General features: G+C 40.9%; 2 protein-coding genes and 1 long non-coding RNA gene across 5 annotated transcripts; 2 read left to right on the top strand and 1 right to left on the bottom strand.

Moving 5' to 3' along the window:
- Window positions 1–3477: 3477 nt before the first annotated feature.
- On the bottom strand, window positions 3478–36057 carry LOC124271064 (ornithine aminotransferase, mitochondrial-like). 2 transcript variants are annotated; one of them, XM_046706143.1, is made up of 9 exons: window positions 35948–36057; window positions 19618–19864; window positions 16447–16671; window positions 15706–15929; window positions 14719–14891; window positions 14038–14116; window positions 13576–13689; window positions 6252–6390; window positions 3478–5664 (listed from the first exon to the last, which is right to left on the bottom strand). In XM_046706143.1, the coding sequence occupies exons 2-9, from the start codon at window positions 19814–19816 to the stop codon at window positions 5501–5503; spliced, it is 1317 nt and encodes a 438-aa protein (XP_046562099.1). In that variant the 5' UTR covers window positions 19817–19864; window positions 35948–36057; the 3' UTR covers window positions 3478–5500. The 2 variants fall into 2 exon arrangements, with proteins under 2 accessions (XP_046562099.1, XP_046562092.1); XM_046706136.1 differs by lacking the exon at window positions 35948–36057 and adding an exon at window positions 30123–30279.
- A 5023-nt stretch (window positions 36058–41080) lies between these two features.
- On the top strand, window positions 41081–90856 carry LOC124271053. Of its 2 annotated transcripts, none has more exons than XM_046706126.1 (9): window positions 41081–41388; window positions 58428–58532; window positions 75788–75874; window positions 76305–76525; window positions 78330–78393; window positions 84198–85864; window positions 86779–87022; window positions 88297–88443; window positions 89573–90856. In XM_046706126.1, exons 3-9 carry the CDS (start codon window positions 75800–75802, stop codon window positions 89696–89698), a joined length of 2544 nt encoding a protein of 847 aa, XP_046562082.1. In that variant the 5' UTR covers window positions 41081–41388; window positions 58428–58532; window positions 75788–75799; the 3' UTR covers window positions 89699–90856. The 2 variants fall into 2 exon arrangements, with proteins under 2 accessions (XP_046562082.1, XP_046562073.1); XM_046706117.1 differs by having other exon boundaries at window positions 41081–41393.
- A 4593-nt stretch (window positions 90857–95449) lies between these two features.
- Window positions 95450–100625, top strand: LOC124271049. Its single transcript, XR_006896929.1, has 2 exons — window positions 95450–98514; window positions 98554–100625. It is a non-coding gene; the product is annotated as an uncharacterized LOC124271049 (long non-coding RNA).
- The last annotated feature ends 21914 nt before the right edge of the window (window positions 100626–122539 follow it).

Below are 122539 nucleotides of genomic sequence, written 5' to 3'. Positions count from 1 at the left end.
TTTACGTCTCTGTTGCATGTGCACAAAGCTCGATGGCAAGGTGATCTTAACAATGCATGGTACATAGCTCTACCCACTCAACCACGGGGACAGTCAACGTGAGTGAGTGAGTTTAGTTTTACGCCGCACTCAACACTATTTCCAGTTATATGGCGGCGGTCTATATATAATCGAGTCTGGACCAGGCAATTCAGTGATCATCAGCATTAATCTACGCAATAGGGTTAGTATCAGAACAATGTCACTGTCTTAGCACTCACGATCCCCTGATGCGTCACCCAATGAAATGTAGAGACGTCATCCGAATCCTCCAACAATGCTGCAGGAATTCCGCCAAACCCTTCTTCGGATATAAAAGACGTCCATGATGATTTTTTTTTTCTTGCTGCTTTTGACGTGTTGTTGTGAGTGAGTTTAATTTTACGCCGCTTTTAGCAATGTTCCAACAATATCACCACTGGGGACACCAGAAATGGGATTCACATGTTGTATCTATGTGGAGAATCGAACTCCAGGCCGCGGCGTGACTATTTGACGAGCGAACGCTTTAACCACTTGGCTACCCCACCGCCCCCTTGATGGAAATGAGGGACATAAGTGAGGTGAAATAGGGTTTTACGTCGTGCTTGAGAATATTTCGCTCATATGACGACGTGCATGCGTGTGTATGTGTATGTGCGGCTGCTTGTACTAGCCCAAACTTAAGCTGGTTTTAGAGTGCTAGCCCACTGAGATACCATGCCGCAGTGAAGCATGAATACCCCACTCAGACTCATTATACTGACTCCGAGCCATTAATGTACCAATTAATGCCGAGCGCCAGGCAGGGACCAACAAGTACCATATTTTAACGTCTTTTGGTATGACGCGGTCCGGGAATCGAACCCGCGACCTTCCGCTCTCCGGGCGGACGCTCTAACCACTACACCAGGGAGGCGGTTGAGGGACGAGGAGGGTAAAGATTAATAAATTCATCTTCGTTTTAACATGGTGAATACCTAACATAGTACCCTTATGTAAATGCTCATCACATACAATCCTAGTTTGTTTGTTTGTTTGCTGTTTACCACCACACTCAGCAATATTTCAGCTATATGACATCAGTGTGTAAATAATCGCGTCTGGACCAGATAATCCTGTGATTGACTTAACATGAATACTCACACACAAAAATCCACAACCTTCTTAGGTCTTTGGTATGCTTGATAGGGATTGTACAACCACCCTTCTTCTTTCACTATACCACACAGCCCATCCAGTCTGGGTGAAAATCAGGGTTAGAATTGATCTTCAGTAACCCATACTTGTCGTAAGAGGCGACTAAGGGGATCGGGTGGTCAGGCTCGCTGGCTTGGTTGACACATGTCATCGTATCAGAATTGCGTGGATTGATGCTCATGTTGTTGATCACTGGATTGTCTGGTCCCGACACGATAATTTACAGACTGCCGCCATATAGCTGGAATATTGCTGAGTGCAGCGTCAAACTAAACTCACTCACTCACTCTTTGCAAAAAGATGCTCTTTTCACTGTACCATACAGCCCAGCTAGTCTGGGTGAAAATAAGGGTCAGAATTGATTTTCAGCAACCCATGCTTGTCGTAAGAGGCCATGTGTAACTTGGTTGACACATGTCATCGTATCCCAACTGTGTAGATCCATGCTCATGCTGTTGATCACTGGATTGTCTGGCCCAGACTCGATTATTTACAGACCCACGCCCTATAGCTGGAATATTGCTAAGTGCGGGGTAAAACTTAACTCACTCACTCACTCACTCACTGGGAGAATAGAAAGAAGCAAACACATACTGAAAATGATAACTTGAATTTATTTCAAATTGATGATATTCAGATATTCAACTGAATTATCTCTTCTGGAGTTTTTCGGAATTGATAACACACAAGTAGGTTAAGAACACCTGATAGATCAAAACAGTCAAAAATATATATGAATGATGATGATATTAAACAGCAGTGTAGATAATAGCTTCAGTAAATGGGGAAGTATTTGAATAGCCATAAAAGCTAATCAATCTGGAAATAACAGATATAAAAGAAATAACACAATTTTTAAATTGTTTGCATGGATAGCCTAGGATGAGGTAGCACAGATGAGTTTTGACCACTTAAAACATTTTAAAGGTAAGTTAGAGAAAACTATTTATTAACATTTCTAACCATTTTGAACTTGTAACATTATCAGACATATAGGCATAGCATAAATGAAACAAAAAACATAAACATAAAACCAAATAAGAATCTGTTACTACAAATAAAGTATAGAGGTGATCCAGCTTTTTTCCTAAAGAAAAGGGTCCCCTTAAATTAAATCCACCAAAAATGTTTCCTAAAACTGATTTTTGTTTCGTAAAACTGATTTTATTTTCTAAGCTGATAGACCAATTCCTTTTATAATTCAGGTTCCCCACTGCAACGAATGATGGATAAACTTGGAGACTCTTCCAACACATTTGAAAACTCAAAACATGTAAAATCATTTCCCCAAAATAAATTTGTCATATTATCTATATTTTGTTGTGTTACATTATCCATAGTGTATGTGCATGAAGCTATGAAGATTATGTGACAAATATTATAAAACAATATAAGCAGCACTAGTTAATGCATAGGGCAATACTGAATAGTATTAGCAAGAACAGATCTTCAAAACACAAAAAGGTCATTAATTCCATTCAAAGCTAGTTGACAAAAAACAGCAACTCTTCATAGACAAACAATTCAGATCCTGGTTTCTCAGTACCACTACATCACAAAGTGATTAAACAGAAATGTCCACTGTAGGCAATAAAAATACTGGTACAACCTCTCATTGAAACTAAAAAATAGACATTTCAAAACAGACAAGTGTTTGCCACTGATATGGCAATGTCCCCAGCCGCTAAAGAATGGAATATCTATATTTACCACTTTTAATTTTTTGGTCACATACAAGATGCCTGAAATGACTGGTGTCTGCATATCACCCAATGTAGGCTGTCAACATACTTGAAAACATTGGGTGCAATGTTTTATGAGATATATCACGCTTAAATAAGTTTGAAAAGCGGTCAAAGTGTCGTGGTGAACTTGATGGTAAGGTCAAGGTCACCCAAATCGACTGATGTCTGGGTAATCCCCCAATGTAGGCTGTCAACAAATTTGAAGACATTGGGTACAACAGTTCATGAGATATCGCGTTAAAAATAATCGGGACGTACGTACGGACGCCGCTGAATACATAGTCCCCCCGTTCCGCATTGCGGCAGGGGACAAAAATAACTTTCTATACTGTTTGTAAAGGTTGGAGATTCAAATTAGCGATGGATTTATCAAAGAAGTGTCATTCCCCTAAAAGTCATAAAAGAGGTAAGATAAATTTTTTCATTTTTTCATTTTTTTTTTGCATGACTAGATGCAAACAAAAAGTGTCAAACTTTGAAAATGAGTCCCAAAAATTATTTTTTTCATATTATGTTGTTTCTTCAAATTTTGAAAAATTTGAGACAGATTTATGTGTGAAAACACAGAGAAAAATTGTTCTGACCTTAAGAGGAAACATACATCAACAAGAAAACAATATGATATAAGTCATACATAAAGCAACATCCGTAACTTACAATATGGCACAACATGTTGGGGAAAAACAGCGGAAAAGAGTGGAGAGACACAGATGGATTTCAAGATTTGAGCTTCCATTCATTCCACAGGACAGAATTTATTGTTCAAATATAGAAAAGTCATTTTTACAGTATATATTCATTTTCAATATTCACAAGAAAACTTTGCAAAACACAAATCCATACAGGCATGTTTTATTGTGTCATTTGGCAGCAAGACTCTTTTTTAAGAAATGATGGAAGAAATAACCCAAGACCTGAGAGCGAACATTGCTAATACCACATCATTAAGATGATACCCAACAGGAGGTTATGTTTGGTGTAAAAACACATTTAGACAAGAGTGAGTGAAATTTTACGCCACTATTAGCAATATTTCAGCAATATCACCGTGGGGGACACCAGAAATGAGCTCCACACATTGTACCCATGTGGGGAATCAAACCTGGGTCTTTGGCATGACGAGTGAACATTTTAACCACTAGGCTACCCCACCAGCCCTGGGCTAACTAGTTGTAGTCCCTTTATGTATCCTATTACATACCACGGAACTCAACACACCATACCGGTATTCTCCAGCAAAAAGACTTCAAAATATTTTACCCTGCTAAAAATTACATAAAAGTTGGCTTGTAATTACAACATTAAAAAACAAAACAGCACTTTGTTTCAAAAAGAAAAGAATTATTACCCCAAATTAAACATTTCTCCATGTAACAGATATATGAGTGACATGCAATGAGTGAAAGTGGCTCCTTAAATGGATGAGGATGAGGATATTCTATCAACAAACAAAGAAAATACACTTTTCTAACAATGTTGTCCTACTGATATGTGCAGCTGATATGCAGGCTCCTATCACAAAACAGTCCTATCTGTCTCAACTGGAATGACAGCAAGTTTCTTAAAACTGACGAAAAAATCAAATGTCTATGTTAATTAGTCAAATCTAGTTTAAAAAATAGAATTCACCAAGACACTTAAACATCATTCTCCTAATACCAACACCTCTTATCACCCACCAAACCATGCTATTAACACTCAATTTAACACTGCATTGACACTTCAGAAAAACTCCAAACACTTGAATACTGACGCTATCCACAGACACTCTGCAATTTCACAGTAGACAGCTCTGCTTGAGAATTAGAGACATACGCTAAATACTGTTTGATGTAATAATAACTACCGGTATATTATTTTTCGAAATAGTCATAAATTCAACTTATACCCTATTGTAAATGTGAATGCATTAATTACAAAAGTGATGTCTGAAAATTTCTGCAATTGATCACTTACTGACATTATTTAAGAGAATTTCATTTATTGATATCCTTCAAGCTGGTAACATATTTTAATATACTTATAGCAGTTAGGCATATTCAGTTATATTCATATTTTCTGTAAAGCCAATGAAAATATAAACACCATAACCAAACATGAAACGTTTACTTGCCTGCACCGTCTACACAACCAGGCCCCATTGTGCAAAGTTATCTTAGCGCAAATCTGATCATAGTGAGTGAGTGAGTGAGTTTAGTTTTACGCCACTTTTAGCAATATTCCAGCAAGATCATGACAGGGGACACCAGAAATGGGCTTCACACATTGTACCCATGTGGGGAATCGAACCCGGGTCTTCAGTGTGACGAGCGAATGCTTTAACCACTAGGCTACCCCACAGCCCCCTTATATTATATTATATAAAGGTGATCATCACTCCCAAACATTAACATAGGCTTGTTATAGTCATTGCGCTAAGATTGCTGTGTGGAACGGGGTCCAGCATCCTAAAAGCAGAGGCTGAGTCAACTGTGTGCAATTTGTATTGAATAATATGAAGGAATTGATAATCAACTTAAAATTGACCTGGAAACTGTTTAGTTGAATGACTGGACTGTTCTCTTGATGATATCAATACATTCATATATCTGAGGTTCAGTGATTGTCAATGGCGGGGAGAAGCGGATGATGTCACCATGTGTAGGCTTGGCAAGGAGGCCATTATCACGAAGCTTCACGCAGACATTCCAGGCGTCCCATTCTGGAAGAAAAAATCCACAAAACTGAAAAAAACATTCCTTTTTTTTAAAGAATTAAAATTGATTTGTCTAGGGCTAGCTATTAAATAGACCGTTGAGATCATTACCGGTAATCATTACCTCAATATTAACCAACTGTCTACATTTTGGAGAATATTTTTTCTCTCTAAATCCAAGTTTCAGAGGTGAGGTGAAATGGGGTTTAATGTCATACTTAAGAATATGTCGCTCATATGATGATGTGCACGCATGTGTATGTGTGGATGCTTGTACTAGCCCAGACTTAAGATGGTTCTAGCTCACTGAGATACCATGCCACAGATAAGCATGAATACGCCACTCATACACATTATACTGACTCCGACCAGTACTTGTACCTATTAATGCCGAGCACCAGGCAGGGACCAACAAGTACCATACTTTAACATCTTTTGGTATGACGTGGCTGGGGATCAAACCCCCGACTTTCAGCGCTGCAAGTGGACGCTCTAACCACTACACCACGGAGGTGTTCCAAGTTTCAGAAACCAAGGCTATAACTCTAGATAAACTACTTCTATGTGAAACTGAGCAGTAGAAAGTGACTTACTCTTGTTGATAACGATTGCATTCAGTAGACCCTTCCCTCTCACGATGCTGACGACATCTTTAGGCAGTGTGCTCAGCTCCGATCTCAGGATTTTCCCCAGCTTCTCGGCATTGTCAGCCAGCTTCTCCTCCTCCAGAACCTGCCGATTGAATTAGAGTCATCATCATCATCATCATCATCATCATCATCATCATCATCATCACCTACCACCATCTGCACCATTATCACCCTCCCATCACCATCTACCACCAACATCACCATCCTACCATTATCTACCTAACGTCATCTACCAAAAGTCATGATCCAACCATACCCCTACCATCATCACCTAACAATTATAACCCTACCATCATCACCTAACAATTATAACCCTACCATCATCACCTAACAATTATAACCCTACCATCATCATCTAACAATTATAACCCTACCATCATCACCTAACAATTATACCCCTACCATCATCACCTAACAATTATACCCCTACCATCATCACCAAACAATTATAACCCTACCATCATCACCTAACAATTATGTAATTTTTAGAGTAAAATTGATATTTTATACTTATCCTGACTCATGCTTTTTTGCTTGTCTTCTTCTTCTTGTGAACATAGTGGAACACTTGTATCTCCTTAATTGAAGCTCGCTTCAATGTAAAATCACTAATTGGTACTCACCACCAGTCGCCTCCCTTTGCCCTTTTGGCGGGAACAGGTGTCGCCACCCTCTGGCCTCATGCTTCACTCTCTCCTGATTTTGCGAGCCCAACACTTGAATTTACAGGGAAATCCAAAGTGTTATGTGGGGAGGATGGGAGGGCTTACCTCATGAGTCAGGATAAGTATAAAATATCAATTTTACTCTAAAAATTACATATTTTTCCTTATCCTGACTCATGCTTTTTTGCTTATAGAATCCGACGGAACCGGAGGTGGGAAAACAATACTTTGGATTTATAATAAGTGATTTGAATAGATATAACTGTAATAACCCCTTACGGGAACTTCATGAAGGCATAGACTTAGGATGTTTCCTCTATTATAAACCATAGGTTATATAATGCCATAACTGGGGTATTACATTAATAATATACTGAGATATATTACATAGATATAAATAATGAAATATAAAAGCGACTCTGATAGAGACGCTGTACAACTGAATATAATATCAGTATAAGCTTAAGGCTGAATAACTTAAGCTAAGTATATACATAGGCCTAGAACTCCGTAGAGTTATAGCTAGATAATGTATGTATACCATACATAATAATCTCGTGAGGGTAATTTTTAACGCCTCCGAGGGACTGTCAGCTGCTGAGCGAGGACCAAGGGACCGAAATGGTGAATGCCAGATACGTCCTCGGTGGTGATATCTCTCAGATAGTGATTAGCAAACACCATGTTAGATTTCCAAAAGCATCCTTCCATAATTGTGTTCAATGAGCAGTTACCGTGTAGGGCGAGAGTGGAAGCCAATGCCCTGATCTCATGGAGATTTGATGCTGTTGGAGGGTCCAAGCCTGCTGCCTTGTAGGCACGCAGTATGACAGTCCTTATCCATATAGATATGGTGGTACGAGAGACTTCTGTCTGAGTTGTTGCTGACAAGGGGATGAATAATCGTTTGAGAAATCTTCGCCTTGTTTTGGAACGTCGTAAATAGATTCTGAGAGCTCTGACTGGGCACAGCGATAAGTCTAGTGTATCTTGAGATCCGAGAATCGAAGATAGAGCCGGGAACGTGGAATAACCTGTCTGGTTGACCTGGTAGTTGATTTTTGGCGATGAAATCCCATCTTAATCCCAGGTGCGCTGTGTTTTGATTGTCATCAAACTGTATCCTCTCATAATCTAGAGCGTGAATTTCGGACATTCTGGCTGCCGTGGCTAGCAATAACAGGAAAAGTGTTTTCTGTGAGAGAAATTCAAAGGTTGTCGATTCCAATGGTTCATAAGCCTCACTTGTGAGGTGTTGTAGCACTACATTCAGATCCCAAGCTGGGGCGTGGAACTTCCGCTTTTGGTCCTCCAATCGGAAAGCACGTAGTAAGGCCAGTAACTCTGGCGACTTAGTCAATTTGACACCCGTTCTCATCGTAAGCACAGAACTAAGCGCGGCAAGATATGTTGATAATGTCGAGCCTTTTAAATGTTTGTTTTGACGAAGGTAACACAAATAGTCTGCCACTTGAGGATGTGTAGCATCTCTCGCTGTAAATCCCTTATTTGCTGCATAATTTTCGAAACTGTGCCACTTGTCGTCGTACAAGTTTCGCGTAGAATACCGTAAGGCAAGCGTGACCGCTTTTGCCGCCCTGGCAGAATATCCTCTCTTGTTTAAACACATTTTAATACAGTCCATACGTGAAGTTGGAATATTTCTGGGCTTCCGTGCACCTGTTTGGTGTGTGGATGTATTAACAGATTTGAGCGCTTGGGTAGCTCTAGTGCCGGTTGACAGATTTCTTGAATTAGAATGGGAAACCACGTTCTGGCCTGCCAGTAGGGCGCGACCAAAGTGAGTTGTAGGCTCTGTGTTTGTCTGATTTTCTGTAACACTTGAGGCATTATTACTGGCGGCGGAAACGCGTACGCATTTGAGGCCTTCCCAGGATATGCTTAGAGCGTCTGTTGCCCATGCTTGTGGTTCTGGGACTGGTGACACAAATGTGGGTAGCTGATTGTTGAATCATGTGGCGAATAGATCTACTAGCGGCGTTCCTATTTGCTTGGTTATCTGTGCAAATATCTCTGTATTGAGCATCCATTCTGTCGGTGACGGTTGATGTGGCCGAGAGAGTGCGTCTGCTAGTACATTTCTGGCTCCGGGAATGTGACATGCTCTGACCTGTAGATTTAGATCGTGTATTAGATCGAACAGTTGAAAGCTTAGGTTCAAAAGGTTCGGTGATCTCGTTGAGCCTTGTTTGTTCACATAGAACGCCACTGCCATGTTGTCGGTATGGATCATTAGGTGCGCATTTTGTAGAATCGTGCTCCAATGCAGTATGGCGTTGATTACAGCTTTCATCTCTAACATGTTTATATGGAGCTTGCTTTCTTGCTGATTCCATAACCCTGATGCCGTCCGGTTGGCGAGATGAGCTCCCCAACCTTGGAGTGACGCGTCTACATATAGATGGGTTTTGAATTCCTGCTCTGCTAAACAAATCCCTTCGCAGACATTCGATTTCTTTGTCCACCATAGTAGATGAGGTCTGAGACGTTTCGGTAGACTGAATGGTTGTAGGTCGTCGAGATGTGCATTGATGAAGACCTGTAAGGGACGTAACTGTAATCTGCCTCTGACTGTCATGTCTTGGGCTGATGTGAGGAGACCTAGTAGGCTCTGCCACTTTTGGAGTGGTAACGGAGAGAGTAGAGCTGGTGGAATGGTCTGTTGGATCTTGGTCCAACGGTCTTCTGGTACGACGATACGGTTGAGATTCGTGATAAATCGAATGCCTAGGAACTGCAGGTCTTGCGATGGTACTAGGTCCGACTTGAGTAAGTTTACTAACCATCCTAGCTGTGTTAGTAGCTTTATGATGTAGTTTAACTGTAGTTTGAGACGCTGTGGATCTTGATCTACTTGTATCCCGTCGTCGAGGTAAAATGCACTGCGTAGCCCTTGACGATGTAAATAGGCGATAATCGGTTTCGTTATCCTCGTGAATAGCCAGGGGGCTGATGATATTCCGAATGGGAGTACTTTCCACTGGTAATGTAGCCCGTCTAGTGTAAACCGTAGGTATTTCCTGGATTCGGGATGTATGGGGATGTGCAGATATGCATCCTGTAGATCTTTACTGCCCATGTAGTCCATGGGGCGAATCAACTGCCGTAACTGAGGTAGATGTATCATACGAAACTTCGGTGGTTTGCGTAGATAATTCTTGTTGAAGAAACTCATGTTGTAGATGAGTCTGTATTTCTCCTTGGAGTTTTTCTTGGGTACTAGGAAAACTGGGGAGTAGAAACCTGGTTCGCTGTTTCTTTGATCTATTACTTCTATGGCCTGCTTGGTTAGGAGTGATGTAACAGCCTCTCTTAACTTCGGTAGTTGATGTGCCTGTAAGTTGAACTTGTGAGGGTTGACTGTCAGCGGAGGCTTGGCCTGTAGCGGGATAAGGAATCCGTGTTGAAGAATGTTGGAGACATAAGGGTCTTGTAACATTCCCCAGTTTTCCCAGTGTAGTTGAAGGCGTCCACCCACTTGTGATGGTTGTACTGGAACGGTTGGGGGTGGAAGACTCCAGTCGTTCCGAACCTGTCTTTCAACGTTTATAGTTGCGGGAACCTCTGGGTGTCCTGCCTCTTCCTGAGCCTCCTCTATAGTTGCCATATGGGCGACGAAAAGAATCTTTTCCCCTGGAGCTGGCTATCTTCCTGTCTCTTGCTCTCTGTAGACCCGTGAATTTAGATCTCCCTGAGTATCTTTGTGAAGTCTGTCGGATGACACTGGCTAGTGTATCCATCGATTTAATCATCAGGACTTCTCTGGAATCCTTAGTGACTTCCTTGGAGACTCTGTCTATTCCTCCGTCAAAGATGGATGGGGAAGACCACGGGGCTGTATATAGTGGAGCTGTAAAGTTCTCACCCCAGCTGCAGGAAGCGAGGAGGCCTTGACGACGAGCTAAGGTCAGTGCTGCTGAGACAGATGTGAGATGATCCGTTAGGAACTGTTGGTCCTTCTTTTGCATAAGTAAGGCCGAGTAAATCATTCTATCATCTTCAGAGGTCGTGTTACGAAATCTCGTGATAAGTGTCTCATTGATCGTTCTAGATCTATTTAGGCCAAAGAACATACGTCTCGTCATGGTTTCTATCTGAACCAATTTGAGATCGTCAATCTTGTAGTTCTTGTTCTTGACATCGCTGATCAGCTTGTAGTTTTCATCGATGTCTTGAGCCTTGAAGAAGGGGTCCATGTTATGCGTGGAGAACTTCTTGGCGTGAAAGTTTGGCAGATGTGGTGTCTGAACTTTCGTGGCTTTGTGGAAAGCTGTGTCTAGATTCTGTGGTACCGCAGCAATCGGGTCGATTGGGGTAGTAGCGTGACAGCATCTGCATCGTCTTCTTTCATCAGGTATGTCTGCGCCGGATTACCACTCTTGGAAGGTGATGAGAGATCTAGGTTGTTTACCATCCAATATCTGATCTCTGCATCTGAGAAAATAATTCCTCCATCATCTTCTATTCCAGCATCATTGATGAGAGGTTGGTGCTCTTCTGATGTTGGACTGTGTGGTTCTATCTCTATATCGGGTGACGCTTGTGGAGACCTGGTTGTAGGCTTGTGTGCAGACCTGTGTGGTGATCGACGTGGTGATGTACGCGGAGATCGGCGTGGTGAACGGTGAGGAGATCGTCTTGGTGATCTACGTCTGTGGGTTGACCTTCTCGGAGACCTGTGAGGGGAACGTTGATAGCTTCGCGAAGCTCTTGTGTAGTCCCTTGATGACTTTCTAGATGATGACGATCTGGGTTCAGGTGTCCTTCGCGAATGCCTTCGCGAAGCTTCCTCTGCGTCCGGTCCTGGGGAACGGTGATATGACCTTCGCGAAGGCTTCCGTGAGGTCTGGTGGTCTGAGTCCGTATCTGAGGTTGACGCCGAAGAAGGTGATGATCTCTCCCGCCTTCGCGAAGGCTGTACATCTGGGTCCTTCGTCGAGGTGGTCTGTGACTTCCTTCGCGAAGGTGGCTTCGTCGTGGCTGCTACGTTGACGGGGGGTGCCTCTGGGGTGCTGTCTACGTTGGAGCCTTCGCGAAGGCTCGGACCCTGGGTTGGCTGCTTCTCCAGTCTGTAGTGGCCCTCCATCATGATCATGATTTGCCGCATCAGATCTTCTGGGATGGTCTGCGACGAAGTAGACGGTGCCCTCTCTGCGATGTTAACGGTGGGGCCCTCAGGGATCTCGTCTGACATCAGTGTAGAGGCATCAGGCTGCATGGTGATCTCTGCTGACGTCACTGTAGCTGTCACCGGTCTCTTCTTGTGCCGTATGTCGGGGATGATGATCGGCTGGTCATCGTAGAGGCCCAATTCTGCGGCTGGAACGATCTCGGCTGAGAAAGTTCTTGACGACTTCGTAGATTTCCCTTTGGAGGATGACGCTGCCCTGGGGGTACGAAGTCTGCGTTGAGAAGACGTTGAGGCCCTCTTGGACTTTATCTGCGATGACGGGATGTCTGGGGAGGCCGGTCGCTTCTTAGAGGTGACGGACTGCATCCCACGTCCCTCTTCCGATGGGGTCTCTAGCAGAACACCAGACGGGAGGGGGTCGATCGACAGCAGCTGACTGGATGGGAATTCCGATGTATCGGCCATGTCTAAACCTTGTTTGCGTGATCTATCTGCAGCACGTCTCAAGACGCAAAGATGGTATTTATTAAAGGCAGAATTAGTTAAATTAATGCAGTAACTGCAACGTGAATCAAACGCACAAGGCGTAGAACAACTAGGGCATACTACATGCGGATCGGCAGCGGAAAAACGTAATCTACAAATAGTACAGATTTTCATCAACGTAATACTAGCTGAACAATCACGAACTCACGTGAATAAACAGTAGAAATACGATTAATTATCAATACAAATTAATGAAGGATACTAGCTATACCTTTATAGTAAACTATAAGAGGTAACTAACTAAGGAAAATCAAAGGATATAGTGTGTAAGGAGACACAGGCGCTCTCACATCCTGCTCACTGGGCGAAGAAGGAGAGAGTGAAGCATGAGGCCAGAGGGTGGCGACACCTGTTCCCGCCAAAAGGGCAAAGGGAGGCAACTGGTGGTGAGTACCAATTAGTGATTTTACATTGAAGGGAGCTTCAATTAAGGAGATACAAGTGTTCCACTATGTTCGCAAGAAGAAGAAGACAAGCAAAAAAGCATGAGTCAGGATAAGGAAAAATATAACCCTACCATCACCACCTAACAATTATAACCCTACCATCATCACCTAACAATTATAACCCTACCATCATCACCTAACAATTATAACCCTACCATCATCACCTAACAATTATAACCCTACCATCATCACCTAACAATTATAACCCTAACATCATCACCTAACAATTATAACCCTAACATCATCACATGAAGAGAGCAAGGGACTAACACACCAATTTTCTTGATTTACTTGTAGTTTGGTCACAATAAAATGGATGTGAGAAGGGGACCAGGGGGTCACTTGTAAGGCTTTGAACTTATTGAATCAGTGAATCTACAGTTCTGCACCGGAACCAGGTGGAAGGTGGAACTGAATTACACATTAGGTAACCATGGTAAATAAAGTTACACATATACCTCTAATGCTGCAATTGCAACTTTACACGCAAGGGGGTTGCCGCCAAATGTGGAGCCATGCTCCCCTGGTTTGATCGTCAGCATCACCTCATCATCGGCAAGGATAGCAGATACCTACAACAAACAAAAGCATGTGACTGAGTGAGTACCGTTTTACGCTGCTTTTAGCAATATTCCAGCAATATCAGGGGTGGGACACCAGAAAAGGGCTTCACACATTGTACCCATGTGGGGACTCGAACCTGGGTCCTTGGTGTGACAAGTGAACACTGTAACTACTAGGCTACCCCACCGCCCCAGAAAACCATACACAACATAGAGAAACAGCAAGAAGGCACTGTAGTCGCTTGTCACAAGTATTCACAGCCAAGTTTAATTTCAGGTGAGCTAAAAGTAATGCCACATTTGAATGTATTTTCGAAAAATAATTTATACTTTTGGCTTGATCACATACGATCTTACCGGTAAAACACCTCCTGACAGAGCCTTACCAAGGATGACAATATCAGGGCGGACATTCTCGTGGTCTACGGCGAGACGCCTGAAACACAGACATGTTGACAGTGTCAGAAGTTAATTAGCACTCTGACTGCTGTGTAGGCACTATTTATAACCAAAAACTATACACAGCCTTGTTCCTGTCAGAGTCCATCACAATTGCACAGATGACACTTACTGGTTATTTTGCAATAAGTGCCACAGCCTATCGTTCTATGGTTCAACTCTATAAATACTCCTAGTTTGGGAGGACACCATTAAGGACTGCATAAATTATACCAATGTTTGTTTGTTTGTTTGTTTGTTGCTTTATGCGGACTCAGGAATATTCAGTCTGTAAATAATCAAGTCTGGACCAGACGATCCAGTGATCAACAGCATAAGCATCGATTGGGACACAATTGGGATACGATGACATGTGTTAACCAAGTCAGCGAGCCTGGTCACCAATCCCAATAGTTGCCTCTTACAACAAGCATGGGTGACTGAAGACAAAGTTTTAACCCGATCTCCATGTGAATATCAATCCCTTTATTCTCTGCTCCAGACTTAACTATTTACAGGCCACTGTCATATATAGCTGCAGGCAAAACAACAAAAACACAAAGAAAAATGCTGTATAAGAGACAAGTTCATTGTCCTTACTTTCCAGTCCTGGCCAGTCCGGTCTGCACCTCATCAGCTATCCACAGCACGTTGTACTTGGTACACAGTTCCCGCACCTTCCTCAGGTACCCCTCCTGGGGCACGACCACACCCGCCTCACCCTGAATGGGCTCCATCATGAAGGCACACACGTTGGGGTCCTGCAGCTCTTTCTGGGGGAAAGTCACAATTGATGTTTGTTAGGATTCAACTGTTATGGCTAATTTTGTTTTATTTTTAATATATTTCAGCTATCTGATGACAGTCTGAAAAAGTGTGAGTGAGTTCAGTTTTATGCTGCTCTTAGCAATATTCCAACAATATCATGGCGGGGAAAACCAGAAATGGACTTCACACATTGTACCCATGTGGGGAATATCGAACCCGGGTCTTCAGTGTGACGAGCAAACGCGTTAACCACTAGGCTACCCTACCACCCCCTGAAAAAGTGTGAAAGAGAGAATCCAGTGATTGGCATGATGACCATCCATTAGACAAGCAGCAACTGTCAGATAAACATGTTGGACAAACAATCCCTCAATCTGCATAGCCCTGCAAGACACTTTTGATTATAAATATACAGTCAAACACTGCACTATTGAAGTTGAAAGGACCTGAAAACATTAAAACATGTTAAGTTGTCCAAGGTTTGACACAAACACAAAACAATGACTAAATAAGAAAAATACAGGGACCAAGCTTTCACTTGAAGACAACCTTTAGTTCGACACATCAAAGTTTGACCGAATGATATCTGACTGTGTGTAATTAGAATTAACACTTCATAGCACAAAAAGTGTTCGTCTCACTTATCAACACTTGTCACTTTCTTATCAACACTTGTCATTTTTGGTCACATATATTTGCTTTTATGAAAAATGGGCCTTTGTAATAAAATGACCTTCACACTTTGGAAATATAACCTTGGACATCAGGGACCCTCCTGGTACCCATGTCATGAATGAAATACTCATATCCTAACCATACCTCCAGAGCTGAAATATCATCATAGTTGACGATGGAGAGGCCAGGCATGTAGGGGCCGTAGCCGTTGTAGCAGTCGGGGTCGGTAGAGCTGGAAACAGCAGCGAGTGTCCGTCCCCAGAAGTTGCCTGCAGCGAAGATGATCCTGGCCTGGTTGTTCGGGACCCCCTTGACCAGGTACGCCCACTTCCTGGCTAGTTTACAGGCTGTCTCCCCACCTTCCACACCTGTGAAGAAAGACGGTCAGTGAGTCCACCAGGTGGTTTAATGCAATCAAAATCAGATGTATTATTAAAATACCTCTCTGTCGGAAGAGCTGACAACCACTCCCATAGAAGGCAAGAAAACACTGACTGCCCAATCTAAAGGAGGGATGCTAAAGTTCAGAAGCTAATCAGCTTTGTCCCTTTCTACAGTTTCTTGAGCATGGTATTTTGTTGTAAATCTATATATTTACTGCACACAGAGAAATATGTCTGCCATTTTCAATTCTTTCTCTGAAAATGGAGAGCTTCAAACGTGATTATGGACAATGAAACCCACAATCATGGACAAGTACATGGCAGCAAAATGGTCCTGGGCTCTGCTTCAGAAGGCAATCATAGTTCAAAGACGATATAACTACCATACTTCAACAAAAGACTAAAAGTCATGGTGCTAAGATCTGTTTGTTAACTGGGACTATATTTATACATGTAACACTAGACTAGACATTTAATTCACTGAAGCACCAAGGATTCGTACCTGTGTTCATGGGGAGGACTTTATCATACTTGAAGAGTTTGGTGATGAACTCTTCGTACTCTCCCAGGCAGTCGTTGTAGAAGGCCCTTGATGACAGAGTCAAGATGTCCGCCTGATCCTTCAGGGCCTTGACGATCTTGGGGTGACAGTGGCCCTGGTTCACAGCACTGTACGCTCTTAGGAAGTCATAGTATTTGTTGCCCTCTACATCCCACACAAACACACCTGAAATGAAGAAAAAGAGGGTAAAGACTCATTTGCCGTTTACATTGAGATTTGAATAACAATCCTTTACATCATGGCAAACCTGAACCAACTCCCTGAGTCTGTATAACTTATTTCTACCTGAGTCCACATACTCATACACATATTCATCCACAGCCACCAAATCACCCTTTATTTCCGCTTCTACCAAACTGATCCACCCAATCACCCTTCATTTCCGCTCCTACCAAACTGATCCACCCAATCACCCTTTATTTCCGCTTCTACCAAACAGATCCACCCAATCACCCTTCATTTCCACTCCTACCAAAGTGACCCACCCAATCACCCTTTATTTCCACTTCTACCAAACTGATCCACCCAATCACCCTTTATTTCCGCTTCTACCAAACTGATCCACCCAATCACCCTTCATTTCCGCTCCTACCAAAGTGACCCACCCAATCACCCTTCATTTCCGCTCCTACCAAACTCACCCACCCAATCACCCTTTATTTCCGCTCCTACCAAACTGACCCACCCAATCACCCTTCATTTCCGCTCCTATCAAACGGATACACCCAATCACCCTTCATTTCCGCTCCTACCAGACGGATCCACCCAATCACCCTTTATTTCCGCTTCCCTACCAAACGGATCCACCCAATCACCCTTCATTTCCGCTCCTACCAAACTGATCCACCCAATCACCCTTCATTTCCGCTCCTACCAAGGTGACCCACCCAATCACCCTTCATTTCCACTCCTACCAAACTGATCCACCCAATCACCCTTCATTTCCGCTCCTACCAAGGTGACCCACCCAATCACCCTTCATTTCCACTCCTACCAAACTGATCCACCCAATCACTCTTCATTTCCGCTCTTACCAAACGGATCCACCAAGTCACTCTTCATTACCGCTCCTACCAAACTGACCCACCCAAACACCCTTCATTTCCGCTTCTGCCAAACTGACCTATCCAATCACCCTTTTTTTCAGCTCTGACCAAACTGATCCACCCAATCACCCTTTATTTCAGCTCCTGTCAAATTGAAACACCCCCAAATCACCTGCTCATTTCAGCTCCAGCCTTCTTCCTTCCAGTTCCACCTAATCACCCCATCATTTCAGCTCCTCAGCTCCTGCCTTCCTCCATCCACCCAATCACCCCATCATTTCAACTCTTCAGCTCCTGCCTTCTTCCATCCACCCAATCACCCCACCACATCAGCTCCTGTCTTCTTCCATCCACCTAATCACCCCATCATTTCAGCTCCTGCCTTCTTCCATCCACCCAATCACCCCACATCAGCTCCTGCCTTCTTCCATCCATCTAATCACCCCATCATTTCAGCTCTTGCCTTCTTACATCCACTCAATCACCCAACCACATCAGCTCCTGCCTTCTTCCATCCACCCAATCACCCAATCGCTTCTGCTCAGCTCCTGCCTTCTTCCATCCACCTCATCACCCCACCACTTCAGCTCCGCCTTCTTCCATCCACCCAATCATCCCATCATTTCAGCTCCTGCCTTCTTCCATCCACCTCATCACCCCATCACTTCAGCTCCTGCCTTCTTCCATCCACCCAATCACCCCACCACATCAGCTCCAGCCTTCTTGCATCCACCCAATCATCCCATCATTTCAGCTCCTGCCTTCTTCCATCCACCTAATCACCCCATCACTTCAGCTCCTGCCTTCTTCCATCCACCTAATCACCCAACCACATCAGCTCCTGCCTTCTTCCATCCACCTAGTCACCCCATCATATCAGCTCCTGCCTTCTTCCATCCACCCAATCACCCAACCACATCAGCTCCTGCCTTCTTCCTTCCACCTAATCACCCCATCACTTCAGCTCCTGCCTTCTTCCATCCACCCAATCACCCCACCACATCAGCTCCTGCCTTCTTCCATCCACCCAATCACCCCACCACATCAGCTCCTGCCTTCTTCCATCCACCCAATCACCCCACATCAGCTCCTGCCTTCTTCCATCCACCTCATCACCCCATCACTTCAGCTCCTGCCTTCTTCCATCCACCCAATCACCCCACCATATCAGCTCCTGCCTTCTTCCATCCACCCAATCACCCCACCATATCAGCTCCTGCCTTCTTCCATCCACCCAATCATCCCATCATTTCAGCTCCTGCCTTCTTCCATCCACTTAATCACCCCATCACTTCAGCTCCTGCCTTCTTCCATCCACCTAATCACCCAACCACATCAGCTCCTGCCTTCTTCCATCCACCTAGTCACCCCATCATATCAGCTCCTGCCTCCTTCCATCCACCCAATCACCCAACCACATCAGCTCCTGCCTTCTTCCTTCCACCTAATCACCCCATCACTTCAGCTCCTGCCTTCTTCCATCCACCCAATCACCCCACCACATCAGCTCCAGCCTTCTTCCATCCACCCAATCACCCCACATCAGCTCCTGCCTTCTTCCATCCACCTCATCACCCCATCACTTCAGCTCCTGCCTTCTTCCATCCACCCAATCACCCCACCATATCAGCTCCTGCCTTCTTCCATCCACCCAATCACCCCACCATATCAGCTCCTGCCTTCTTCCATCCACCTAATCACCCCATCACTTCAGCTCCTGTCTTCTTCCATCCACCCAATCACCCCACCACATCAGCTCCTGCCTTCTTCCATCCACCTAATCACCCCATCATTTCAGCTCCTGCCTTCATCCATCCACCCAATCACCCCATCATTTCAGCTCCTGCCTTCTTCCATCCACCCAATTGCTTCAGCTCCTGTCTTCTTCCATCCACCCAGACACTCCACCACTTCAGCTCCGCCTTCTTCCATCCACCAAATCATCCCATCATTTCAGCTCCGACCAAACTGATCCACCCAATCACTCCATTACTTCAGCTCCGTCTTCTTCCATCCACCCAATCACACCTCCATTTCAGTTCCGATTCTTCATCTCAGCCCCTACCTTCTCCTCTGCTGAAGGCAACAGGAAGTGGACCGTAGTTATGGGCACCATATTTTGCCTCTCTCTCAAATATGGCTTGTGACTTTGGACCAATTTTGATCTCCTTGTCAATAGCTGGAGAAACCTGTGTGAGTGACCTTGACCCCTTGACAAGCATCTGAGACAGCTGTGAAGCTGGGCGCCCAAGTCTGCTCAACATCTCGGCAGGTGGAGTAAATCAGCAGTTACAGTATATACTCGGACTATTCTGAAAATCACAACATACAGAACATGAAACAAAAATAAACTATGCTTGAGATGTGAAAGATTAGAGGTGGAAAGATGATTTAGCATTCAAAACATTAACAGTACTTTGTTGTCTTCAGTTTGATCCTCTTGCCGAAGGACAAGTCGAAATCTGTTCAGTCTGTTGAACTCAGGTGATAATGGTCAACATAAAAACACAAAAATCTACTGTAAATAAGGCAGATAACCAGGTAGACTTGCAAGTCAAAGGTGTATTTAGAGCACCGATCCACAAATAGTTCTAGTGTTATCACTCAGTATGACTGACTGACTGACTGAGTTTAGTTTTACGCCTCTTTTAGCAATATTCCAGCAACATCACGGCGGTGAACACCAGAAATGGGCTTCACACATTGTATCCATGTGGGGATTCGAACCCGGGTCTTCGGCGTGACGAGCCAACGCTTTAACCACTGGGCTACCCCACCACCCGACTCAATATGAGATATCATAGCTATGCTATGTATATTTGGATTACAGTTGACATAGTTCTACGAATGCTTTATGGATTGGGCCCCAGAGGTTAATATTCCACTTCAAAGCTGCAACAAATTAAATATTCCCAACTAGGAATTATATTTTCCCCTTTTCCTTTTATAACTATATTGAACTACTGTATATTACTGTAGATAAGCCAATCTCATAGACAAGCAGACCCCCTAGCTTGACCCCTAAAATCAGTATCACAATGGTATGTTTCATACATAAGGTGATCCCCCAAACCTTCCGAACTTATCACAATATCAGAAATAATGTCAACAAATCCATATTGAATTATCAAACTTTACCCTCAAGTATAACACTAACTAAACCATATCATCATCATCATCATCATCATCATCATCATCAGAACTAAAGTGGCTATGCTGGTATGTCACTGATAATAAGAGCAAACATGCCTCTGAGCCCATTATTTTCATTCTTTCATAGAACAGGAACCTTAACTTATCTTGAACCACATAACATTTTGCTCAATTTGCATGGTATGACATAAGTTGGGAATCCTATCAGTCAAAGTAAACTTAGACGTTACACTGCTTATACTGAGTCTTAGAAACCCTAGTAGAAGGTCGCATCAGCTAACCTTTTCAAATGACCAATCAGAACACAGCTTACCAAATCGTGAAAGTTGACATTCGCACATACCTTTTGAACTTTTACTTGAAAAAGTTTGTACCCGAACGATTCCGATTGCTATTTTCCATATGATCGCTTCTAAGTGATCCACACAGAGCTTGCCACAGTGTGCACAGTGAGCTCATTGAGTAAACAGTCGCTGAATAGCGGTTTTGTCAATATTCAAGGATGTCAGCTTGCGGCAATATTAGCTAATGGTAACCATGTTATCAGATAGCCCTAAGCGTATATACTGCAGCTCAAATATCTGTGTTTTATGCAGATTTTCGTTTGTTGAGAGTTCAGTGTCAGCGACCAGGGAATTTTGTCAGTTCAGCCGAGCCCTAAACAGTAGCCGTTGTCTGATTGGTTAAATCCGTTCGGCCGTATCACATTTGATTGGACGGTCATAGGTTGCTCAAAGGTTAGCTGATGCGACCTTCTACTAGGGTTTGTTAGACTCATTATACCACTAGGGTATGTTATGTCCATTGTTCTGGCAGGTTGATTTTCTGTGTATCAACCTTTTATCTGCACGTGCAGAGGTTAATATGTGGATAACAACCTTGGCGGTGCAGGAAACGCACGTGCAACAAGCAATGGACGAGTCCATTCGGCGCCCACGTGTTGTAAGTAGGTTAGCACCACCCCTCTGCAGGTGATATGGATTCAATGCTCTCGCCTGACGGCTCGAGCGTTGAAATCCATATCACCCTTGAGGAGGGTGCTAACGTACACGTATAGCAGTGTAACGAAAAATACTGAGCCTAAGTTTACTTAGAATGGGAATTCTATAAAAGCTGAAAACATAATGATCAAAATTACATGATTAAAGACTGATGTTACTAGTAGCGGTTACCTTCAGCAACTGTGTCAATGACAGTTTGTAACCAATTCTAGATACATAGAGATCGATAGACAACAGTGTTTGAATATACCGTAGTTAACATTTAAAGCACTCATCAACTCAGACAAATAATAAGCCCCTACAACATGAATTGTCGAATTGAGAGCAATGTACAAATGTTGTCATATCATACTTTTCCTACGTACTGTGGTTTCAGTTAACCACTCAGGATAGATAACAGCTAAAATTGCAAATATCGGAAAGTTACTGCACACAATCATTTCTGCAAATGGTAATAAATATAATACTGTGAAGATCCAGGTTAGAATTGGTCTTCAGTAACCCATACTCGTCTTAATAATAAGAGGCAAGTAATGGGATTGGGTGGTCAGGCTCATAGACTTGGTTGACACATGTCATCGTATCCTAATTGGGTAGATCGATGCTCATGCTGTTGATCACTGGATTGTCTGGGCCAGACTCAGTTACTTACAGACCACCGCCATACAGCTGGAATATTGCTGAATGTGATGTTAAACAACAAACCAACCAACCCAACTCTTCGTCACTGTGTTTGAATCTAGGTCAAGGTCATAAAAAGGACCCCTGCTATGACCTTTCTTGTTAATGCTGAACGCTGAACTGTCGTCATGATCATATACATTTCGAAAACATGATCACAGCACCATCTTTATTGACCGTACTGTGACAGCATATATATTTCCTCCACATGTTGACTTGTTAATAGGTTTTGTATCATAATGAATAATAGCTTAGTGTGAGGTTTCGTATCGTGTTACTTGTTGAGCACTTTACGGCAGAAATGTGCACCTGCAGTGTATACAAGTACTCCATATACATATATACACAAGACTAGGCCAGGATAGAATAGAAGTAACAGGCGTGTTAGCAAACTGTCTCCAGTTATCTTGAAACAAATACTCCCCTTCACATATCACAAGGTGATTAGTTTGTTGTCTGCATGGGTAGAACAGATAAGTACTCACGAATGTTTCAGTACGCTGCAATGTACCCTTCCAGAATACAGGGTCCTGATCCATAAAGCGTTCGTAGCGCTACGACATTCGTAAGCCTGTGATAAACTATAGAGTTACGACAGGTCATAACATTACGAACGCTTTGTGGATCTTTACCCAGGACAGTACCCTAAACACTTGACCAGTTTGTGTTGTAGTTTCGTCACGATTTTTTTATTGTCAAAATGGACAATTTCATATTCCTCAAACCAGCACCACAGACTGTTTATGTCACAAATACTCCCTTTCATATACCACAAAGAGATTAGTTTCCTGTAGGGTAGCGGCAGTAAGGATATGTATCCCAGGAGTGAGTGAGTGAGTTTAGTTTTATGCCGCACTCAGCAATATTCCAGGTATATGGTGGCGGTTTGTAAATATTCGAGCCTGGACTAGACAATCCAGTGATCAATAGCATGAGCATCGATCTACACAATTGGGATACGATGACATGTGTCAACCAAGTCAGCGAGCCTGACCACCCGATCCCGTTAGTCGCCTCTTAAGACAAGCATGGGTTACTGAAGATCAGTTCTAACCTGGATCTTCCCAGGTCCCTGATCATGAGTGTGGATTCATGGAAACTGAATTCCCGAAACTGGTTCCTGTAGGGAGTTTCTGATAACGAAGGTATGCTGAATAATGATGGCCTTATAGTGTACTGTATGTATGTCACTGTGTATGCTTGGTTTTATATAGCATGCACAGCATAAAGACGGTTCCCAAACTAGAAACTGGAGAAAATCTGCCAGTTTAATGCAAAACAGGGTTATGTATTCTGATTTTGGCTGCACAGAGAAACATAACTGGGGTACATACACCAGCGATGAGCCCTTCAACCTTGATGTTTGACCTAATCAGAAACTTGAATATTACGAATGAACTTTCAATATATGATACATATTGAGTTCAAAATGAATGAGCTCTGCTCTGAAGAAATAATTAGTGGGAGCACTGACCCTTCAAACCATTGCTACATTTCACAAAGCAATGATGATTGATAAAAGTTCATGCATAGATGCTGTACATAACTGTGCAAAATGATATTTTTTCTGGATTTACGTAAATATGCACCAAATAATGCGGTAAGTGATGACATGGGTTGGTGCGCACCCTTTGTTAATCAGTGGCCAAGTGTATCTAGACTATTTAGACGTTTATGTAATTTAGATCCATTCCGTATAACAAGTAAAGTTTCTGTTTGGACTAACGTACCTGCTGTTTAAAGAAACGGTGCACGATAAATTTTAGTAACATACATGTTAATTATCACATTCCCTTTGTTGCTTCGGAAGTGACATGAAAATTATTTCATGGTTTTAACACTTCTTGGAAAAATTCTATTTAAAAAAAAACATGGTACAACTCGCAATGGAGGTAATAAGTTAAGAACTTATGCTACATTTAAAGATGAATATCATCCTGAATTATATTTATTTAGTTTAACAAAGATTGAAAGACAAACGCTTGCATTTTTTGTGGAAGTTCAAACATTTTAAAATCGACCAAACTATCATGATGTTATTTTACAAAACCTTTATTCAAAGTGTCATAAACTTTAATTTCTTGAGTTGGTTCGGGAACCTGTCTGTTCAGAATAAAAACAAACTTTAAAAAATCGTGAATACTGCGTCTAAAATTATTGGGCTTCCTATCGAAAGTATCGGCAGTTGTTATGAGCAGCCAATTTCAAAAATGGCAAACACAGTTTTAAGTGATCCTACTCACATACTCTTTTCTGAATATTCATCATTACCTTCTGGACGCAGGCTGCGTATGCTGACTTTAAGAACAAACAGGATTCGCCACTCATTTGTTCCAGCTAGTATTAGATGCATTAACAACAAATTCTGTGTATGAATGGTCTTTTAATTGTCAAAATTTTATTCAATATCTATGTTTGTGTACTAAATTGATGTATTTATATCCTGATTATTTCATATTACCAATTGCAATGTTATGTATGGCTGCTTTATGAATGAAAAACTGGAGAACGTATGATGCAAAACAAATTTCCCTTGGGACAATAAAGAATTACCTTACCTTATCTTATCTTAGCCACATGCCTCGCTCTTACAGGCGTGCTTTAGCACTTTTTAGATGTGGTGTTGCTCCTCTAAGAGTTGAAACTGGACGCTATGATTGTACTCCTCAAAAGGAAAGAACATGTTTTGACTGTAAAGATTTTACTGAAGATGAATGTCATGTTTTACTGCACTGTCCTCTGTATTCTTTTGAAAGAGATGTCCTTTTTAGTAAATGTGAGCAGCCTACTGTTAGTTTTATGTCATTTAGTGATCTTGATAAGATTAGATATTTACTGTCCAATCCACAAGTGTCTTTTACTACGGCCAAAACCTGCTTTCTTGTCTAACGGCAGCGACATGCCCTCTTATACTCTTAACTCGGTTCTGTAAATATGTATTATATATCCTATATTTGTTTAGTTTTGTATTTTATATGCTATATAGTCTCTCATAAGTCTGTAAAGATTGGCGTTTTATTATTTTGTTCTATATTATATACTCACCAGCAAAAGAAATGTCAGTACGAATTCAAACTTAGATAGGCACTGTAATCAAACCATTACAGAAATGGACATAATAAGCGGATCAAAAACATTTTTGGTGTACACTATCCTGACACAATTCCAAGACATTACGTGAACGTTTGCAGTCCATTCAAACTCTTGACATCAGTATCTAGTGTGACCACCAAGAGCGGCAATAACTGCAGCACAGCGTCTATGCATGGAGTGCACCAATCGATTGATGAAGGCCATTGGCACCAGGCCATATGTGTCTGCGAAGGAAAATTCCAAACTGACGTTTCTTTTGCTGCTTAGTATATGTACATATGTATGATGTTGAGGTGAGACTCAAATAAATTATCTGTCTGTCTGTCTGCTTTAACATAGGCTTGCTGTAGTCACAGTTCGAAGCTCTCTTTGTATGTTTGTATCTTTATACATGTTATACAACTTGTTGTTCAATGCTGCTCTCTGCAATATTCTAACTATGTAACACCAGTAGGGCTGGGACGGATACTCGGGTACTCGAATCCGGGTCGGGTACAGCTGGAATCGAGTCATATTTCAAGGAATCGAGTATCCGGAAAGGGAGAGAACTCTGTAATGACAAGGGCAGGTAACTCTAGCCTAGAGCAATATGGACGACGCGCATGCAAAGTTGAGTGTTTGGGCTCATTTTGAGCTTGATGCAAATAGCAAGAAAACCAAATGCCGACTCTGTGGTACCATGCCAATCTACTGCGGAAGCAGTACAAGTTCAATGCACAAACATCTTGCACTAAAACACAACGTAAAACATTAACGTGTTCATTACATTGTGTAACTGTGTTCATTGCTTATCAAGTTAGTTCATTAAAAGCGTTTAAGATTACATTGAATTTTGTCTTTAGTTTCTATTTTATTTCAATTTCATGAAACACAGCTTTTACATTTGCGTCATGACTATTAAAGAGATTGCAATTAAATGATTGTGTGTGTTGGGAAATTCAATTAAAACTAATGAATTAACATATTTAAACGAACGTATACCAGTATTGAAAGAGCACATTCTGATTTGCAAATACAATGTTCAACTGGTTATTATTACAAGAAGAAAGATGATCAGAAATAGAAGCACAAGTCACGTAACTCACATACAATACCATTGCAGTTTCTATACATTTTATAGTTTAACAAATAATAACAAGCATACAGTTATCCCAATGAAGATACGCAATGTTTGCTTAGATGCAAATTTAGAATATTGATTTAATAACAGTTGTGTTTGTAAATTTAAACGTGATAATATAGCATTTAGATACATTTCTTTATCCCTACATTCAAACAAAAGCATTTGAATGCGACATTTATCTTCTGGAAGGATAAAAATTATATCACCATAAATATTTCATATACGGCCAATGAGTTATTCACGGCTCTGTATTAGTCTCTACTCTGTAATGCATGTTAGGCAACCTTTCATGCAACTGAGCAAAATGGCCACTCTTCATAGATGCGAGCCCAGCATTTTGCTATGTTGCCAACTCAGTTGCATTAAAGTTTGCCTGTCTGTATATCTCGTATAGAATTCTCCAGTCAGTAAATATATCAATCACATTTTATTCTATGTAAGTTTACATAAAGTCTGCGTGTAAAAACATTATAGGTTCAGTTAGACTATCACACATGAACGTAGTTGTCTACTGGATGAATGAATAACTGGTCATTTTCATATTTAACGTAACACATATTTTTGGTATTGTCTGGTTAATGGAGGTTATTATAAGCGACGGTAATTTATCTGTGCATGAGCAGTGAGAAGTCAAGACACAGTAAAGCGGGAATGAAAAGTGTTTTAAAAATGTTCTGTGTTTTAAGTAGCAATGTAAGTAATGGTGTTACTCTTTATATTGGTTATAAACACACTTAAGATCCGTTTCAATGCCTCATTGCCATCCTTTCAGGTTTTCTATATAATCTCTGTAAAATCGTGATTGATTTTTCAGAAAGCTGACAGAAGCTATGTATTCCTAACATTTCCGGATACTCGATTCCGAATCGGGTAAGTACGTGTGGGTACTAGATTCCATTTTTTTCCTACCCGTCCAAGCCCTAAACACCAGACTATCCAGTGACTGACATCATTAGCATCGAGGTAAGTATTTTTGACACAAATCATGCATTAAGCTAGTCAGCGAGTCTGAACACCACCCCCCTGACAACCACCTTTTACACCAAGCATGGGTTTGCTGAACACCAGTTGTAACCTGGATCTTCAAAGAGATTAAAGGCTGACAAGAACATTCATGAAGGAGTCTCTCAAGTCCTACTAAATCAGGTTGAATGGGGAAAGTCTCCTACTTCTTGTTGTCTGACCATGACCTTGTTGACTGCCTAGAGAATACACATGGCTTACTTGACCTTTACCAAAGCGAAAGAGATAGAGCGGTGTGAGAGAAAAAGAAAGTGAGAGAGATAGAGGGGTGAGAGAGAGAGAGGGAGGGAGGGAGAGAGAGAAAACGAAAGTGAGAGAGACGGGGGAGAGAGAAAGAAAAAAAGTGAAAGAGATAGAGGGGTGAGAGTGAGGAATAGAGAAAGAAAGTGAGAGCGAGGGAGGGAGAGGGAGAGAAAGAAAGTGAGAGATAGAGGGGTGGGGAGAGAAGAGGGAGAGAAGAAAGTGAGAGATAGAGGGGTGAGAGAGAGGAGGGAGAGAGAAAAGGTGAATGAGAGAGATAGAAGGATGAAAGAGGGAGAGAGGGAGAAAGGAGAGGGAGAGAGAGGAGAGAGAGAGAGAGAGGAGAGAGAGGGAGGAAGAGAGAGAGAGGGAGAGAGAGGAGGAAGAGAGAGGAGACAGGGAGAGAGAGAGGGAGAGAGAGGGAGAGAGAGGGAGGAAGAGAGACAGTCAGTTTACTTTCAATCACAATATCTGCATCAGTTGTTACTATTTGTTTATGCTAGTACCGGGTAATGTAACTGGGCCGTGCAGCATCATCACATGTCACAGATACAGAAATTGTTTGGCTGGTAATTTGTTTACAAACTTCAAAAGAGCTAAAAATGAAAATTGGAAAAAACATTAACCTTTGCCCAAATAACAGATTGGTGGGGAGGAATGAAAATATACTGCATAAATAACTGATAAGAAGAACTCTAACATAAAAACGTGCACTAGTTCTGTGATTCCAAAACACATCATGTATAAAACAGGACCATGAAAACCTGTGGACATTGATCGTTGTTTGATACAACACTTTTCAATATTTCCTCTATAACAATATTTGTAAAAATTTCAAATCCATAAACATTCAATCATTATTTTTCATATTATCATTAGACTCAACTTCAGGAAAAGGACAAACAGCGAGTTGCTGTCACTATCAGACAATCACCTTGTTTGTTGTGGACAGCTGTCAATAAGGGAGCATTTCAAAAGTTAAAAGTTGGATATTAATAAAAATAATACAATAGTTAAAACAGTTTTTAGTTCTACTTGTTGTGGAATCTGGAGAATTATGTGTAAAAATCAGTTTAATTACAGTCCGTTTGATTTCATATGAGAACAATGAATTGCTCACTAACCCAAAATCTAATAATTGCAACCAAACCAGTGAATCCGCCCCTGTACTGCTCCCTAACTCTCCTGGCTTCTGCAAGGTTCTGTCTTCAGATATTTGGCTAAAATTACAGACTGTGTTATAATTAACATAAACTAAATTCAATCATCAGGAATTAAGATCTTTCAAACTTTTGAACTGCTCCCTACCTCTGTCCGATTCCTGCAAGTCCCAAACACACAGCTGGTCTGCTAGACAGTCACACATTCCCTTCATATCTGTCCAGGCCAACACAACGTGACCGCCGTGTGAAACTGATAAGATATTGCATAACTCATTTCTGTGGTACTATCAATCTTCAGTTCATTGAGTAACGCCTGGTAATATATGTTCGCCATTGTAGCAGCAATTTTGCAATGTTGAGCTACTTAAAACCTTTTCTTTTAGTGTTGTTTTCATGGGAAATTAGTCTTTCAAATATCATACTACTAAACACTATTCAATAACAGCTGAGTTCAATTTTTAAACGTTCAGTCATTTTATTATTAGACAAAGAACATTTGCAATCTTACCTACACATATTCAAAACCTGTGAGATACATATTACAAGTGGACAAATTTATAAAAGAATTATTTGCATAAACAGTAATTATGATTGTGTAGTTTTCCATGGCATAGACATTGGTTGAACAAATTTAAACTTTCATTTTATTAAATACATTTAGAAAATTGCATTTTAGTCATCCATACTCTACTACAAGCATGGCTAACTCCAAAAAATACACACAGACCCATTGGATGACCAGCGAGGAACCTGGGCGTTAGCCACCGCCTACAGCTCACGAGAGTTCTTCAACATGGGCGATCTTTGAGGCCGGTACACAGTAATGGCATCGCAACACAAAACACCCTACAACTCTCAGCCTTCAATCTAAAAGATCGACCGATAGACATTTCAAGCACAGTATATCGCGATCTTTATGTACGAGGCCTCAGAATATCAACTTAAGTTACACGATATGCGGTTTACACGTGTTAGTATTACACATTTGTAACAGTTACATTCGTTGGCTTGTTTGGTGACTTTCTGAAGATGCGAATATTGCCCCAAACACCCATATCCTGCCATGGCATGGTCCTAGCACCTAAGTACTTACATGTCTGAAGTTAGTCAGCTGGAAGTGACAGAAATCAACACGCTGTGTCTTTGATAACGAATGCGTTGTCGTTCGAACACAAGCAGATGACGAGCGGTTGCGAGACCTTGGAGGTGTGTGGGAGAGCACCAATCAATGTGCGCATTTTCCTTCGTCCCAGGGTGAAGGTCGTTTAGTATGTTTTGCATCCGTGCCAAATACTGACGTCATATAAAGGATAGCGTTTACAGTTGTTGCAGAAAAACATAACGGTTTACTGCATGTATACGCATGCACGGGCACACAAAGGTAAGTAGGTGTTTTTACTTCTTTTAAGGATTAACAGGAGTGTTTCAAGAAACATGATTATGCTCGACTGATCTTATTAGACTCAAACATTTCACCAAATATGAATGGGGACCGGATTGATTGATTGATTGATTGATTGATTGATTGATTTAATTATATGCCTATGTATAAAAGTGAATGCGACCCAAATTAAATGTTTTTATTATCTCGAGTTATGAAGTCATGTGACTGAGACCATGAACTTTGATTTCTCCTTTCAGTACAATGCTACTTGAACGGAATCGAGCGTTTTATGAAATTCCGGAACACAAATAAAATATACATTTAAAAAGAATTTCTTAAATGTGCTTCACAATGACATGTAAAATTAGGTTCAGTGGGGAAAAAACAACATAAGAAATCTCAAATTTATCTATTTACCTATTATATTTAACTTGATCGTTCACTGGCTGAGCGTTCAAGCACAACCGTTTCAAACTTTTACAGCTTAAAATAACAAATATAATAAGACTGCAAGAGTGAGTGAGTTTAGTTTTTCGCCGCACTCAGCAATATTCCAGATATATGGTGGCGGTCTGTACATAATCGAGTCTGGACCAGACAATCCAGTGATCAACAGCATGAGCATCGATCTACACAATTGGGATACGATGACATGTGTCAACCAAGTCAGCGAGCCTGACCACCCGACCCCGTTAGTCGCCTCTTACGACAAGCATGAGTTACTGAAGATCAATTCTAACCTGGATCTTCACTGGTCAAGACTGCAAGAAAATGTCTTGGAATGAAAATTAGAAGCAGAACTCACGACTGTCACGTGCAGTGACAATGACTGGAAAAGTTCAAATTTTAGTCATCATTATGTTGTACATAAGTTTGTCGACTTAGCTGAAGAGCGAAATTGCCAAGACTGTTTGCTGCCAGTCGCAACATCAACTTGAGATGTCTGGAAGCTGCCGTCCGAGTCTACAGCTACACGTCATTGCAATAGGGCACCCAAGCATTGCATCAGAGCATCGATCATGTCTACTCAACACGTGACTATCACCATATTTAGCTGCATTTTTTTATAAAAAATAAATAATGCATCCACATTTAATTGAAAACAGTAAAACTTTAAAAAGTTTGCCTATGTTTTTGTTTGTTTTTAAATTTATTTATTTTGTGTTATTTTATTATATTTTATCTCTGAAGACTGTCGCAACTACGGCTGACGGGAAATATGAATCACTGTATGCACATCATAGCAGATTTTCCATTATAATTACGGTAATAATTTCAGTAATTCCATTCACATAATTTTGGTTTTTAAGAATAATAATAATTGCATTTATAGAGCGCATCATTCACTTATAAATGTTCTGTGCGCTTTAGATGGAAATTGACACTTGAAAAGAAATGTTTTGAGGCCAGTCTTAAAAGATGTTAGTGACTCGCTGGTTCTGAGTTCAAGCAGTAGCGCGTTCCACTTCACTGCTGCATTGAAAGCGAACGACCTTTTGCCAAAGTTGGTTTTGATGTTTGGCACTGTCACTAGCATTTGGTTTTGTGATCTCAGTGAGCGTGAGGGCTGATACAGGGGCAGTAACTCTGCGAGGTAGTCAGGGGCCATTCCGTTTTTAGCTTTTGTTGCCGCTGCTGCTGACGATGATGATGATTCATCTATGATTTATTATTTTCCTATTTTTCCTGCCGCGAATAAGAGAACATGAGTTTATCTGTAGTGCATGTATGTATACTACCGATCAAAAGTTTAGACTAACTAGTGTAAATATAGCCACTTACTTCAGGCAACTGTCCTGAACTAGATTTTGCAAAATATTCCATACCGTACTGTTTACACATGAACTGATGTATTGTAGAACAAACTCGTAACGTTGAAAAGATTATTGTCATGAGTTCAATAAATGATGAAACTCAGTGAAAATTGGCGAATTCTTAACAAAACTTTACACCACATTCAGTGGGATGCGTAATAGGATATCCAGAAAAGCATGTTTACTCGTAAAATCGGGCAAAACTTAGAAAAAATACGAATAGCTGCTGAAAAGAATAGATCAGACTATAGATGGCAATTAGATCGCTCAGCCAGGTATGACGACGGACCGTCGACTCACCTGGCATGAAATGCATGTGCTGCCTGCAGGCGCCCAAGGGGTCATCTCAAAGATATTTTGTGCTTTTTCATGTGTGTTAACTATGCCTCATCTATTGATTAACAGCTTAAGTGTCTTTCTTTCATAAAGTTTATGTTGAGATATGTAAAAGAGTTTGATACCTGATAACCATAGAAACGCATCGTATTAAATGTCTCAAAATATATAGGTGGCATGACCACCCGATCGCGAAGATCGACAGGGCTGGCTATTATTTGTAAATTGTTATGAAATGCCGTGTACTTCCCCAGTATAATTGCCCTAAAGGATTATCGTATCTTAGCTGATATCTCTATCCCCAAGCCCGACCCCAACGATCGTCTGCGACACCCGTCCAGGTTTTGCTATTGAGACGAACCCTCCTATCTGTTTCTTTTTATAGTGACAGTGAGACTCCATGGTAGCTACATCCTTAATAGTTTCAGCATGAAAGTTATTATTTTTTACGCCAGCTATCGTTTATAATGAAGCTACGTCTAATTTCAAATTGGTCTCTTAAAAAGTGTCCTTTATAATACAATATCGTCGCACACTAGTTTGCATACAGCCATGGTCTGTTCCAAATTATTCGTTTTGGACTTAGAAAAAATCGCATTGCTCATTTCTGCACTAATCTCTCCTCAGTAAAGTCCTTTTTCTACGTTTCTTGTGTCCCTACCATTGAGACTGTAGTTAGGCCGAACTTAGTTTAAAGGATATTTCACACTTGCACATATCAACTACATAAATTGTAGAGATAAATGAGAAAATACAGTTTTTTTTATTTCCGACAGTACTATAGTTTGGTATTTCATATCTATGGCATATATACGCAGACAGATGTCTAGCATACATAATACATATACAAGCCTAATGTCTCATGCAGTCACAGCTGTTCCAGTGATTTTTATCTGGTGATCTATTAATGTCGCAGTGTAATTGCACATGTACCACAGAAAATACCACCCTATTTATCCTTGTCAGGAAGAGGAGACCCTTGAAGATCGGGCTTAGAATTGGTTTCAGTAACCCATGCTTGCCGTAAGAAGTGATTAACGGGATCGGGTGGTCAGGCTTGCTGACTTGGTTGACCCACGTCATCGTATCCCAATTGCGTAAATCGATGCTAATGCTGTTGATCACTGTATTGTCTGGTCCGGACTGAATTATTTACAGACCGCCGCCGCAACAGTGCTGAGTGCGGCGTTAAACAAAAAACAAACCATATCAGGAGGAAGACACCGAGAGTTTTCGAAATGAGATATGGATGTATTTTTTCTATTGCTAAATACTTTTTCTTTTCTTTTTTAATAACGCCGCACTCAGCAATATTTCAGCTATATGGCGGCGGTCTGTAAGTAATTGAGTCTGGGCCAGATATTCAAAAGTGATCAACAGCATGAGCATCGATCTGCGCAACTGATGATGGTCAACCAAGTCAGCCAGCCTGACCACCCGATCCTGTTAGTCGCCTTTTACAACAAGCAGGTTACTGAAAATCAATTCTAACCCGGATCTTCCTTCACCCGATCAGCCTGTTAGAGGTTTCCATTTTTATCTTCTTTTATCGGGGTTTGGGTAAATTTACTGCAGATCCCCATGCATCATCCATAATGCATGAACAGGCTTCATCGTTAAGCTACAGGCATAGTAAATATGTGAAGCCATTCATAGTTGCATGTAGCTAAATTTACTGCAGATCCCCATGCATCATCCATAATGCATGAACAGGCTTCATCGTTAAGCTACATGCATAGTAAATATGTGAAGCCATTCATAGTCGCATGTAGCTAAATTTACTGCAGATCCCCACGCATCATCCATAATGCATGAACAGGCTTCATCGTTAAGCTACATGCATAGTAAATATGTGAAGCCATTCATAGTCGCATGTAGCTAAATTTACTGCAGATCCCCATGCATCATCCATAATGCATGAACAAGCTTCATCGTTAAGCTACAGGCATATTAAATATGTGAGGCCATTCATAGTCGCATGTAGCTACATTTACTGCAGATCCCCATGCATCATCCATAATGCATGAACAAGCTTCATCGTTAAGCTACAGGCATAGTAAATATGTGAGGCCATTCATAGTCGCATGTAGCTACATTTACTGCAGATCCCCATGCATCATCCATAATGCATGAACAAGCTTCATCGTAAGCTACAGGCATATTAAATATGTGAGGCCATTCATAGTCGCATGTAGCTAAATTTACTGCAGATCCCCATGCATCATCCATAATGCATGAACAAGCTTCATCGTTAAGCTACAGGCATATTAAATATGTGAGGCCATTCATAGTCGCATGTAGCTACATTTACTGCAGATCCCCATGCATCATCCATAATGCATGAACAAGCTTCATCGTTAAGCTACAGGCATAGTAAATATGTGAGGCCATTCATAGTCGCATGTAGCTACATTTACTGCAGATCCCCATGCATCATCCATAATGCATGAACAAGCTTCATCGTCGTAAGCTACAGGCATATTAAATATGTGAGGCCATTCATAGTCGCATGTAGCTAAATTTACTGCAGATCTCCATGCATCATCCATAATGCATGAACAAGCTTCATCGTTAAGCTAAGGCATATTAAATATGTGAGGCATTCATAGTCGCATGTAGCTAAATTTACTGCAGATCCCCATGCATCATCAATAATGCATGAACAAGCTTCATCGTTAAGCTACAGGCATATTAAATATGTGAGGCCATTCATAGTCGCATGTAGCTAAATTTACTGCAGATCCCCATGCATCATCAATAATGCATGAACAAGCTTCATCGTTAAGCTACAGGCATAGTAAATATGTGAGGCCATTCATAGTCGCATGTATATATGTCAAAATGAAAAAACACACGTTAAAAACAACAATTTTTATGAACCCACTTGTACATTCACAAAAATTGCAAAGTTAACAAGTATTCTTCAAGATTATATTCTATATCACACACAGTATAAGAAATAAGTTATAAAACGACCACACAAATATAACCGTTTTAGCCCGTATCTTATCAAAGCAAATCGTGATCTATAACATACATTCATTAGAAGTCTGGCCATGTTTAAGCTAAATATTTTCAAACAAAACATCCGCTGTGGACGATTTGTATACGGTTACAGTGTAAATAAATCATAACTACGTATGACATGACTACCAAATATAAATTATTTACATAGAGTAATTTATGTAACATATTGTCAGACATCTGTTGAATAAATGCACTTTTCATAAAAGCTGTTTCGCCGCTTATATGGTATGAGCTATCACACACTTGGAAAAGGCAGAAAAGCAAACAAGTGAGAATTCGATTAAATTTTGTACACAGTCTCGCTCGAAGAATAAACGTTTACAAATCTTTATGCATGACAAGTTATTCTACACGTACCTGTTTATCAGCGGACTATCCTCATGGGGAGATCTATTAACTACACAAGCTGAATTGTTGCAACGAAGTCAACCCGACGCAGTGCGGTAATGATAGCAAGGCGATTATCATATAAAGGGACATAACTCTTACCGGTGTGTATTACATTGAATTTCATCATCATTGCACGCTGTAACTTCGTTGCATATTTGAAAACTTGCTGACCTTGCAACAATGTTTAAATAAACTGTTTACATATATTTTGTTTGTGTTTTTGTTTGATTGTTTTTCAACACCGCTCTTTAAAATATTGCAGCTATATGTCGGCGATCTGTAAAGGAAACGACCAGGGAAGCAGGGGCGGATACAGCTTTTTGAGAAAGGAGGGGTGCACACTATTGAGAAAAGGAGCGGCGCACACTTCATTTTCACCCGAGTTTCAATGGTCAATTAACAAACCTTTTAGTACCCCTCTGGATTCGCCTATGGGAAGGAGGGATAAACAAAAAGTGCCTCATTTAGTAAAAGTAATTTAAAGTTGTTCAGAAGAAAGCCAGTTGCCCACCACACTTGCATTAAATTCCAAGGAAATTCAATCAGGTCTAATATCGACCCTTCGTTGCTTTGAAAGGAAGATCGATATCAGGTTAGTAATATAATATCAGACGCTCATCATGTCCAAGAAAGTAATTATGTGCTCCAGTGAAACTGATAAATAACATCAAGTAATCTGAGATGGGCTTCGATCGGTCTTTATTTCACACTGCGTTTAAAGACAACTCCATTGTACGTACGTGTGTGAGAACGTGTAAGATGGTTGTACATTTTGTTTTAATCATTTAGGAGCGGTGGGGTACCCTAGTGTTGGTGGGGTAGCCTTGTGGTTAAAGCGTTGGCTCGTCACGCCGAAGACCCGGGTTCGAATCCCCACATGGGTACAATGTGTGAAGCCCATTTCTGGTGTCCCCCGCCGTGGTGTTGTTGGAATATTGTTAAAAGCGGCGTAAAACCAAACACAGTCAGTCAGTTCAATTATTTAATTTATTTTTTGGCCATTTGTTCATTTTTAAAGATCCTTTATAAACTGTAAATAATATTCAATGTATCACTTGCAGTTTGGGTCATGTTGTCTCAACTGTTACTGATACACCATGTGTCCTCTTCAGGATTTCCATTGATCAGAGGCGATGGGGTAGCCTAGTAATCAAAGCGTTCATTTGTCTCGTTCGAAGTCCTGGTTTCATTCCAAACGAACTTAAGGGTACGATATGCGAAAGACTTCTCTATCAACTAACGGGATCGGGTGGTTTGGTTGGCACATGTCATCGTATCCCAATTGCGTAGATCGATGCTTATGTTTTTGATCACTGGATTATCTGGTCCAGACTCGATCATTTACAGACAGCCGCGATATCGCTGGAATATTGCTGAGTGAGACGTTAAAGGTCGCATGCAACGTAACACACGAGTTTGCAGATTCTGATACCTTTTGGTATGGACTTACAGTAACAAATAAAGTCGAAAAATAACGCGATGAAAAAAACCCCGCGAAATCGGAGTTCAAACGATTCACTAAATTCACCCCAGCTGGGGTGAAAAGTGGTTTCAACAGCTGTGCTGCGCTGCGCACATAGCGCATGCGCAGTGAAATAGGTTCGCGCGGCTTGAACCGGGATGCCAAAACACACAAAGAGCCCTGAGTGTATCGGCAAGGAACCAGCCAATGAAAGACTTCGTTACACTTGCACTTGTGTGCATACCCACCCGCTCTGACTGGGTTCGGTATCTCGGGTGCTTCGTTTCGAGGGTAGTAAACCCAAGTACAAAATATTGCACTTTTGATTTGCGATTGTACGCTTATAATTTTGTTTATTTGTTTTTGGCATAATGAGCATGTATATTATATGTCATGAATAAGTGATAATTGTGTTTTAATTATGTTTGTTGTTTGGTTGCATGTGATCTTTAAACAACAACCAACAGCCAACGTTCTAAACGTTTGAGATCTGCATCACTTCGGGCTTCCGTCCCTCCTCAAACAGACACGCTGTCATATAACTGGGAGATTGTTCAAGATGCGTTAAAACAAACTCATCCACCCAAACACACTCACTGAAACATTTAAGAATACTGTCCTCGTGTCATTTATACTGATTTTAAGGCGCTTTGCATAATTAATAAGGTGAATATTTTACCCCTCTTCGGGAAACGTATTTAACATTACCATAGTTTCAGTGAGTGAGTGAGGTTTTACGCCGCTTTGAGCAATATTCCAGCAATATCTCAGCAGGGGACACCAGAAATGGTGTTCACACATTGTACCCATGTGGGGAATCGAACCCGGGTCTTCGGCGTTACGGGCTAACGCTTAGGCCATCAGGCTACCCTACTGCCCCGAGTGAGGCACAGAGGAAGGGATGTGGTGGTGGTGGTGTAGGTTGTCGTTACTGTTGTTAATCCTAGTTTAAACAGGTACTGATATTGCCATGTAGAAACCACAAACGCTGCTCAATAACCAGAATGAATCTCGGGTTCGAATCCACACGTCAGCTTGCGGGCCTCAGTCTACGGTGATCCCAGTCTGCCTGAAGCCCTGAAGAAGTCTTATAACCGTGATAAGGTGGCATCCGTGGGCGTTGGCAACAGCATTGTATGTCGACCCCACCTGTACCATCCCAATGGCTCTTTCTCTCCCTTCAGCTGTTAATCGTGGCATATTTCTCGTACTTGTGTATCATATCATGTTTTCTAGGCTCTCATTATACCCTATAGAATCATTCTGCATGTGAAATGGATGTAAATACTGAATATTGCTGCGTTTTGGCGAATGATATTGCTATGTGTAAAATGGAAATGGAAAAATGTTACTTTGCAAGCAAAAATGTGAACAAAGATAATTGTAGATGTTCCTCCTAAACATTTGTTCACAATATGAAAGACACGTTTAACTTGTTTTCACTAATGCAAATCAGCATAAAATGTTTAAAAGACTGAAATCATAGGAATGATTATTTTACAATTTTACACACTCTACAACAGTTGTTTCTTGTATTAATAGTTGAAAAATGGTGACTTTAAATGGTTTATCATTGTCCCAAAGCAGAATTTTATTTCAACCTTTCTTTTGGACATCAAAATCACTATTATTGGTTTATTTCGGCATGGACGAATATAGGACAATTTAACTCTTCTGAAAAAGATGCATTTCATCCAAATATGAATGCATTTGAGAATTTCTTTCGTGATTTGCATAAAGCTGTGTTGTTAAGCTTTCTTGTAAACTAAAACCTTCTAAAATATCTTTGATAGTTTTTCAGTAATTCATAAAGGTAGGAGGGTAACGTTTCCAATGGCGTCTAGTGTACTCACTCACTCACTCACTCACGCTCACAGGGTAATGGCAAGCAAAGGTGGGTGCATATTAATGTCACATTATATGTGTACAGTACATTGTACCAAATTTTAAAAAAATGTTGAAACGCATTTCTCGGCTTAATGACAAATGAGATGAGTAAGAAGATACTTCTTATCCTTCCTGTCTCGTGATTTTCCACTTAACAAGAAGTTGACACTCGAGGGTACAGAATGAACTAATTATGGTTTAGCTGGTGAATATAAGCAATGTGTACCTGTTATTAGATAGATAAATTTATTACTCGCCCGTGGAAGATACTGCAGTATAATATATTTACGGCAATATTACACTAGTGTTATACCGCTAGACATATGACGTCATTATGATTACAGTTATGACGTCATAATGATTACAGTTATGACGTCACAATGCTAATGCCTCTGTACCTTGCTTGACTCGCCGAAAATTGATATGTGAGTCATCACACTCTAGGCAGTTTCTATCAGTTTATTTTGGAGAGTAATAAATAGAATACTAAACTCGCTTCCGTGAAATACCATTTTTATTAAACTCGTGAAAGATTTAGTATCAAACTCGCTTTTGCTCGTTTGATACCAAATCATTAACTCGTTTAATAAAATTGGTGTTACACGTGAGGTCGTTTAGTATCCTCTATATATGCTAACCACCGGGATTTTATAGCATTCAGACTAAATGATATGGCAACAGCTGTCATGTCCATGTTGAAAAATTAACCGACTGTAAGAACATAGAGTATTATTTTCAACCTTTTAAGTAAAGATTAGTCAGGTGTATTCAGCGAGAACACAGTCGTGATTTCCGTGGATTTTACATCAATATGTGCATCAAGTTTGATTAATTCAGATGTTGTCAGTAGTATTATAATAATAATAATAATAATAATAGCATATTTGTACCGCGCATATATCCATGCCTAGGCCTGCTCAAGGCGCAAAATATATAATGCCATTAAGGCAAAAAGCTACAGTTGAAATGCTATCTTGAACATGTCTGTTTTTAGATTAGATCTAAAGGTTTGAAAAGTCACAACAGTCTCTGAGGCTCTGCTGGAGGCTGTTCCAGGCCATTGATCCTGGATGGGCAAAGGAACTGTTTTCATACCGCACTGTCTTTACATTTGGGTCAACAAGCAAGTTCTTATCCTGTGAGCGGAGAGATCGGGAAGGCGCGTACAGTTAGAAGATTGGATAGATAAGAAGGTGCAGTTCCGGCGAGTCAGCGGAAAACAAAACATAGAGTTTAAACTTGACCTGGAACTCGACAGGAGTGAGTGAGTTTTAGTTTACGCCGCATTCAGCAGTATTCCACCAATATGGCGGCGGTCTAGGAATAATCAAGCCTGGACCAGACAATCCAGTGATCAACAGCATGAACATCGATCTACGCAACTCGAAAACGATAACATGTGTCAACCAAGTCAGCGAGCCTGACCACCCGATCCCGTTAGTCGCCTCTTACGACAAGCATTAAAAGCGGCGTAAAAACACACTTACTCACTGACTTGACGAATGCGGCGTTAGAACCACACTAAGTCCATTTTGGCACTGAAACGTTTTGACTGGCACCTTTTTCGTAGTACTTGCGTGTGTTTTTTACATATGCTAATTTCCGTAAAATAAATTGCTTTGAAAATCTCTGAAGTGACAGGATGGTGCGACATATTCGAAACAGACTATAACTATATGAAGTCACCATTTTCCCGGAAATGAAAGAGTTATCGTTCATACAAGGGAGGTAACTCCATGTTTATAATTTTTGTCGTGACAGACGAAGCAAAATTTAGAAAGGAACGTCAACACATCCTCAACCAGGCGTGTATGTGGTTTGACAAGACCAGGATGTGGTCATATAGTAAATGAAAACGTAGCAAAGGAAAATATATTTGATGCTTTACAAAACACAAGGATATTTGTACAAATTTGAAAATGGTTGGAGCTGAAATCTGACTCGCGAGCTCATCCGAGTTTACATTAGACAAGGAAGTAATATTACATATCGGATCATGTCACATCCATTCGTGTGTGAAGGGTGACGCATGCGACTGATCCTCCTCAAGCAAGATAATGTAAGGTACGTTTTATGAACGAAGTTAGTTCACAACATTGTGTTTGTAATATAATAACCTGTTGACGTGTTTAATCAGTTTATATAAATTTAATGTTGCAGACAACAATTATGACCTTCGTAAACTGCAAACTCATTATTTGGTAAGAGAAGAAGAGTCTGTTCACAGTTTCTTCATGATGTTCTTGAAATGCCAATTCCTGAACCCAAGTCTCATAATCAACAACAATAAACAGATATTACTGTTGTGTTACGTCGTATCGATTATCAAGTCCTTTCTTCTCACAAATGATGAAAATATGCATATACTTGTGAACAATTTTTTGTGTGACGAGTGGTATATAGCTCAATATGTTTCCCATATGCTTAGAACTTTTTCCTCTGGTCTTGAATGCCATAAGCATTTTAGGTGCGATTAGGAATCGGTTCGCCACCCAATAAATAGTATTAACACATATATAGAGGATATTATATGAGTGCCCATGTCATACTATGTTTACGACACAAGTGGCTAAATGTTGGTATTTCCCGAGCGAGAGCTAGGGATATACCGATATTAGACACGAGTGTCGTAAACATAGTACATGGGCACAAATATAATATTCTGTTTATTACCGAAGTCGTCAAATTGTGAAAAATCCAAATCTACTTTCAAACATAGGCTTGCTATCCACCATTGCCGCATGTAGAACGCAACGTCATAGAAGAAACGTGACGTCACAGCATTGTTCACGACGTCACGTCACCATGGCAAAGTGATATTTTGCCCTAGGGCATCGTATGAAAAATATGAACCCTGATAATTTCACCCTGGTAGGTAATAAAGATATATATGAAACAGTATCTTTAGTTTTGCTTGAGTGATCCCTCATGCATCCTTGATCCTTAGGGTCAGTTGTGTTTGGTTCAGGGTTTTTATTCTTGATGCTTTGCCCTTGGATCTTTGCATACAAATGAATATATTTGACAACAGCTCCACAGTTTATGACCTGCATGATCATGTTTATCATGAAAACTGTCTCCCACAGGAGATATTGCTTGAGTTAGTTCAAGCAGTACACCATAGGAGATATTGCTGAAAATTTGTATCAGAATGCTTTTCAGATTATTGTGATGTCATTGGTTGTGGTGATTTCGAGCTTGTTGCTGTCGCTTTGACCTTCACACCATCATGTACATTGCAATTGATATCACAGCATTTGATTGGCAGGCTTAACGATTCTTTTAAGTATATATTTCAATAGCCCAACCCCACCACTCCCACTCCCCAAAATAAAATATCATAAGGCCCATGATCAGTAATGGACTAGTTTCCTAAGTTGCAGATAACATAAATGGCTTACAGATTATAGAATAGAATTCCATATGTAATAGAATTCCATATGGTTTTGTAATTATATAGTTATGAATGCAAGAACAAACATGCATAAGTCCTTGAAAGTGAAAACAACTTTGTCAGTGAAGAAGTCAATTTTGCAATTAAACATCACTAGACAAGATTATTTACCCTAGATATAGATGATTGTCACTCTTACACTGTGACAGATTGTATGTGATATATATAACACAGGGGTCAGTGAGTGTCCAGCTTCAGAATCCTGGCCAGGTGACTATGAGGTGCATATTATTTTACGGATCTGCTCGTAAGAAAAAACAATCATGAGTGAAGAAAAGTCTCTTTGTATCCCCTTCAAGCCCAATTGTCCCACTTACAAAAAGACGAAAAAGATTGCGATGTAGACATATCAAATACATTCATCCCTCGCAGGTGTTGGGGCCCATGGATGACAGCATGCATTATGAGGCACCTGCTAGTGTTGGGAATCGGAAACCAAATCCACTATCGATTATCGGAGGATTGTGGTGAACGATTATCGATATAATCGAAATATATACATTTTTAATGAAATCACCAATTTGAAGGGTTTTTCACCAGGTTTTTTCTAATAAATGTTTCTTATTACTAATACTGTAATGCAAGGAAATGCATGCATGCAAGAAAGACACTGGAATTGTATTTAAACAATAAAAGTAGTTAAAATTTTACAATGCGCATAGCTTTACGCTGTTGAGCGCATGTTTGTTTGTGAATATTCCTCAAATTTAATTGCTAGTTTACTTCATTCAAGTGTGTTAAACTAAAACAACAAAATTCCAATTAATCGAAAATATGTTTTTTTACAATCGATAATCATTTTTAATCCTTCTTTCGATCGATTTTCGATTATATTCGATCATCAGAACACCACTAGCACCTGCATTACTTCACTGACACTGCATCAAGCTATGTGTGATATTTTAGAAAATGTTAGTTTTTATACGGACACCACAAGTTACCTTGGCAGGCAAATTAGGAAAATGTCAGGGTATTGTTGAAAAGTAAATTTTTTCTTAATGTTTTTATGCAAACTGGGAATCTCTACTGTCAGTTTCTGCAAATCTTGGGCCAAATATTGACCTATGAGCAGGTCCAGATAAATCACTAATCAGTGCATCATATTTATGTTGAAACTTTAGGTATGCACTTTGTTGTCATGTAAAAACTAGTGAAAAAGAACCCCATCCATCATGCTCATGTGGCGGCGTGTGGTCCTGTGCGTAGAGCTCAGATCACAATCAGTTGAAGTTAAGCAACGTTGGTTGCGGACAGTCCTTGGATGGGTGACCGTGTTTGGCAGCTTGACTCCTGAAAGTTTCTAGGACTTCAGTCCTGTCCCACAACGAAGCACATGTTACGCATGTGGTCTCACCTTAGGCAAGTGAGTTTGTTCAAAATTGCCTCTGTCCACCCAGCAGTAAAATTGGGTAACTGGTATGATACGATGGTAGTCTGAATTTGAACCTTGATCGCCTGACAGGCGACCGGTTGTATTCTCCACATGGAGTGTTCTGTACTCGTTGACCAGGGGTAATACGTCAGCGCTTTGAGCATGCAATGTGCATGGATAAACGCGCAATATAAATGGACTATTATTATTATTATTATTATTATCATAATTTATTATGTTCACAAAAATGACATAAAATTTTATAATGCATTTTTAACCATAAAGTCTCGATCTTTCCACAAGAACAAAACACAAACTGAATTATCTGTTATTTTAGTTTATAAAGCAAGAAATAAGGGCCTAAACACATGCTAAGGAGAGTTGGCCATTTGACAGAGCTTGTGCTCGGGTCAGCTGGCGGTCATAGCAGTAGATATAGGGTCAGTCAGTCAAGTTCAAAACGACTGAGGCTTGGACACATATATTTCTTCCCAGTTGACAACAGGACCATCACAGAAGAATCCAGGTCCTATAGAAAAATGTTAGTTTTTGGAGATCTCACTGACCTGATTATGTCAATTGCAAATTAATAATAATATTTTCCAGCAGTGTCCGGTATTGAGACCAGGCAGCTCAGTTTGATAATCACTTGGCCTCGTTGACATGATTCATACCAGCCCTAGCCTGGTGGACCAACATATTTCTCACATCGTGTAAACCCACCCAGCCAGTCTACCAGTTATAGTAACCTGGTCACATGTGTGTTTAACATTAAAAACTGACACTAATTACAAAACCTCTGTTTTTGCTTAAAAGGAGGAAACTAGAAACAAGTATTATGTTTGATGTATTTTTGGTTACTTAACATCTAGGCTTCAGAAGACAAATTGAATTTAAGCACATCCTTTGTCAATTTCCTTCCTTCCCAGGGAGCTGTCGGGTAGCCTAGTGGTTAAAGCGTTGGCTCCTCACGTCGAAGACCCGGGTTCAGTTCCCCACATGGGTACAATGAGTGAAGCCCATTTCTGCGGTGATAGTACTGGGCTAAAAGTGGCATAAAACAAACCATATTCGCTCACTCACTCACTCACTCTTCCTTCACAGATAAGTTATTACAGCCAGTATTGGACACATCACATTTTAAAAGTAATAAACATAAACATACTGTTAAAAGGAAGATATATCTGCAGGACCACATGAGTTTGTTTTGTTCTGGAATTATGCATGTGCATGATCACAGTGTTCACGAATAGCGTGATCTGATAAGTGGTAATGTGATTTTTCATTATTTGGAGTAGTCTACTGGTTAATAGGGGTGGGTATTGCAGAGAATTTTCATATTGCGATATATTGCGATGCGAAAGCATGTATTGCGATATGTATTGCAATATATTGCATGAAGTATTTTTAAACCAAAACTACTTATAATCGAGTTAATGCTTGATTTATAGAGCAAAAACACAACAAAATCACAATGCTTGATTCAGCTTTAATAGCAACTATCAATCATGATAAAATATAAATGTGAATAATATTTGGCACAAATGAAACAAGGAAATATCCGAAGATTTCCATGTGTTACAAAGTTTTCGAATGAAAGTCAAAATACCTGTTTTTGATCAGTGTATCGCAATATGTATTGTTTTCATGTCTGAACCGGTAAATACTGGTAAACCGGTTATATTGTGCAGCCCTTACTGGTTAAAGCCTTTGTTCATCATGCCGAAGACCTTTGATATTGCTGGAATATAATTTGCTAAAAGGGGCATAAAACTAAACTCACTCACTAGTTCACTGTAGCCCACATCACATGGGTACAATGTGTGAAGCCCATTTGTGGTGACCCCCGTCGTGATATGGCTGGAATATTGCTAAAAGCGGTATAATACCAAACACACTCACTCACTTTCACTGTAGCATGTGTACACTCGAAACTTGGACCAACGCTTATTCTCTGTATATATCATGTTATGATAGAAACATAGAACTCCATTTACATTGAAATGGTCCCGACCAGTGAGATGAGATTCAGATCCTTAGGACAAACTAGACTTTCTTCATTCACTGATTCAGGGCTTTTGTATTACAGTTAGGGCTGGGAGGATTGAAAAGTGATGTGGTTCAGGGAATGTGGGATAGACTAAACGGAAACTAAGCAAGCTAAGTTTCTTGTGTTGACGGGAGTGGAGTATGTCAAAAGAGAAATGTGATCTTATGGGTCACTGGTCTACTGAGTCATTATGTTGAAGTATTACTTTACACTTCATGTTTGGAGGCTTACATATTTTACAGTTAAGGTGAGGTCAGAGTTAATATTGTCCCTTTTAGGTGTCGGGAATATTCCTGATTATCATGCTTGGTCTGTCAGCCCCATTATCTTGTGTTTTCCGCCAAGGATGCAAAGTCGGCAACATCTGTGACCTATATCACACTGGTTGTTTGTCAAAAATGATCATGTAATGGCTACCATGCTGTGAGTGTGATGTCATTGAAATAGGCAAAAACAAAACTATTCCTGTTTCACAAGACGTATTGAGTAATTTCAAATTAACTTGGCATGAAACAGATTTATCAACAGATCTTTTACTTGTTGATGTCAGTCTTTTCTGACTATCACTGACCAGTGATACATGTGAACATCACATTGATGCTATTACTATTATTCCACAGGAAATTTAGTTCTTTGTAAATTCTTTATCTTTTTACTTCCAACCTTTTACTTTAGGTTTTGATTTTCTGACATACCTGTGAAGATCTTGTTAGAATTGACCTTCAGTAACTCTTGCTTGTCTTCAGAGGAGACAAACAGGATTGGGTGGTCAGGCTTGCTGACATGTTGACACATGTCATCGTATCCCAATTGTGTAGATTGATGCTCATGGTGTTGATCACTGGATTATCTGGTCCAGGCTTCATTATTTACTGACAGCTGCCAAATCCCCCACTCGTTAAATCAAGACTTGTCAAACAGTAATCATTAGTATTTTGTGTTTGAGCTGTTCACATATGTCAAGGGAAAATATCCAAATGCTTCACTTGTAACACATGAATTAAAGATATATGTTGCACAGCCATTTAAAGAAAATAGAGCATGAGTGTTCAAAGTACAATGCTGTGGGAAATAATTTGTTTTAGCTTAACAGCTGATCATTTTAGAGGAAGTTTTTTGTTTTCCTTATTTCCAGTGTTTATGAGGAAGTTTCTGAATTAAATGAGCAAGAGGATGACTTAATCTGTAAAAGAAAAAAATCTGTGTAATCCTATACTGCTATGTCAGGATGGTGGGGTAGCTTAGTGGTTAAAGTGTTTGCTTGTCACGCTGAAGACCTGGGTTCAATTCCCAACATGGGTAATGGGTGAAGCCCATTTCTGGTGTCCCCTGCTGTGATAATTTACTGGAATATTGCTAAAAGCGGTGTAAAACTAAAACTCACTCATTCGCTTATGCTGCTATGTCAGTAGACTTCATTCCATTAAACCAACATAGGACTGAATCCTCACCATCAAGATGAGGTTGTGAAACTGCTGGTCACGCACTCACTCACTCACTCACTCACTCACTCACTCACTCACTCACTCACTCACTCACTCACTCACTCACTCACTCACTCACTCACTCACTCACTCACTCACTCACTCACTCACTCACTCACTCACTAGGTTGTCTAGCAGGTCGTCTTGTCTTACAACTTGCGAAATGACCATTTATCTACTTGACAGTACACATGTTGTCTAATCACAAGGAGACAACCAAAGAAAATAAGCTAAAGAAAACTCGCCACTCTGAAGGTGAAAAAACAAAACAGGTCAGAGGCATTTCCTATTTTTTTGAAAATATTACCAGTCATAAACTGGTCATCCTCGATCATCCACAGTCTCTGTGGTGTTGTGAATAAAAGATCTGCTCAGATAGGGAGGGTCAGTTGTTCAATCCCTCTTTGCTTCATAGGGGCTGTGGGTTTAGCCCAGTGGTTAAAGCGTTAGCTTGTCACACTGAAAACCCAGGTTCTATTCCCCACATGGATACAATGTGTGAAGCCCATTTCTGGTATCCCCTGCAGCGATATCACTGGAATATTGCTAAAAGCGGCTAAAAATCTTACTCACTCTTGCTTCCTACTAAAAGACATTAAAGATGATACTTATTGTTTCCCTGACTGGTTATCCTGATTATATGAGTATTACAAGTCAGTACTGTGTCTTGAGTAGGGTGTCCCAGTTTAACTTCAACATGGTGTCTCAGGGTAATCACTCAGCTGTAAAACTTTCATTTTGAGTCTTGACAAAAGCACAGACACACCACACCATAGGGGTGGGTATTTCACAGAATTTTCATATTGCAATATATTGCGATGCGAAAGCATGTATTGCAATATGTATTGCAATATATTGCATATTGCATGAAGTATTTTTAAACAAAAAACTACTTATAAGCGAGTTAATGCTTGAGTTTACTTATAGAGCTAAAACACAACAAAATCACTATGCTTGATTAAGCTTTAATAACAACTTTTAATCATGATAAAATATAAATGTGAAGAATATTTGGCACAAATGAAACAAGGAAATATCCGAAGATTTCCAAGTGTTACGAAGTTTTCCGAATGCAAGTCAAAATACCGTTTTTCAACCAGCGTATAGCAATACGTATTGTTTTCATGTCTGAACTGGTAAATACCAGTAAACAGGTTATGCGCAGCCCTACAACACACCCTAATGTTATTCATATATTCACAGCTTTCACACCCTAGCTTCGTTTTGAGTTCTGCTAGAATGAACAATTACTAAAAGTGGTTATGTGAAGGATCAAAACCTCCGAGTCAGTCAAACTGATGAACCGACCGAAGATATATTTTAGACATAATTTAAATATTGGGTATATAATGTTGAAATCAACTGGGATGCGACTGGCAGCCGACACCTTGCCTTGCAAGCGCAATGAACATGCTCTGCATGCGCTACCCGTGGCCTGCACGTGCGCTGCCCACACTACCCGTCTTGTGAGGAACACATGGTTTATAAATATTGACAAACCATCTCATTCTTCACCGCGATTTTTCGTAGCCTTGTGGATAAAACTGCCTAGCTAGTATTATTGGATGTTTTCAATAATGTGATATTTTACGATCATATTAAGTAATAGTAGCCTATTCGTCAGAAAATCCTCAGGCAGCGGGCAATTCTGTAGAGAATCCCCAGGCTGCGGACAATTCTATAGAAAATTCCTGGGATTTCTTGGAAATGCCTGCGAAATTTCAAAATTTATCCTATTTAAAAAAATTATCCCCCCAAAATACTTATCTGCAAAACAAATCCAGCTGGAGCCTAAGAACAATCTTTAATGTCTGGAGCACAGTAAACAAATGGTAAAGGCAGTCAAGACTTGCAAAGTCATTGCACACTTGAGTATTTATTCTATAGGTTCTAGTCGTGATGTAGCCAGTACTTGCGTTCCAAGTGAATGTCTCATATACAACTGTAAATGTCTGATAACATCAACTTCCTCATCTTCATCTTGTTACTCCGGAAAACAGCTAAGTTTCCTGCTAAAAGTTTGTGCATAAGTCTTTTGGTTTTAATTCGTGAGTGAGCGATTATGGTTTTACGTTGCTTTTAGTAGAAATACTCCAGTAATATCACTGTGGGTGACACCAGAAATGGGCTTCACACATTGTACCCTTATGGGGATTCAAACTAAGGCCACTTTGTTGAATGTGTATTATGAAAATATTGGTCATAAAAGAATGGAGATATGATCATGATAACATTCCCAGGATAACTGAGGATGTAAGATAGCTAGAGATTATTTCATAACTGACACGTCCATCGTAGCTACAGGATACATCACAACATCCTGGTTTGCAACCTTCAGCAGCGGTGACCATGGTGACATTGCTTGTCAGCGTGTCACACACACCAGAACTAAGTCTTCCCACGATATTCAAAGCACACAGTGAGACTTTAAACTTGGTCGTGTTGAGGCAGGTATATTACGTGAAGCCCTGCAAAAGGTGTAATCGATGTACCTGGACATGAAGCCGAGCACAAGGCACACTAGATTTACCTGGATCTCAGGTTCTTTCAAGTCCCATGGGGATCAATGGGGTTGGTTGGTGGTTGATTGGTTGGTGGTTGATTGTTAACCAGGCTCAGCAATATTCCAGCTATATGGCAGCGGTCTGTAAATAATCGAGCCTGATCAGACAATCCAATGATCAACAACATGAGCATCAATCTATGCAATTGGGATATGATGACATGTATCAACCAAGTCAGTGAGTCTGACCACCCGATCCCGTTAGTTGCTGCATATACAAGCATGGGGGACCAAAGGGTAGTTGTACCGTTACATGTAAGGCACACAAGCAAAGAACATGGGGTCCCAAGCTGGTTACACGTGAAACCCTTCACTTGATTTTTTAAACATTTTGTGATTTACTGATGTCATATTGCACAATTACTCTTAATTACCTTAAGCGAGTTATAGGAACAGATTTCAATGTTTGAAGAAAATCAACCATTGATGCGATAATGACTGTCTATTACAAAGAAAAAATATCGGTGTTAGCAAATATTCATGTACAGAGCTCCAGGTAAGATTTAGCTCATGTGGGTACTGTACCCTCTGTATTTTTGTGGAGTGGGTATTATGAATGTTGAGTGGGTATTTCATTTTCCGTTACCCACTGCTTTCAAATATGTGCGTATTTCAGTCACTTTACTCACCTAAGTATTATGTCATTGAGCAAGTTTACTAAGCAGGTATGTTCTGCCTTATGTCATACCTAATCAAAACCAACTTAAATATAAGGGAAATGATTTTATAAAAAATCACTCATTCTACACTGACAGTACAACACTTGTCCTATACTCACAGTACAACTTGATAGCAATCGATGTCTTTTTCATTACGCGAGCGATTTTTATAAGTATATTCCATACGCATTTGTTTTAAACTCATTGCATATCTAACAGTTTAAATGTGTAATTGGTACGCAACAATTATTTTTCAATGCGTAATTGGAAAGTTTCTATGCATATTTTACCCGGATACGCAGCTTATCTGGGCCTCTGCATGTACATGTTCCATGTTTCCATCCATTCTGAACTTATGTGGGTTCGATGCATTGTTTAACATCAAGTAAAATCCTTCCTGCATTGTGGAATATTACATAAAGGAAGGACAGGCAATTGGCTGTCTTTGATGAATACAAATTGCTGTATGAATCATAACATAACCACTGAAACAGACTCTCTGGTAGTGGACTGATGGACCTTGTCTGTCTCACAGTGAGTTCCTCCCGCCCAGCCCTTTCTGCGTTGCTGAAGGTCATAAATAAAACAACTCTAGCTTTCTGCAGGTTCTTAATCTATCATCTTAGTGGGTCTCCTTTTCAAATGAAACAGAAATATTAATGTTTTTATGAAAATAATGTATATTCAGATACTATGCGTTAGTCTAGTAATGGATCCTGAATAAATATTACTGAGTTATAAAGACGCCTGTATTCATGAATAGACTCCCACAAGCAAATCACTGCAGTGTCAACATAAATGTATGTGAAGGTTGATGTTTTGAACGTGTTGATCAATGTTCTGGAGTTTTCCTTTTGTGTCATTTGTGAAGTGAAGTGAAAAAGGGAAGTCACATGCAGTGTCACTTGAGTGACAAAGTGTGTCAACCACAGATGGTTGTCTCGTAGCTTCGCTGACATAGATAAAGGATTTATATCAAAAGAATATTGTTAGGTTTTGATGCTGACAGCAGTGTAACTGGTGAACATGATTTGTTCCTTAAAGGTTTATATTACTTGTGATTGTAGAATTTAGCATGATGCATATGGTTGGGTGATGATATTGATGGTGGAGTTTGTGATGGGAGGGTGATGATGGTGTAGATGGTGGTTACACAGTTGATGACGTGGTGATTGGAGGGTGACAGTAGTGTGAAGGAGGTGATGTTGGTAGTAGCTGGTGATGGTAGGGTGATGATGGTGTAGATGGTGGTTACACAGTTGATGAAGTGGTGATTGGAGGGTGACAGTAGTGTGAAGGAGGTGATGTTGGTAGTAGCTGGTGATGGTAGGGTGATGATGATGGTGTAGATGGTGGTTACACAGTTGATGAAGTGGTGATTGGAGGGTGACAGTAGTGTGAAGGAGGTGATGTTGGTAGTAGCTGGTGATGGGAGGGTGATGATGATGGTGTAGATGGTGGTTACACAGTTGATGAAGTGGTGATTGGAGGGTGACAGTAGTGTGTGAAGGAGGTGATGTTGGTAGTAGCTGGTGATGGGAGGGTGATGATGGTGTAGATGGTGGTTACACAGTTGATGGCGTGGTGATTGGAGGGTGACAGTAGTGTGAAGGAGGTGATGTTGGTAGTAGCTGGTGATGGGAGGGTGATGATGATGGTGTAGATGGTGGTTACACAGTTGATGAAGTGGTGATTGGAGGGTGACAGTAGTGTGAAGGAGGTGATGTTGGTAGTAGCTGGTGATGGGAGGGTGATGATGGGTGTAGATGGTGGTTACACAGTTGATGGCGTGGTGATTGGAGGTGACAGTAGTGTGAAGGAGGTGATGTTGGTAGTAGCTGGTGATGGTAGGGTGATGATGGTGTAGATGGTGGTTACACAGTTGATGAAGTGGTGATTGGAGAGGTGACAGTGTGTGTGAAGGAGGTGATGTTGGTAGTAGCTGGTGATGGTAGGGTGATGATGGTGTAGATGGTGGTTACACAGTTGATGAAGTGGTGATTGGAGGGTGACAGTAGTGTGAAGGAGGTGATGTTGGTAGTAGCTGGTGATGGTAGGGTGATGATGGTGTAGATGGTGGTTACACAGTTGATGGAAGTGGTGATTGGAGGGTGACAGTAGTGTGAAGGAGGTGATGTTGGTAGTAGGTGGTGATGGGAGGGTGATGATGATGGTGTAGATGGTGGTTACACAGTTGATGAAGTGGTGATTGGAGGTGACAGTAGTGTGAAGGAGGTGATGTTGGTAGTAGCTGGTGATGGTAGGGTGATGATGATGGTGTAGATGGTGGTTACACAGTTGATGGCGTGGTGATTGGAGGGTGACAGTAGTGTGAAGGAGGTGATGTTGGTAGTAGCTGGTGATGGGAGGGATGATGATGGTGTAGATGGTGGTTACACAGTTGATGACGTGGTGATTGGAGGGTGACAGTAGTGTGAAGGAGGTGATGTTGGTAGTAGCTGGTGATGGGAGGGTGATGATGGTGTAGATGGTGGTTACACAGTTGATGAAGTGGTGATTGGAGGGTGACAGTAGTGTGAAGGAGGTGATGTTGGTAGTAGCTGGTGATGGTAGGGTGATGATGGTGTAGATGGTGGTTACACAGTTGATGAAGTGGTGATTGGAGGGTGACAGTAGTGTGAAGGAGGTGATGTTGGTAGTAGCTGGTGATGGTAGGGTGATGATGATGTGTAGATGGTGGTTACACAGTTGATGAAGTGGTGATTGGAGGGTGACAGTAGTGTGAAGGAGGTGATGTTGGTAGTAGCTGGTGATGGGAGGGTGATGATGGTGTAGATGGTGGTTACACAGTTGATGACGTGGTGATTGGAGGGTGACACTACAGTAGTGTGAAGGAGGTGATGTTGGTAGTAGCTGGTGATGGGAGGGTGATGATGGTGTAGATGGTGGTTACACAGTTGATGAAGTGGTGATTGGAGGGTGACAGTAGTGTGAAGGAGGTGATGTTGGTAGTACCTGGTGATGGGAGGGGGATGATGATGGTGTAGATGGTGGTTACACAGTTGATGAAGTGGTGATTGGAGGGTGACAGTAGTGTGAAGGAGGTGATGTTGGTAGTAGCTGGTGATGGGAGGTGATGATGGTGTAGATGGTGGTTACACAGTTGATGGCGTGGTGATTGGAGGGTGACAGTAGTGTGAAAGGAGGTGATGTTGGTAGTAGCTGGTGATGGTAGGGTGATGATGGTGTAGATGGTGGTTACACAGTTGATGAAGTGGTGATTGGAGGGTGACAGTAGTGTGAAGGAGGTGATGTTGGTAGTAGCTGGTAATGGTAGGAGTGATGATGGTGTAGATGGTGGTTACACAGTTGATGAAGTGGTGATTGGAGGGTGACAGTGTGTGAAGGGAGGTGATGTTGGTAGTAGGTGGTGATGGTAGGGTGATGATGGTGTAGATGGTGGTTACACAGTTGATGAAGTGGTGATTGGAGGGTGACAGTAGTGTGAAGGAGGTGATGTTGGTAGTAGCTGGTGATGGGAGGGTGATGATGGTGTAGATGGTGGTTACACAGTTGATGACGTGGTGATTGGAGGGTGACAGTAGTGTGAAGGAGGTGATGTTGGTAGTAGGTGGTGATGGGAGGGTGATGATGATGGTGTAGATGGTGGTTACACAGTTGATGAAGTGGTGATTGGAGGGTGACAGTAGTGTGAAGGAGGTGATGTTGGTAGTAGGTGGTGATGGGAGGGTGATGATGATGGTGTAGATGGTGGTTACACAGTTGATGAAGTGGTGATTGGAGGGTGACAGTAGTGTGAAGGAGGTGATGTTGGTAGTAGCTGGTGATGGGAGGGTGATGATGATGGTGTAGATGGTGGTTACACAGTTGATGAAGTGGTGATTGGAGGGTGACAGTAGTGTGAAGGAGGTGATGTTGGTAGTAGCTGGTGATGGGAGGGTGATGATGGTGTAGATGGTGGTTACACAGTTGATGAAGTGGTGATTGGAGGGTGACAGTAGTGTGAAGGAGGTGATGTTGGTAGTAGCTGGTGATGGGAGGGTGATGATGGTGTAGATGGTGGTTACACAGTTGATGACGTGGTGATTGGAGGGTGACAGTAGTGTGAAGGAGGTGATGTTGGTAGTAGGTGGTGATGGGAGGGTGATGATGGTGTAGATGGTGGTTACACAGTTGATGAAGTGGTGATTGGAGGGTGACAGTAGTGTGAAGGAGGTGATGTTGGTAGTAGCTGGTGATGGGAGGGTGATGATGGTGTAGATGGTGGTTACACAGTTGATGAAGTGGTGATTGGAGGGTGACAGTAGTGTGAAGGAGGTGATGTTGGTAGTAGCTGGTGATGGGAGGGTGATGATGGTGTAGATGGTGGTTACACAGTTGATGACGTGGTGATTGGAGGTGACAGTAGTGTGAAGGAGGTGATGTTGGTAGTAGCTGGTGATGGGAGGGATGATGATGGTGTAGATGGTGGTTACACAGTTGATGACGTGGTGATTGGAGGGTGACAGTAGTGTGAAGGAGGTGATGTTGGTAGTAGCTGGTGATGGGAGGGTGATGATGGTGTAGATGGTGGTTACACAGTTGATGACGTGGTGATTGGAGGGTGACAGTAGTGTGAAGGAGGTGATGTTGGTAGTAGCTGGTGATGGGAGGGTGATGATGGTGTAGATGGTGGTTACACAGTTGATGACGTGGTGATTGGAGGGTGACAGTAGTGTGAAGGAGGTGATGTTGGTAGTAGCTGGTGATGGGAGGGTGATGATGATGGTGTAGATGGTGGTTACACAGTTGATGACGTGGTGATTGGAGGGTGACAGTAGTGTGAAGGAGGTGATGTTGGTAGTAGCTGGTGATGGGAGGGTGATGATGATGGTGTAGATGGTGGTTACACAGTTGATGACTAGGTGATTGGAGGGTGACAGTAGTGTGAAGGAGGTGATGTTGGTAGTAGCTGGTGATGGGAGGGTGATGATGGTGTAGATGGTGGTTACACAGTTGATGACGTGGTGATTGGAGGGTGACAGTAGTGTGAAGGAGGTGATGTTGGTAGTAGCTGGTGATGGGAGGGTGATGATGGTGTAGATGGTGGTTACACAGTTGATGAAGTGGTGATTGGAGGGTGACAGTAGTGTGAAGGAGGTGATGTTGGTAGTAGCTGGGAGGGTGATGATGGTTCTGATGATGATAGTGGCTGTGGTACTAGCTCATACTGATAAATGATGATGGTGGTGATGATGATGATGGTTGTGATGATTATAATGATAAATGATGATGATTGTGATGATTATGCTGATGATAATTGTGATAATGATTATAATGAGAAAGGAAGATGATAGTGATGATGATGATTGTGGTGGTGGTGGTGCTTGCTATTTATTGCCACTACAATTATCATCATAATGATGATTATTATGATGAGTATGTGATGGCGATAGATCAAAGACATCACAGCTATTCTGACAAACCATCACACTAAGATTAACCATGTTACTAACGCCCGCTAATTGCTTCGAAAGCTGAGTTTACCGACGTGGAATAGCTTATGGTGTTCAACATTAGATATCTACCTCCATTACACCATCGTCAATCTCTATCACGTCTGGTACGTCTGTACACCAAATACTTTCTTAAAATATCTCCTCAACGTAATGGTTTCTCCATCTCTGCAATCTAGTATTCCTGCTGTTACTGAGTGCATTGCATGTAGATACGCAACAGCCCCCAGTGTCCATCAGTCCTGTACAACTGTCTCTCCAGCCTCTGTTCTTCATTGTTTGGCTCAGCTCAGAACCAACTTGAAGGAAGCCATGTATTGGAATGAGAACTAACGAGAACTAAGTGTTACTGATTGCTAATAATATTGGTTATTGTACATATGTTTGGAATATTGGTAAAGGTGAGTGATTTGACTTTGGACTGTCACCTTTTTGAATGTATTATTGTCCGTTGGCATTGAAATGTGTAAAGTTATGAATTAGTCTCACATTCCTTGTTTTTGCTCACTCATCCACCTGTGATTTGTGTTGGAAGTCTCAGTAATAAGTGAGTGGCAACCATAACTTTCTTCGTAGTTATGACAGTTTACTTCTTCAGGATTAGAATGAGATGATAAAGACATTTTGCATGTTTTATGTCCTGGGTGACCTGTTCCTCAAAGCGATCATAGCGCTACGACAGTTGTAAGTCTATGTTAAAGTATGGGAGTTACGACTGACGTAGCGCTATGATCTCTTTGAGGAACGGGGCCCTGATAACAGGCCATGCTGAGAGTGAGAAAGGTATCAGTAAAGTCATACACAGTGACCTGTATCAATTTGGACATGTGAGAGTACATACAGTGACCTATATCAGTTAAGATATATATCCTACTCACACTTTGCTAAGGATCACAAAATTCACAACTTTACTTTAACATAGATTTATATTATGATATTGTATCCATTTAAAACTGGATAAATAATGATATGAATCATGATAATCCCTCTTTAGGCAAACAGCCACTTTATCATGTTTATTCTAACCAATGCACTTGATACATGAGTAACCATAAAAATGGTTTTCATGGCACCAATCAACCATTTTGCAAATCATAGAACAAGTCATTGACAATCAACCATTTAGTACACAAAGCCTGTCAATAGCAGGTATGGGATCCACAAGATGAAATGACATAGGATCCTCCGTGCTTACAACAGGCTTAGATATTTAAACCAAATTTGACCCCACATCATAGTTTTCTTTTGAATCCATGATTTGATCCTTAGCAAAGTGTGAATAGTATATGTTAGGGCACATAAAACATTTGTTTGTCATTACTTGTGAACAAATGATGTCTGTTTAGACAAACTTGAAGAAGATTGAAAAAAGGTTAAGTTTTTTATAAAACAAGTTGCCTTGAGTATTAGGCATTCAGCATAAACTGTGATCATGGTGAATGAACAATCAGTACTATAATTATCAGTACCAATATATATAGCAATATTATCTGTGTATCAGGTGTCCAACATCAGGACAGTTCACAAAAAGAAGACTTTGGAATAGTCACATCAACAAACATTTAGAATCGGAACTGAATTTAACATACAAATACAATTAGTAAATTTCAATGCTTGAAACCTGTGAAGGTCCGGGTTAGAATATTGATCTTCAGTAACCCATGCTTGTCGTAAGAGGCCACTAACGGGATCGGGTGGTCAGGCTCGCTGACTTAGTTGACACATGTCATCGGTTCCCAATTGTGCAGATCAATGCTCATGCTGTTGATCACTGGGCTGTCTGGCCTAGACTCGATTATTTACAGACCTCCGTCATATAGCTGGAATATTGCTGAGTGCGGTGTAAAATTCAACTCAACTCATTTCAGTGCTTAAAACCAGTTTTATGGTTTTGCAGTGATCAGCAAAATGCCTCTTTTTGTGACCTTATGTGTAACCATGGAAACAACACTACCTTTGGGGGCATTACATCAATGTACATGAGTAACATCAATCACTGACACCTTAACAATGACAATGACACCATGTTTTTGTTTCAGCCCCAGCATGACCTAGGTGAAACAAGAGTGACTGACAGCAATGGCCATCTTGATTGACAACTTGTCATCTCATCTAGCACCACTGTCAAGCTAACTCACACCAAGGTAAGGTTACCTACTTTGACCTGACGTTCTCGAAAGGCATTTGGAGTGAGTGAGTTTGGTTTTATGCCACTCTTAGCAATATTCCAGCAGTATCACAGCAAGGGACACCAGAAATGGGCTTCGCACATGTGTGGAATTGAATCCGGTTGTTCAGCGCCAAGGCATTTAGAAGTTGGACGAACAAGAATATATGACATGTTTTATGGATAGCAACTGAAACATCATGATATGGGCAGACTAATTTTATTTCTTGTTTTACGGATCCGCCGGTCATGTTTTTTCAAGAATAAGAAAAAAAAAGAAGTTAATTTCCCCGCTCAAAAAATATAATCCTAATGTTAATGTGATATAAGTGAAATAATTTTGAAATCAGTGTGAAACCTAAACTCACTCAACTTATGTTTAGTTGATAGAAACAAACCAAAAAAGTTAACATGGAAACTCATGTGGGTTTTTGCTTTGACTGGTAATTTGTAAAAAAAATAATTTCATTCCTGCCTTTAGGTTTTATGAGGACCTAAAATCTGTAAAACAAGAAATAAAACTGATCTGGCCTAAAGAATATTAAAAAAAGAAAAAAGTTGTTATCCATCAAACATGCCATGCATCCATGATCCACTTTGACCTGCTCCGTTGTGTCTCGGTGCAGTGCAGCTGAGTGATGAAAAAATGTGGTGCTGAGTTTAGTCACATGACCCATTTACTGGAGGGTCGGCTGTATCTCTATATAGATTATGTGTCGCAGTCAGCTGGGTTGTTTGGTGTACGTGACATCGTGATTGTTGCGTACAGATTTAAACCTGTGACATTGTTTATGTCTATTTTGCATGATTGTTGTGTTCAGATATTTGGACTCTGACACGATTTATGTCTATTTCACATGTGGATTGTTGTAAGTGAACTAACAACGTAGTGAACAGATTTAAACTGGGACATTGTTTATGCGTATTCCACATGACTTGTGTTGAGACATATCAACTCCTGACATTATTCATGTCTATTTCATGTAGAATGTTTTATGTAAATTTAAATATCGTTCAGCTGGTTTTCTAGGGAATCATTTACCTCAGTCGCTGTGTTAATGCTCTTCTAGATTCTTCACAAACACCCTCTTCAAATGCTGAATATTTATGGACAATCTTTCTTTTCTAAATATAACAGGGTTTTCACAGAAAACACCAGCAAAAATAGGATATGTATTTGCAAGTGACTGCTATGATTGTTGTTAGTTTCACCACTATTGGAACTCAAGTTGTTTCACTACCTCTCTGGGGTCGGTGGGGTAGCCTGATGGTTAAAGCGTTCGCTTGTCACGCCGAAGACCCGGGTTCGATTCCCCACATGGGTACAATGTGTGAAGCCCATTTCTGGTGTCCCCCGCCGTGATATTGCTGGAATATTGCTAAAAGCGGCGTAAAACCAAATGCACTCACTCACTCACTCACTACCTCTCTGTCTTTGGAAACAGATTAGTAGTTGGTTTTAAATAAGCATCCCGCTTTTAATGTAGCTCCTGAGCGTTTATTATGGTGAATATGGTAGGCCTTAGACAGTCTTTCTTGTAGCAACATGAGGAAGTCGTAGGCTGTGGTATGTCATTAATATTTTGTTACATATATTATGTTTTCATTTATCTTGTTTTTAGCCTAAACTCTAACACAGCTTATGCTTGTTCAAAATATTCTGGGGCAGTGGTGTAGCTGTGTTGTTAAAGCGTTCGCTTGTCACGCCGAAGATCCATTGCTATTCACCACATGGGTACAATGTATGAAGGCCATTTCTGGTGTTTCCTGCCATGATATTGCTGGAATATTGCTAAAAGTGGCGGAAAACTAAACTCACTCACTCAAAATATTCTAATCTGGTCAGAAATGTTTGTTAGACACAATATATTTTCAGCAGTCTATTGAAGTTCCTTAATGTTCTTCTCAAGGCAGTGATAAAGTATGTAATTTTAAAACTGACGTTCCTCTTTCTGTTGCACTTTCTGTTATTAGGTTATAGACCAGGACAGTCATGTGCAAGTTCCCCCTTACAACATGATTTGCTCTCTGTTGTTTACCATGTTTAATGAACTTGGAGTGAGTGAGTGAGTGAGTTTAGTTTTACGCCGCACTCAGCAATATTCCAGCTATATGGCGGCGGTCTGTAAATAATCGAGTCTGGACCAGACAATCCAGTGATCAACAGCATGAGCATCGATCTGCGTAATTGGGAACCGATGACATGTGTCAACCAAGTCAGCGAAACTGACCACCCGATCCCGTTAGTCGCCTCTTACGACAAGATAGTCGCCTTTTTATGGCAAGCACATGGGTTGCTGAAGACCTATTCTACCCCGGATCTTCACGGGCCTAATGAACTTGGAAAGTAAAACTATTTACAGAACGGTCATCAGGAAATAATAAAATTAGGGACCGTAAATAATTGATGGCAAGGGAGGGTGTTTATAATTTTTATGGAGAAGCATGTACAAAGTAAGTGACCCCCCTTCCCCCACTTGCATGTAATGTACAAAATCAATGACCCCCCCTCCCCCTTCCCATATTTTTTAAGCTTCATTTTAAAATATTTATATGTACAAAATTGCTGACCCCTAATGGGTCATCAACATCAACATCATCAAACCCAGACAAACATAATGAATGGTCCCTTATGTTTTGTTAAGTTACTGGTTAGCATTTAGTAGTTGGGCATTGATTGTGAGATTAATAATGAAACAGTAGAATTATCTTCTGTAGCATCGGGGCCTCACTTTCTGTGTGTGTAGGTTTGTGAGGAGTCAACTCCATAGTTAATCTTTCAATTTAGCACAGCTAGGGATTATTCATCGGCAGATCCAGAGGGAGGTGTGTGTGTGTGAGGTCCCCCCTTTTGTCCTGAAATTTATTAAATGACCATTGAAATGCTTTTGAAAATGAAGTGTACACGCAACACGACGACACCACGCGACGCGACGCGACGCGACGCGACGCGACGCGACGCGACGCATCGCGACGCGACGACACGCGACGCGACGCGACGCGACGACGCGACGCGACGCGACACACACACNACGCGCGCACACACACACACACACACACACACACACACACACACTTCAAAAAGCTGTATCCGCCCCTGATTATTCAATGGTTATAGATGCAGAGGTGGGGTGAGGGTTGTTGTGAAAAATGACAGTGGGCATTGACAACATTTTTCACTTTCGGCATGATGGGGAGGAATAGAATTTACAAAAAAAATGTGAAAGAGTAAGGAAAATGTGAAACGTGATGTGTGATACATTCCTCAGACAAGCTGTCCACCACTCCCGAGTAAATGACCAGTCCATTATTTTCTTGAGGAGAATTCGGCACAGAATATTGTCTGTCTCACAGTCCCTAAACTGCATTATCTCCCCTTGAATGAAGCAAGTCTAGATTTCCTCAGGTTCTGAATCTCCCATCTCACTGGGGTTTTGTCAATGTTAAAGGTAATATCTGTTTCTGTATTTAAATTAATAATGCATGTTCAGAGACTAAACGTTAAAGTTAAACTGTCTTAGGTGTAGCAATGCGCTGTGCCAAAGAGTCTGTTGTGTGGCAGATAGCTATAAATTTGCAAATCATCAGATTCACAACTTATGTACTTCTTTGTTTGTCGGTGCCATGCTTGTGGGTTACACCAGTGAGTGAGTGGATTGAGTGAGTGAAGCAAGTGAGTGAGTGACATATTACACTATGTTAGCAATATTCCAGGAATAACTCGGCAGGGGAAATGGAAATGGGCTTCGCATATTGTACCCATTTAGGGAATCGAACCTGGGTCCTCGGCATGACAGCCAACGCTTTAACACATTGACTGCCACCATGAGTTATAATACTCGTACTATCAATGTCTTGCTGAATTTGCCACTACAAGTTATGTCGTAGCTACATGAGTGATATTTTAAAGCAAATTTCACATGTTGGCAAAACAGGCACAAGAAGCAATCGTTAATTAAGAATGCCAGGAGGCGTTTGTTTCTTTCGGCCAGAATTGATACTACGAGTATACACGTGATAGGCAGTCAACGTGTTAACCACTAGGCTACCCCACTGCCCCTCACAAAAGAGGTAACCCTGAGAGACTATGCCCCCGAATCACTCCTCCCATAGCAGTCTGACTTGACATAAACGGTGAAGTAACCGAAATACTGATACGAGAAGTGTTAAACAAACTCATGTAGCAGCCATAAAATTTCCGAGTCCCGTGCTGGGATTCGAACCACGAACCTTCTATTCCAAAGTAGGATGCCTTGTCCACATTACCAAAGAGGTTAACCCTGTCAGCAAGCTGACAAGGTAAGGATGTCATCTGTGGGATGACTCCACGCTCTGCTACACTCACACACTCTCACCATTATAAGTCTTCATCAACAACAGGGATGGATATATGATACGATCTAATTACTTCATTCATGAAGTTATAATGTCAATAACCAGGTTCCATCGTAGGTTCTGTTAGGTCACGAACAGCCGTACCCAAACGCTGTGTCATCTTATACTCAGCCACAGTGGAACCTTCAAACTAATTTATGCATACGATATGCGTGAATCATCATAGTGATCATGGTATTAACGTGTGGGCTTGTTTTGCTAATTGTCCTCAAAGGTAGTTTTCCATAATTTTCTCCATTGGCATGCTTGAGTCATATGGCTTTGATACACATCATTGTATCCGGAATGCCGATGTCGTTGGTGGGAAAATTACCAGTTGAAATAAGTTCTGGAAATTTCCGGGAAATTGGTGCTAGTTTGTTGGATATTGGACTTAATGTCAAGAGTCTAGTGTTTATGTTCAGATGGGGCTACTCAACTGCACTTGTCTTTACTAACGGTGTGACGGTCAGCAGAAACAGCTGTGTGAAATGTACAACAGATGTCATGTGGAACAGATGAAATCAACAATGGATGATTAATGCTTTAACTTTGCTGGGAATGTTGCTGTTATTTTGTGTCATGAAAACAATGTGTTTTGAGAATTTCATGAGACTGCCTCCGAGAAATTAAAGGAATAATTAGAAATGAATGAGGATCTGTCACTACCAACAAGTGCAGAAATGGCACGTGTGTTACGAGGATGTGATGTTGCTTCTCGAGTGAGTCATGAGGTGAGCCATGAACAGGTGAGCCATGAACAGGTGAGTCATGAACACATGACACTATCAGGTGTCATGAACAGGTGAGCCATTAACAGGTGAGTCATGAACACATGAGACATTGGGGAGACATTAACAGGTGAGTCATGAACATAAGACACCAACAGGTGAGTCATGAACATGAGACATGAACAGGTGAGTCATGAACACATGAGACGTTATCAGGTGAGTCATGAACAGGTGGTTCATGAACAGATTAGATATGAACAGGTGAGTCACAAGCACTTGAGCGATGAACAGGTGAGTCATGAGCAGATGAGACACTAACAGGTGAGTCATGAACAGGTGAACCATGAACAAGTGAATTATAAACAGGTGAGTATGAACAAATGAGACATGGACAGGCGAATCATGCACAGATGAGCTGAGAACATGTGAATCATGAACAAATTCATCATGGACAGGTATTTGTTGTTTAATAATGCAGTCAGACATATTCCACCTTCATGACAGCAGAAGGTTCATAATAAAGCCGTACCATACAATTAAGTGGCCAATATTATGAGCAACGCTTCAGACTGTCTGGATACAGGGACTGGTCATAATCTAAGCCACAGATTCTGACCACCCAATTCGTTTATGGCCAACATAGAGTGCTTACATGTGAAAGTATATATGAAAGTATATATCATGTATTTCTCATGTTAACCAGTCAAAAGCAGTGTTTCTAACAAAGTTGATGCATCAACTGCTATAGAGACTGCAATTACTGTATTCTTGAAGCAGCAGTTTATTTAAACCAGGGGCAGTGGGGTAGCCTAGTGGTTAAAGCATTCACTTGTCACACCGAAGATCCGGGTTCGATTTACCCACATCAGGGTACAATGTGTGAAGCCCATTTCTGGTGTTCCCCGCAGTGATATTGCTGGAATATTTCTAAAAGCAGCGTAAAACTAAACTCACTCACTCACTCACTCAAAATATTCTAATATGGTCAGAATTCTGGTGTCCCTGCCTTTACTATTGCTAAAACTAGACGCCACACGTGTTAAACTAAACTCACTTACTCACTATGAATACATAATGCCTGTGTGTGATGGGAGCACAACCGTAAAAGGTACTAAGGATTTTTATATTGCTGGAATATAATGCTAAAAGCGGCGTAAAACTAAATTCACTCACTCACTATTTTTAAACCATGTCATCTAAGAAACTGAAAGTTTTTCTGGTTGTCCCAAAGGAAAGTTCAATCTGATGATGTTAATGTTCTCAGAGGATCTCTGGTCTGGATTGGAGCAGTTGGGTAGCTCACTGTGGTTAAAGCATTCACGGGTTCGATTCCCCACATTGGTACAATGTATGAAGCCCATTTCTGGTGTCCCTGCCGTGATATTGCTGGAAAATATTGCTAGAAGCAGCAAAAACCCAACTTATTCACTCTCTGGTGAGTTGGCTGTAGAGAGATTGAATCGAGTCATGGCAACACCTGCACAGAGTGGGTTCTGATAAATGAACTCAGATGACATGTCAGGCTCTGTTTCATATGTACTTGAGTCAGAATTACACTTCCTCAAATCTATCGTTTTCCTCAGAGCCACTCACTTCAAGGGTACGATAGTCTGTCTCACAGTCCCTGAACCACATTACTTCTCTACTTCCTAGCTCTCCCTGCAATGCTAATGCTCTAAATGAAGCAAGTCTAGATTCTGGATCTCCCATCTAACTGGGGCTCCTTTTCAATTTAAATGGGTATATTTATTACAATCAAAATTATACATATTCAGAGACTAAGGGTACGGTGACATGGCAGTCAACCAAGTCCTTGCTATTGTCCCCTCCATTTGGATCCCAATTGCTGTATAATTTCTTATTTGCTTAACTCTGAGTCCTGAGGAAAACTTATCACAAACACATGATAGAATTCCCTCTACAAATACCTACAGAAGTAGTGCCTTGGTTGTAACTGTGTGGTATTTGAATTAATTATTGAAAGGGAACTATTAGAAAAGGTAAAGTAGACATGGAATTTTTGTAGATTATTATTTTATTTTTAAATCTGCACACCAAATGTGGTTTACTTGGGTCTTGCATCAACACTGCATTGTCTTGTAGATAGCCTCACTCTTATACACAGTGCCTTTTAGAAAGACACATGAAGATCTGGGTTAGAACTGCTCTTCAGTAACCCATGCTTCGATTCCCCACATGGGTGCAATGTGTGAAGCCCATTTCTGGTGTCCCCCGCTGTGATATTGCTGGAATATTGCTAAAAGCTGTGTAAAACTCAACTCACTCACTTACTCACACAGCACACAAAGTCAGTGATCTGACCCACTCAGCCATCATGGCCTCCACAAAAGTAAAGTCTGACAAATGGTAGCCTACATCACATACTTTGTATACCCCTCTGTCAAGTGTAATCTGGCATTCCACCCTTGACCAGAGCTTTGAATACACAATGATGTGGTGGGATAGCCTAGTGGTTAAAATGTTTGCTCGTCACACCAAAGACCTGGCTTTGATATCCCACAAGGGTACATTGTGTGAAGCTCATGTCTGGTGTCCCCGCCTTTGCTACAGGATCGGGTGGTCAGGCTCGCTGACTTGGTTGACACATGTCATCGGTTCCCAATTGTGCAGATCGATGCTCATGCTGTTGATCACTGGATTGTCTGCTCCAGACTCGATTATTTACAGACCGCCACCATATAACTGGAATATTGCTGAGTGTGGCGTAAAAACTAAACTCACTCACTCACTTTGATATTGCTAAAAGCGGCATTAAACTCTGACTCACTCACTCTGAATATGCAATACCTGTGTGCATTGGGTGCACAACCCTGCAAAGTGCTAAAGTTCTGCATTTAACTGAAAAAGTGTCAACCAAACTATAACATGCATTACCCTCTATATAGTTCTCTGAATACTTCACATCAAACTGGGGTTGACAGCCTTCCTCTTGAAAGACTGGTCTCATTGCACATGAAGAATTCTGTGCAGAACCAGCATATTAAAGTATAGCAAAATCTATAGATACATAAGGTAGGCATATCTTGACATCACTAATCTTGACATAAAGTCTTGAATGTTCTATACAAGATAAACTTGGTCTGACCTTAGCTTGCTGTAGTGACCATAAAACATCTGAGTCCGTGTCATGACATTCGAACCTTCTTATCTGAAGTTTGTGGACTTGACGCTGGAGGAGTAACCCCTTCAGCTGATGAGATGTTATGTTAAAGTTAAAACATGATTTAGAATTTCTGGTTGAAAATGTGAAACCTTCAGCGAGCTTTTGACAAAGACAATGAGACTATTTGATGTATGATTTTTGTTTTGGTTTGTTGATTTACGCCGCACTCAGCAATACTCCAGCTATACAGCGGCGTTGAAGAATACCGCAATTTAGGGTTTCAAATTATAAACCTTGATGAAACCTGGTGTAATAAAAATCACTCAACCGATCGTATGTGGCTTCCTTCAGATTGTTCTAAGGCACCAGTGTTACCATCAGGCAAAGGTAGACGCCTGATCATCTTGCATGCTGGTACCTGTAGCAAGGGACTGATTGGGGCCTGCGACTTTGTTTTTGAGGCCAAGAAATCTGATGGTGATTACCATAGCGAAATGAATGGGCAGGTGTTTTTGGATTGGTTCGAACATCAGCTTTTACCGCAGCTGGACGAACCAAGCGTTATCATTTTGGATAATGCCAGTTACCATAACCTGCGTGTCCCTGGTACCATCACACCCACCATGAGCAATCTCATGGCTCAGTTGCAGGATTTTCTCACTTCCTGTAACGTGCCCTACCGGCAATCAGAAACATAAAGCCCCAGCTCATGGAAAAAAATCCGGCAGCACAAAAAGCCAATCCAGTACATCACTGACGAACTAGCTGCAAAATAAGGCCACATAGTTGTGTGTACACCAGTACAGCACTGTGAGCTCAATCCCATCGAGCTGGTCTGGGGTAACTGTAAGAATTTTATTGCAAAAATGCAATAATACCACGTTCACGCTTTCAGACGTTAAAGAGCTTGTGTATGCTTCTTTTGCGAGAATTACACCAGAAGTGTGGCAGTGTGGAAGTGTATCAGCCGAGTTGCACCTGTTGTAATTCCTCTAGAGTCCTTGACCAACAGTGATACTGACACTTGATATTTTGAGACGGTCCCTGACATGTACTGCCCGTGCGTTACATGACACTGTCACCCTGTCTGCCTGCCAGGTGGGTCACAGTATAGTTTGTTTCTTTGAAGTGTTTCTACCAAGGAATTTTTTCTAAGTTTTACGATATTTTAAGAGTACTCATTATGATTAGGGAATGGTACATCGTGATTACTCATATGCCGTTTTAGGTCGAGGTGGTATGAATGATTATATATGAGTTTTGAATCTGAAATATCAACCATTATCAAATAATTGCCAAAAAGCATTTTCCAAGCATTTCTGGCCTTACTTTACACCGAGTGTCCGGATCCGAACTTCACAGATTGTTGCTCATGACGTCAATCACTGGATTGTCTGATTGAAGCAGCAGGGAATGAACCAGCAAATTTCAGTTTTCAAAACAGACACTCTATCTGACAGACCATATTTTACTAAGAATGCAATACCATGACTAGAAAATAGTCGCCTGGTATCTCTAGATGTCCGTAACAATTGAAGAATATTAGAATAAACATTCACATCTATCTTAGAGTTTGCTGTCTGCAAGGACTGAATACCTTTCAAAGTTTGAGTCCTAGAAAAAACTTTTAAAATATTCAAACCTCAAAATGCTCAGTCTGGTATTCTTCAACATTATTCAAGCCTGACATGTCGCTCTATATTGCTATACAGCTATGACTAACCTTGACCTGGCCAGGTCATGTGACCTTCGACCTCAGTTGTGTTGGCTGACATATGAACCCATTAACATTTCCAGTTTCTGTCCAAGATATCCCCTGTATGTTCTGGCACACTCATGTGACCTTTGACCCATACAATGATGACTGATTCCATTTGTCAAAAGGAATTTGACCTGTCATGAGAGATGTATACTCTTAATAAGTTTCTGAGTAGTTGTCAAAACACAGGCCATGTATCATGTTTATTTCCTGTTTTACATACTTGACAGGACAGGGATTTCATTTGTCAAAACAAATAAGGGACCATTCATAATTTATGACTTGTTGGGGTGATGATGATTTTTATGGAGAAGCATGTACAATGTGAATGAACCCCTCAAAATTTATGTACATAAAGTAAGTGACCTCCTGCATGTCAGAAAACTGTTTTCTTTTTGCCTTGATGCCATATATCCACCAAGTCAGAGAGTGTTATTGTCGAATCCTGTTAGTCGCGTCTTACGAGCATGTTGCTGGAGATTAATCCTGACCAGGATCTTCCAGATAAAGTTATTGTTTCCATTCGGCATTATCCTCTTCTGTTTCCTTCTGATTAGCAATTTAGATTTCTCTTATCTTCATGTCCTCACATTGGTTGCATGGAGGACACAAGTTGTTTGTAGTTTGTTGGTTTTCAGGAAAGCACTCCACATTTCCAAGTTCAAATGTCAGATAGTTTATTTAACCTATGAATAATAGAATAGAAAATATCATTTACTTTCCACCTGACACTCTGACTGTTATCTCATTTAACGGAAGCAGAGGTTGCTAGATAGTAATTAATGGGTTCATGTTGGAAATGAAACACAATTTTACGGGGTATCCCTGAACAATGTTGGTATTCAGCAATAATGGAATATTGCTGGGTGCGGCGTTAGACAACAAACATGGACAATGTGCCTGTCATACAGTATTGGGACAGAAGGAAGTATTTAGTTTTGTCGATTGTATTATCCGAATGATCAGAAAGGAACAAGTCGCCATTGTACACTACAACATTGTACTCCATAACAGTCCTTACTTTGTTTCTCAAAGTCAACAGCATATTTTGTAAACTTTCTGCTTGACTGTGAAAACACTGGGCACTGAGTAGAATTGTCATAAAGTTTCTGTGTAGCTTTAAGTAAAAAACACAAATGCGACACAAAACATTTATTATACCTGGATATTTGCAAGACTATTTACCCCTTCTATTACTCTAAGTAGTGTTATGGTCCCTAGGCGTGGCATAACTATAGTTTGTCACGTTACACGTTATATCTTTGACATTGTGTATGATTTGCCAATGAATGTTTTGCACTGTTCATATATTAATATAGTTGTTATGCTTTACCATAAACCTCATTACTGAACCCTTACGCAGCTTAATAGGACTTCAACTTGTTCAAATTATGAATATAGCAGATTGAAGTGGAGCAAATAAAGAGCTAAGTATAGATAATCCATTGGTAGATGACTGTTAGTATGATCAGCCATTTTTTGTGTTGCTTGCATTGTCCAAACAATTTGAATTGGTTGACACATGTCATCGTATCCCGGTAGATCGATGCTCATGCTGTTGACCACTGGATTGTCTGTTCCAGACTTGATTATTTACAGACCACCATATAGCTGGAATATTGCTGAGCGCGGTATCAAACAACAAACAAATCTCTAGAAGTAATTGATTATTATCATACAGATTTTGATTTTACGGTACAACCAGAAATTATTGAGAATTTAAAGATTGTAATTTTTTTATTTTTTTCACTCATTACTCACGTATTAAATGTGAATATTAGCAGAACATAAGTCCAGATTCAAAGACAGGTGAACAGTTAGTATTTTGTCAAGTAACCATGGGCAGCAATGCAGGCTTCAATGCGGCGGGGCATACTACTGATCAAAGAAGTTAGAAAGTCATGGCCCATGCTGTCCCAATATCGGACCACCTCTTCTTTCATTTCAGCAATATTTGTCAGATTTTTCTTATTGACACTTTCCTTCATAAGTCCCCAAACGTTTTCTATTGGATTTAGGTCAGGGCTATATCTTGGCCAATCTAATAATGTCATATTTTGGGTCCGAAACCAGGCCTGTGAATGCTTTGAACGATGTTTTGGGGCGTTGTCCTGCTGGAAAAATTTCCATAGAACACGTGAGCAGATGGAAGTAAATGTCCCTCGAGAATATCTGTGTACCTCTCACTGTTCATATTCCCTTCAAATACACAGAGATATGCCACCCCACACGTTAAATTTTGGACTGTACTTTGGGCGCTGATACAAAGGTTTTTCAGTTTGTTTGGTCCAGAATTTCAGTGTATTAGGAAACAGCCACACAGAACTTTCATCTGAGAAAATCACATTGTCCCAGTTAAAATTTCTATGCTGTAAGCACCAGTTCAACCTTCGCTCCTTTTGTTCAGGTTTCATGATCGGTGATGGAATTCCTCGACTTTTCTGCCAACCCATTGCATGCAGCTCAGTTCTAATTGTCTCCTTACAGACAGCCACAGTTCCTCTATCAATCATATCCAGCCTTAAGTTTTCTAAACTCCTTCATTTGTTTTTAGAAACAGGAATACCAACCCGCCTCCTGTCACCGACAGTCAATTTTCTGGGCCTACCTGCGCCTCCCTGGTGCTCAATGCAATATCCATTTGCTATATTTTTCAAAACACGATAAACAGTGGACAAAGGGATGCCTGTTCTACTTGAAATCACTTAAGCTGATCTGATGTCCTTGTTATAATACGCTATAATCAACTTCCTCTTCTCTAAATCATCCATGCAGAGGATCACTGAAAATGTCGTCTGCTAGCAAGTAAACAAAGGGGCATAACTCTTCACAAACTAATGAAAAAGTATTAACGGAGTTGTCTCTCTTTAATGAAAGCTAGCACTTGACAGCTGTCAAGGTTGTTTATACTAGAAATCCAATTAAACATATTCCTAAAATTCTCAATAATTTCTGGTCATACTATATCAATATGTGCTTGTCGAAGGAACGACGATTATATTTATTATCACGAATGTATTTCATGCAGATAAAGGCTCAACATATAACCAAATATATTTCCTTTCAAACATACAGAGTAAATATCTTGCACTTTAAAATCACAGACCGCCTTCATGGTTAGAGTGTCCACCCGGAGAGTGGAATGTAGTGGGTTCTATCCCTGGCCGCGCCATACCAAAAGATGTTAAAATATCGTACTTGTTGGTCCCTGCCTGGCGCTCGGCATTAATGGGTACAACAAGGACTGGTCGGCTTTGAGTCAGTATAATGTGTCTGAGTGGGGTATTCATGCTTAACGTGGCATCTCAGTGAGCTAGCACTATAAAACCAGCTTGGAAATGAAAGGAATGATATGGTGCAGTTACATTTACAAGGAAAGATTCAAGTCTGTAGTGTAAGTGAAGTGAAATTTTTTAGTTCATTTGGTTAAAAGTTCTTGAATACACATATTATAATTTGAGTATTGTGGAATATTTTGAGTACTCTCGGTGCAGTCAGCTTATGACTTTTAACCTGTACCAGTGCCTTATTGTCAGTGGAAAGTCACCTCCTGTAGTAGATTATACACAAAAAATTTATTATCGTTATAATCTATTTATACAATGCTGAGTTCCAGCTAGGCTGCTCACAGGCGCTTTGTTTTTCCCTCAGTCATAGCATGTCAATCTCAATGGCACTTCGTATTATCAATCTTAACTCCCTGGGGAGTATACACTTCTTGCAGCTACTAGGCGCCCTAAGTTTATGTACAGTGAAGTTTCCCATCCTTACGAGTTACCCATTCACAGCTGGGTGGACTGGGACACATAGTCACAGTACTCTGTCCAAATCTTACTGCACGTTGCTGTACCTGCAACTAGGTGTTTGCACGTATTCATGTGGCCACCATCTGGTCATCTACCAACAGATTCGTGGGTTCTTTTAAGTGCACATGGTTGTGTACTGTACACTAGGGGTTGTGACAACACTGAAAGAGTCTGCACACAAAGTTGACTCCAAGGTTCAACTTACCCACGTCGACATCAGTATGCTATTGACAGACTCTGGCCTCACATCTAATATTTAGTCGATATGCCACCACGTGACTCTCATATCATTGCTACACACAACTTACATTTTCCTGTTTGACCCTCGATTTACATTTCTTGAGGATTCAGTTTAACCCTGCCACAATTCTATGTGGTAATTTTGAACAATCAAAGGAATTATAGATTATAGGAATTATCAGATAATTTCATGACAATGGAAGATTAGCAATCATTCAGTCTCTGCACTTGTTATCGTCAGAGCCACTTCTCCAAGCCAGTTCCTCATCATTTTGTTTTCCCTTGGTGCAATCTGGGATAAATATTGGGTTGCACATAGCAATTTCAGGTTGCACCAGTGCAAGATCTAAATGCTTAAATCGAGCTCTGAGAAATATCCATGGTTAATATTATATCCTAAATAACCATGAAGTATAAGTCTATCTACCTGATGCAGATTGTGTACTGTATCAGCAGCTTGGTGGGCGTGATGGACTTCATGATGTTATTTACTGTGTGGCCACAGTGATTAGGATTTCTAACCATTATGTGGGGCAGTGGGTTAGCTTAGTGGTTTAAAGGCATTCACTCATCATGCTGAAGACTTGGGTTCAATTCCCCACATGGGTACAATGTGTGAAGCCCATTTCTTGTGTACCCCGCCGTGATGTTGCTTGAATATTGCTAAAAGCAGCATAAATCTAAACTCACTCACTCACTCTACCTGTATGTGGTTTTATTTGGGCTGGCTCTTGAAATAACTCACAGAGATTGATAATCGTTAACTAAATACCGTTCGGTTAAATTTGAGTAAAAAATATATAAAACATAGTCTGAAGTAGATCAAAATATTTCACATCATTGATGAGAGGTGATATATTTATGTACAAAAACAGTGCTTTGAACATACTGTTGTAAAACTGTGACCAATGATTCAATGTTATATGTCAAACTCTCATTTGCATATATGGATATTTGTACAAGACAAGAGCCACAGTGGAAGTTGATCAATAGTCAGATATTCATATTGAAAAGAGTATTAACAGGGAACATTTAATAAGCAGGGTCCCTATCCACAAAGTGTTCGTAACATTATGACCTGTCGTAACTCTATAGTTTATAATAGGCTAACGAATGTCGTAGTGCTACGAACGTTTTGTGGATCGGGCCCCCGGAAACTATTTGATTTATCAAACATTATTTGCAATCTAATTTCACTGTAGCATTGTATATATATTGACAAATCAGATTTAAATACATATAATCAGACCGTGTTGCCATGGCCTGCTTCATGAAGATGGGATGGTTCCATTGAACCCATTTGCATTTGCGCTCATGAAGTAATAAATTAGTTTCCCAGATATATGTGAATTATTTGTAATTTATTCATGGAAAACCACTCATTCATTATTTTATGTAGCTAGATGACATCTAATACTTATCTAAGTTTACAATGAAGCTAGAAATAATGATACATCTTCACAAGTGAAAATATGAAACATCTGAATCTCAGTTGCTTATAAATTCAGGTTGGGGTATCAGTGGTTCTAGGGTTGTGGAGGTGTTAGGGTTGTTGAGGTTTTAAGGTTGTGGGTTATTATGCTTGTAGGTGTATTAGGGCTGAAGGGTGACATTATGATTCTAAGGGGTTAATGGGTTGTGGGGGTATTAGGGTTGTTGAGGTTTTAGGCTTGTGGCTTTTGGTCAAGGCTTTTGGGAATACAGTGTTTGTGGAGTATTTAGGGTTCTTGGGTTGTGGGGGTATTAGTGATGCAGTGATTTTAGGGTTGTTAGGGGGGGCAAGGCTTGTCTGAGTATAGTGCTAATATGTGGGGGTATTACGGTTATAGGTTTTCTTGGGTTAGGGGGTATTAGGGATTTTAAGGTTGTGGGCCTCTAGGATAAGGGCTATTATGCTTGAAGAGGTATTAGGGCTGTGGGGATATGGGGTGGATTTTGTCCTGGATTCGGGGAGTTAGGGGGTTCTTTGGGGATATGATGATATTGTAGGAGTATTTAGCTGAGTTAACTTGGGTCCTTTGGGGTTATAGAGCTGTGAGGGTTACATATCAGTGTTATATGGGCATTACTGTTGTAACAGTATTATGATAGGGTTGTAGGAGTATTAGGCTGAGTTAGAAATTAACTGGGGTTCTTTGGGGTTATAGAGCTGTGAGGGTATCAGGGTAATATATGGGTTTTAGTGTTGTAGGGATACAAAGGTTGTAGGGTCTGATGTATGACTCTGTTTTGTTTTGCTGTACTTTAGTGTACATTTCATAACTCATAGGCCATATATTGGGTAGCTGTGGTCTATTGACATGTACATAGCTTGTTGATAACAGTTTCGCTTTCCATGTATGAATATTGCCTTTTGGTGTTATTTCCTGATTGGCTCATGTTATTTATGACAATCATGAGAAATCACTTTATATATACACAAATGAAGGACAGAGCGTGATGTCTTATCATGATCATGCTTCCATGAAATTTATGACACTGTTTGATACATGAGTTATCAGCTGCCAATCAGTGTGTATTTCCTTCAGGTAGTTAAACATCAGCCACGTGGTGAAGTACATGAAAATGCTACAGTCATTGCTTTGATATTGTGTAGTTGAAGCAAGTGAGTGAGTGAGTTAGTTTAGTTTTATGCTGATTTTAGGAATATTTCAGCGGGATCGAGACACCAGAACTGAGCTTCACACATTTTACCCTTGTGGGGAATCTAACCCGGGATCTTCGGTGTGTCAAGTGAACTCTTTATCTGCTAGGCTACTCCACAATCTGCGAAGCAGCAAGAATAACCTTTTGAGATAACGGTTCAGAATACTGATACAGTGAGAGCTGTATTTATGAACTTCATGATTTTTGAAACACGATATGACTTCATATTGTTCCATACTGCTAGAACTGGCCAATCAAAACAGATTGTGCAGCCTTGTGGATATAGCGTTGGCTTCTTGTGTTGAAGACATGGGTTTGATTCCCACAATGTGTGAAGCTCAATATCTGTCTCCCTGGGTGATAGTGCAGGGATTCTACTGAAAGTGTATGTCAAATCACAAATCATCCAGCTTGGGCATCACAAATCATCCAGCTTGTATGTGTGCAGTTATTGTAAAGATTATAGCTCAGTGTTTAAAACTTCATTTTTGGTTTTTATTTGTATCATTTCATGCCTAACATGTTCATTTACTCAGAGTTGGTCATTTTCAGGTCTATGAGAAGATGGATAACGTCATCAAACAGGGATATCTACGGAAGGCCTTTCCTTCAGAGAGGGGACTTTCCAACCTTCTTGATGTAAGCATCTCAAAGATTATATTCAGTTTATATGATCAATTACCTGGGCCATGTATGACAATGGGTCATCAACTTAGCACTAAGACAATCCTGACTGCCATTTTTAACACAGACTTACATTAGTCATAGAATGAAGGTCTTTTTGTGAAACAGGTCCCAGTCCAATTTTTCAAATTGTGTGATGACCTGGGGACAGCCTTATGTTATAATACCCTTGAAGATCCAGGTTAGATTTGGTCTTCAGCAACCCATGGTTGTCGTAAGAGCCGACGGGATCTGGTGGTCAGGCTTGCTGAATTGGTTGACAAGTGTCATCATATCATAATTGCGTAGAACGATGCACATGCTGTTGATCACTGGATCGTCTGGTCCAGACTCGATTATTTACAGACCACCGCCATGTTTATTTTGTACATTATTCTATTTACAGAAAATCGACCCCAACAAGTGGTTTGTATTTCTCGTGCGGCAAGGCAAGCCATACTTGGAATATTATGAAAAAGAGACTGATGTTTTCTCTGCGGAACCAATCAACACCTTTGACCTCTCATCCTGTAAACAAGTGACTTTCACCTTTCTGCGGAATGCCCGGATTCACACTTTCAACATTATACTTGGTGACCGGGTCATTGAACTTGCTACAACCTCCAGGTAGATATAAAAAAAAACAAAATATCACACACCAGACAAGTATCATGTACAGAGATGATTTAATTTCCTGCTCCTTCGGGACCCATGAAGATCCAGGTTAGAACTGATCTTCAGTAACCCATGCTTGTTGTAAGAGGTGACTATAACGGGATCGTGTGGTCAGACTCGCTGACTTGGTCGACACCTGTCATCGTATCCCAACTGCATAGATCCATGCTCATGATGTCGATCACTGGAGAGACTCGATTATTTACAGACCGCCGCTATATAGCTGGAATATTGCTGAGTGCGGCGTAAAACTAAACTCACTCACTCACTCACTCACTCTACTCCTTCGGGATTCCAGTTTAGAACTCATCTCCAGTAACCCGGGCTTAGAGGGGACTTAATGTACGGGTGGTTAGCCTATATGATGACATTGGTAACTCCGTGTCATGATTGGGAATATCCTGCTGATTTATCAATCTGTGAATTGCCCAAACTTGTGTGAGTGAGTGAGTTTTGTTTTACGCCCCTTTTAGCAATATGCCAGCAATGCCATGGCGGGGGACACCAGAAATGGCCTTCACACTATCTACCCATGTTGGGAATCGAACCCGGGTCTTTGGTGTTATAGTTAAGTTTGTTACACATTTTCATGATTATGATTTTCTAATCTTGTCATAAACATGTCCTATCACATCCAATTCATCTCATGCAAGTTTGTGATATGTCTTGTCTAGGTTACTGGCTCCTGTTTATTTTATTTTATCTGTTTACTTGTGTTTTCCTGTAAAATATGTTCATTTCTAAGACAAGATTGCAGTGTAGTGATTATCTAATCGTGCTCATCATTCTTAGGTCATGTCATCCACGGTCAAGTTTGTTGCACATTGTCACTGTCTTATCCTGTATCAGCAACCACTTCCTCTCTCTCACTTCCTGTCATGGTCACCATGATATCACAATGTATAATTAAAGTATTTCTTTCCTTAAAATATGAAACAATTATTTTTCCTTCTTTCAGGATGTACCCGTGAAGGTCCGGGTTAGAATATTGATCTTCAGTAACCCATGCTTGTCGTAAGAGGCGACTGACGGGATCGGGTTGGTCAGGCTCGCTGGCTTGGTTGACACATATCAATTGCACAGATTCATGCTCATGCTGTTGATCACTGGATTGTCTGGTCCAGCCTCGATTATTTACAGACCGCCGCCATATCACTGGAATATTGCTGAGTGTGGCGTAAAACTAAACTCACTCACTCATTCTTTCAGGATGACATGAACATTATCATCACTGTTATGGGTCCGTGGTCAGTACATCCATCCATCCATCCATCCATCCACACACCCACACCACCCACACACCCACCCATCCATCCATCCAACCATACACCCACCCACCCACCCATCCATCCATCCATCCATCCATCCATCCATCCACCCATCAACAATCCATCCACCCATCCATCCATCCAATCACACCCATCCATCCACACACACACACACACACACACACACACACACACACACACACACACACACACACACACACACACACACACACACACACACACACACACACATACACACACACACACACACATCCATCCATCCACACACACACACCCATCCATCCATCCATCTACCCATCCACCCACCCATCTCTCATCCATCAAGCCATCCATCCACCCAACCATCCATCCATCCACCCATCCACCCATCCATCCATCCACCCATCCATCCAGACATTCATAAACTCTCCAAGACTACTTGAATTCAATTTGCAGTTTAAACTGCAGCATGCTTATCTTTGTTGCAGGGAGATAATGATATCTTGGTGTGACTGTCTGGAAATTACACTACAACGACTTGGAATTCTAGGGGTAAGGTATCCTGTTATTGCTGTAATGTATGTATTAAAGGTCTGATAGTCACTCTCAGTGGGGGGTTTCCATGCAGAATACAACCTGAGTACTGCATGTGTGTTGTATACATCCACTACCCAAGTTTGTCATCCACCACCAATGCATGACATCCACTACCTTATGCTTGTCATCAACTACCCATGCCTGTCATCCACCACCACCCCCACCCCCAATACCTGTCATCCACCAATCCATGCTTGTCATCCATCACCCCATGCCTGTCATCCACCCACTACCCATGCTTGTCATCCACCACCCATGCCTGTCATCCACCAATCCATGCCTGTCATCCACCAATCCATGCTTGTCATCCACCACCCATGCCTGTCATCCACCAATCCATGCTTGTCATCCACCACTCTATGTTTTTCATCCACGTCTCCCCCCTCATGCCTGTCATCCACCAATCCATGCTTGTCATCCACCATCCCATGTTTGTCATCCACCACCCCATGTTTGTCATCCACCACTCCATGCTTGTCATCCACCACCCCATGTTTGTCATCCACCACCCCATGTTTGTATCCACCAAACCCATGCTTGTCACCCACCACCCATGCTTGTCATCCACCACATCATGTTTGTCATCCACCACCCCATGTTTGTCATCCACCACTCCATGCTTGTCATCCACCACCCCATGTTTGTCATCCACCACCCCATGTTTGTATCCACCAAACCCATGCTTGTCACCCACCACCCATGCTTGTCATCCACCACCTCATGCTTGTCATGAAACACCCATGCTTGTCATCCACCACCCATGCTTGTCACCCACCACCCCATGCTTGTCATCCACCACCCATGCTTGTCACCCACCACCCCATGCTTGTCACCCACCACCCATGCTTGTCACCCACCACCCATGCTTGTCATCCACCACCTCATGCTTGTCATCCAACACCCCATGCTTGTCATCCACCACCCATGCTTGTCATCCACCACCCCATGCTTGTCATCCACCACCCATGCTTGTCACCCACCACCCATGCTTGTCATCCACCACCCATGCTTGTCATCCACCACCCCATGCTTGTCACCCACCACCCATGCTTGTCACCCACCACCCATGCTTGTCATCCACCACCCCATGCTTGTCATCCACCACCCCATGCTTGTCATCCACCACCCATGCTTGTCATCCACCACCCCATGCTTGTCATCCACCACCCATGCTTGTCATCCACCACCCATGCTTGTCATCCACCACCTCATGCTTTGTCACCCATGCCATTTCACCATGCTTGTCATCCACCACCACCCATGCTTGTCATCCACACACCCATGCTTGTCATCCACCACCCCATGCTTGTCATCCACCACCCCATGCTTGTCATCCACCACCCCATGCTTGTCATCCACCACCCCATGTCTTGTCACCCACCACCCATGCTTGTCACATCCACCACCCATGCTTGTCATCCACCACCCATGCTTGTCATCCACCACCCATGCTTGTCATCCACCACCCATGCTTGTCACCCACCACCCATGCTTGTCATCTTGTCATCCACCCCATGCTTGTCATCCACCACCCCCATGCTTGTCATCTGTCATCCACCACCCATGCTTCATTCACCACCCATGCTTGTCATCCACCACCCATGCTTGTCATCGACCACCCATGCTTGTCATCCACCACCCATGCTTGTCATCAAACACCCCATGCTTGTCATCCACCACCCATGCTTGTCACCCATCCACCCATGCCATGTTGTCATCCATCCACCAATTGCTTGTCATGCTTGTCATCCACCCAATCCATGCTTGTCATCCACCACCCATGCTTGTCATCACCACCCCATGCTTGTCATCCACCACCTGTCATCCACCACCCCATGCTTGTCACCACCACCAATGTCACCACCACCCATTGTCATCCACCACCCCATGCCACCACCCATGCTTGTCACCCACCACCCATGTTGTCATCCACCACCCATGCTTTGTCATCCCCACCCCTACGTTTGTCACCCACCACCCATGCTTGTCTCCACCATCCCATGCTTGTCATCCACCACCCATGCTTGCCACCCAACTCTATGTCACTCAACCACCACCCATGTTGTCATCCATGCTTGTCATCCACCATCCCATGCTTACCATCCACCACCCATGTCACACCCACCCCTATGCTTGTCACCCACCACCCCATGCTGTCATCCACCATGCCTTCCATGCCTTGTCGTTCCACACCCTGTGTGCTTTGTCCCCACATGCTTGTCCTTGTCTCCTCCCCATGTCACTGTGTGTGTCACCCACCACCCCCATGTCACTCCCACCCATGTCCTTGGTCATCCACCACCCATGTTGCCATGCTTGTCCTTGTCATCCACCACCCCATGTGTCTCCACCATCCATGCTTGTCCATCCACTGTTGCTTGTTGTCACCCACCACCCATGCCTGTCCTTGTCTTGTCATCCACAACCGTGCTTATCCTTGCTGTGTCCCACCCACCCCATGCTGTCATCCACCATCCATGCTTGTCGTCCACCACCCCATGTCCTTGTCACCCACCACCTATGTGTCATCCAACAAACCTGTGCTTATGCTTGTGCTTGTCTTGTGCCACCCACCACCCCCATGCTTGTCTGTGTCATCCACCACCCCATGCTGTGTCGTCCATGTGTCATCTGTCTGTCACTTTGTCGTCCATGCTTGTCCTGTGTGTCCATGTGTTGTGCTCATCGTCCATGCTTGTCGTCCATGCTGTTATCCACCCTCACCCATGCTGTCCATTGCTTGTCATCCTGCTTGTCCTTGTGCTTGTTTGTCACCCACCACCCCATGCTTGTGGTCGTCCACCCGCTTGTCTATCGTCCACCCATGTGTGTCCATGCTTGTCATTGTGCTTGTCGTCCACCACCCCATGCTTGTCCTCCACCACCCCATGTGTCTGTCTGTGCTGTCATCAACACCCATGTTGTCACCCACCACCCATTTGTCCCCACCACCCCATCCATGCTGTGTCACCCACCACCCATGCTGCCTGTCCATGTCTTGTCACCCACCACCCATGCTTGTCCAACACCCATGCTGGTCGTCCACCACCCCATGCTGTCATCCACCACCCTGTCCACTGTGCTTCCACCGTCACCCATGTTTGTCATGTGCTTGTGTGTCACCCACCACCCCATGTCCATGCTTGTGTCCCCACCACCCCATTGTCCTTGTCTTCCACCACCCCATCTTGTGCTTGTCCATGCTTGTCGTCCACAACCTCATGTGGTCCGTTTTTGGCTCCTCCGACACCCCATGTTTTAGCCAGGCCCACTTGGTCCTTAGTGTTCCCCCTAGTTGGGGGGTCTGGGCACTTCATAAACTAAAAGGTCTTGGTGTATTATTGAAAATCCTAATTTCGTTGTGCTAAAGTTCTTCATCCTCATTTTGTGTTTTTTAAGATCAAAATTTGGGGCATTTCCAAGGGCGTTAATCTGTTATCCGTTTCGTTTCAGTTCCTGGTCAACAGTTCTGGTAAGTTAATATACCATATTCAAAATATTCTTATATATTAAATTTGCAATCATAATTATTAAAACAAAAATATCACACAATAATACACCTGAACGTAAGTATCTACTGTGGAGAGCTTCGACAAGGGTGTGGCTTCCCATTGTTTGAAATCGTAAAATAGTTTTACTCCTTCAAGACTTACTTTTTAATGAAATCGACACTAAACACTAAATATAAGGCTACCATGTTAAGCTGTTATGCAAGCTGTATTAACTATTTCATTTCCCAGGACAAACAACCAAATAATTCAAGATCAATTTCAAATTGCCGATGGATTCAAAATGGCGGACATTTTCGAGTTTCAGATTTTCACCTAAACAGCACAGTCACATGAATATCGGTCCCCCAAACGTACCAAAATACATCCCATGTAGTTCACACATCGTTGTCTTTAATAAATTAAGGTTTTATTTGAAAGGCATGTGAAATGGAAAGGGAAATCAACTGCCTAAAAATCACGAACTTAGAGGCACATACCTGTTAGGAGCGAAGAAATCTATTAGTTGGCGACACTTCCTTGCTTCAACCTTCACCGCTTCTTCTCTTTTCCTTTTGATTCTTTCCTTGGTAGGCATTGTGATTTGTAAAGCGAGTTAAACACATTTGACTTCGCCATGGTTTAAATGCCAATTTCCTAATCATTATCAAAACAATTTTGCGTCTCCCCTTGAAAGGGAGAGAATGCCGTCCTTAAAATACACACGGGTTGTTGTAAAATCAAGCACAGCTGAAAAAAAACTGGGATTGGGGCGAAAAGGGCAGGGCGCAAAACAAAAAGGGCTGGGCCCAAAAATCAAAGGGCAGGGCGCAGCGCCCTCCTAAATATGCCTAGGGGGAACACTACTCCAACACCCCATGTTTTGTAGCCTCCACTACCCATGCTTGTCATCCACTACCCATGCTTGTCATCCACTACCCATGCTTGTCATCCACTACCCATGCTTGTCATCCACCACCCCATGCTTGTCATCCACTACCCATGCTTGTCATCCACCACCCATGCTTGTCATCCACCACCCATGCTTGTCATCCACCACCCATGCTTGTCATCCACCACCCATGCTTGTCATCCACTACCCATGCTTGTCATCCACCACCCATGCTTGTCATCCACCACCCATGCTTGTCATCCACTACCCATGCTTGTCATCCACCACTTGTCCACTGCTTGTCATCCACTACCCATGCTTGTCATCCACTACCCATGCTTGTCATCCACCACCCATGCTTGTCATCCACTACCCATGCTTGTCATCGCTTGTCATCCACCACCTCATGCTTGTCACCCACCACCCATGCTTGTCATCCACCACCCATGCTTGTCATCCACTACCCATGCTTGTCATCCACCACCCATGCTTGTCATCCACTACCCATGCTTGTCCTCCACTACTCTGCTTGTTGGCTTTACTCAAGTTAGTCTTGTACCCTTTTTAGCTAGCTATACCCATTTAGAATTCTTGGATATAATAAGCCCCCAATAGTTTCTTGTCACACAATTATTGAATGGTTTGGTTTTCAGATTTGGTGTGACGTGGTTACATGAATGTCATTGTTCTTCAACAACACTGATCATAGCACCAAAAACTGGCTTGTCAGTCCCAGACTTCATTATTTACAGACACCATGTTATTGCTGAAACACACTGTGATCTTAAAAAGAAACAGTACAATGGTTCCATTGCAGATCATGCCTATTGTAACCATCTAATCAAACATATTGTCTATTTTCATAGCCATTTTCTTTTCAAGACTTTGCTCATTATGTCAATCAATGGTTTGTGTGGCTCTGTGGATTATTTAAGGACTACTGAAATAGTACAGTATTACACAATGAATAAACCAAATATTTATGAATGCTGAAGTCAGATTCTAAGCTCATGTTCCTTTCAACTGGACCCGTGAAGATCCGGGTTAGAATTGATCTTTTGTAACCCATGTTTGTTGCAAGAGACGAGTAACGGGATTGGGTGGTCAGGCTCGCTGACTTGGCTGACACATGTCATTGTATCCCAATTGTGAAGATCGATGCTTGCGCTGTTGATCACTGTATTGCATGGGCCAGACTCAATTATTTACAAACCGCTGCCATATAGTTGGAATATTGCTGAGTGTGGCGTAAAATTAAACTCACTCACTCACTTATGCAACATACATATCTATCATGACATGTGAGCACGTTGTTTAATTGGGCAGATTCTGTTCACAGTTTGTCCTGAAATCTCATGACGTTTGGTCCCTTTTTTCAGAAAGAAGATCATGAGCATGTCTACTCCTTCTGTCCAGCTGTCGTCAACAAGATTGGACATTCAAGCAAAGATGAGGAGGAGGATTCAAAAGAAGAGGAAGGGGCAGCAGCAGATTATTCTGTTCCAGACGAAGACATTTTCGGGACAGTAAGAGAAATGGAGAAGGCAGAAGAAACTGATAAAAAGATGACAGAAAAAGACATTCATGACTATCTTCTTCGTAAAGAAAGCAATGCAAGCCATGCTAGTGAAGATGACACGTCTGACTATTCTGGGGACTTTGTTGGCAGAGAATTCTTCCAAAAAAATCGGATTCTTTTGGGAGAAAAGAAAAGAGATTCTTTAGGAAGGTCTGCTGTTGTTAAATCAGATAGGACAAGTGTGGCAAACATTGAAACACAACCTAAAACAGTGGAGGATTCGAATAACAATACCAATAGTTTTGGCAGTGGGGACAATTGTATAGATGATCTGGATGATGGGTATTCAGAACTTGCCAACTGGAGAATGAAAGATGCAAAATTTGGGGAAGGTGGACACAATGGAATGGCTGTCTCCAAAAATCCATCACCTCCGAATCAAAAGACCACTGCTTCATCACATATCAAAAATCAGGGTTCACTCTCAGATGGTATATCAAAGGAAAAGCTTGTTGTGGACTTGCCTCAGGAAGCTTGTTGTAGCAATGACTCTGGTTGTCGACCTTTGGTAGGTGGTACAACTTCTGCAGCTGCTGCTCAAAATTCAGGATTAAGAGGTGGTGGTGCTCAGAATGCTAATGCTGTCTCAAACATGAACCAACGAGGTGAAAATCTTTATAGTGCTTTTCCTGGTGCAGAAGAGCAAGTGTTTTCTGAAACATTAACAACACAAACAGAAACGTCTTTAAAAAGTGTTGAACCGCTTCCAAGGAGTGTAGCCCCGAGTACTAAACCAATACCAAGGAGACGCACACATGTTCCCAATTCTAAAAGTGTTGATCATGGAACCACCAAGATGTTTCAGAAGTGGGAGACTTTTGACTCAGATTTCCCTTCAAAAAGAGCTCCTAATACTCCTGCTGCTTCTGCAACAAGAGACTCCATGAGCAATGGTACAAGCAACATCCCACCATTGCCACCGAGATTTGACTCGTTGCCCTCATGGTGTTCTGACTCTACTGATGATACCTTGTTCAAGAACATCCAGGAACGCCCAATGCCAAGAGTTCCATCTCCAGTGTTTAACCATATGACCCAGTCTTACACCGGACCTTCAGTGTCCAGTCAGCAAGTTCCCCCGATTCCTCCAAGAAGGGATTCAAGGGGAAACAGGGCAGCAAGCACATCAGACATTGCCCCTCCTCTCCCGGCAAGAAGGAGCCAGAGCTTTCGAATCCAACGACCGATAACGTCTCCTCCAAACTTGACAGGTGATGGTCCACAGTTTTTAGACCATCCACCACCATCACCACAAGACATTGACGACGCTGTAGTGCGGCGGCCAGATCGCCAGTTGTCCATCCGGATGAGGATGGAGAGGGGACAGAGTGCTCACACTGTGATATCATTGAAACACAATCAGATAGACATTCTTCAAGGAGAGATGTTGTCTGCTGGTGTTGCTCTTGAGCTAACTCAGAAGTCGTGTCAGGGGATTGCGTTGGTGGATATCAACAAGAAAGTTTGGTGAGTTAATTTAGTGATGCATATATGGACAAAGACTTGCAAGAGGATTGCAACTAGTAGATTCTCAACAAGAAAATTTGACGACGTGTACATGTACTCTATAGTGGTGAATACTGAGTAACTTGAAATCAAAATATACTTCTCATCAAACGTTTAGACTCACTATAGTGTAAATATAGCCACTTACTTCAGGCAACTGTTCTAAACTAAAGTTTGCAAAATATTCCATACTGTTTAGGAGTACTGTTTACACATGAACTGATGTATTGTAAAACAAATTCGTAACGTTGAAAAGATTTTGTCATGAGTTCAGTAAATGATGAAAATCAGTGATTTCTTAACAAAACTTTACACAACAACACAGCTGTTCACATGCATAATTTTTGCACATGCGTTTCAGCAATTTGATTTATATCCTTGTGTAATTCATCTGCATAAAGTTTGCAGTTGGTTCCCCCAAGTTAGTGGAGAAATCAATCTTCGATGTAGCCATATACTAGTATATATACATAACATATAGTGAGTGTTTTAAGTGAGTCTAAACTTTTGAAGAGAAGTATATGAAACCGTCTGCTTTATAACAGTTCTGATAACCTAGAAATAAGTAATGAATCATCAAACATTGTATTATTAGATCTCTTATGATTAAAAGATTTTACTGGTGTTGATTATTTTGATATAGATGCTGCAAAAAGCAATTGTGCAAACACTCTTTGTCTTCTGTGGAACTGGCAAGCGTTGGTGTGTGTCACTGATGGTACAGTCATGTTTAACTGAGGGGTTTTAAATTTTGTGATTCCATTTAGAGTGGACACCTTGTATATTTACATTATTAATATGGTTAAAAAATGTGAATATTTCTTTCATAAGATTTTGTGAAATTTCCCATCAAGTTTTGATGTTAATGGTTCCAGGATTGGAGGCTGGAATTGGAAAGACTTCCCACGTCTCCACAGCAAGTTCCATGTTGGTGACGAGTTGCTGAGCATCAACAGCCAGCCTGTAGAGAATGCCAGTTCGGCCATGAAGATCCTGAAGCACGCTTCCAAGCCGATGGAGGTCGTGGTCCGTCGCATCCCCAATGCCAGAGTTTTCGAGATCAGGAGGTCAGCAGAGGGGCAGAGTCTCGGCATCAGAAGAGAAGGAGGAACAGGGGAGGTATGGAGGGAATGAGAGAAACTTTATCTTGCAGGGAACATTAAGGCAACTTTTAGATTGTGTTAAGGTAGTTTCAGATTGCAGTATTTCGACTGTAACTTACTGGAAATGAATCAAGGATGAATATCAACCACAGGAGGGTTCTGATTGTTTCACATAAGGGATGAAATGCCTTCACAATTAAATATGGATTGCATGTTGGCAATGTCTCTATTGACTTTAAATCTGATTCTTTCTTCAATACCAAATTTTCTGAGATAATAGCATGTACTCTGTCTTGGATAATAACTTCCAGCAATATGACACTCAGTCATTCACTGGTCAGTCATTGCCATACCATGGATTCTCTGGATCATTTCTGGTGTTTCTGACATCTCAGGCCTTCTTATGAGCAGGTTGTCTTCAAGACACTTCCTGGCACTCTTCAACACTGCTGACCATCTCTATTTGCAGTACCATAGGATATATAAGGCAGTCTTCTCTAGTATAGCACACATACATGTGTCTTTATGGGTGGCTTGTGGTATTAAGTTCTTTTTCTGTAAGTTCTAGATAGTGGTGTTCCGATGATCGAAAAATAATCGAAAATTGATTGAAAGAAGGATTAAAAATAATTATCGATTGTAAAAACATATTTTCGATTAATCAGAATTTTGTTGTTTTAGTATAACACACTTGAATGAAATAAACTGACCATTAAATTTGATGAATATTCACGAACAAACATGCGCTTAACAGCATAATGCTAGGTGCATTGCATTCATAGTTTCGTATTCATCACTACGGTAAATATTGCTGTAACCTGTCTATGAATAAATTTTTCATCTATTGTGAATGTAATGAGATCTACTGATAAATATTTGTTGTATAAATAAACCGAATAATTACATTAACATTAATTAGAAGAAAAACCTGGAGAAAACCCTTATAATTGTTACATTAGGAATGTATATATTTTGATTATAATCGATAATCGTTCACCACAGATCCTTTGATAATCAATAGTGTATTTGGTTTCATATTCCCAACACTAGCGTCTGATGTGCCCAAGGGACGTAACTCTGTGTAACTTCTTGGCCACCCATGTCCCAAAAGATACCAGTACTGATATTCCAAATATTAGAAAGCAGCAAAATATAGCTGCAATATATTCTACTGTATCATAAATCCAAGATGAAATTGATTAATTGAAATACTGGTGATAGTTTATAACAGGTTCTAATTGTGTTGGAATAGAATTTTCATTTGTTAGTTTTTTGGTGTATGTGTTTCAGATTCTATATGTTGACCCAAATGGTCTGGCAGCAAAACATGGCCTTTTGTCCAGAGGGGAGTGTGTGCTGAACCCAGGCAATCTCTGTACCTGGTACATGACCGAGATAAACAGCAGACCAGTCAGCCTCTATTTTAAGGATCTTGAGGTATGGTGCCATCTTCTGACCAGAATAATCATGTCATGTTCTTTCACGCAGATGTTTCAGGTTGTGTCCTCTCATTGAGATACCCTTGTCTCTGAGTCAACCTCAACATCAGAGACCCTTTTTTCTGATGAACCTCATTGAGATACCTTTGTTTCAGACTGAACCTCATTGAGATACACTTGTTTCAGTTTGAACCTTATTGAGATAGTGCACAGTTTCAATGCTGTTGGCCTTGTTTCAGATTGAGCACAGACTGAATGTTGATCTCCTTATTTCAGATTGACCACAGACTGAATGCTGTTGGCCTTGTTTCAGATCGAGCACAGACTGAATGCTGTTGGCCTTGTTTCAGATTGAGCACAGACTGAATGTTGATCTCCTTGTTTCAGATTGAACACAGACTGAATACTGTTGGCCTCTTTTCAGATTGAACACAGACTGAATGCTGTTGGCCTCATTTCAGATTGAGCACAGACTGAATGCTGTTGGCCTCATTTCAGATTGAGCACAGACTGAATGTTGATCTCCTTGTTTCAGATTGACCACAGACTGAATGCTGTTGGCATTGTTTCAGATTGAGCACGGACTGAATGTTGATCTCCTTGTTTCAGATTGACCACAGACTGAATGCTGTTGGCCTTGTTTCAGATTGAGCACAGACTGAATGTTGATCTCCTTGTTTCAGATTGACCACAGACTGAATGCTGTTGGCATTGTTTCAGATTGAACACAGACTGAATGCTGTTGGCCTCATTTCAGATTGAGCACAGACTGAATGCTGTTGGCCTCATTTCAGATTGAGCACAGACTGAATGTTGATCTCCTTGTTTCAGATTGACCACAGACTGAATGCTGTTGGCCTTGTTTCAGATTGAGCACAGACTGAATGTTGATCTCCTTGTTTCAGATTGAGCACAGACTGAATGCTGTTGGCCTTGTTTCAGATTGAGCACAGACTGAATGTTGATCTCCTTGTTTCAGATTGACCACAGACTGAATGCTGTTGGCCTTGTTTCAGATTGAGCACAGACTGAATGCTGTTGGCCTTGTTTCAGATTGAGCACAGACTGAATGTTGATCTCCTTGTTTCAGATTGAGCACAGATTAAATGCTGTTGGTCTTGTTTCAGATTGAACACAGACTGAATGCTGTTGGCCTTGAGATATCATTTGTGGTCCAGCCGTCAGACTTCATCAATGAGATAAAGAAACAGATAAAGAAGATGAAGAATTACAAGAGCTACATCCCACAGTGATCAGTCTTAAAACTCTGCAGGATTTTATGCATTCATTTGCTTGTGATATGTGTGTAGCTATTTGATACTCTGTGCTTTCATAATGGTAAGCTTGTTATTATCACCTATTTATTTCATCTTAAGTCTTCAGTAGCTTCAGCATATAATCAGATTCTGCAGTGCTTTATGATCCCACTCTACTCTTTAGTCAGATGTGTTTATCATTTCAGAAATGTTTCAAAGTTTCCTAACATACTAGTAATTGATTTGAGAAACTGTTTGGAAACAACTTTGATTGGACTACAGATGGTCTTTATATATTCTTGGGCAGTGACTGAGTTTACTAAAGAGATAACAGACTGACTGCTGGATATTCCAGGGTTTGAAGCAGGGAGTTATTTCAGGAAAAAGTAATTGGTTCCAAAATTTGTGAAGGCCTCAGTATGTTCAAAACAGAGATCAAGTTGTTCCCTGTGTATGCTTGTGTATTTCACAGATGACATGGATACTGTTTTTCTGTCCAAAACAAAATGGTATTAGTCTTGAAGCTGTGACTCCAAACATTTTCTTACCCTGCCCCAATACTGCATAGGCAGTCCCATACAATGTTCAGCATTGAAAAACATATTTGCTCAATAATGTTTCGAAGTTTGTTTTGGTGCTTGTATTTGTTGAACAATGAGGATTGTATTTCTAAGTAATTATCACTCGTGGTTCATATTAGAACAACTAGCTAGACCTTTTCTGGTATTTAGAAAGAAGCAAAAAGGTTTCCTTTGAAGTTTTGTTTGTAAAGTTTATTACTCTGATGGACATTGCTGATAGACATGGTACATAGTGAAGCCATAAGAAACATTGCTCACAAATACAAACTTTGTTCCATCCTTCATTATCCAGAGTGTCGCGTCTCCATTTCTTAGTGTTAAATACCTTCGGACCATCCACTGCCTTTAGCTTTTCTCGAAGTCCAGGGTGACTGACGCCATGTTAAAAGTCAAATTACAGCAGTCTTTCATGACTGAAACAAAAAGCAGTGTCACTACTACTACTCTCTTCCATTCCATCTCACATACTCTTGGAAACATATGGGTAAATGAACTCATGCTAGCCTTGTGGTTAGAGTATTCATCTGTCACGCCGAAGACCTGGGTTCGATTCCCAACATGGGTCCTATGACTGAAGCCCATTTCTGGTGTCCCAGCTGTGATAGTAATTGAATATTGCTAAAACAGCGTTAAAATTCTACTCTCACTCACTCACTCACTCACTCACTCACTCACTCACTCACTCACTCACCTCACACACTCACTCACTCACTCACTCACTCACTCACTCACTCATTTATATTTCATAGTTAAACTGTCATGACATATAAAATCACTTGAAGATCTCTGCTGTGCTTGTTTTTAGGAGAATCAGTTTGGTTTGTTACTCATTCCGAACTTGTACGTGAGAGAAAGTCTGCGTTAATAATAAGATTTGGTTAATTGTTGTTGTTTTTTTAACGCCACACTCCGCAATATTCCAGCTATATGGCGGCTATAAACAATCAAGTTTGGACTAGACAATCCTGTGATCAACAGCATGAGCATCGATCTATGCAAACTGGGATACAGTGACATGTGTCAATCAAATCAGCGTGCCTGACCACCCGATCCCGTTAGTCGCCTCTAAGACAAGCATGGGTTACTAAAAGACTAGACCCGTGAAGATCCGGGGTAGAATAGGTCTTCAGCAACCCATGCTTGCCACAAAAGGTGACTACGCTTGTCATAAGAGGTGACTAACGGGATCGGGTGGTCAGGCTCTCTGACTTGGTTGAAACATGTCATCGGTTCCCAATTAGGAAGATCGATGCTCATGCTGTTGATCACTGGATTGTCTGGTCCAGACTTGATTATTTACAAACTGCTGCCATATAGCTGGAATATTGCTGAGTGCGGCGTAAAACTAAACTCACTCACTCACTCACTCACTCACTAAAGACTAATTCAAACCCGGATCTTTCATGGGTGTTAATAATAAGAAAGACCGGATGATGATGTCACATCCAGAATAAACAGATGGTGGGGGATCCGGTGTATATGTTGTTATAGGGCAGAATGGAGATAGGACATACTGGATAGTGGAAGCTGACCAAATGAAATAGCCCTCAGTGGATGTCTTTTTTATTTTGATTTCTGAAGTGGAATAGTCATGACATCAGTAGTTTGTATTTTTTCCCAAATTAGTGATAAACTGAAAAGAATCAGAGATTAACAGGTTATGAAATCTTGATAAAAGTTTTATGGAATAATTGTAAAAATATTACAATATTCCAGAATTAAAAAAGCTGTTTTTGAAAATTGTTGCTGCAGAAAGATGCAGTACTGAGCATGATACTAGGGGTGAAACGGTTCGTTCCTACCACGGTACGGTACGTATTGCGGTACAAGTGCCAAACCTTACATTGTTTAATAACATGGAAAAAAATAATCATAATCTTTGTTATTTTGAATGAACAAAACTGTCATTTTATGACTAGATAGAGGAATGGTACGAAAACCAAAAATACTGATTGTTTTTATTGCATTACGGTATACCGAAGCGAAGCCAAAATACCGCAGTTCTACTAATACCGTGGTATACCGTTTCACCCCTACATGATAAACTTTCACAATAATTATCCCCTCTAATCAAATAATTTTTAAAGGCTTTGAAATTTGAACACGGTCTGTCTATGCGAAATGATTGGTTCTGTTTCCTGCTATTGATTGATGTGTAGTTCAATCAATCTTTATTTCAGTACTTAAAAGGCCACAGGCCTGTAGTACATTTAGAGTTTACATGAGTAGATAGAAGTCATTTATAAATTCTTTTCTGCAACAATACTTTTTCTTAATCTCATAGCGAAATAGATGTACATAGATGTGTAGTTGTACATTTCAGTGTTTATTTCACCACTGCTGGTCACGTGGCTTGTATGTTGCACTTATATAAATGTGTTGGATACAAACACCAGGGTCCCATTTCAGAAAGCTACGACTATCATGTAGTATAGGAGGTACGACAGTCGAAGCTCAACTGAAATGGGGCTCTGGGTTGTATAGAACTAGTGTTATGTAATAGGTTACTGCTTGTAAGCTTACGTTATATACCAATGTTGATATTTGACCGAGATCGAAATTTATTGCTAATGGTTAATTCATCTTTCATTTTTGCTTGTAAACTTATTTTATATTTTGTTCTTCATATTTTAGACAGAACAATGGGAATGGATGTGATAGTAAAAATTCTCTGGTTCTTTTTTTGTTGATGATCCATCAGTATGTCTGGAATGAAATTCAGAGTTACCTGCCCATGTTATGTACAGCAATGGGGAAAATAGACCAACATTTGGGAATTGTACATCAGAAACAGACACATAACCAGATTGTTCAGCTTTAACTAACATTAAACTTATACAAATGCTTACATTGCACAGATTTTGATGGTACTATGAAAACCTGTCATAAACATGATAAGTGAAGCTGTGACCTCTTAATCATGAATATGTAAGTATTAGATACTTAATGTAGTGTACTTATTATTCCATAGGTGCTGAAGTGATATATTGTTATAGACGCAGAGCGTATTACCATGCAATTACATGTTTGTCTCATTTATATATACGTCAATATCAACAATCCAGTTTGATTGATTTTGCTTGAATGCACAAGATGAGAGAATCATAATGACTTCATAATAATGCCAAAATAAATTTTTGAAATTGTATGCCAAAAATTGCTAAAACCATCAATTGCTCAAGTTTCATAATATTTGCATTTTCTACTCACAGAGTCTATTTCATGGAACGTCATAATAAACCTTGTGTATTTCAGGTGTACATTTCATGTCGTACATTTCATGTTGATATCACAGCATCATGCTGAATGCCATTGTATGTCATTGACACTAGTTGTATATTTCAGTGTCTGTATGACTTTGTGTTAATCAGAAGGATGATGTCGTTATTTTGCTATGTTGTTGAACTTGTATGTAATGCAATGATAAGCAGCGTATGAAATAAGGCCCGTCCGACAGCCCGAGATGGGCTAGATTTCTGACGGATGGACTAAATTTACAGCTAGCCAGTCCGATGGTCTGCTAAATGTTTTTAGATGTTCCATACATCTGAGTAAATATTCACCATATCTTGGTGTCTGGTCTGGTTAAATCCATTTTGGACTGGTAACATTTTGAAGTTACCAGTCCTGATGTCTGGCTGGGTTTTTCGGCTTATTTCATACACTGTGATAAGGCAAGATTCTGATCTACTGAGGATAGACATTTAGACAAGTTAGATATTTCAGTGCTTGGGACCTGTTATTATCTATTTCAAATGTGGGAGTCTGTCTATATACAAATTAAATGACACTAACCAGAAACTGGTTTGGTTTGATATACTACTTGACAGTTTTTGTATTGTCTCTGATGGGTATCATGACACATTAATACATTGATACCTCCTTTAATGACAACTCTGCAATCTCGGTAACCATAGAACTGGTCTCATATATATGAGAGAAGGATTAGATAGAAAATATGTTTTATTAAATGTCACGAATCTTAAGTTTGTAATTGTGTATTTTGAACATGTTGAAAATATATACTCTAGAAGGACGATATACATCGGCAGGCAAAAGGAGGAAAATCACACTGGTTTGACTTTGCAACTTTTATCTTTGAATTATGTCTCTGGCATCTCGAATCTTCAACATGGCATAGTGTTTCATTAGTATCTATCTACAAGATGGATACTTCTTAATACTGAGCTGGTACCTGTAACGGATGGTGCCAGTTGACAGGAATGTTTGTTTAATATTTGATTTCCTATTCATTCCTTTCAACAAACTCAAAATAGTTTAGTGTTAGGTGAGAGTTCGGCCTAGTTTTTATTAACTGAAGGATTAGTTTATGTTTTGGTTGTAAACTGTAGCCACCAGAGTTATTTCCCTTTGACTGCCATCTTGCAGTAGCACTTTAGTCTGTGCTTGTTTAGAGTATTCAAAAAGTTTAATCCTGTGCAAATTTTAACTTCTGAATAAACCTGAATGATACTAGGGCTTTTCAGTTAGAGATGTCAAGGTTTCAAACAAGATTTTGCTCCACTATATTTACTTTCCACTTATTTTGCTGTTTTTGACCATGATTCCGACATTTCAGTGTTTAAACAGACCCCAGTACCAGAAGAAACATGTCCTTATAGTGAACCCTTTGGAGGTGAATGATGCAAATAAAACCAGTGTGAGGGTGTTAATTTTTGTCATCCATTCTTCATTTAGAACTGCCCTTTCACATTCATTTTGAAGCTACAGAAAGTGGAATTGCAGTTTTCTGACCTCGTACCTAAAACGATCTGATTAGCTGATTCAAAAGTTCACCAGGCCTTACCTTATATTTAGAGTTTATCTGAGCTTCATGCAGGGAGATACTAAATCCGAGCAATAGATCTGTTTTCATATGATATTCATGACTCATGCAAGATTCTAGGGCTGGGACAAGTCCAGATGTGCTATCCAGGACCCTGTTTCACAAACCGATCTTAGCCCTATGATGATCATTAGTATGGGAGTTGCGACTGCCTTAGTGCTAAGATTGCTTTGTTCAAAAGGCCCCGAATCCAGATCCACATCCAGATCCACATCCACATCCACATCCAGATCCACATCCACATCCACATCCAGATCCACATCCAGATCCACATCCACATCCACATCCACATCCACATCCACATCCAGATCCACATCCACATCCACATCCACATCCACATCCAGATCCATATCCAGATCCACATCCAGATCCACATCCACATCCACATCCAGATCCACATCCAGATCCACATCCAGATCCACATCCATCAAGTGTTCGTAACGTTACTACTAATCATCACTCTATAATTTATCATAGGGTTATAAATGTCAAAGCACTTTGAAAGTTTTAGGGATCAGAACCCAGGTACCCCATCCCTGTTGTCCAACCCTACCTGGGTACCCACTGTTGATTTCCAAAATTGGGTGCTGAATGTAAGATAGGGAATTGTTTCACCAGAGCCGTTCCACAAAGTGATCTTAGCACTACGATGATCATAAGTATGGGAATTATGATCACCTTAGCACTAAGATTGTTTTGTGGAATTGAGCCCAGGAAACCCAGCCCCTATTATCCAATCCTACCTGGGTACCCACTGTTGATGTTAGGAGCTGGGTGCTAAATGTAAGATAGGGCATGACAGAAACTATCCATATACATGTATAAACAATCTAATCATGCTTAAGTGAAGCTGACTAAAGTTTTTTCATTGCTCAAAAATATGTCGAAAGGAATGATTACATACTGTATGGTGAGGAGCTTTTGCAAAATGTTAGCGATTTAGAGTGTAACCATGGAGTTTTATTATTATTATTATTATATTTGTCACGTGATTTACCATGAGGCTGGGTAGTCAGAGGGGTAGCCGGGATCTAATCAGGATCGAGCGGACCCAAATAACCTATTTTCCAACACAGTCCTTTGAGGTTTCTCTTCGTTTTGTCTTCTTTTTGCTATCATACTGCCAAGGTCTCAATGGTTTCTTGATATTTTTGTTTTCTATAAAATGAGTTGAAGTTTTCATGTATTTTATCCAAGTTCCATTTCTATTTAACGTACAAAACATGAAATATAATTACCGGTAATACAAAATGCCTAAAATTGAAAATGATGAGGGTGAAATTCAGCATCTGTTGTCCGACCAGCTCCTGTCTCCTGTGTAACTTGTATTGGCAATATACAGCAGATTGTGTTCATGGATCTGTGGATCACACTAACAACCCACATGAAACAAATCTGTCATCATGAATTATCAAGTTACAAAAACTTATGTACAGTATATTTCATTCTTTGTTATTAAATTAACCTTTTGTCCACCTTCAGACACCTAGTATGGTAACTCAGAGTGTGTAGTGGGTCAATATTAACGTGACAAGCATGTTCCCTTTTTTGTTTCCATCAGTATATGCATTTGATATGTGTCATGTGACTACAGCTGGTTTGGTCTAGAACAAATCATTGAAATGTATATACTTGTTTAATCTTGATTTATCAAAATACACATCATGATAATAGTCAATTATTAATACGTACATTGTCTGTGAGGGTCGAAAAGAAAATTCTTGTCATTGGTATAATCTTGTATGATATATGTATGTTGTTTGTGTCAAAATGAACATTATGATTCTGTTTTTCAATATGGCAACAACGAAGATGGTGGTTTATATTTGTGCAGTGAAGTTCCTCAATCATGATTGTGCCATATGTCATAAAATGCTTCAATAATAAGTGCAACCATGTGTCATAAAATGTTTTAACCATAATTGCTTCAGTGTGTCATACTCTGCTTCAATCATGATTGCTCCATTGTGTATTGATATGTTTCAGTCATGATTGCTATGATGTGTCTAAATGTGCTTCAATCATTATTGCTTCTATGTGTCAAAATGTGCTTCAATCATGATTGCTTCATTGTGTCATAATGCTTCAACATGATTGTTTCATTGTGTCAAAACATCCTTTAATCATGATTGCTTCAATGTATTATAATGTTTCAATCATGATTGCTTCATTGTGTCATAATATGCTTCTATCATGGTTGCTGCATTGTATCATAATATGCTTCAATCATGATTGCTTCAATGTGTCATATGATCCAAGATACTTTTTTGTGTCATTAAATGTTTCAATCCTAATTGTTTCCAAGTATCATAACATATTCATGTAATATATATGTTGTCTCATGATATTAGCTTCTATCACAACTTAATATATGTAAACATTGAAGATGTACATAATACTTTTAAGATCTTTTTTGCAACCCTGAGTTTTGGGTGTTGATTGAGAGGGAGTATGGTACTTTTTATATAAAAACAGCTTTTAGATAATTAAATCATGACCTCAACCTCATTTTAATATTTCAGGATTTTTTGACAAATTTACCTTTTTTATTGTTTGATGTTGATTGACATGTAACGATTTGTGGTCACAAAAAGTGGACCCTTGATGTCTGTTGACCCAGAGTTTAGACAAAGAACAGTTGGGAGTATGAGTTAAGGTTTTTGTCATTATCAAAATCATTATCAGTAATCAGTAATTGTTTATTCATTCTTGTTTTCATATTGGAATTGTAAAAAATGTCATGTTTGGATATGTCAACTGAGGGAATATTTTTGGAATGCTTTGAAGTACACAATGCCATTTAGTGAGTGGTCAAATGTAACACGTTATATTTGTGTATTCATAGCTGTCGGACTTGGGAGCCGTGCCAATTTGCACTCATCAGAGGGATACACGAAGTCTGTGGTCTAGACTACCAGTTGTCCGACTTCCTTTTGTGAAAGTAGCGGTGGCTGAGTGAGCTAGGCGGCTGACTTGGTGTACTGCATGGTGATTAGGTGACTGACTCTGAGAGTGTGGGTTCAAATCCCAGATGGGACTCAACCCAACAAAAGTACTGGAATCTGTACTTTACTGAGAAAGTGTAATCCCAAATATAACATATGTTACAAGGACCTTGAAGGGTTGATGATTGAAAATAATACGTTTTATCACCTGGCCACTTTTTCTAAATGTCTTGTTGCTCTTAACTGTTTGACAATGTTTGTGAGGGTGGATTTTAAAAAAAAGCATGATCAATAAAAAATGTAATATTTTTACCATAAATTACAAGCCATGATTACTTAGAAATATTAGATAAACATTTAACGCTCTTGCTTCCCTGGTAATTATTGAGGAGGCATGGAAAGTTATATATTCTGAAAACATTTTGGGAACAAGACATTTTTGTGTAGCCTTGTCTCTGTAATTTTTTAGAAACATTTTAGAAAGAAGTGTAATCATCACAAACATGTATTTGGAGATGTGTATTGGATGTATTTGTAATGGGCTGGCCAATTAATATTCAGGGTGGATGGGTAGGGGAGTGTTAGTTTGGATTTATAAAATAACCTATGATTATCTGATCCCAAAAAGTTTTGAAAAAAAAGTTGACCACAAATAAAACAATATGTTCCTTCAACATGAAGAATATTTGACATTAGGATATGCTGTGTGTTCAATGCAAATGATTGTTTGGTTCCCCATTTCACAGAAAACATTGTATGTTTTTAAGTTGGTTGTTATTTTAACGCCACACTCAGCAATATTCCAGCTATATTGGGGGTAAGTCTTGAAGGGCTGACTGACAAAATTATCCCATTCTCACTGAATATTCAATGCTCAGTTCCAAAGCATCACAATTATATTTCTTCAGCTGATAACTAATATTATTCATCAGGTTTCATTAGTCCTTATTCAAACATTTAAAAGAAATTTATGTACCTTTGGAATGCACAAATATGAAGGCAGCCATGTTTTTGAAAAATACTTTTTCTTGAAATGTGCATGTGTTACGGTGAAAGGGAGTTTAAGGTTTGTGGAACGAACCTACATTAATGGAAATATTGTTATATTTAATATAACAATATCAATTTCTTTTGTACATAGCAACTTAGGGGGTTGTATCGAGATGTCATATTTGCAAAAAAAGATAAATGTTGAAATACCTCTTTTGAAAATAATCAGCTTTTCACAATGTGCTCTTTTATTTAGCACCTTTGAGAAACAGTTTGCATTATTTAAAGTTATCAGGGGTTGATTTGAGAACAATTAATAATTTTCAAAATCATTAAAAATGGTTCGCCTTATCTTATAATTATTATTACACTTCTCCCAAGGAGTCAAAGACTACAGATTCTTTCATATTACTTTATATGTTCACGCTGCCATGGTAACCATAGCAATATGAAAGACTCTGGTTGTCATGAACTTTTGGAGTTGTATCTCATAAAAAAGACTTTGCTGAAGCCGGTTTCTACCTTGCTAACTATAATTTGTCAATATTTGTTTAAGGTGTTTTTTGAAAACATGCCCCCTAATATTTCCTTTTCTTGCTATTGTGAGCTCATGATTGCTATTTTTATATGAAATTCATATCATAAGTGTATGTCTACACAATGTCTAGTGGTAGCTTCACGCTGATGTCAAACCTGATTGTCTTTCAGTGATTTCACAACACTGCAGATAGTTACACAGCTTAGTGGTGGGCAGTCGTTTCCACAATATTCCACTCAATCTTTCTTGATGTTGAACATCATGGCCATTGAATGGCCTCTTGCACATACAGCTTTTGGTGATTTGAAACAGTAGAACCGATATGTGATATAATCCCTTTACAGTATAATATGTTCGATGAAAACAGTATCAGTTTGAATGAGAAATATCTTACAACACCCAAGGAACTGGAAATCAATTTTCAATGACGGACTAATATCGCACCTCAGAAACAATAGTTATTTGGGGTTAATTTCGGACAACTGATTGACATCACTTACCAGATTGGTACACTAAACAATGTAAGTTCCATCTGAAAATATTTTAAACAAATTCCATGGACTAAAATTGTACCTCAGAATGATGGTTATTTGGGATTAATTTGGAATAACCAATTGACATCTTTTACCATATGCGCACATGAAATAATATTGGCGCCATCTGAAAATGTTTTGAACAAATTCTAGGGAACCATTTGCCTTCAAACAACCAGAAGCTCTCGAGGAGGCTGGTTGCATTGGGTGTTAATTGTAACACGTTTCAGAGTTTTATATGTTGGGTTGTGGGCTTTGTAAGGACAAATCTTGGCCTGTAGGCCTTATAGTATAGCATTGATGGGGGTTCCTGACTTCATCACTTCGGGATGTCTGTGGAAACGGTTGTCTCATACATCCAGGTTCAGTGAAAGGTGTAGATGGTGGCATTAAAAATGCTAGTGGTTTCATTGCTTACATTTGGTGCAGAATTTAGTTGAATAGAATGTGTTGCTATTTTGAGTCGTTGTTGAATAAATTGCTTGACAGGATTAGCATTTGTTTTCATTGGAATATTCAACAACTGATCCTTTTTGCAAAGGTCCAAATTATGCTTCCATGGAATTGTTAGAATCCCACCTGAAAGGGTGAATGTTTAGCGCTGCTCTCTGCAATTGTACAGTTATATGGCGGTGGTCTGTAAGTAATCTAGTCTGGACCAGATCATGATCATCGATCTACGGAATTGGAATACGATGACGTGTGAACCACGTCAGCGAGGATGGACACCCATTAGTCATCGCTCAGAATAAGTAAGGGTTGCTGGAGAATTCTGGATCGTCATGGGTGCATAACACACTATAATAATACCCTGTTCAACATAGAAAGATTTATAGAAGCAAATGAAATGTTGATTTCATTGCACATTCGAATGTTATGACACACAATTATAGTTTGGCATGAAATGCATGTGGACCCGTTTTTTGTAAATATCTCTTCATCCAATGACCCAATCGATTTCAAACTGTGCAAGTGGATGTTTTGTCAGACAACCTAATCACATTGTAAATCACCGATTTTATGCATTTGTATTAAAGAATCTGTCTATGTAACTGTCAACAAAATAAATTGCAGAATGCAAACTGCTTGCAGAGGGAGGGAGCCAATGACCTGTAACAGTGGCAGTGTTGGGTCATAAAGGTCATCGTTCGTCAATGTAGGTCAGCTATGCACGTGACAGGTATGAAGAAGTGTTAATTTCTAGCAAATAGCCGGCGAATGACATCTCTGATGACCCTGATGTTAAAAGAATCTAACTTTGGATGCCTACCTTTTTGTACAAGGTTTTGTTTATTGGTTGTTGGTTTATTTTTCACAATTTTTAGCACGATGTTCTTTTTCATGCCAAGAGCAAAAGTTGTACGTTTCATGTGATCCGACACCTTATAAATCGGTTTGCTACGTTTGCTCTCTTTTAAAAAAAAATTAAACACATTTCTAATTAAACGTTTAGCATCATCTGAATAAGCTTTCATGATGACAGCTAGAAGTAGTCAATGTGAATAATCCAAACGGTCTATCACTGTGCAGTGCACAGGTAACTATCATGAACTGCACGTGCATTTACCTTTATGACCCAACACTGCCACTGTTACAGGTCATTGGCTCCCTCCCTCTGCAAACAGTCTGCGGTCTGCTGTTTATTTTGTTGACAGTTACATAGACAGATTCTTTAATACAAATGCATAAAATCGGTGATTTACAATGTGATTAGGTTGTCTGACAAAACATCCACTTGCACAGTTTGAAATCGATTGGGTCATTGGATGAAGAGATATTTTAAAAAAAACGGGTCCACATGCATTTCATGCCAAACTATACTTGTTGGTTGTTTAACACCGCACTCAGCAATATTTCTGCTATATGGCGGCGGTAAGTAAATAATCCAGCCTGGACCAGACAATCCAGTGAACATGAGCATCGTTCTATGCAATTGGGGTACGATGATGTGTCACCCACTTCAGCGAGTCTGACAACCCGATCCGTTAGTCGCCTCTCAAGACAAGCATGGGTTACTGAAGACCAATTTTAACCCGGATCTTTACATGTATGTGTACAGGAAGACATCTGAGTAATATCCCAGAAGCCTTTTGATAACTGAACCTGTCCAAGGACAGCAAGAGATTGATCATGAAGCATACAACTTTATGGATAACTTCTTGTTTATTGCACAGAACGACCTTCTGATGAAGATTATGACACCATTATCAAGCTAAAGTGACTACATCCAAGTGAAAAGAGGTATGTGTGTACAGTATGTTGTGACAAGAGGTGTGTGTGTACAGTATGTTGTGACAAGAGGTATGTGCATACAGTATGTTGTGACAAGAGGTATGTGTGTACAGTATGTTGTGACAGGAGGTATGTGTGTACAGTATGTTGTGATAAAAGGTATGTGTGTACAGTGTGTTGTGACCAGCAATGTGTGTGTACAGTATGTTGTGACAAGATGTATGTGTGTACAGTATGTTGTGACAAGAGGTATGTGTGTACAGTATGCTGTGACAAGAGGTATGTGTGTACAGTATGCTGTGACAAGAGGTGTGTGTGTACAGTATGTTGTGAAAAGAGGTATGTGTGTACAGTTTGTTGTGACAAGAGGTATGTGTGTACCGTATGTTGTGACAAGAGGTGTGTGTGTACAGTATGTTGTGACAAGAGGTATGTGTGTACAGTATGTTGTGACAAGAGGTATCTGTGTACAGTATGTTGTGACAAGAGGTGTGTGTGTACAGTATGTTGTGACAAGAGGTATGTGTGTACAGTATGTTGTGACAAGAGGTATGTGTGTACAGTATGTTGTGACAAGAGGTATGTGTGTACAGTATGTTGTGACAAGAGGTATGTGTGTACAGTATGTTGTGATAAGAGGTGTGTGTACAGTATGTTGTGACATGAGGTATGTGTGTACAGTATGTTGTGACAAGAGGTATGTGTGTACAGTATGTTGTGACAAGAGGTATGTGTGTACAGTATGTTGTGACAAAAGAGGTATGTGTGTACAGTATGTTGTGACAAGAGGTATCTGTGTACAGTATGTTGTGACAAGAGGTGTGTGTGTACAGTATGTTGTGACAAGAGGTATGTGTGTACAGTATGTTGTGACAAGAGGTATGTGTGTACAGTATGTTGTGACAAGAGGCATGTGTGTACAGTATGTTGTGACAAGAGGTGTGTGTGTACAGTATGTTGTGATAAGAGGTGTGTGTACAGTATGTTGTGACAAGAGGTGAGTGTGTGTACAGTATGTTGTGACAAGAGGTATGTGTGTACAGTATGTTGTGACAAGAGGTATGTGTGTACAGTATGTTGTGACAAGAGGTATGTGTGTACAGTATGTTGTGACAAGAGGTATGTGTGTACAGTATGTTGTGACAAGAGGTATGTGTGTACAGTATGTTGTGACAAGAGGTATGTGTACAGTATGTTGTGACAAGAGGTGTGTGTGTGTGTACAGTATGTTGTGACAAAGGGGTGTGTGTACAGTATGTTGTGACAAGAGGTATGTGTGTACAGTATGTTGTGACCAGAGGTGTGTGTGTACAGTATGTTGTGACAAGAGGTGTGTGTACAGTATGTTGTGACAAGAGGTATGTGTGTACAGTATGTTGTGACAAGAGGTGCGTGTGTACAGTATGTTGTGACAAGAGGCGTGTATGTGTACAGTATGTTGTGACAAGAGGTGTGTGTGTGTACACAGTATGTTTGTGACAAGAGGTGTGTGTGTATGTTGTGACAGTATGTTGTGACAAGAGGTGTGTGTGTGTACAGTATGTTGTGACAAAGAGGTGTGTGTGTGTACAGTATGTTGTGACAAGAGGTGTGTGTGTACAGTATGTTGTGACAAGAGGTATGTGTGTACAGTATGTTGTGACAAGAGGTATGTGTGTACAGTATGTTGTGACAAGAGGTATGTGTGTACAGTATGTTGTGACAAGAGGTATGTGTGTACAGTATGTTGTGACAAGAGGTGTGTGTGTACAGTATGTTGTGACAAAAGGTATGTGTGTGTACAGTATGTTCTGACAAGAGGTATGTGTGTACAGTATGTTGTGACAAGAAGCATGTGTGTACAGTATGTTGTGACAAGAGGTGTGTGTGTACAGTATGTTGTGATAAGAGGTGTGTGTACAGTGTGTTGTGACATGAGGTGAGTGTGTACAGTATGTTGTGACAAGAGGTATGTGTGTACAGTATGTCGTGACAAGAGGTATGTGTGTACAGTATGTTGTGACAAGAGGTATGTGTGTACAGTATGTTGTGACAAGAGGTATGTGTGTACAGTATGTTGTGACAAGAGGTATGTGTACAGTATGTTGTGACAAGAGGTGTGTGTGTACAGTATGTTGTGACAAGAGGTGTGTGTGTACAGTATGTTGTGACAAGAGGTATGTGTGTACAGTATGTTGTGACAAGAGGTGTGTGTGTACAGTATGTTGTGACAAGAGGTATGTGTGTACAGTATGTTCTGTCAAGAGGTATGTGTGTACAGTATGTTGTGACAAAGGTGTGTGTACAGTATGTTGTGACAAAGAGGTGTGTGTGTACAGTATGTTGTGATAAGAGGTGTGTGTGTACAGTATGTTGTGACATGAGGTGAGTGTCTACAGTATGTTGTGACAAAGAGGTATGTGTGTACAGTATGTCGTGACAAGAGGTATGTGTGTACAGTATGTTGTGACAAGAGGTATGTGTGTACAGTATGTTGTGACAAGAGGTATATGTGTGTACAGTATGTTGTGACAAGAGGTATGTGTACAGTATGTTGTGACAAGAGGTGTGTGTGTACAGTATGTTGTGACAAGAGGTATGTGTGTACAGTATGTTGTGACCAGAGGTGTGTGTGTACAGTATGTTGTGACAAGAGGTGTGTGTGTACAGTATGTTGTGACAAGAGGTATGTGTGTACAGTATGTTGTGACAAGAGGTGCGTGTGTACAGTATGTTGTGACAAGAGGCGTGTATGTGTAAAGTATGTTGTGACAAGAGGTATGTGTGTACAGTATGTTGTGACAAGAGGTGTGTGTGTACAGTATGTTGTGACAAGAGGTGTGTGTACAGCATGTTGCGATAAGACAAGAGGTATGTGTGTACAGTATGTTGTGACGAGGCGTGTGTGTAGAATATGTTGTGACAAGAGGTATGTGTGTACAGTATGTTGTGACGAGGCGTGTGTGTACAATATGTTATGACAAGAGGTATGTGTGTACAGTTTGTTGTGACAAGAGGCATGTGTGTACAGTATGTTGTGATAAGACGAGGTATGTGTGTACAGTATGCTGTGACAAGAGGTATGTGTGTACAATATGTTGTGACAAGGGGTATGTGTGTACAGTTTGTTGTGACAAGAGGTATGTGTGTACCGTATGTTGTGACAAGAGGTATGTGTGTACAGTATGTTGTGACAAGAGGTATGTGTGTACAGTATGTTGTGACAAGAGGTGTGTGTACAGTATGTTGTGACAAGAGGTGTGTGTGTACAGTATGTTGTGACAAGAGGTGTGTGTACAGTATGTTGTGACAAGAGGTGTGTGTGTACAGTATGTTGTGACAAGAGGTGTATGTATGTACAGTATGTTGTGACAAGAGGTATGTGTGTACAGTATGTTGTGACCAGAGGTGTGTGTGTACAGTATGTTGTGACAAGAGGTATGTGTGTACAGTAGGTTGTGACAAGAGGTGCGTGTGTACAGTATGTTGTGACAAGAGGTGTGTATGTGTAAAGTATGTTGTGACAAGAGGTATGTGTGTACAGTATGTTGTGACAAGAGGTATGTGTGTACAGTGTGTTTTGACAAGAGGTGTGTGTGTACAGTATGTTGTGATAAGAGGTGTGTGTACAGTATGTTGTGACATGAGTCGAGTGTGTACAGTATGTTGTGACAAGAGGTATGTGTGTACAGTATGTTGTGACAAGAGGTGTGTGTGTGTACAGTATGTTGTGACAAGAGGTGTGTGTGTACAGTATGTTGTGACAAGAGGTGTGTGTACAGTATGTTGTGACAAGAGGTATGTGTGTACAGTGTGTTGTGACAAGAGGTGTGTGTGTACAGTATGTTGTGACAAGCGGTGTGTGTGTACAGTATGTTGTGACAAGAGGCATGTTTGTACAGTATGTTGTGACAAGAGGTATGTGTGTACAGTATGTTGTGACAAGAGGTATGTGTGTACAGTATGTTGTGACAAGAGGTGTGTGTGTACAGTATGTTGTGACAAGAGGTGTGTGTGTACAGTATGTTGTGACAAGAGGTGTGTGTACAGTATGTTGTGACAAGAGGTATGTGTGTACAGTATGTTGTGACAAGAGGTGTGTGTGTACAGTATGTTGTGACAAGAGGTGTGTGTGTACAGTATGTTGTGACAAGAGGCATGTGTGTACAGTATGTTGTGACAAGAGGTATGTGTGTACAGTATGTTGTAACAAGAGGTATGTGTGTACAGTATGTTGTGACAAGAGGTATGTGTGTACAGTATGTTGTGACAAGAGGTGTGTGTGTGTACAGTATGTTGTGACAAGAGGTATGTGTGTACAGTATGTTGTGACAAGAGGTATGTGTGTACAGTATGTTGTGACAAGAAGCATGTGTGTACAGTATGTTGTGACAAGAGGTGTGTGTGTACAGTATGTTGTGATAAGAGGTGTGTGTACAGTATGTTGTGACATGAGGTGTGTGTGTACAGTGTGTTGTGACAAGAGGTGTGTGTGTACAGTATGTTGTGACAAGAGGTGTGTGTGTACAGTATGTTGTGACAAGAGGTATGTGTGTACAGTATGTTGTGACAAGAGGTATGTGTGTACAGTATGTTGTGACAAGAGGTGTGTGTGTACAGTGTGTTGTGACAAGAGGTGTGTGTGTACAGTATGTTGTGACAAGAGGTGTGTGTGTACAGTATGTTGTGACAAGAGGTATGTGTGTACAGTATGTTGTGACAAGAGGTATGTGTGTACAGTATGTTGTGACAAGAGGTGTGTGTGTACAGTATGTTGTGACAAGAGGTGTGTGTGTACAGTATGTTGTGACAAGAGGTGTGTGTGTACAGTATGTTGTGACAAGAGGTATGTGTGTACAGTATGTTGTGACAAGAGGTGCGTGTGTACAGTATGTTGTGACAAGAGGTGTGTATGTGTAAAGTATGTTGTGACAAGAGGTGTGTGTACAGTATGTTGTGACAAGAGGTATGTGTGTACAGTGTGTTGTGACAAGAGGTGTGTGTGTACAGTATGTTGTGACAAGAGGTATGTGTGTACAGTATGTTGATACAAGAGGTATGTGTGTACAGTATGTTGTGACAAGAGGTATGTGTGTACAGTATGTTGTGACAAGAATTATGTGTGTACAGTATGTTGTGACAAGCAGTAGGTTAACAATAGTGAGTGAGTGAGTTTAGTTTTACACCGCTTCCCGCAATATTCCGGCAATATCACGCAGGGGTGGGGTGGGTGGGTGGGGGTGGTGATGAGCTTCCCTACCGCCCCAGATTAACAATAACAACAGGTAATTTGTAATAACAGCACATAACTAGACCAGGCCATACAGAGTGTAAGAGCAATGAACAGTACAAGGAATGACACCTGGCAGTATGCTGTAAACAAGAACGGAATACCTATCAAACGATCACTGATAGATAACCTGAATGATAATGTCAGCGAACCTTGACCGACACCACACCAAGATCGAGGTAAGAAATGGTCCTCAGCAACCCACACTTGCTTGTTGTGTTGACAGGCTTGGTTGGTCGTACCCCTTTAACTAAGAACGATGCTCATGATGTCAGTCACCAGATTGTCTTGCCCAGGCTGATATATTTACAGAACCCCATCACTGGCATTTGTTAAACAACAAACAAAACAGACCTGACAAGTTCGTTTTTACGTTCGTGCGAGTGTAGAATACACTTTTAAATTGCCATTACAAGTCTGGTTAACATTACTTAAGTCTTTAACGTTAAACGGGAATTAAATAGGTATTTCTAGCCATGTAGACGGACATTATTGTCTCATTCAATTATGTTCAAATGGAGTTAGAGATCATAGCAAATTTAAACTGGGTAATTATCATGTTTGACTTTACACGTCATCTTCTTGCAGGGGTATTAGAAGTTGGTGTGTTGAACAACGGGTCATGTTCTATGGATATACATTATATATAATGATAAGAAGCAGTCTATTCATAGAAATTTCCCCGTTGTTCTTTACAATGCACCGTAACCATACCACGTTCCTTCGCACCGAGATGAGGTGAGGTGAAATTGGTTTAACGTCGTGCTTGGGAATATTTCGCTCATATGACGACGTGCATGCGTGTGTATGTGTATGTGCGGCTGCTTGTACTAGCCCACACTTAAGCTGGTTTTATCGTGCTAGCCCACTGAGATACCATGCCGCAGTGAAGCATGAATACCCCACTCAGACACATTATACTGACTCCGAGCCGACCAGTCCTTGTTGTACCCATTAATGCCGAGCGCCAGAGAGGGACCAACAAGTACCATAGTTTAACGTATTTTGGTATGACGCGGTCGGGGATCGAACCCGCGACCTTCCGCTCTCCGGGCGGACGCTTTCGCACCGAGGGGGCGATGGGGTAGCATAGAGGTTAAATCGTTTGATATTTCTCGGCATTCTCGAGGGAATATCTCTCATCGGATGATGACAGTGTGTCTTACCACTCTCTTGCATAAATAAAGGGAGTTAAATCCCAACACTTACTGGAAGTATGAGTGAGTGAGTTTAGTTTTACGCCACACTCAGCAATGTTCCAGCTATATGGCGGCGGTCTGTAAATAATCCAGCTGGACCAGACAATCTAGTGATCAACAGCATGAACATCGATCTGCACTGTTTTTGGATATGATGACATGTGTCAACAAAGTGAGCGAGCCTTACCACCCGATCCCGTTAGTCGCCTCTTACGACAAGCATGAGTTACTGAAGACCAATTTTAACCCGGATCTTCACGGGTATCGTCGCTTTGGCATGCACGGATTCCATGATCGTGGGTTCACTCACTCACTTTCTTCGTAAATCATGCCAAGACGCAGTTGTATAACTGACACCGCATTAAACTCATCCCACTCTTTCACTCATCTCTCATCAGTGTCCGTATCCATTCTAAAATATCCTGAAATAATTAAGATTGAACAACATGAAAATGATATTTATCCTCCTCCTTGATGTCTTCTTCATTTTTATCAGCTCTAAACATGAATATTGTTTGAGCGCTATATACCCTATATACACATCCCGACAGGTATGGACTAACATGTGCCGTATCTAGACAACAAAGACAACAGCGCTATCTTTAAAGTCAACTCCTCTGCAGTATGAGTGAGTGAATATGCTTTTATGCTGCTTTTAGCAATATACTAACAATTTCAGGGCGGGGGACACCAGAAATAGGCTTCACACAGTGTACCCATGTGGGAATCAAACCCGGTCTTAAGCGGAACATACCCGTGAAGGTCCGGGTTAGAATTGATCTTCAGTAACCCATGCTTATCGTAAGAGGCGACTACCGGGATCGGGTGAGCAGGTTCGCTGACGTGGTTGACACATGTCATCGGTTCCCAATTGCGCAAATCGATGGTCATGCTGTTGATCACTGGATTGTCTGGTCCAGACTCGATTATTTACAGACCGCCGCCATATAGCTGGAATATTGCTGAGTGCGGCGTAAAACTAAACTCACTCAACTCACTTCAGGGTAACAAGCGGATGCTTCTACCATTAGGCTATCCCACCGCCCCTGTGCAGTGGAAGACGGCGATACGTCTACATTCTGCCCTAACTACACACGAAGATACGCAAATAGGGGAACTAAACGTGATTCTCTTAATGACTTAGACAGAAACTAATATAAACGTGACGTTCCTGTGATAGAAATACCTTAACTATTCTAAATCCATGACCACAAATGATGGATGAACAACTATGAATAGGAGCAAGTACATTGGCCAACGAGTCGGTGTGGTGTTACGCCGCTTTTAGCAATATCGCGGCGGTGGACAGCAGGAATGTGCTTCAAACGCTGTACCCATGTGGGGAATCGAACCCGCTTCTTCAGCGTGACGAGCGGGCGCTTTCACAATTAGGCTATTCCACCTCCCCACACAGGCCCAAGACCACGAATATCGGTCATAGAGAACAACAAGTAAAATATGTCTTGCAAAGGAGCGAAAATCCTACATGGCTTTGAAATGTTTCATGTGTCACAAATTATTAGATTCTGCTCGTGCAACAAATGCAGCTATATTCTCTAAATGTTTTCGGCGAAATACGTTCCATTTGTACACAAAAACAAAATGTTCATGTGACATGAACCGAATCCGTGTTTCAACCCCACCACATCAACAGCAAAAGAACAATGGCTGGGATGTCGTAAACATATGTTGATATCAACTCAAGCGTATGACCCAACGCATATATCCACCCTAATCGATTCCCCCAAAACCTTAGGGATTTTCATCAATAAATATTTCATTTAATATTGATTTTTTACAATTGTTTTCATTTGTTTCTCCACCGACAATGAAAACACGTTTTATAAACAAAACTACCGCTTTCATGCATTTATAATGTAGAAAATCTTTTATCGAGACAATACAGAGTCGTAATAACTATTTCTGCACTTACACAAAAAGACACAAAAGAAATTAATTAAACATCCTGTCAAGTAATATCGCCCTTGGTTAAAGCCCCCTAAGTAATATGGATGAGTTGTACACGTTTTATAACTGATAACTTGGACCGTTTCTAGTTGTCAAGACTCCCAAACAAAACGTGCCACAGTTTCTCTTAATGGCTTGTTTGATAAAAGCCTTTACTACTCTGATAACGTTCATTAATATGAGTGAGTCGGGGAGGTTGTGACGGCGACGGTGGAAGCCGTATTGGGTCTTTGACTATTTATCGCAGTCACTATCAAGGCTAAATAAGTTTCTCGTTAATCTATTCCAGGAGCCCTATAAGGACATACCAATCAAACGCCGGGGTTGATTAAACGAGTACATGGGATATATTTAGGTACATGCTTCTTGAGTCAGAGGCCTGTTAGACTTCTTGTACTGCTGAAGTGTTCCCGTCTACTTCATCCGCTTCATCCGTGTGTCAGTGCTGTCAACACCAGTCGGATCATTGCATTGAGAGGCTGGTTCTGTTGGGGAGAAGAAAGACAAGCTCATCTTGGATGAAGATCTGTGGATAGTGTTGTAGAACTACGGACTTTCTAATTCTAAGGTAAGATATACTGGTTAGTCTCACATTGATATCGTTTAGGAAGGACTTATCAAAATACATGTGTTCATGATAATGTATGGCGTATACCGGTACCTGGTTAATCCAATGGAACCTCATTAATCCACTACCCGTGAAGATCCGGGTTAGATTTGGTCTTCAGCAACCCATGCTTGTCGACTAACGGGATTGGGTGGTCAGGCTCGCTGACGTGGTTGACACATGTCATCGTATCCCAATTGCGTAGATCGGTGCTCATGCTGTTGATCACTGGATTGTCTGGTCCAGACTCGATTATTTACAGACCGCCGCCATATAGCTGGAATATTGCTGAGTGTGGCGTAAAACTAAACTCACGCACTCATTAATCCCCACACAGCTGCTTCCATATATTGTAAGGTAAATAGTTGGTTTAGAATATATACTAGTAACTAGTCGGATCGAATTGGACGGTTCCGGTTGCTTTTAAACTTCTCTTCGTTCACATTAATGTTTGTTTGTTGTATAACGCCGCAGTTGGGATACGATGACATGCGTCAACCAAGTCTAGTCACGTCAGCCAGACCACCCGATCCCGTTAGTCGCCTCTTACGATTAATAGTTTGTGGCATAGCACCGCTTCAGTGGTGTAGTGGACAGAGTGTCTGCCCGGAGAGGTCGGTGGTTCGATCCCTGGCCGCATCACATCAACAGACGTTATAAGACTGTGCTTGTTGTTTCCATGTCTGGAAGGGATCGGATTTGAATCAGTATGCTATGCCTGAGCGTGGACTGTCCGTGTTAAACTGCAGTGTCTCAGGGCCAACACTATAACATCTGCAATATTGCAGACTTGTACAAGCAGACACACACACGGGCATGCATGTCGCCATATCAGTACAAACACATTGAAGTCGACAATAAACCCCATTTGTTATGATAATATACTCAAATGGGTTAGCGTTTCACTGATATTTCCTCCAAAACGTGCATGGAGAAGAATTGTAAATGCTACTGTACATAGTTATGAAGAACAATTATGGCGATCACAAACTCTCTATCGTTCAAACATGTCATTTTTCGCAACAACTCATACTACACTCTCTTATCATACTCTCTGGCAACTGGCATATAAACACCCTAATTATAAATCTTCCTTGCAATTTTGTGTCAAAATATTATCAAGGGGTAAAATCTCAAAAGAGTGTGCTCTTTGTAATAAACAAACATTTGACTATGATTTCCATATGCTTCTCCACTGTGAAAACTTAATACAACAACGAAATGATCTCTTTGCATTCTTAATTGATAAACTTGATGTTGAAACTTACGTAATATTTAAAATGCAAGGTGAACAAGATATGTTGTCATTTCTCTTCGGAGCAGAAAACGACTTTTATAACTCTATTGATTCAACACTATGGGAAACCATACCGTTACGCTTTTCTTTGTATGTATATGACCTGAAACCTCACCTTGTGAACTGTTATACAGAATGATTCTCTTCATGTCATAAATGTCTGTACATATGTCTCTAAACATCCACTTGTTAATATCCATGTACGTGTTGTAATAATAATGATGTTTTTGTTTGTAATCTTAAGATGTTTTCTCTCTCTTGTAATCTCTCGGTAACTCTCTGGAGGAAATAAAGACTCTCTCTCTCTCTCTCTCTCTCTCTCTCTCTCTCTCTCTCTCTCTCTCCCTTTACTGTATATGAGATTTATGATGATCATGTTATAAATAGAATTCATTTTGAAATAACTGACTGGAAATTCATTGTAATGCTGGTCTTGCATTTGCCACAATTCATTAAAGAAGAGTCAAGGGGTCAAAATTAAAAATTACACAAATCAGAGTTCATTACAAAAGTGCATAAAGAGTGACATAATGAGAGAGGAGTCAGGAGTCACGTCATCATTAGCTTGTGTGACCACCCTGGTTATACATACACGCCAAAACACGTCTCTTCATTGACGTCGTCAGTCGGCGGATGACGTCAGCAGGAATCCTGTCCAAAAGTCCAAGAGAGTCTGTTCAAGTTTGCTGGAGGTGGTTGGTACACGCTGTGTCAGCTGACGATCAAGATGATCCCACAGATGTTCAATGGGGTTCATGTCTGGCCAAGGCAATACGTTGACGTTAACGCTATGCAGGTATTCTCGAGCAATATTCTGGCGGTGTGAGGCCTTGCGTTGTCGAACTGCAAAACGATTCCTCTTGGCTGTTGTCGAATAAAGGGCACCACAAAAGGTCTCATCACTACATCCCTGTGTCGCTGGGCATTCAGATTTCATCGGATGTACTCTGGCCACAAATGCCACCCCATACCATGATACCTCCTTCATTGTACGGATGAACTTCTTGAACGCAGTTTGGCTCTGTCGCTCTCCTCTACGTCGAAAAAGTGGAACTCTGCCATCGTTTCTGAACAGACTAAACAGACTTGAAATCATCTGCCACATCACTGCCAACGACGTACAGTTCGTGCCCGTTGCAGTCTGTTTTGACGGTGAAGATGGGTAGGCTCGTATACCAGCCATACCAAGTCGTCGAAGGACTGTTTGTCTGCTGATTGTGTGTCCTAGTGCTGTCGCCGCTAATGACGTCGCCGTGAAGGAATATGTTCCGGAGGTGAATCTGCCGGATGTAGAGGTATTAGGTGACTCTAAGTCTTCCTGATTTTGAGTGGTCTTGGGTCTGGCCTGTTTGCTGGTAGCTTTTTAACAATTTGCAGATGGTGGCTTGTGTGGAATTGAAGGTTCTTGCCAGCTGAAGTTGGAAAGCCCCCATATTGGCCATACCGATCGCGCTGTCTCGTTGGGCTTGCGTCAGAATTGGCATATTCTTGTATTTTTGTTTTTGTTTTTGCTTGCTCTGTCCAAGAACGGTATTTAACGGTAACAACCATGCATATGTATTTGGACTAATGTACAACAATTACGTTTTTCACAACATATTTTATATTTGGGATTACACTTTCTTAGTGAAGTACAAATTCTAGTACTTTTGGGTTGAGTCCCATCCGGGATTCGAATCCACACCCTCAGAGTCAGGCACCAAATCGCCAGCACAGCTACCGTTTTTCACGTTTTCGAAAATGCACAATTCGTACGAATTCTCGGGACCATGTTTCGTTTTGGCGAATTATTTCTGCTTGGGTTCAAACCTGTACCAGCGATTTTGTTTTTTTACACAATTACTTTAACAGTGATTACCTTGCCCGGTCTCCGTGGTGTAGTGGTTAGAGCGTCCGCCCGGAGAGCGGAAGGTCGCGGGTTCGATCCCCGACCGCGTCATACCAAAATATGGTACTTGTGGTCCCTGCCTGGCGCTCGGCATTAATGGGTACAACAAGGACTGGTCGGCTCGGAGTCAGTATAATGAGTCTGAGTGGGGTATTCATGCTTCACTGCGGCATGGTATCTCAGTGGGCTAGCACTATAAAACCAGATTAAGTCTGGGCTAGTACAAGCAGCCGCACATACACACACGCGCGCATGCACGTGGTCATATGAGCGAAATATTCTCAAGCACGACGTTAAATCCAATTTCACCTCACCTAACCTCACTTTGCCCGGTAGTTTATGTTCTGTTCCCTCTATCAAACCTAAACTCCAGCCGTAGGACTATTGTTACATCATGTCATCTATTACTGTCCGTTTTGAACAGTATTTGGAATTAAAAGGTCGATATTAACGTTGTTTCTACTTTAAACAATAACCACCGACTATCACAAAAACAATTCACAACTGTGCTTTAACAAGCAGATATCACCGACTGAAGAAAGAACCGCACAGTATCATTCATTCCCAGCTCTCTTATCAAATAGTCGATATGCTTTTATGGCCAAATATCCAAACCATATTCACTTAGCAAATAACAGAGTCATATTCGGCTCATTCGGCTTCTTGAAAGGTAACGATTTCCGCTTGTGCACCACCACGCAGTAATTACAGGTGGAACCAAATATTTGCCTGGAACAATTAATGGCTGATAAATCTCGGATAGGGAATTCCAAGTAGCAGAGCCATGTGTCTTGGAGAACTCGACGTCTTATCTTACAGTTCCAGAGTGTCCTATAAAATCTATAATCTCCTTGTAGACTAAGAAGTACTCTGATTTATGTTCTAATATGGCCTTCTGTTGTGTAACGTGTCTTAAATATTACCAGGGAAGGGCGGTGATCAATTTGTGTCCATGCTTCCTTTTGTACAAGGATAATTTCCTCATGAAAGAACGATGTCTACATTTGGAGATGTTGTCATCGATTTTCGTCATGTGCAGTTCTCTTGCGGGTAATTATGTCATGCTGAGATTGATTTGAATGCAGTCTGTGGATGTAATTCATGTGACGTCAAGTTTTTCCTGATTTATGTTTGATGTTGGCAATGTTTCAGCGTTAGGGCGGCAGTCTGTACATAACTGAGTTTAGATGGGGCAGGCATGTGATTGATGGTATGAACACCGACCCATGTCGTCTGGGCACGTTGGCAAACTATCAGCAAGGTCATCGGGTCTGACTACACAATCATTTGGCCACCTCTTACAGTTAGTTCAGGTCGCTGGGTGTCAGTTCTGGCTCGGATTCCTTAAGGGTGCGTATCTTCACTATTTATTGGATACAGTACTTTGTGGAGGTTTACGTGAAAGTCAGGTTCGGGGAACAATTGTTCATACACATGAGTATAAATCAACACAACAACGTATGGTATGGATTTAAAACTTCTTTAATATTACAACACGACGTTTCTGGGCTACTTCTTGCCCCTTCATCAGGTGAATGATAGAATATGATACGAGCAAAATATATAGTATGTACAGGAAGCCAGTGAGATAGTATTACAGATTGAGATGTACAGAGATTAAGTGATGTGTTTAGATGAGATGTACAGAGTTCAAAGAGATGTTTATGCAAAGGACGTACACTATGTTTATACAGTGTATAGGATTGGATATACATGATAGGATTGATTGGAAGCCACTTATGAAAACAATGAAGGATGATGGAAGCCAGTTATGAAAACAACGATAGGAAAATACTTATATGAAAACACTGCATGTTGTTCTATATGCTTTGGAAAGCAGAATCCGCGTTGGTATCTGTATTAAAAAACAAACAAACCCCAAACCCCTGAAATTCGGTGATCGGACGACGTTTCATCAGAGCAGCAGCCCCCTGCCTCCGTGTGGAGTCGGACTCCCATTCTCCATTGCAAGCGGAGTTCTTCGGCATGGGTCATAGAATTGTGTCTTGCACGACGATTTTAGGACTCGGCCATCACGGTCATGGGGTCTTCCGCGGTGTTCCAGGTCTTGGACGATCCTTTACTTCACCGGGGGCCACGTGCTTCCTCCCAAGTAAACTACTAACCGTGTGGTAAATCACCCATGTTGGCTCAGGACATCACTGCTTCATATGCATGCCAGTAACTTGACATAGACATTTTCTGAAAGTTTACGTCTTGCCATGTCAAAAAGTGTATATATTTAGTTCTGTCGTTTTTTAAACATTTCAGAAAACTGTGGTGCACATATTGCGATTGGGGGCAGCGGGGTGGCCTAGTGGTTAAAGCGTTCGCTTGTCACGCTGAAGACCCGGTTCGATTCCCCACATGGGTACAATGTGTGAAGCCCATTTCTGGTGTCCCCCGCCGTGATATTGCTGGAATATTGCTAAGATTGGCGTAAAACCATACTCAGTCAGTCAGTCATATTGCAATTGTGAAATTTAGACCCAATGTGCTTGGCACCTTCTTAAAATGTGGACATGCGACCCATAGCTTTAGAGATATTGTGTGAAGCAACTGATGTGCATGTGCATTCCAGTATACTACGGTATAATCGGATGTTTGGATCCAAATTGCTCTTGTAATCAGTTGGTACGTAAATAATGCTGATGTGTATGTTAAGTGTCCCCGCATCCGGGACGATCAGGGCCTAGATTTTCGAAGCTCTCTTAGCGTTAAGATAGTCGTAGGTGCCATACATTAACATTAACTTTCGACTTTCTTAGCGCTAAGAGAGCTTCGAAAATCTAGGCCCTGGGTTAGAATTGATCTTCAGTAACGCATGTTTGTCGTAGGAGGCGTCTATCGGGATCGGGTAGTCGGGTTCGCTGACTTGGTTGACACATGTCATCGGTTCCCATTTGCGTAGATTGATGCTCATGTTGTTGATCACTGGATTGTCTGGTCCAGACTCGATTATTTACAGACCGCCGCCTTATAGCTGGGATATTGCTGAGTGCGGCGTAAAACAACAAATAAACAGACTGTGACCCCGATCTTTACAAGCGATTATGGGGGCGGTGGGGAAGCCTAGTGGTTAAAGCGTTGGCTCGTCACGCCGAAGACCCGGGTTCGATTCCCTATATGAGTACAGTAGGTGAATCCCATTTCTGGTGTCCCCCGCCGTGATATTGTTTGAATATTGCTAAAAGCGGCGTAAAACCAAACTCATTCACTCACTACAAGCGATTGTGTGACTGGGTCATGCTGTTCTATGCAAGGCGACTAAATGACATCTCAGCATTATCTGAGTTGTTGGATTGGTGTCCTTGACCCTTTGGCTTCTGGGTGATGTCTTGCCGCTTACTTAGGGTGAGTGAGTGTAGTTTTACGCCGCACTCAGCAATATTCCAGCTATATGGCGGCGGTCTGTAAATAATCGAGTCTGGACCAGACCATCCAGTGATCAACAGCATGAGCATCTTGACATGTGTCAACCAAGCCAGCGAGGGTGACCACCCGATCCCGTTAGTCGCCTCTTACGACAAGCATGGGTTACTGAAGGTTCATTCTAACCCGGACCTTCACGGGTCCGCACACTTAGACACAGGTTACCACACTTCAGCGCATATAACATGCAGCAAGCTTGTTTGTTGAAGCAAGACTGACATTTAACAGGGGTTTGGTAGCCTCTTTCTTTGTTGTTTCCAACTGAAGCATATTCGAGAAATATCACAGACAATCCCATTAATTCGCGTGTCTGGGAGTTATCCGGCATATTCATCCTTGATCTCAACTAAATCTAGGAAACATATCGACGCATGGTGACGAACAGCGCGAACATTAGTGAGCACATCGTTGAAGGCAATGAGTGCAGTAAAATCATCACAAGAGTGCTCTCCCTTGTGCCTCAAGACGTTGGTTGGTTGGTCTCGTGTTTAACGCAGCACTCAGCAATTTTCCAGCCATAAGCAGTCTGTAATAATCGAGTCTGGACCAGACGGTCCAGTGATGAACAGCATGAGCACCAATCTAAGCAGTTGGGATGTGGAAAACGTGGTGTTGTCGTCTATACCTTCATGCATGTTTTGACAGTAGAAAAAATACACTTATTTATGTTTGAGACCCGTGAAGATTCGGGTTAGAATTGGTGATTACTATTTATACCAAGCATGACCCTCCCCACAAAACGTTCCAACACCCACGGATGGATTTTGAACTGGTTTTGTCTTTCTTGTGAGGCTGTGTGGTAGCCTAGTGGTTAAAGCGTTCACTCGACGCGGCGAAGACCCAGGTTCGATTCCCCACATGGATACAATGTGTGAAGTCCATTTCTGGTGTCCCCGCCGTGATGTTGCTGGAATATTGCTAAAAGTGGCGTAAAACCATACTCACTAACTGATTTGTTTTAACCTCGAAAATAATTTACTGATGCTGTTTGTTTTCAGCGGATATACATAAGGTATATTGTTTGACTACTCGAACTAACCCTTGAAACCCCACCATCTTGTCCAGAGTTCATGTTTCGTCTTTAAGGAACCATCCGAGTTTTGTAAATATAATTTAGAAAATATGGTTTCTAATGAATGAGAGAAAAATTGACATTTAATATGCCTTGGTTTGTTTACTACATGAAGTATGATGTTACACACCTAATGAATACTAATACAAGTAAGTATTGACCTACAGTCAGATAGCCATGACTCTATAGATGTCATATAACCATACAATATCCTTTCATGATCAAGGTTGTAATGCTACCAGTCCGGGATGTAATTGCTTGGAGCCTTATAATGAGACAATCTTCTCAGGTTTAGGCACTCACGTGTTACAGGACATGCGAGAACATGTGTCCTCTTGGAATAGATATTCTTCCTGGACAGACTCGTATGTCAATAACCGTTCGATAGGGAAGGCTTCCTTGAACTGGCTTAATTGGTTTGCATCCAATGAAATACAGCTTGATCTTAGTGGTATGTATCCTCTGGAAGCCAGTATAATGATGCATCTTTATAATTATGCAAGTCAGTGTGTAGTCTAACTCATGTCGAGGGACCTCCGTTTCCCCTTCGTTTATAAAGGACCTAAGGTGTCGTTCGACCATTTGGCAAACGCACGATTTTAATGAGATCTGTTTGAACAGGGCAGTTCAACCACCTAAGTTTCATGTATAATTTCGGGCGGTGGGTAGCCTCGTGGTTAAAGCGTTGTCTCGTCATGCAGGAGGCCCGAGTTCGATTCCCCACGTGATAAATATAGGGAAGAATTGTCAGGAGTATGACAGCTCGAAGATGCTTATATATGGCTTGATAGTAGTAACGACGGTCAGTGTCCCTTCTTGAGGTGTTTTACTGTGCCCACTTTTAGAAATGGGCAGTGTTAAAACAACAGAGGGATTAGGGTATAGTTTGTATCAGGCTGGTGGGCAGTGGTATATAGTATAGTCTACTTAACTCTTTGGGCAGTCATAAACTACATACTTAATTCATAAAGTAGTATGTACCTGGCATTAACTCAGCAAGACATAAGTGTAATGAGTTTGAAATAATAATTTATTAACATACAAGTGTTTATTAACAATCACATCTTGATATATGTCAGAAACAGATCTAGTCAAGAACTCGTCAACAGAAAGCCTGTTTGGGTCGACCTCATGGTTATGAATGTTGTTAGTGACTTAGTGATGAGTCCTTCAGTCATATCAGTGTCGCTCGGCAGTCTTGACACAGCATCTCCAGTACACACTATTATTCTTTAGCTTCTTAACCCTAAACTTATATTTGCCATAAATCAAATGTTTTCCACCCTGTGCATTAACAATGTACTGGACGTCAACTTGAGCATTAGCCATGATGATGAATGATGAAGTGGGGGTTCATTATATTATATATATTCATGACTGTGACATTTGTTAGTGTTCAACAATTTGTTCTGAAATGTGCTCACCAATTTGTTCTGACTTGTGGTCACGGCGTCACCAGATTTACCTTGAAACAGACTATAACTAATCCCCCTATTGTTCTACGGGTGACTGCATCTTGTTGTTTTAAATAACGGGGGCACAGTGGGGGTACACAGTTTTGCAGTTGCAGCCTAATTGTTGTGGAATGAACTTCCAGCTGAACTGAACATTACAAAATCAAGGGATTTATTCCAGAAAAAACTTACGACACACCAAGACAATATTTTGGCTTTGAATCCTCGATCCCAGTCCCCCATCCATATTCATCATCTTTTTCAAGCATCACTGTTTTTTATCATTGTGCAATCTTCCTGTAAAGCGCCACTGAGCAGGCAATAACCTGGATGTTAGGCGCTATACAAGTCAGTTGTCATTGTGATTGTCATTGTCATTGACAGATCTGGTTGGACGTAACAATCAGTGATAACACCGGGTATTCCGAGAAGATCCGGGTTAGAATTGGTCTTCAGCTTGTCGTAAGAGGCAAATAAGGGGATCGGGTGGTCAGGCTCGCCAATTACATCACATATTGTGATATGCCTATTGTTTGTTTGTTGTTTAACGCACCGAATTTCCCGCACAAAACGATATATGGAATCAGTGTGTTTATAACTCTGAATTGTTTTAAAGCTTGTGTTGACTGCCATTAATAATCCGCACTAAAATATACACAGTTTGTAATGGTAAACCTGGGTCTGGTCAAAATGGGGCAGAATATCTCTGAGGTCGTTAAGGGAAGGAAATGGTCAGTCACGTATATGGATGGTCACGTACAGTGCCGGGAACCATTCATTGATCAGTCATGAAGGTGTAGTGAAGCTATTAGACGTGTCAGTGGTATAAGAGCTGTTTTTATGCATTAAGCAAATAGCTAACAATTTAACAAGTAAATAGTAACAACTCCAAAAACGATATATCTGCGTATCTGCGGGTGCAACACGTATTCCAAACGTACTGAGTTTAACGTAGCGATTGTACTGCTGAACAATTAGCTGACCAGAACTATATAGCGGATATGCAAAATCCGTGCAATTTTTCAATATGCATGTGTGTGGAGGAGATTTTAGAGAGAGAGAGAGATTTTTAAAATCATGGCGGGGGATTTACTCTTTTAGTCGGAAAATAGCGACGATTCCTCTTTTCAATTCATAGCCCAGCCTATACTATACATCGTACGTCTTCTAACATGCTTGTGTTGTCACTATAGAAAGTACACTTATTTATATTTGAAGTAAAGGAAGTTAAATACATTTTTATATTTATCCTTTCTCATGTCCAAAGCCGACCTGACACTTTATTGTATTTATATATTTTACCGGATTCCATCTTGTTTTGCGCATTCCATTTTTCATTGTGATCTGTTTGGCAGGATGATTTTGCCATATAAACACGACCCGACTTGCCCCGACACGCATCTATATGTATATTTTTTGTGGGTTCCAACTTTTCTCACACGTGGCATTTTTCACAGCGAGTCAAATTCGCAGGATGATCGAGCCATGTAAACAATGGCTTTGGGCCTGACTATTCATGGTTGGAGCCGCGGAAAGGTCATATGGTCTTATGAGTCAGCTGTACCTGATCACATATTAACCTACTAAACAGTTTTATAATCCTCTCTCCCTACCAAGTAACCTTTTTTAATAAATGTCACGAGAAATTGGAACAACCTGCCTGATGAATTATTTCGAAATCTGTTGTGCTATTTGGGCTTTAACCTTAGGGGAGGCATTATCTAACGGTCTCGAGTTCACGGTGTTGGATGCGGGGCATCGCATCTGATTAAACCATAGCCAGGCTCCGGGCCCCAAGGGCGGACTCCCGAACTGAAAATAATATTGACGAAATCCGTCAGTGTAGTGTGTAATACATAGTGATAGCCTAGTGTTTAAAGCGTTCGATCGTCACGCTGAAGACCCGAGTTCGATTCCCCATATGGGTACAATATATAAAGCCCATTCCTCCTGGTGTCCCCGCCGTGATAATTGTAAGAATATTGCC

The sequence above is a fragment of the Haliotis rubra genome, unplaced genomic scaffold, assembly GCF_003918875.1.
Source record: "Haliotis rubra isolate DU_JTF1 unplaced genomic scaffold, ASM391887v1 Scf1022, whole genome shotgun sequence".
NCBI classification, from domain to species: Eukaryota; Metazoa; Mollusca; class Gastropoda; order Lepetellida; family Haliotidae; genus Haliotis; species Haliotis rubra.
This window is presented reverse-complemented; position numbering and strand designations above follow the sequence as displayed.

What these genes read in the sequence shown, in the direction of transcription:
- LOC124271064 (XM_046706143.1), bottom strand. Translation starts at nt 19,816, where the DNA reads ATGTTGAGCAGACTTGGGCGCCCAGCTTCACAGCTGTCTCAGATGCTT. An exon ending in ATGATATTTCAGCTCTGGAG is followed by an intron (nt 14,892 to 15,705) that starts GTATGGTTAGGA and finishes ACTTTCCCCCAG; the next exon opens with AAAGAGCTGCAGGACCCCAA. An exon ending in TTGCAATTGCAGCATTAGAG is followed by an intron (nt 6,391 to 13,575) that starts GTATATGTGTAA and finishes TTCAATCGGCAG; the next exon opens with GTTCTGGAGGAGGAGAAGCT.
- LOC124271053 (XM_046706126.1), top strand. Translation starts at nt 75,800, where the DNA reads ATGGATAACGTCATCAAACAGGGATATCTACGGAAGGCCTTTCCTTCA. An exon ending in GACTTTCCAACCTTCTTGAT is followed by an intron (nt 75,875 to 76,304) that starts GTAAGCATCTCA and finishes TTCTATTTACAG; the next exon opens with AAAATCGACCCCAACAAGTG. An exon ending in AACGACTTGGAATTCTAGGG is followed by an intron (nt 78,394 to 84,197) that starts GTAAGGTATCCT and finishes CCCTTTTTTCAG; the next exon opens with AAAGAAGATCATGAGCATGT.